This window comes from Cololabis saira, chromosome 4 (genome assembly GCF_033807715.1).
Source record: "Cololabis saira isolate AMF1-May2022 chromosome 4, fColSai1.1, whole genome shotgun sequence".
In the NCBI taxonomy this organism is placed as follows: Eukaryota; Metazoa; Chordata; class Actinopteri; order Beloniformes; family Belonidae; genus Cololabis; species Cololabis saira.
Genome location: NC_084590.1, coordinates 26,935,117 through 27,055,670, shown reverse-complemented (window position 1 = coordinate 27,055,670; position 120,554 = coordinate 26,935,117). Strand labels below are relative to the sequence as shown.

The 120,554-nt window shown below is 39.9% G+C and overlaps 5 protein-coding genes across 7 annotated transcripts; 1 reads left to right on the top strand and 4 right to left on the bottom strand.

Annotated features, from left to right (window-relative positions):
* Positions 1-14,464: 14,464 nt before the first annotated feature.
* On the top strand, positions 14,465-67,360 carry LOC133441703 (solute carrier organic anion transporter family member 1C1-like). The gene is made up of 15 exons (XM_061719277.1): positions 14,465-14,801; positions 19,544-19,721; positions 37,599-37,740; positions 43,401-43,533; positions 43,818-43,936; positions 44,014-44,160; positions 46,361-46,459; positions 48,733-48,981; positions 54,270-54,434; positions 55,208-55,403; positions 56,625-56,790; positions 59,062-59,234; positions 63,984-64,048; positions 64,130-64,247; positions 64,377-67,360. Exons 2-15 carry the CDS (start codon positions 19,626-19,628, stop codon positions 64,612-64,614), a joined length of 2,106 nt encoding a protein of 701 aa, XP_061575261.1. The 5' UTR covers positions 14,465-14,801; positions 19,544-19,625; the 3' UTR covers positions 64,615-67,360.
* Positions 67,361-68,402: 1,042 nt separating this feature from the next.
* On the bottom strand, positions 68,403-72,000 carry bcap29 (B cell receptor associated protein 29). Of its 2 annotated transcripts, none has more exons than XM_061719279.1 (8): positions 71,922-72,000; positions 71,471-71,567; positions 71,238-71,338; positions 70,764-70,911; positions 70,545-70,680; positions 70,057-70,159; positions 69,796-69,896; positions 68,403-69,495 (listed from the first exon to the last, which is right to left on the bottom strand). In XM_061719279.1, exons 2-8 carry the CDS (start codon positions 71,560-71,562, stop codon positions 69,460-69,462), a joined length of 717 nt encoding a protein of 238 aa, XP_061575263.1. In that variant the 5' UTR covers positions 71,563-71,567; positions 71,922-72,000; the 3' UTR covers positions 68,403-69,459. The 2 variants fall into 2 exon arrangements, with proteins under 2 accessions (XP_061575263.1, XP_061575264.1); XM_061719280.1 differs by lacking the exon at positions 71,922-72,000 and adding an exon at positions 71,666-71,897.
* A 1,195-nt stretch (positions 72,001-73,195) lies between these two features.
* Positions 73,196-79,021, bottom strand: dus4l (dihydrouridine synthase 4-like (S. cerevisiae)). Its single transcript, XM_061719278.1, has 6 exons — positions 78,769-79,021; positions 78,566-78,687; positions 76,850-76,967; positions 76,490-76,612; positions 73,920-74,146; positions 73,196-73,834 (listed from the first exon to the last, which is right to left on the bottom strand). The coding sequence occupies exons 1-6, from the start codon at positions 78,861-78,863 to the stop codon at positions 73,569-73,571; spliced, it is 951 nt and encodes a 316-aa protein (XP_061575262.1). The 5' UTR covers positions 78,864-79,021; the 3' UTR covers positions 73,196-73,568.
* A 3,746-nt stretch (positions 79,022-82,767) lies between these two features.
* Positions 82,768-87,901, bottom strand: rflnb (refilin B). Its single transcript, XM_061719282.1, has 3 exons — positions 87,494-87,901; positions 85,370-85,464; positions 82,768-84,146 (listed from the first exon to the last, which is right to left on the bottom strand). The coding sequence occupies exons 1-3, from the start codon at positions 87,677-87,679 to the stop codon at positions 83,828-83,830; spliced, it is 600 nt and encodes a 199-aa protein (XP_061575266.1). The 5' UTR covers positions 87,680-87,901; the 3' UTR covers positions 82,768-83,827.
* A 1,630-nt stretch (positions 87,902-89,531) lies between these two features.
* Positions 89,532-117,965, bottom strand: vps53 (VPS53 subunit of GARP complex). 2 transcript variants are annotated; one of them, XM_061719275.1, is made up of 22 exons: positions 117,812-117,965; positions 116,629-116,709; positions 115,100-115,149; positions 114,942-115,008; positions 109,415-109,501; positions 108,892-109,007; positions 108,363-108,482; positions 103,821-103,899; positions 103,598-103,741; positions 103,307-103,449; positions 101,895-102,036; positions 101,152-101,250; positions 100,914-101,008; positions 99,657-99,899; positions 97,302-97,449; positions 97,021-97,103; positions 96,831-96,909; positions 95,234-95,382; positions 95,071-95,140; positions 94,831-94,968; positions 90,859-90,963; positions 89,532-90,619 (listed from the first exon to the last, which is right to left on the bottom strand). In XM_061719275.1, exons 1-22 carry the CDS (start codon positions 117,896-117,898, stop codon positions 90,458-90,460), a joined length of 2,487 nt encoding a protein of 828 aa, XP_061575259.1. In that variant the 5' UTR covers positions 117,899-117,965; the 3' UTR covers positions 89,532-90,457. The 2 variants fall into 2 exon arrangements, with proteins under 2 accessions (XP_061575259.1, XP_061575260.1); XM_061719276.1 differs by having other exon boundaries at positions 101,152-101,247.
* Positions 117,966-120,554: the final 2,589 nt, after the last annotated feature.

The following is a 120,554-nucleotide window of genomic DNA, read 5'->3' as shown; positions in this document are numbered from 1 at the left end:
GGAAACTCAGTCTATAAAAAAGAAATCATTTACTTCATTCATTGGCTGGACTTGCCATTCTGTGACCCAATTCCTTCATTGAATTCGAGTTATTACTAATTCATTTTATTTCTAGTGCACTTTTCATTTAAAACAAATCTCAAAGTGCTACAAGTTAAAATCAACCATGAATAAAATTACTGTTTTGCCGACCTTTGCCGTTGTGCAAAGGAGGGTTAAACTGTGCAGCACCATGTCATTGTTTGCATATCACCTTTACTTAGAAAAGGATGCAGTAGTTGGGCTTGGCTGTAGTATTACAATTACAAAATACAAGCAGAATATTTGTGTTAAAACTCGCACTTCTTGTGCATGAAGGTTGAACGAAAACAAATCAGAAGCAAGTTGCCATCACATAAATCTGACAGGAAATCTTGGACAAAGCTGTTCACCTTTTAGAGAGGTAATTGGCAATAGAAAGGAAAAAAAGGAAAAGCCAAAGTGAAATGCGACCCAATGCATCAGCATCCCTTAATAGGTCCATCCTACTCTAGCGGGCTCTCCTTACGTGCGCTCATTGTTACTATAGATCTACCTGTAGCAGGTGGAAATGCTGGACTAATCCACACAGCTGATCCCAACTTCTGGGACTCGACTTGACTGGGGTCTATTGGTTGGGCATATTTAAACATATGGACACAAAGGTAGTTTTACACTGAGTTATTCTGAAAATAATCACATAATTAAAAAAAAAAAACTAGAAAATATACATTTTAGTACACAATCTTGAGTTCCTCGCACTGTAAATACACTGCACAATATACAGTATATCAACACCTCATTGTTATTATTGCAATTATATTGGATTTTTCATTAAGCTCACACTTTTACAATCTCATTTAGCGTTTGGACATTTTTCCAGTTTCCCGCTTTCAATTTTAAGCGTTTTAGACTCACTTCAGGTCAGTCAAAACGGACTCTCCTGTCTCTTCTCTCAGCCCAGCCTCTACCTGTGTACTCTACAGTCAAACAATCAAGAGACTTGGAGACTTGAAGTAATCAAAGCTGTGATTGAATCTGGGTTGTGATTTTCATTACACGTTATCTGAAGCATGATTGCATGTTAGGCCAGAGGTATATTTGCTTTTAATTATGAATGATTGAAGCAGAGCTCACCGCTCCACGGTTGAGAGGAGTAAAGTGCAGGTGACCAGCAGGGGCAGCGGTGGGGTAAACATGGTTGGAGGGGTTGAATCACAAAGTCAAAAGCACTAAAAAAAAGCGAAATGTTTTGAACCTGCGTACCCCGCGACCCCGTAGCAAGATAAAGCGGCTATAGTAAATTAACAAGTTAATAATTTAGGTTATCTATAGTTCCTTAAGAGGCAAAATACATGTGCAACAAGTACTTCCACAGATTTTGATAATCTGCATACTATTTTGTACTTACATTGTAGTATACAGAATATACTACATCTTGGTTCTGCGGTAGTATATCTTCGTGAAAATAACTATGATACGGCATAAATGGAAGCCAATCATGAGACCACTCTGACCCGCTGCTGTTGTGGCATTGTGGGATATAGTACTTGAGGCAGACTGGTCAGTTGCATGCTTGAAATTTTACTGGGAATTAACAAACCATCCGGGTACATTATACGGCATACGGTGTAGTACACTTTAGCATAATCCTTACACTGTAATAGTATAGGGTGCAGTTTCAAAAATAGCAACCTTTATGTGTGTAACCCTGAACTCAGAAATCTGGAGGAAGGTGGTCAAGTGGTTCAATTTTGTTTTGGTTTTCTTCTCTAAGAATAGCACTAATGTTTTTTATATTCAACTAAAAAAATTGCAATTGTGATATATTAGCCCACATTGATATGATCAGTTTTATTTATTTATATTTATATATTTAAAATGTTTTCCCCACTTTTACAGGCAGCCATTGGTCTTTTTCTGCACTAAAATCTATCAACCCACAATGGAAACTCTAGAACTAGTTTACTAGTGTTTTGACATTACTGCAGCCATATTATTGTATGGATTGTAGCAATACAATTAAAAGGTTTATTTGAACGCACTAATTAGAGTAGGACGTTAATGCAGGTTCAGTGTTCCATTGGGATAAATTAGTAGCGCTGCATGAATAATGAACTCCAGTGGAAGTCTAGATAGAAAATCCAGCAAAAGATTTATAAAACAGATGTTAAGTTTGCAAGACGGCACATGGTCCTAAAAGTTTATCCAGTTTGTCCTACAAGTGTGAAATCCATTTTTCTGGTTACACTTTTTTTTGTAAGGTGAGACATGGCAGGCAAAGAGATTTTAAGCTATTCTTTTCTTTTGTCACTCTAATTCTGAGTGGCATTACAAAAATGCACATTTTGGCATTTATTTTCCAGCCTTTTTTCTCTTTTAAGAAGTAAATACACCATGATAGTTAACGCATAATGCATTCGTTGGATTTTAAGACATTCTGAAACATTTTTAACAAAAGAGACATTTCTGATAGACCACAATAGATCTGTGATGGTGATATAAAGATTTTTATTTTTATTTTTTAATATTTTTATCTTGATTTTTTCCCCATTTCATCACCCAGTGCTCCTACCTAAGTGACAGTCCTGGGCATTGCCATCCTCTACCAACCCCGGGAGGCCCTGCACTGAGCTCAGGTCTCCTCCTTAACCTGAGGAGTGAGCAGGCCGCATCTTTTCACTAGTCAGGGTGGGGCTTCTCTGACCGGACGTAGCGCGTGGAAGGATCACGTTATTCAGATATTAGATCCTCCCCACCTCATGTGGCGCCCCGGCTGGCCAGAGGGGGCATGTATAGCCCAGGACTCCCGGGGGAGAACATGCAAACTCCACATAGAAAGGCCCTTTCGCCAACCCCACCCAGGGTGTGGGCGCTGAAGTCATGGGGGAGCTTAACACGCATTCAGCACCCACAGCGTCAGCCAGCCTAAAGAAATCTTTATGGATTTTTAAAAATAGATTTTGTCTTTATCAAATGTGTCATCTTTTTTTAAACTTTCATGAAAACATCATCGGTGCAGTAATCAACAAGAAGCGTGATTCAGTGTTTTGACTAATTTGCCTGTTGTGTCTCACCTGTGTTAGTTAGAATACAACAGACTGGATAAATGGTAATTACACCTTTTCCGTGACTCTTACTCTACAAAACGTTGTGATGAAAGTCTGAACAGAAAACTAAAGGTGCAGGGCTTAACTCACAACAAATATCAGTTTATTCAGAGCCAGTATGAATGCGTTCTCCTAAATAATGAGAAGGGAATTGCTGCACACTAGATTCACGTGTGCAAACCGAAGAAACATTTGGAACTTTATGGATTTTTGGTGATTTGCACAAACTGAGCCTTTAAAAGGAGCACGTTTTTTTGTTAGTATTACTCAGAACCTGGCAAGGATATCTGAATATGCATATACGCATATATGCATATATGTATGCATATATATATATATATATATATACAGCATTGTGAAACTGGCTGCAGCTTGCGTTGTCATCCACGTCGTCACTGCCTGTTATTCTTTCACTGCCATGTCAAAGGCACCAGTAGCAGAGGAACTCACCAAACTGTCCTGTCCTCCGGCCAAAGCCCTTCCAGTCTCATTTACATGGTTTAAACCAAAAACATCTTTTCTTTTTGTATTGCTTGTTGTTTAAGCCAAATTAAGATCCTGTGCCATACCATTTTCACATCTATGTATGTACACATTGTTTGAATGCTTTATTCCTCAGTTTTGCTTGTTTGTCACAAAGATAAACCAAAAGATTTCTTTTCACCACCTTTAAGGCTAGGCAAACAAGGCTTTTGTTTTTATCTCCGGTTGCAGGCGCTTCACAGACTCAGTTTTCGCGTTCTCTCCAGTATCTTGCACTTAACACATGTAGCAATACCTACAGGACGGGGACATTGTGCGATTCACCAGTATTTAAGTGGAATATGACATTTTATTTCTGAATATTGTTTGACTTTGTATAAAAAAAATATATACTGTACAGATTCAAAAGTATATAAAAAAAAAACTTTTAGAAAAATATTTATTTTTACTGTTTTGTAATTTAGACACAATACTGTAGCTCCTCTATTGCCAGACTTACTGGAAGTGCCTCTTGATGATATATTACAAAGTAACTATACAATATACTGGGATTAATAGAACCTGTCACTAGCAAAGCATTATTGATGTCGTCATGTGAAACATTGTTGAATAAGAAGATTTATAAATGCTGCCTGTGTCTCGCTTGTTCTTAAGACATTTTTGCAGTAACTACATTTTAACAACACATTTTTGAGATGATGATTTCAAATCTTAATTGGGTAACCCAGCGAAGGGGCCGACGTTGTTTCAGTCACACTGATAATGCATTTTCAGCTGGCAATAAGTAAACATGTATTTAATATACCTGCTTCATTAAAGTGTGGCATCCACTCCTGTTGATGTGTCATTGGTAAAACAGACGTACCTGAAACACGTACTGAGCAGCGGCACGTGAACATTTCTGAGCTCTTTATTACTTTTTAGATTAGTCTGTAAGTATGATGAAACATCAGTGACATGGTATCACCTCTGTGCACATCCTGAAAGTTGATATAAAGAGAGAAAACTTTTCTTTTCACTCAGATCAAAAATCTAATTTAATGTTGATTTTCTTTCATACTTTTGACTTGAACATAATTATGTAAAAGAAAAAAAGGTTATTTTTGTTCTGGAACCACAATAAAATTATGACAGCTGATTTTCCAGTGCTGAGCAATTTGAATGTCAACAAGACCAAATGATGCATAGATACATATTGCTTCTCAATATGTGTTTTTGTTTGTACTTGTGGACTTGTGAAACATCATCATCATCACAGCAAAAAGTACTGTCCTACTTCACCGGTCCGCCCTGGATGTGTTCTTGCCCCGGCCATCTTATCAAGGACGTATCCAGCGGAAACCTGAGATGACAAAGTATCCCAGAGGGCTTTTCAAACCAACAAGTGGCAGTTAAAGCTCACAATCCTAAGGGTGCACTCACACAAGCATGTTTGACCACTAAAGCCTGGCCGGTTTGACTCGTGTCAGTACACCGTTCTGTGTCAAAGAACAACATGATTGCTGGTCTCTGGCACCAAGAGGTGTGCTTGGACCCAATACAGCTGCATATAGTGAACAGTCTCTACTCTTCATGACAATCTTTAAGTAACATGCAGAAATTCAAAAATATCATACATCTGACCTGAAAAACTCAAAAAGAGCAACCAGATCAGTTGCATTATTGTATTTTCTGTGCTGCGGTCCATTTTGTGAACTCTCCCAGACTTACTTTGTCTCTTAAAGTAATGGCGTGTGATTACTGAAGCACGTCTGAGACTGAAATCATTATATTGCAGGCAAGGAGAGGAATTGTAATTGAGGGTTAATCCTATATAACTTCAAAATACTTTTCCTGTTGTACAACATTGTAGATTATAGATATTTGCATGCAAGCATGAAGTTCTTGCGTCAATCAGAAATCAAAAATAAATCAACAATTAAACGATTAAACGATTAAAAAAGATTATAGCAATAATAAAATAACGTAGTTCTAAATGGAAATGATACTTATTTCGACATCGGCCTCTATAAGGAGTTTAAATGACCTAAAGTTCAGAAATGATGTGGCTTCATTCCGAGATGAAATGTAGATTCCATATCTGATGGCATCTGTTTTGTCCATAACAGTGTTTATTGCCTCCAATCACAAACAGCCGAAATTAAAAAAATAATATAAAAACCTTGCTTATTTTACTCAGAGGAATATGTCAGCAAGGACTTTAGACCCCATTAATTTCAGCGAAGGTTTAAAAAACTAAGTTCAAAGTTTTGAACACTGCTGTACACTGATATTGTAGCTGTCCAGAAGGAGAAAAATGCATAAAACTAGTGGACTTCTCTTTACCAATTTTTGGAGATGGTTGAGTCTAAAGAAAACAAACAAGCAGGTCCTCCACAAGCTAGCACATACAGTTGCAATAAATGATCATAAATACATACACAAAGAGGATTCAATTGAACATGAACGCAGTTTTTGGCATCATTAATATTGGCTGTATCCAGTGATGTTTTTATTTTTATGAAAGCAGGAGCATTGAAAAATACGAAATACTACTTCTTATGTGTTACCACAACTGAAACAGGAGTCAGCGGATGGATCAGCATGCAGATTAACTGAGTTACTCCTCTAAAGCACATTTCAAAACAAATCATATGGCTTTATTCAACTGACTGAACTGTATCACATCCCACAGTGACCCTAAATACATTTTTGTGTGAAGAAAGGTGTCCTCTGCCAAGTTATGAGATGTTCTGTAACTCTGATGTCTGTGACAGGAAGGAGACAAAGGAGATTATTAAACTGAGTCCACTGAATGGTTAGTTTTACATGTGTTGCGTTGGTGCTCTTTGTGTGTATCTTTACTTATAGTACTTTTAAACTTACATTCATAATATTACATATAGCAAACTTCTAAATAATAGTGATGATTTGGATTAGACAGTTCGGATGTAAAGGTATTGATAAACATTTTAGTCTGTCGGAGTAGATCAAAAGTAATCCTTGAACTTGACACCTCTCCGATGTGCTCCTTACCTGATCAATTTTCTGTCAGACTCTGGAATTTACCAGTGAGTGTAATAGACGTCCACTTCCATCTACAGAGTAAAGTCCAAATATAGCAGAACTTAGTCCCGGATTCAAAGTTTGGGCGATATTTTGCCACTGATTTGAATGTTTTTAACATTTCAGGGACATGTTTAAGGACAAAGCAGAAGATTAACACAATAATACAGTAATACAAGAAACAAATGATTACGCTCCCAGGAAATTTCTGCTTCGTTTTTCCTCGCCTCTGTTTCTACTCACTTATGATGCTCCTCACTTCCACCATGATTCTGAATCCACAATCATCGTCTTCCCACTATGTATTCCTCCTTCCTAATAATCCGTGACCCGAGCTTTAACCCCTGTGGGTAATGACCACACCAAAACTGAAATTACATGGGCGGAGACAAGAGACCATCTGCCCCCCACATGACACCTTAAATCACATCAGCATGACGTCTTCAGACCATTCTCGCACCCCCCCACCCTCACTCTCACCCCCGCTGTCTTAAATTTGTATGCAAGGCGGTTTCATTACTCTCTGCCTATTCTCACATCAGATACTGTTCAGCAGATCTAAAAGATGCCTTACCTTGTAGAATCTACATGGTCATTAGGCATCTCACCAACCAAATAATGAGCCATTATTGCCTTGCCTTGCCATTATGTACAACTGTCTCATTTTATGCAGAGTGACTTCTTTCTTACTGTTTCAGTAACATGCAGAGACCTGAAATTATTAAAAGTGCAAAGCAAAGTGGTGCATTACAAAACAAATAATATGGGTTGTTAACACTGTGGAAACAGCCTCTCCAGCAATAAGCCTAATATCCCATAAATCTAGTTAAAATGGTCTTATTTTTCTTTTAATTCTTGCTAGAATCTCTTAAACTATCATAATAGTCTAAATGAGTCTTCTGTGTTTCTTGAAACAAGGCCTTTGTACTTTCCTAAAAATCCCAGTTCAGTAAATTCAAACAAGCTTTTTAGCTTGTTTTATGGCGCTTTCCCACTAGTACCTACTCAGCCCGACTCGACTCGACTCGCCTCGCCTCGGTTTTGGCTTTCCCACTAGGGGTCGAGGCGTGCCGAGTAGATACTTTTTCTGTATCTATTCTGCCGAGGTTCTAAGCGGCTGAGTCGGGCTGCATCTGACGTCATCACAATACATGCCACCGATTGGTCGGGGGGTTGGGAGTTTTTTAACTTGGTATCGAACGCAAGCCACTGTCCAATCAGCACATCTACCATCTACTCCATCTTCTACATCTTTAGTGTTGTTGTCTTCTTCATTTAGATCACACAATCAAATACGTCACAGCAGCTTCGCTCCAACCCCGCCTACTTCTGCTCCAGGTGCTGAATTGTTATGGAAAAGAAACTTGGCCGAGTTGAGTCGAGCCGAGCTGAAATGAATAGAGCCGAGTAGGTACTAGTGTAAAAGCGCCATAGAAGATCACCTTCTCTTTGTGATATTTGAACTGAAAAGTGGCACTATTATTTTTCAATAAAGGTAAGAAGCAATAAACACAGCTAAAAGGCTGGTAAAGAAATGATGTGTCAGTGGTTGCCAGGAGAGGGACCGTGTGCACTGACGAGAAGGGATCCTGAGTTGTTAAAAAAGAAATATGTTCAAATAATTCATAATCTAAAAAATTATACCTCGATTATTTTTCAATTTCATGCTCTTAATAATATATTACTGTCCAGTCAGGCAGATTTGGCTTTTTTGCATTTTCCTTCACCAGAGCAAGTCACACTATTCCTGAGTTCACTTTTGCATGCAATGCAAGTACAACGTTTTAATGACAGATGTAAACAAATGGCATATTAAACAGTGTAAAGCAAACTCTTAATAGGGTTATTTGTGAAAAATGGGTTGTCAGAATTTAGATTGCAAGAGGTGTTGGGACAGCGGTGCATACTATCCGACTTAAATTGTAAATCATCTTGATTACACACTCTTTTTGTGATGCAGATCTCGTCCACAGCTGTCAAAAGCTCTTTTCTCTCATTAAATCCCAAGACACGTCATCATCCTCATTCTGCAACTTCAGACAGGAGAGCAGAGTGCAGCAAAAAATACACCAGGATGTTATGAAATAACCACATACATACACTTCCACAAACTTCAGACTGCTCATTTAAACTGTGACCTAGATATTTGTCAGTACCTGATGAAAATACTTAGCTGATGTTGGATTAATACCTTGTTTTGAGTCTTAAGCGCAAACCTTCATGTCATCATTTTCATTTGGTATTAATAATTATCTTTAATCTAAACTTATCGGACGAAGTCATTGAATCGAAGGCATGCTAGCAATTCAAAATTCCACACAAGAATTGCACTTGAAGCTGATCGACAGCCATCTGTTGATAAAGTACTGCACACTACCATAAGTGCTGTAATCATTAGAGTTTAATTTTCAGATGATGGTTGGATGGATTTCTGTCTGATTCAGGTGACGACTGCGTGAGAATATGATTGTATATGTCTCTCCAGGAATTGCAGCAAACCCTGAAAGATTACAGGTGTCTAATCCGTGTTGTATACCAATATTTCAACTGATGCGACTGCTAAAAATCAGCAGGTTCTTAAGTCAAAGTTTGAATGAGGCATCTAGAACAATGAAGGACATCAAAGTATGTTTGTATCCTTTTTGTAATGCATACCATCTGACAGTTGACAGGTGCTAATGCGACCAGGTCACAACGTGGCAGGACAGGTGTTTGAAAAAGAGCACAGAAGAAATATGTTACCAGTCACCTTCTGTGTCTTTACGCTTATGTAACAGCAATCTGTCCTCCAGCAGGAGGTGGTTATGCTGCGGTCAAGCATGAAGATCTGTCCACTTGAAATGAGAGTTAAAGCGAAGTGTACTTAAGTCCACGTCCACTCCCTTACTTTCTGTGTGAGATGAGCTTCAGCTCACTCCTTACTTTCGGTGCCAGGTTTAGTTCAGCTGGATGTGAGCCCATTTTTAATTAAGAAGTGCCTTCTCAGATCCATAACCTAATGAAGAGCTGCCCCCTTCATGCCACAAGATCTGTTTGAGAAGGCTGCCATCAAGCTGGCTGGCAACGTTTGGTTAGACATCACACATGCTTATCCTTCTGCATATGCCTTACTGAGGTACAGGGCTTCCTTAATACAAACATAATCACCTCAAACACTCATTCATCCCTCTCTTGTAACATTTCATTGATGAGCAGTTAGCAGCTGATGAACAAAAACAAAGACAACTGTTTTACTGTGATGGGGATTGTACTGCACAGAGCAGAGGTATGTACACGTGTTGGCATGTAGGCATGAATAAGCCTGTGTATGTACATGGGTATGCATGTTTGTATTTATTTAGGCAGGTTTTATAATAGTTTTTTTTGTTCTAGGCACTAATTTATGTACATTTATTCTATATATGTTTGGAGCACATTTATCATGTGTTTTATTTTGTTGTCTTTGTCCTTTGTCCAAGCCAAATGTATCCATGGGAGGCTAATTAATGAACTTTGAGCTTGGGGACGTAAGCCCAACCAACGTAAGCAATAGATATTGTGCTAAATTTGTGGTTTCCACTCTCTGTCTGAAAGGGGCATTTGTGTATGAATTATCAGATTTTTTTCATTTTTATTTCACTAAGTTACTCAGTTCAATGAACACTATACCTTATTTATTTATTACATCAATAAGTTTCATTGTTAACAATTACAGTTTATGTCAGCAGGGAATTGTTGTACCCTTCAACCAAGAGTAGCAGCTGCAGCTCGTGAGCTGAAGTCAATGTTGCCAACCGAGCAACGTTGTTGCCATATTTAGTGAGTCGTCAGACTTCTCTGTTGACTTCTTTTTCCCCAAAAAGATCAGCGCCAAATCTAGCAACTTTTTTCAGATGTCATTGAACACTTTTGTAGACTAACTTGAAGGCTTGTATGGTTTTCACCCAAGTGAGCAGCTAGTGCTGCTATAGGCACCTCCCTCGTACCAACGAGCTCTCAGTCTCATTGTGTTGACACAATCCCCCCTCTGTAGAATACCTCCAAAACTTTCTGACAAAGTGTTGGGTAAACACGTGCATTTGTAGATTTGTTCTTATTCTATTTCGAACTACCTGCCGATATTTCTTCTTTGTCGTTTTCCGTTCAAATAGAACAATAGTTTGCCGCAATGTCTGTAAATATTGACTGATCGTGAAGATTTATCAGCCCCAACTCGCAAAACATACACTTTATTTGCTGCGTTGCTATGTCTGAGCTACATACAGGGTATAAACAAAAGGAAACTCGGTACTGCGAGCTACAGTGCTGCAGAAAAGACAATACATTATACCACCTAGTGGTTGGGGGTGTAAGTCCACAGCATCACAACCAATAACACAGAAGTATAAACACCAGTGATGGGGTAGGCGCTGTACGTACCCTTCATGTGTTGGTGCTATATGCAAGCATAAATCAGGCTATGGTCGATCAGCAGCCACTCTCAGCTGCAGTCAAAACAGCATACGTTCACCGCTCTATATCCAGGCTGCAAAAAAAACATTGCACATCTGCTAGCTGATCCTGTACTGCCCCAGCACTGGTGAATATAAATAATAATACCTTTGCATATAAAATTCTGATGAATGCAATGATTGGAAATAAATATTCAAAAGTGCTGCACTGGCCTACAGTCAGGAGAAAGGAGGAGGGTTGGAATTGTGGGATAAAAAAAGAACCGTAAAAGTTCAGTGTGTACAGTTTGTACAGTGTCTATAACAATTATATACAATTAAAAAGAACATAGCTACTTTCTTACCTTATTTTCTTCATGGGGTGCTGACGTAAACATAGAGAAAACTTGAAGTGGGCTCCTCGTCATTTCAGAAATATCTGCAATTTGGAAATTACTGTACAGCGAATGCTTTTACTGTTTGTACTTTTTTTTGTCTGTACTTTTGTTGTTTTTGTGGCTTGTGGACTCAGTATGAGCTGACACTAAAAATGAAATGACTTGGACTCTGACTTGGGAGCAAACAAATGTAATTGGGATACGCCTATCTGTTTCCGTTTCATTTCAAGAAGTACTTTCTTAAATTAAGGAAGCATGGTCTTGCTGTAGGGGTCTTCAGTGCTATCAGCAAGAATAACCTGAAGTAATTTTAGACTCTCATCTCTGTGGGACAACCGCATGTTGGTTTACAGCACTGTGTCACACATGGACATCAATTATGCTAACTCGCAAAGCTGCAGTGGACATCTTGGCTGAGTAATTGACTCCAGAAAGTAATTATGGAAAAGAAAACAAAAGGGCTGGCCCAAATTTCAATTTAAGGGCTCTGGAGCTTCAGTAGTAGATTACAAAGAATAGTCAAAGCTTTGGTTACATGTTGCACCGAAACACTACACACGACTTATCAGTTAAACTGAGCCCAAGTATTTCTGAAGGTTCATGCTGAGAGGGAGAGCGCTGAATATTGCAGTTGCACTGCCAAAGAAAAAAAAGGGCCCAAACTGAAGTCAATACGTCCACATAATAAAAAAACATTCAGATATCTGAGTATCTGGGTAGAACCCTGGAAAAAAAGACAGTGACCAAGGAAGAGACCAAACTAAAGTAAATCCTCGACAAAAAAAGGTTAATTAACCTCCTCACCTATAGGGGGACCTAAAGAGTTAAAACATTTTGTTTTGCTTTCATGAACTCAAACATCTTCATGTGAGAGGAAATAAAAGCAATATAAAAATAATTTAAAAACAGGCATCTTATCTTAATGATAATTGAGTGACAGAACCACACCACAGATACTTGCATCTACTGCCCAAATTCTGGAAGTAGGTGATTTTATTACGGAAAGTTAATAGAAGTAAATTGACGTTTTATGAACATGAGAGTAAAAATTATTAGTGTGTGACAGAAATAAATCAGGAAAATATGTCCCTTTTAAACACACACACACATGGCCATTCATCTTGAAATTATCCAAATTAGGGAAAACATTGTTCCATACAAAAAACCGATCATGTCTGACCCTAATTTACTCAGGAGTTAGGCTGTGTTTTCCCTTCAAGAGTCAAACGCTGAGGACGATGTGAAACCCAAATAAGCCTACGTTTGAATGATTATATTTAGTTCATAGACCACATTTAGCTCAGTAAGTATTGCAGAAATGAAACGACTGTTTGTATTCGGCAAGAATCCTCCTTTCTCGTGACATTAGTGTGGCACGATTGGACAGGGCCGGTTTTTGCAATGGGCAATATGGGCGACTGCCCAGGGCGCAATCCGGGTGGGGGCGCACGAGCGCTCGCAAAAAAAAAAAAAAATTCGCCCTGACAGTTCCATCTCAAATCTATTCAATGGGCTGTTATTGTCACATCAACTTGCTGCTGCTGAGAGTCGCATCCACTAAGTCACAGGAGCGTCTCTCTGGACTCGCCATCATTAGCATCAATCATACAGTTGCACAACAGATTTCGTATGATGATGTAATTGATGATTTTGCTGCAAAGAAGACTAGAAAAGTCTGGATTTGAACTTTACCACTTTACACCTTGTCACCTCTGGGGGTAAGGTGTGGAACCAAACGCAGGAGAGAGAGGGAGGCCGGAGGCAGGAGTTCTCAAAAAACAAAAAGGCTTACACACGGCCAACGTTCCGGGGGTCGCCCACGAGACCGGGCAGACCGGCTAGAACGCTCGGGGGGACGTCCCCGAGGCCTAGGCCTGGGTCTTGACGCGGGGCCTGGACGGCTTGGCGTGGGGCTTGGCAGGCCTGGACATTTAGCAGATGACACCCACGACTCTATATCAAACCATTCAAAAGTTATGGCGGAAAATAGGATCTATCAAATATCAACCAATCAGAAGAAGGGGCGGGGCTAATTCATGCCAATGAAGGTCAAGTACTCAAAACCGAGTCAGATGACACCACCCACGACTCTTTATGTCAAACCATTCAAAAGTTATGGCGGAAAATAGGATCTATCAAATATCAATCAATCAGAAGAAGGGGCGGGGCTAATTCATGCCAATGAAGGTCAAGTACTCAAAACCGAGTCAGATGACACCACCCACGACTCTTTATGTCAAACCATTCAAAAGTTATGGCAGAAAGTAGGGACTATCAAATATGGACCAATCAGATGAAGCGGGGGCGCGCTTTTTGGCGTCGCCACGGGAACGCTTATGGCTGAGAAAAGTAATACGCAGGATGGAGACGCACATTTTGATGTATAACACACCTGGGTGCACGTTACGGTTAGGGCAAAGAAACGGCCGAAAAAATGGCATAAATTCCGCCAAAATTACACGATTTATTCAAAATGGCCGACTTCCTGTTCAGTTTCGGCCATGTCGCCAAGAGACTTTTCTTTAATTTGTGACATGATACAGGTGTGTACCGATTTTCGTGCATGTACGTCAAACCGTATTGTGAGGCTTGAGGCACAAAGTTTTCTAGGGGGCGCTGTTGAGCCATTTTGTCACGCCCATTAATGCAAACCATTAAATATCAAATTTTTCGCCAGGCCTGGCTTGCGTGCAAAATTTGGTGACTTTTGGGGCACGTTTAGGGGGGCGAAAAGACCCTCCTTTCGTCGGAAAAATAAAAACGAAAAGAAAAAAAAGAAAAAAATCCTACAGATACAATAGGGCCTTCGCACTGTAAGTGCTCGGGCCCTAATTAACTTAGAATTGGCGAAGTGTGTGTGCGTGTGTGGTGGGAGGGAGAGAGAGAGAGAGAGAGAGAGAGAGAGAGAGAGAGAGAGAGAGAGAGAGAGAGAGAGAGAGAGACACCCGCCTGTTAATAAAAGTGTTTTGTCGCCTGGTAAACCTGTCTGTCTGTCTGTGTGTCCGTCTGCAGTCGGTTCCAGCCGCTCTTCTCTCTCTCATCCCAGCGCTCCAACTGCGCTCCGAGCGGCCGAGACGTGCGTCACGAGACCGCCGACATTCCCCAGTAAAGCTTCAATGTGGACTAGTCTGCCTCGGAGTTACGGCTCGGTCGGCTGGAAATGAACTCTGACGACGACACGCGTCCATCTCATAGGATTCCCAGTGAGAGTTGGCGTTTCTCCTCATTTTCCATCCACAGGAGAAGTTTGACGGGAGCTGGCTGAGAAGAGACTGCACCTACCAGCACCTCCGATTGGCTCTTTAATCCTCTCGCCTCTCACCTGGAAGGACGCTGAGGTGAGTGCTCTCTCCCTCCCAGTTTAACATCACATTGTCACGAATCCGAGCTGGTGTCGGAGTGTCTGGTTACTTTCATTAAAGATGGCACATGGTTGTCTTTTATTCTGCTAAGGCCTATTCACAGTCTAACCTCGCTGCGTTTTTTTTTTTGTAAACACAATCTTATTTTATTAAATGTCAGTTATTCAAAGACTATATTCCTCGGAGTTCTTTATTTTTTCTTTCGTTTTAATCAAAGATAACGCAGTTCCCGCAATAGATGTGAACTTTAAAACGCAACAAGCTCACAGGGTAGGCTATATTTATATATTTATTCTCCAAAAGTTATCTTCCGCTCCTGCAGGGCAGCCTGGCTGAGGAACCAGACAGCTCCATCATACCCTTTAAACTTAAAAGGGTTCCTTCTTCCTGTAACGTTTCTAAAAATAAAAAAAAGCTTTTTTATTTCGAAGACCACAGATGATATTCTATATAGAAAAAGTTTTGTTTGACTACATATGTCCTTTTTAAAACATCTTATTCCTTCATTTTCACATCAAAGGGCTGGAGTAATGCCTGAGTCAGTCCTCATACGACGACAGATAATTGAAAGATCAAAATGTTACTCAGTACATCAAAGAGCATGACTCATGTTAATATGTTCTTAAAGACTTGTCAGAGCTGGCTTCAAAACTCCTGCATGCGAATTAGAGGATAATATCTTTTATATTTATACATAAAGGCTCTCTGAAGTTAACATTGCATGTAGAATGTACTGTAGAAACAACAGCAATCAGGGAAGAAAGCCCCACATGTTAATCCATTATTTTATTTATTCATTTATTTGTTGTGAACAACTAGGCTAACGGTATTATTTAGCAAGTATATGCGCTGGGTGCTGATTGACAAAATGTTTCAACTCCACAAAAGATGGCAGGGTTTATGTAGAGGATAATTTCTTTCTGCATCATGTTTCCATCATCCAGGCATCATGGGGAGAATCTGGGCAATCTGTTTAGTGTTTAATTAGTGTATTTATTATTAGTGGATTCATAGTTTTACAGGCAGATGTTACTTTGTTTCATGAGTGTGTCTTTGTGCAGGAGTTTTTTTTGTGGAAACCTCTAGTTCTCAGAATATATATCTGGTATCACTGCCATCATGAACACATAACCAGCGTCTTTCTTCCAGGATGCTGCCCTTTAGCTGCATGCTAAGGATTCAACAGGGAGTGTTTATCAGCCCCTAGGCTGTATGAAAGGACAGAAATCTATGGAGACACACTGCGTGGAGATATGAAGCAGAGAATATTGGAGGAGAAAACACAAGCCATTTGATATGTATTAACTGATAAGCAGCACAAAGGGGGAGGATGGGCTACTGGGTGGAAAAAGTGTGTGTGTGTGTGGGGGGGGTGGGGTCATTCTTTGCTTATGGAAAATCAACTGAAAGGATTCAATGATGTAAATTTTTCATTTGTTGAAAAGAAAGGGTTGTTTAGTGTTTCAAAACTTGTTCATCTGAAGCTGGTAAGGGGATATTTTTTCACCGATATATATATATATATATATATATATATATATATATATATATATGTATACATGTGAGGATCTCATAATTTATGCTTAGTATAGAACAAGTAGCAATTTTAACCAAAACAGGCGGGAAAATGAATAATTTCCAGCCTGCTTAAATTATGTTGGCACCATTGTGTTTGTAGGAATGGTAACTGGTGGACTAATTTGCTTCTTCGAATGAAGAAATACCTAGACACTAAAAAAGAAACAGTACTACTTCTGTGCTATGTTATTGGTTTACTTGAAGTAGCTGTTGGTCTTATTCCTTGGAAGTAGGTCAACTTGTTGCAGTCAGTGAGTTTAGCAAGCTCTGAATGTGAGCACAAAACATAATTTTAATTCAGAGTGAAGTGTTATTATATATATCAGTAATGTTACCACGGCTGGCGGAAAGAGTGATGATTTTATGTTAGTGTTCTTTTCTGCATTGCAATCTCACTCCCCTGGAGCAATTACAGTCACTGGTTCACATGACTGCAAAAACAGACTGAGGAGGGAGAGGAGGGAAATGTGAGAAATACGCAAGACAAATGTGAGAAGTTAGAAAGAAAGGATTCACAGAAAGGATTCACGGAGAGAGATAGAGAGAGAGAGAGAGATGATCTCTTACAAAGGGGTTCATTTAGTGGCATTTATTTCAATTGTCCCCATATAACGTATACTCGAATGAAGGGATACATTGCAAAGGGTAGGAGAATACAACCACCAGTTGCTTTTGTGTCAAACCACCTGAACCACATGTAAAATATTAAAGAAAAATTAGACATGCAAAGCCAACATTTAAGGCCATTAACTAGTTCGCGAGTAGGCTTCTAATAACAGGTAGCTCCCCCTCTACAACATCAGACATGTTCACCGAGTAAGAATGAAACAAGTGCACGTAATCACCATGGAAATAAGCAGCAAGCAACTGAATGGCAGAAAAGGCGATGAATCATTTCATATTAATTTTATATCAATCTCAAAACACATATTTCATGATTTGAGACTTTGTGTAACTGTGTTGGTTGCTGTGCCTCTCAGCGCCAGACCAGTGGAAACCTGTCTAGGTGACTGAGCTGTTGCCGTGTATCAAAGCTCTGCATATTCGATTAATTTATTAATTCAGGTTTTACATTATTATTTTTAATATTTCTTTGAAACATCACCATTTTCTTTAACAAAACCTATGCCAAGATGTAGAGGCACTGTGTAAAAGATTAAGTGCACCCTGGTTGTTTTCATAGGAAATAAGTTGATAATAAGCACTAAGCCAGGATCTGCTAATCAAACACACTTCATTGAATAATCATGAGTAAGTTTGATTACCTCTTTAAAAGCAAATTTGTTTGTGTGGAACTTTCAAGTGCACATCAACACAATACAATGGAAAAAAGGCATCAGCAATGATATAAGAGAAGCACTTATTATTCCATCTACAAAGGGTTATACAACCATTCCCAACCTGTTTATCAGCAGGTGTGCAAATCTGCATAAAATGAGGTATTTTGGCAGTTTTCTGGTTAGGTGTGTCTAACACAGTGCCAAGAGGAAAATACATCAGTATTGGTCTCAGAGAAGCAAAGATCATTTCTGAGTGGAAAACGTTCAAGACAGTTGACAGTCTCTCCAGAAGTGACATCCAAGCATGTGAAACCCCCCACTCATCATGGGGCGTACTAAAAATGTAACATATAGCTTAACAGGCTTTCTTGTTTGTTTGTTTAAAATAATGACATCAATAATATAAATAATACCCAATGCAATATCTCTGGTTGTTTATCTGATTGTTTGACGTACATTAACTGATTTCAATGCCCAATAAGGACCACATTATTATAAATATTTCTTTAAATAAATCCATCCATTTTGTATACCTGATTATTCCTATTCAGAGCCACAGGGGCCTGCTGGAGCCCACCCCAGCTCTCTGTGGACAAAAGGCAGGGGTACAATCTAAAATAATTAAATTAATGAATAGATAAATAAATAAATTAAGAGAAGAATGTACTTAAGTTTCATATAGCAGTAAATGTACAGCCTTCTTCTCATTTTTCTGATAACAGTGACACAAAATTATTGCTTTTCTTTTATCAGCCTTTCAACAAAAGCTGTAAAACTACTGCTAGTTTTGCCTCAAGCTTTTATTTTTATCTCTTCTTTCTTCCACTTGACTGACACTAATATTGATTTTGATGTCAATATAGGTCTACTGGGGGTTATGGTCATGCTTTACCTTGGCTTGTGTGCACTATGCAAGTCATTTCAGTAATGATCTGGTGCAAATGTGCATTTAAATAGATTGATGGATCATTCCATGCTAGTTCAAAGAAAAGGGTAATAATTATGTATGTGGACTGAATGAAAAGACTCAATTTTACCCTGCTATTCATGTCTTGTGTGCATCCAAAGAGTTAATGCAGGCAAGGCCGTGCAGCCAAACAGCATGTATGTATACTGCGTTCTATGTCCTGGAAAAAGGATCCCAGTAGTTATTTTAAAAACTTTTTAAAAAAAACACAACAGTGTATTCTTGCGTTCCTAAGTTTTAAGATAAATCACCAGTCACCTCCCACTATTTCACATGTTGCAGAGCAGTGCAGTCAGTGTCCTGACGACAGTTATCTTTATGTGTAAATCCAAACACTTTTTCCTAACAACCTGTCTTCACTAACACCATGTATTTCTGTCCTCTAAAACAATTAGAGTTTCTCCTATCAATCCCTTGGAAAATCAAATCCCCTGTGACGTTGTTTATATTTGGTTTCTGAGGCTCTTAGGTTTAAGATTAAAGTTTTACCAGACTTCACACCCCTGGTTTAAGCTTCATTATATTTGGTCTCATGATCTCCGTTACTGCATGAACAATACAAGAAGGTATTTAGCTTGATTTGCTGGAATGTTCAGCTTTGAGTGTTTGATATTGTAGCTTAAAATAGTGAACTGGAAACAAAAACCTTTTGTTCTGAGAGCATGCACACATCATCTCTCTCCATACAATAGTGAATATATTTTCTTTTAAACTTGTGATTTGACTGATTGAAGTCTTAAGATCTCCGGAAGAAAATACACAGACTGGACATTTTCAGTTTGTGTGTCAGTCTCCCTTTTGTCGGCTGTTGTACACATGTTTTTTTCTCTTGGTTTTTTTTCCTTTTGCTGAGGATGAGAAGTGGGTCACATGCTTGAATTATCCATTTGCAGGGTTGCATGCCTCAGTGCCAAGAAATTGCAGTCGCTGGAAGATCTTTGCTAAGAAAACGCAAGGACATACTCTATCTGGAGGATGGAGGACAGAACTGAAGAAGATTGCGGGCAGGAGGACAGACCCGCTGATGGCACAAACAGTGGACGCCGCTCCTCTCGGTGCACCAGTCTGAAGGTACATAAAACACACACTGTGAATGCAAGGATTATGGTGCTCCAGTTAACACCTGTGGTGTGAGTGTTTCTCTGTATGTTCTTAGAGAGTCACATGCTTCCTAATGAGTATGAATTTGCCCGGCACAACCTTAATAACCTAGTTACAGCAACAGTGTTGCAAGTTTCTTTCCACAGAGATAAATTGATTTCAGTGAAAAGTTTACCCTGTGGGCCGTCTTTCTTAATGTGAAAGTACAAAGGACTGAAAGATGAAACGGGTTGCACTTCCACTCTCTTCTACTCCATGTGCTGCGCTGACATTCTCAGTTAAAAGTACATCCTCACATACTGTCCTTTTTATGAGAAAACAAGCCATGCCTCTGTTGTCAGCCGTTGATGTGGGTCATCATCTCATTGCTCAAAGCAATACATTGTAGCCACCATCAACCGATAGTCTTCCTTTGATTATATGACTTTTGAGCCTTGCACTTCATTTATTTTGCTGTAGAATATGAGAGGCATTTCTATTCAAGGATATTGAGCCGGGCTAATTAAAGGAAAGGTTTGAAAGTTAACTTTATGTTTCAACATGTATAAATGTATAGTTAGAACACTTACAGTTTGATCATTACCTTATTAGTTTGATTCTGTTACACTTCTGTGAACTTATTCCATAAAGGTGAAAGGATGACCTCAGATTTGGAGAAGTGTAGTGTACAGGATCTTTACCTATTGGCTTTCTCTGAGCTATGAACAAACTGCAGCAAAAGACTGACATTAGTCAGCTGCCAATAAAAGCACTGTTCTGAAACATGGAATAATATGAGGATATTTTCATTAATATCATGTGAATGAATGTGAACATAGTATGGTGTGCAGTGGATACGGAACGTATTCAGCCCCCCTTAACTTTTTCCCTCTTTGTTTCATTGCAGCCATTTGATAAAATCTAAAAAGTTATTTTTATTTCTCATTAATGTACACTCAGTACCCCGTCTTGACAGAAAAAAAACAGAAATGTAGACATTTTTGCAAATTTATTAAAAAAGAAAAACTGAAATATCACATGGTCATAAGTATTCAGACCCTTTGCTCAGTATTGAGAAGAAGCACGAGCACAGCCACGAGTCTTCTTGGGAATGATGCAAGTTTTTCACACCTGGATTTGGGGATCCTCGGCCATTCTTCCTTGCAGATCCTCTCCATTTTTGTCAGATTGGATGGTGAATGGATGGTGAATGTTGGTGGTCATTTTTAAATCTTTCCAGAGACGCTCAATTGGGTTTAGGTCAGGGTTCTGGCTGGGCCAGCGTTGTTATTTTAGCGGTGCTTAAGGTCATTGTCTTGTTGGAAGGGGAACCTTCGGCCCACTTTGAGGTCTTGAGCACTCTGGCAGAGGTGTATAATCCAGTTGCCATAAAGTAAAAACCCTGCCATGTTTCTGGATCAGCCTGTACATTTAGAACAGGGGTTTTCACTAACGACCTACCATCTACCTGCAGAGGAGCTGGTTTAGTGATTGGTTGGAACAACTGCTGGACTGGTTTTTTATTTTATGGCACCTGGATTATACACCTCTGCACTCTGGAAGAGGTTTTCTGCCAGGATATCTCTGTACTTGGCCGCATTCATCTTTCCTTCTATTGCAACCAGTCGTCCTGTCCCTGCAGCTTAAAAAAAAAACCCATAGCATGATGCTGCCACCACCATGTTTCAGTGTTGGGATTGTATTGGGCGGGTGATGAGCAGTGCCTTTTTTTTCTCCACACATACCGCTTTGAAATAATGCTAAAAAGTGAAATCTCTGTCTCATCAGACCAGAGAATCTTATTTCTCATAGTCTGGGTAAACTCTATGCAGGCTTTCATACGTCTTGCAGTGACGAAAGGTTTCCGTCTGGCCACTCTGCCATAAAGACCCGACTGGTGGAAGCTGCAGTGATAGTTGACTTTGTGGAACTTTCTCCCATCTCCCGACTGCATCTCTGGAGCTCAGCCACAATGATCTTTAGGTTATTCTTTACCTCTCTCACCAAGTCTCTTCTCCCACGATTGGTCAGTTTTTCTGGACGGCCAGGTCTAGGAAGAGTTCTGGTCGTCCCAAACATCTTCCATATAAGGATGATGGAGGCCACTATGCTCTTAGGAACCTTGAGTGCTGCAGAAATTATTTTGTAACCTTGGCCAGATCTGGGCCTTGCCACGATCCTGTCTCTGAGCTCCTTGGGCTGTTCCTTTGGCCTCAGGATTCTCATTTGCTCTGACATGCACTGTGAGGTGTAAGGTCTTATATAGACAGGTGTATGCCTTTCCTAATCAAGTGCAATCAGTTTAATTAAAAACATCTGGACTCCAATGAAGGGGCAGAACCATCTCAAGGAGGATCAGAAGAAATGGACAGCATGAGTTAAATATGAGCGTCACAGCAAAGGGTCTGAATACTTATGACCATGTGATATTTCAGTTTTTCTTTTTTAATACATTTGCAAAAAATGTCTACATTTCTGTTTTTTTCTGTCAAGATGGGGTGCTGAGTGTACATTAATGAGAAATAAAATGAACTTTTTTTTTGATTTTAGCAAATGGCTTCAATGAAACAAACTGGGAAAAATTTCAAGGGGTCTGAATACTTTCCATACCCACTGTACGTGGGGTTTCATGGGTTTTTTGATCTAGTCCTGCTAGTTTGGTTCTTGTGCCTGACTTAGCACCAGTGTTTTGCTTTCAACTGCTGGCTGCAACAAAACTTGTGCGATGTGCTGTGCCAGATGCAAGAACCACTACATCACGGAGGGGGTTGTGACGATTGCAACCATAGACTGTATAAAACAACTAACAAAGCATTCAGTCACATGACCCATTTGTTTCTGAGGACCAGTTTTGAAGCCTGTTTTTCTTTGCATGGGTCACAGCCATGTTGTTCAGCAAGCTGGCGGGAACACACTCATGTATGTCAATCAAAGTTTGTTGTGCTCCCAGCTCCTTGAGCCGAACCCCATTGAAGTATCTGCAGAGCTGCCGTCAGACATTTACAGCGGGCTATAGCATTTACCATTTCGAATTGACAGCAAAAACAAAAATGACCGTGGCATTTAGTTGACGCTTGGTTAATAAAAAAGGCTGGTTGCTTCACAGAGGGTGTTAACATGACAATTACAGATGAGGAAGTGGTAATGGCTAGTACTGGCTGAGCCGGTTGTCAATTGATCATATTAGAAATAAATGTATTGCTTGACTTAAACTCTCCTGGAGTGGTACCAAAAAATTGACCCTCCACAGAGTTTTCATGGATGTGAAATCAAACGATTGAGACTAAAATTGTCTTTTGAACCAGGCTGTACATATGCTAATGAAAGTAGTGAGTCGGGGAACTGCAACAAAACTTTATTCCGCATCAGACTTGATCCAGAAGTTAGATGGTTGGCACTTGATTGTAACCAACCAAAACTATGCAACCCCCATATTTAAAGAACTTCTGAGTTTAACATATATCATACTGGGATCATTCTGGTTGCATTCTAACTGATTTAATCATGCAATAAAAAATGATGTACTTCACAGAAAACATGTGGCTCTAAGAAGACTTACTTTTGTTATAAAACTTAAATGCAGCTGATGGCATAAACTTCCATGATTTATAGGGCCAGGATTATCATCTGCACACACCAAAATTCGATTTCCATTTGTCGGATTTCCATTACCCTTTAGCAAAAGAAAAGCAAAACTCTGAAATTGTCGTAAAGGTACGGCTGCCTGGAGCCTGTGTTTCCATTGAATGGTATTTTTCTCTGTATGACTGTAACATTCCCAGGCCAGCCGAGAGACATAGTCTCTCCAGCATGTCCTGGGTCTTCCCCGGGGTCTCCTCCCAGTGGGACATGCCTGGAACACCTCCCTAGGGAGGCGTCCAGGAGGCATCCGGTACAGATGCCCAAGCCACCTCAGCTGACTCCTCTCAATGTGGAGGAGCAGCTGCTCGACTCCGAGCTCCTCCCGGGTGACCGAACTCCTCACCCTATCTCTGTCTAGAGTCTAGCCACCCTGCAGAGGAAACTCATCTCGGCCGCTTGTATCCGCGATCTCGTCCTTTCGGTCACTACCCAAAGTTCATGACCATAGGTGAGGGTAGGTGCGTAGATTGACCGGTAAATCGGGAGCTTTGCCTTTCGACTCAGCTCCTTCTTCACCACGACGGTCTGGTATATCGACCGCATAACTGCGGACGCTGCACCGATCCGTCTGTCAATCTCCCGCTCCATCGTTCCCTCACTCGTGAACAAGACCCCGAGGTACTTGAACTACTCCACCTGAGGCAGGACTTCTCCACCCACCCGGAGAAGGCACGCCACCCTTTCCCGTTGGAGAACCATGGCCTCGGTTTTGGAGGTGCTGATTCTCATCCCGGCCGCGTCACACTCGGCCTCAAACCGCCCCAGCACATGCTGACGGTCCCGGTCCGATAAAGCCAACAGGACAACGTCATCTGCAAAAAGCAGAGATGAAATCCTGTGGTTCCCAAACCGGATCCCCTCCGGCCCCTAGAAATCCTGTCCATAAAAATTATGAACAGGACTGGTGACAAAGGGCAGCCCTGCCGGAGTCCAACATGCACCAGGAACAAGTCTGACCTACTGCCGGCAATGCGAACCAAACTCCTGCTCCGATCATACAGAGACCGGACAGCCCTTAATAGAGGGCCCCGGACTCCATACTCACTGAGCACCCCCCACAGAATGGCACGAGGGACACGGTCAAATGCCTTCTCCAGATCCACAAAACACATGTAGACTGGTTGGACAAATTCCCATGAACCCTCGAGCACCCTGCGGAGGGTGTAGAGCTGGTCCAGTGTTCCGCGACCGGGACGAAAACCGCATTGTTGCTCCTGAATCCGAGGTTCAACTATCGGCCGTAATCTCCTCTCCAGTACCCTGGCGTAGACTTTCCCGGGGAGGCTGAGAAGTGTGATCCCCCTATAGTTGGAGCACACTCTCCAGTCCCCTTTTTTAAACAGAGGGACCACCACCCCGGTTTGCCACTCCAGCGGCACTGTCCCCTTCCTCCATGCAATGTCGCAGAGGCGTGTCAACCAAGACAGCCCTATGACATCCAGGGACTTGAGGTACTCAGGGCGAATCTCATCCACCCCCGGTGCCCTGCCACCAAGGAGCTTACGAAATACCTCAGTGACCTAGGCTTGGGTGATGGATGAGCACGCCCCAGAGTCCCCACTCTCTGCTTCCTCAGTGGAAGGCATGTCAGTCGGGTTGAGGAGATCCTCGAAGTATTCCTTCCACCGTCCGACGATGTCCCCAGTCGAGGTCAACAGCTCCCCACCCACACCATAAACGGTGCCGGCAGAGTACTGCTTCCCCCTTCTGAGGCGCCGAACGGTCCTCCAGAATTTCCTCGAGGCCGACCAAAAGTCTGCCTCCATGGCCTCACCGAACTCCTCCCGGACCCGGGTTTTTGCCTCCAGGACCGCCCGAGCCGCGGCTTGCTTGACCTGCCGGTAACCATCTACTGCGTCAGGAGTCCCACAGTCTAACATAGCCCGGTAGGACTCCTTCTTCAGTCTGACGGCATCCTGTACTTCCGGTGTCCACCACCGGGTTCTAGGATTGCCACCACAACAGGCACCGGAGACCCTGCGACCACAACTTCGAGTCACCGCGTCGACAATGGAGGCAGAGAACATGGTCCACTCGGACTCAATGTCCTCCGCCTCCCCCGGGATCTGAGAGAAGTTCTCTCGGAGGTGGGAGTTGAAGATGTCCCTGACAAAGGGCTCAGCCAGACGTTCCCAACAGACCCTCACAATCCGTTTGGGTCTGCCCAGTCTGTCCAGCCTCCTCCCCTGCCAGCGCATTCAACTCACCACCAGGTGGTGATCAGTTGACAGCTCAGCCCCTCTCTTCACCTGAGTGTCCAAGACATGCGGCCAAAGGTCAGATGAAATGACAACAAAGTCGATCATTGACCTCCGGCCTAGGGTGTCCTGGTGCCACGTGCACTGATGGACACCCTTATGCTCGAACATGGTGTTCGTTTTGGACAAACCGTGACTAGCACAGAAGTCCAACAACAAAACACCGCTCGGGTTCAGATCGGGGAGGCCGTTCCTCCCAATCACGCCTCTCCAGGTATCACTGTCATTGCCCACGTGAGCGTTGAAGTCCCCCAGTAGAACAATGGAGTCCCCAGTTGGAGCACTATCAAGTACTCCTCCCAGGGACCCCAAGAAGGCTGGGTACTCTGCACTGCTGTTCGGCCCGTAGGCACAAACAACAGTGAGAGACCTTTTCCCGACCCGAAGTCGCAGGGAAGCGACCATCACGTTCACCGGGGTGAACTCCAACACATGGCGGCTGAGCTGGGGGGCTATAACCAAGCCCACACCAGCCCGCCGCCTCTCACCCTGGGTAACTCCAGAGTAGTGGAGGGTCCAGCCCCTTTCAAGGAGCTGGGTTCCAGAGCCCAAGCTATGTGTGGAGGTGAGCCCGACTATCTCTAGCCGGTATCTCTCAAACTCACGCACAAGCTCCGGCTCCTTCCCCCCCAGCGAGGTGACATTCCATGTCCCCACTGTGAGGGTTTTGGTCCATGGATTGGGTCGTCGAGGCACCCCGCCACGACTGCTACCCAGTCCACAATGCACCAGCCTCTCATGGACCTTCCTGCGGGTGGTGGGCCTACAGTAAGGCGGGCCCACGTCGCCGTTTCGGGCTGAGCCCGGCTGGGTCCCACGCGCAAAGACCCGGCCACCAGGCGCTCGCCAGCGAGCCCCAACCCCAGGCCTGGCTCCAGGGCAGGGCCCCGGTGACGCCGATCCGGGCGACGTAGCGGTCCTCAATGTCTTCTTCTTCATGATAGGCTTGTGAACCGCTCTTAGTCTGGCCCGTCACCTAGGACCTGTTTTCCATGGGAGACCCTACCAGGGGCGTAATGCCCCCGACAACATACCTCCTAGGATCACTCGGGCACACAAACCCCTCCACCACAGTAAGGGGGCGGTTCAAGGAGGGGAGCAGATGATCATTCAAATTATTATTCAAAGACAAAGCCGTTATGTAATGCAGTAATGCATAATGATTAAATAGTATTATTGCACATCTACATCGGATTACTGAGACCAAAAACACCTGGAAACTAGATTTTGATGACTTTAGATTGACCAACTACATCACATTCAGCACGGCCAGAGATGTGCAAATTTTAATAACACTTTTGCTCTAAATTGGGTTATGAATATGTCTGTAGAACCACCTCATGTAAGTCTACAGATGTAATTGCAATATTTGGCAGATTTTCAAATTAGACGCGTTTGCATTATATGTTATTCTTTGGGTTACTTAGGTTTCGTGCACTTCTAGGGGGTAATTCAAAACATGATTATTATTGTTATTCAGAGGGATTTCATGCTCCTTTTATGGTTTTCTTGCGTCCATTTTGGTGATGTAATAAATTACGTAGGGTCCTGGCTCTCCGGTGCTCTCTGGCCAGTGGAAAAGCAAGCCAGTTCTTTGTAGAACCTGTTTGGAACTGGTCCTAGCACTGGTCTAACACCAGCACTAGCACCAGCACTGATTTTGAGTTGGTCAAAAAGCCTATGGTGACAGCCAGATAGCACAAGGGGTCTACAACCCTTTCAAAAGTTGGGATGCTATGAAAAATAATAACACAGTGGAATGTACTTGGATTTCTGTTTATTTGTAGACAGCAATATATCAAGATACTTCTTCTTTTTCTTAACTTTACAGCATCTATTATTGCATTACAGGCTGCAGCAAACTGAAATAAACTGGAAGACTAAAGCTTTTACTACTTTGTCATGTTGCCGATCTTTCTCCAAACTCAAAAAAAAAATTCAGGCATCAAAGACACCAAATTATGAAACATTTTCATTGTTTCTTCGTCCCATTTTGTCGCTGTGATTTCTGAATTTATGGACTGTTGTAGGTCATTATTTTTTTTATGTTAAAGCGACACTACGTAACTTTTCCACCTTAATATCATATTTCCAGAGTCATTGTGATGGTACATCAACTTCCAACAGGTTTAATGACACCTCTTTCATGATCTGAGGGAGTCTGTATCGCCTTCACTGGCACTATGTAACTTTGAGGAGCATGGTAGGAACCCTGCCACACTAAAAAACTACAAATTTTACGGCTTTGACTGCTTTACGGCACATACGTCACTTCCCCCTCCTTCCCGATTCGCAGTCGAGACGAAAATGGGCGGGGCTTGGAGCGCAGAGCTCCGCAGAAGCTGGTAACCTGTTGCTGCAGCAGCAGCAGCAGCAGCTCCACATATAACAGACCAGGGAAAAGATCCTAATGGTTTAATTTTTCAACGGTTTCCTGCTCGGAGGCAGAACCACGCAGGCCAAGTATCTGATATAACGGAGTAAAAGAGTGAAAGAGTCGTCGGCTCGCTTTGGATCGCGGCTGTAACGACCAAACACACAGTAAAGCCTGAATTATGGTTCTGCGTTAAATCGACGCAGACCTACGGCGTAGGGTACGTGGCGACGCGCAACGTACGGTGCGTGTCGCCGCGTGCCCTACGCCGTAGGCTCTGCGTCGATTTAACGCAGAACCATAAACAGCCTTAAACCACAAACACTCACACAGACGGGCGTCGGATCAAAACACGGGTTTTATTCCCCACTTCTCCAGCTAAACGCAGTTGCTGGCCAGCTCTCTGCGGTGCAATTAACCCCAATCTTCAGATAAAACTAGTTTGTTGAGGAAAAAATATTAACTCTTATTTGTAGCTGCAGAGGAAAAAAATAATCTCACGAGGAGCCTCTTCAGCATAATACAGCGGTCCAAAAAAAAAGAAAAGAGAAGAGGGATACAAAACATGTACTGTATGTTGTATTATACAAATTTGTTGAAACATATGGCTCTTCAGTAGAGATTTCATATGGATCCAGACCGTTAATAATCATTATTTTCTCCATATACTGCTCCCTGGCTTCCTTGTTTAAGGTATCCCGGTAAATTCCAGTTCCTTTCCAGCAGTTTAACATCTTTTTTTTTTTGCGTTCCGTCTGTTCACTTGGTGAAACAGAAAAGCATCCAGTCTCCTCTCATCAAAACAAATGCAGCGACGGGACAGGATCTTTCCGGCAGTACGCGCTGGTGATCATGGGAAACGTAGTGTTCTTTCTGGTAAAACACTACCGCTTTTGTCCAAAAGATGCCGCCAAACTCAGAAAAGCTGAAAGTTACGTTGTGCTGCTTTAATGTGACCAAAAATAAAGAAGTGGTCCTCGATTTTAGGAAAAATCGGTCCTCCGTCTTACCTGTGATGATCAATAGCCGATGGTCATCATCACTGAAAATATCATACATCCCAGATCTCTCTGAACCCAGAGATGTTGACACCACCTCTGGATAAGGATGACCTATGACTCCTTTTCATGCACATTTAAGTTTTTATTGATATTTTCAAATGCAGCTCAGTATTAAGATGCTTGACCAAAGGTTTTCCACAGTATTCGCTTGCCCGTGTTGTTCTACTCAGCTCTGATAAATGACAGTTCTTAAGGCAGTGTCCCCTAAGGGATCAGAAATCACAGCCTTGAGCTTATTCCCTTGCTCTTTTCCTACTTAAGTGGCCTCGGATGGGTTCAATTGTTTAAATATATTATGCTCTGTATTTGAACAAATATGCAAATGTCTACCAGTCTTTCTTCACAAACACATTGTTTTGTATCATTTCAATGATTTTTCCTTAAACATTTGTTGACAAAGCGGGGATGCTCTCTCCAGCTTTGTCAACAAATGTCTGAGACTCACCCTTTCATGGATACCGCTTTTGTTTCAGTCGATCATTATAATTAGGTGACGCCATAACCTATTTCAAATAACATTATCTTTTATTTGTTTGTTAACTAGCACTAAATCACCTGGTACCCCCCTTTTTTTGGAACGTGCTGCAAGCCTGAAATTCAAAAAAGGATGTGTACATAAAAAAACTACCAAAACCAAAAACACTTCATTACTTTACATTTGCACTTACTATATTTTCAATATTTTACGTCATTTGAAAACTCAACATTTTACATTAAGGCTTTTTCATAATAATAATGTCATTTAGCAGACGCTTTTATCCAAAACATCTTACATCTGAGAGAACAAACACACAGGGAGCACTTAGGGTTAAGGGCCTTGCTCAGGGGCCCAAGGTGGTTCATCTTGGTTGCAATCCTGGGGTTTGAACCTGGGACCTCCAGAGCCAAGCCCTCCTCTGTAGTCACTAGACTACCACTCCTTAAATACTAACCTTTGCCTCCTCCCCTGAAATATAATAACAGGACAAAAGATCAGTGAAAATAAAAAATGCTGTTAATCCAGTAGTGTCCTTAGTTTATTTTAACCTCAAACAACAGTTTCCAAAAGCAAACAAACAGGAATAATTAATGTGGCTTTTTTTCCACATGAAAGTGATTTGAGACAATGGCGTTCAAGTAGCTTATCATAATACAGACTGGTGTAGCAGGACAGACTTAGTCTTTCTCAGAATTGTGTTGGTTCCCTAAGCGGCTGGGTGGGATGTGGCATGGTCCGTTTTGTCCCTAATCCGGTGCTCGTTGTTCTTCTCTGCCTTTTTGTTCATTTTAGCAGGAACAGTAGAAGTTTGGTGCCTCAGTGTCTCAGCATTTCCTTATTTAGAATGTATTTCTTCCATCATACACCATCAGTCCCTCTGCAATTTATAATAACTTTGGCACTAATTTATTAATAATCCCCTTCAACTTTTCAGTAATTGACATAAATTATCAAAATCTGCACGTGTGCATCAGAAGCCATAGTCAACATCACGTGTTTGATAAGTGACACCTGTGAGTTAATAAATGATTTTTTTTACTCATGAAGGGGCTTACTTCGATTTTCCCACAGTTCAATGAGTCTTTAACGTCTTCAGTCACATTCATGGAATTGATTGGCTGGCAAGTGGAAAAATGTTAATTCAACAATGGAAAATAAGTTCATGGTGGATAACTCCGTGAGGAATGCACAGTTGACTCTTTTACGATCATATCTTCATTTTGCTTATACAAAGTGTCCATTGTCACAATCACTTGTAATAGAACTGGGTTTATTACCTATTTCCTACAAATGTACAGAGATGTTGCCTCATCAGGAGCTTTGACAGATAACATGAGGAGTTTTCAGCTGTCATATGACTTCCACTTGGTCATGAAGTATTTCACAGAGACAATCTAATCTTCCCATGACGTTGCAGCTTGAAATATTTTTTATTTTTCCAAGATAATCCTACATGGCTCGGCTTTTACGTTGTTCTTGTAGAGGATGGCCTTTTTGTGAGGCTTAACTGGGTAAAATAAATAGATGTAATAATGGCTGGAACAAATGATAAACTGGATTTCAGCCAGTAACATTTATCTAATTACTTTGGGTTTATCTCGTTGCACTTTCTTCCTGAATGGTGTAAACTAACTAGAGAGCCTGTCCTATTTCAAAAACCACTTCTCTAAAGAAATCCAGAAGTAGTTTCTGCAAAATTAAACAAGAAAGCCCCTGATGGTTTTTTTCTTTTGTGGTGGAATATGTTCATATTCTGATCCTAGTGGGTCTCAGTAGTGGACGAATACAACCTTAGATTGACAACACATTCACTTTTTTCACCATGCCACAATTTATTTATCCAAAATCAAGCTAAAAAGGAAAAAAGAAATCACATGGAGTATATTAGGTACCCCTGGTATTCAATAGTGCATAGACCCACCTTTAGCTGCAATAACTCGCTACAATAACTTGACGATGGCCTTTCATGCACTGCGAGAATACATGGTACACAGAGGAGCTCATGCTCCACACAATGACTGCAAGGTGCCCAGCTCCTGTGGCTGCACAATAACCACAACTCTTGACAAAACAATCCCAAATCATAATGGGCGTGAGGTATTCTTACTGAAGTTCTGTGTTTGTATTGGGTTTATCCAGATATGTGGGTCGGCATTACAGCCAGACAGCTACACTTTGGTCTCATTTTATCGTTTAACATTGTCATGGGACAGGGGTTTTTTTGGGAGGGGGTTTGTTGCTTTGTTTTACTTTTTTGTGTCAAATTGTGAAAAAAAGATTGATGTTGTTGTTGGTCTACTAAAACTACTATGATCAGATGATTATGATTGTGTTTAATATGAAAAAACAAAGACATTTAATTGGAACAGCACTTAGGATATTTGGAACACGATTGTAACAACTAACACTTGTGTTAACCCTTTAATATCTGACATATGAAATAACACAAAACATTTCTATTTTAAGTGCTAATAGGATAAGGAAATCAAAAACAAAATCTCAATTCTGTATTTAACAATTCCTAAATAATAATTTGTCCTCATCATTATGGATATATTATATTTCCAACACAAAAGTACATTCTCATTGCTTACAGGGATTGTAAAAAAGGTCTCAGAAAGTCTAATCTAATGTGATTCATCCGGCATTATGGGGTTAAGGGGTCATTCAAAGAAAGCGATTTATAAAAGCCATTTATAGAAACAACCATGTGAATTAGCCTTTTATTTTCAAGTCTTTCCAAAGTAGCTTGGTCCCATGTTGAATAAACCCCACGAGCTGTGGCATCTACAAGATATAAAAAAGATGCAAAAATGATATTTACAAATTATTTTTTCAAAAATGTGTCTCTGAGGGACTCCATCATCGCTTTGTTAGAAACAGTGTTCTTTTTAAATATAAAGGAACATAATTTGGTAGTTGAACTGACAGTTTGTTTGCCAAATGTGACACTGCCAATGCCTGAACCAACTCAAATACGCAACGACTTAAATAGCAACAAGATGCGGTTTAAAAAGAGGGCAAACACATGAAAAATATGTTGGGATTTTTTGAGGCAGAAACAACGTCTTCCTTGTCTCCCTTAAACTAAGCATGTCCTGGACAATTTGTTAATTACTTTGCACAAACAACAAATGAAGAACATTTTGATTCGCACAAGAAAAAAAAAGAGGCTTGGCTGAGAGACAGTTGGAAAGAAAAGCATGTGCATATGCATGCTTGTTTGCAATTCGATCACTCCATGAAAAGCACATGTGACCAGTTGTTGTTGTTAATGCCTCTCAGCCAGCACTGATGGGTTCCATGATCTAACTGAGCTTGCATTGTTTGCATTAAGGGTTTTTGGCTGTACCATGTAAATGCTTGCTCTGTGTGAGGAGAAGTGGACAGATGAGACAACTTTAGTCTTTCAGAATCTTAAACTCCTGATCGGTACATACTGTAAGCTCTTGTTGTATATTTAAAGTCTTTCAATCAAAGCTTCCCCCCTTTCTAACTTAGTTAATGTGGCTTTGCCAGAACTAACAGTATAGTCAGCTGCTTCCAATCCAGCTACCGCTAAATGGTCAAAAGGTCAGTGTCATCACTCCTGATTTTTTGCAGTTTGTAAATGGATTTTATTGAAAGAACACAAAGTATATAATGTGGAATGTTGCAAAAAGGTGAGCGATTAGGGCTTGTGTGTTACATGGTGTTAGGGGTTTTTGAATTTTTAATTTATTTACAAGCGCTCGGGCAGACAGAAAACAGGTTACAGACAGTCTAAAGATATCACAATGGTCGTATTCTTCTTTTGTCCAAACCCGGTTCTGAGAAAGTCATTGAAGTGAAGCCTTTTCCTTTTTTTTTACCCCACAAGAAAAAATGGCAAAGACGGAGCGAGTAACAATGAGGTGAATATTTTGAGTCTTTGAAATAAAGAAGTTAAAAATTATACAGAACATTTTCTTATGAACATTTTTCATGTGGTTCAGCGGCGGTTTATTAGCTCTGTTGTATATGTACAGTATATTCATAGCATGACAAATATCCACTGGTCAACATATTGTCAGTGCAACGATTGGAACTGACATATTATGATTCTTATGATGTCAATCCTGTAATGTTTTCTAATTCATCTACATTAGATTGTCTAAATCAGGGGTAGGCAACCCTGGTCCTGGAGAGCTGCAGTCCTGCATGTTTTAGATTGGTTCTCTGCTTCATCACACCCTGATGCAAAGGACTGTGTCATTAACAGACTTGTGCATACCTGGATGAGAAGCTGATGAGTGTGCACTCACACCATATCATTTAAACTGTGCAAGTATGTTTGACCCCTAGAGTCTGGTTTGTTTGGCGTTCACGAGTGTTCCACAAGCAAGCACGGCACGATTCCTGGTCTATGGCATAGTTGGAAGACTGTGCTTGTTGCACATGCAACAGGTCCTCATTACAGGCATTTTATATCGGCCTAATGCAAAAATTCAAAAATGTGAGAGGGCAGTATCTGATCAGAAAGACTAAAATAAATTATATTGAATCAGTAGTGTTGTGACAATATCTTCTACAATATTCCCTATAGTGCTGATTGCGCTTCAACTAAACTAATGGATGCACAATGTAACAGCATGATCATTTGTTCAAGAAAAATGGAGAGTGGAATTGGTGAAAGCGTTCAAATATATTTATTCATATTGGGCCAGAAATCTTGATATCCTTCTAGGTCAACCATTTCCCAACCATACAGGTACCGATGCAGACCACAATGGCTCCTGACGCCCCCAATTCAGAGCTCTGCGTCTCTCTGATGTGCACCTCCAACGGTTTCTGACGGGAAACAGGTTTCAGACCAGAAGACTTTTGATTGGTCTACTATGCTGCATTTCCAGCATGTTGCTTTTCTGCTTTGTCCTGTATGTTAGACTCGTTCAAAAGGCGTACAGACCACCCCCTTGCACGATGATGCAACATTTTCAAAAAAATAAATGGATACATTAAAAATCTTAAAAGCACAATTTTTTCAACTCCATGCTTGACTATGTAAATATGATTATTGAGGATGAATGATTATTTTTTCTTTCCACACACAAAAGTCACATTTATAGACAGACTTGATGACCACAAGCTCTCTTTAGGGTTCAGCAGAGCTTTTGTAGAGGTTAGTCTTCTGTATTTGATGTCCATGGAGATTAGCGTTGTTCAGCTGGAGAGCTTGCCTTGAGATGTAGGTTCCAAATTGCTCAGTCATTCAAATTCTTAATTAACCTTTGTGGAGACCTTGGGAAATTCCTCTACAAAAATAAATAAATACAAATATAACTGAGGGGATTAGGGGATTTGATTCATGTATTAAAAGGCTACTCTGTGACTGAGGGGTAGTTTGTTTTTCTTTGTCATCTTGAGGGTTTAAAGGTTTTCATATTTTTTTTTCAGAAAGCCCTTTCAGCATACATATTGTACATAATATATGCAATAATTTTCCAAATCTAAAAACAATTGTATCTGTTAAGAAAACTACAGCAAAAAATGTTTAAGAAGAAAACATAGAAGCAAATATGGGTGACAAAAGATATATTTTAGTCTTCAAGGAATTGAGACTTTACTTTTACATACACATTTTTCATACCTTTACAAGATCGTAACCTCAGGACATCATCATTTTGTCAGTTCAACAAGGATTTCAAAGAATAGAAGGAACCCTGGTTGGCCTTGATACAGAATTCAGTAAGAGCAACATTTTTGCTCTTACTGTGGCTCCACGCTGCTTTTCTTTCCCTCACTTTTCCGTTCTTTGGATGATTGCCACCTGTTCTCGGAATGATTCGTTATTGGGTTTGTGTAAGCATTTATCACTGTCAAGGTTTTGTCAGACTCTTTCTTTTAGTCTCTTCCCCTAGGAGGAATTTGCCACAGCGGATCATCATGTTAGGCATGTTAATTTGGTCTGGGTGGTCTGGGAGCAGCAGTGTCTGGGCAAAGGGGGCAACATGAAACTCAGAGTATATATATATTATATATAATATATATACATACATAGATACTTATTAAACTCGGTGGGGCACCGCCTTTGATTACAAAAAATTCTCATCTGAAAGTTGGTTCTCATCTGGGTTGGTTTGAGTAAATCAAATAAACATCACAAAACATTCATTTCAGGAATATTTATTTAAAGTTCAAATAAACAGACTGATAAATGTGGTTATATATGTATATATATATATTCATATATGTATGAGTGGAGGAGAACACGACTGAAATAGCTGATAACTTATAGGCCTATTAGACTAATTAGATTAGATTGACCTATATATATATGTGTGTGTGTGTGTGTGTGTGTGTGTGTGTGTGTGTGTGTGTGTGTGTGTGTGTGTGTGTGTGTGTGTGTGTGTGTGTGTGTGTGTGTGTGTGTGTGTGTGTGTGTGTGTGTGTGTGTGAAATTCATATGTATAGTGTGTGTGCATTGTCGCTTTTTTTTTGGTTTAAACACAGTTTAAAAAAGAAATGTGATAATCTATGATTAGATTCCTGGCATATATCCTAGCTGCAGTTGGCCAAGACGCTGGTCAGATCACCAGTCCATCAAAGAGCCACATACAAAACAAACCAAGCAATTTATTTTGCTTTTTACCTTTAGTCTTTGTTTTTTTTTTTAATCCATTCCTCAATTAAACCATTTTTTTTCAGTTAAGGGTTTACTTTAATCCTAATGAAGTAGAGTTTATCTGTTGTTTTTGGTCTCTGCCATTACTTAATATGTTTATTAGATTGCCTTGGTTGATAAAGAAGGACTTTGTTTAACTTGGATTCTTCACAATTTTACTCGTTTTTTTTGTTTCTGCAGCTTAATCCACCCAAAATTGTTACTTTTTTTGTTTGTTTTTTTCTCCCTTTTTTTAGTGAATGTGCACTTGTCTTGACGGCGCACATGTTGACTTGGTTGTAAAGGTGTTTGGTATTACGAATGATACCCATGAAAATCCGAATGTAATTTTATGTTCTTTTAGAAATCAAGTCCTCATCAGAGGTTAATAACTGTCAAGTCTTCTTTTTGGACAAATATTATTCTCCCATTTTTGACATTTTGTTCATTTATTCACCTCTGCATTGGCAACCTTCACGTATCTGGACCCAGATAAGCATGGTTTCCAATTAAAGAATGAACAAATGAATTCTCAAATTCTAACACTGGTGTATTCACATTCACATAAAGGCTCAGTCAAAACTGTATGTTGAGAAGACACTGAGAACCATTACACAAGCAGAACATGTCTCTAATTATTCATTTAGAGACACATTTCATTTTCTAAATATTTTACAATGCTCAAGCAGAAAAAAAGAAAGGAGATCCATGCAAAAATATTAGGTACCACGCCAAAAATTAATCAGGTAGCTTTGTTCAGGTATGTTTGTTTCTACATTTGGTCACGAAATGCGAGGCAATGCAAACGTTAAAGCTTATTTTAAAACTTCATAAACATTCCGTCAGCAGTTTGCAAGAAATTTTAAATAATTGATTCCCGCAAAACAGGAGAAGCCTCTAAGAAGATAGCAAAGTATTTAAGAGACACCCTGAGTACCTGTAAGGTTGCTAAAGAGGCAAACTGAACCCCCTATATGCAGCAAACTCTGTAGGCAGAGCTTTGGTCTACTATGAACAGCTTAAATGCTCTGATACAATCCAGCAGATGTAATGATCACATAGGAGACCTACCTATGGTTAAGTTGATCCTGTTTTCATGAAAGTGTAAAAGGTTTAAATACAAAATCTTGACTCTATATAGATGCATAAAATGTATTTAAATGTTTGCCATCTAGTTCTCTTAACTGTTGACACTTTCAGAAGTTGTAGCTATCATGTGTGCCAATATAGATTAACGTGGGAGTTCTTCTTATATGAGATTAAATAGTGATTTCCTGGTTCTTTGTATACAAGAACATGACCATTAAACACTTGAAATAAGAATTAACTCAAGACACTGTATTTGCTATGTTTGACATTTTTTTCATATGATTTTAAAATCCTTGTCATCTTTTCTCTTTCTCTTTCATTTCCTGATCTCATTTCCCTACCAGATGTTTCTGGTAGCTTTGTCCTTTGCCTATTTTGCAAAGGCTCTGTCGGGGAGCTACATGAAGAGCACAATAACTCAGCTGGAGAGACGTTTTGACATACCCAGTTACTTAATAGGTGTCATTGACGGGAGCTTCGAAATAGGTGAGTGGGCTTGCCAATCACTGGTGTTATTTTGTTCTGTTTGCTGCTTCTGTGTCTACCTCCCTTTTTAGGGCCTGAGCGCTGAGGGTGAATTATTTTTCCATAACAAAACTGGCTTTTTTCAGAGCATTGCCATAGCCCAAAACTCACCAAATTGGTCACACCCATCAGGTCTGGCAAACAATTTGATATAAATGGGCATGAAAAAATGGTGCAAAAGTGCTACCTTTAACATTTTAAAAAGAAAATTAGCCGCCCGTATGAATTGCCTGGATTACTGAGACACTGTAGTTTGTAAAACATCAAATAATGATCATGATCAAAAGGACTGCTGATATCATGCTGAAATCATTGTATTTAGGTATCAGTCACAGTTCCCTCCGTTGTCTCCAATTAATTCAAATGCTGCAAAAAGACGTATTACTGGCACACAGTAATGACCACATCTCCTCTATACTTGCTTCCATTTATTGGCTTCCTGTTGAATTTAATATTGATTTCAAAATCTTATTGCTCTCCTTCAAAGCATTAAATGGTCTTGCTCCAATTTAAGTCTATGATTTGTTGACTTGGTGTGTTTCCTCCAGACCACCGAGCTCTGCAGATGGTCCTTCTAACTATCCTAGGTCACAAAGTGGGAGATCAGGATCAGATGTACAACATCTCAGATATTTGTATATCTTTCCTTAAAACTTTCCTTTTTTGAAGGGTCTTTGGTATTGTCTGATGAATACATAACATATTCTTTACTGCAGTTTTCTGCAGCGTTGGCCCCTCTTTTGGGTGAGCAATTTTTAATATGAAGGGACAGTTGTTTTATAGACAAGATCTTCGTTGAAGCGTATTTTCTCCGGACTACGTTGATACCTGGGGGACGGTGGCCATAAGTGCGAGGGCATGATTCCTTAATGAACGGCATTTGGAGCCTTGATATGCCTCCCAAAAAATCACATTTTGCACACACATTGGTGCAGCACAAAATTCCATATTCTGTGAGCAGATTAGGAAAATGGTACACAGGTACTGTTATGACGTGAGTTATCGGGATCCAAATGTAGGAGACTGAAGCAGCAGGAGTACCAACAAAAGTCATTTAATTAACATGACGTGCTGCATATATATCCAGGAATCCAAAGAAAAAGCTAAAAGGCCTTCACAAGAAAAATAGAAAAAAAAACCCACCAACAACAGATAGACAGGCTAAGAGACCGCATGGAAAACCAGATGGACCAGCAGGGAGTAAGGGAAAGATGAGACGAAATATACTCATGGGGGTTGGTGAGACGCAGGTGCAAACAGTCAGGATCGGGGGTTCATAGAAAACCAAATAAAAACTAACACAAGGACTTACAAGATAAAAAAAGGCATCAGGTCAAAAACACAATACCAAAACTAAAGAACCAAGTAAAACACAAGATATAAAACCCTACAGAAAACCATGACACAGAGTGACATTTTTTTAATGTTGGACATTAAACTCACTAACTTAGTAGAAATATAACTGTATAGGTCAACATGATTCAGGATATTCTTCAGAACCTTTCGGTAAAAGGTTGAATTTTGCAGATTATTTTTAACCATTATACAAGGTTTTGGTGTTCACAATTAATTGAGCATTGCAGTGTCATTTGTAGCACATTTGGGGCCCTGGCAAATTACGGCCCCTTTTGCTGTGACTCAGCCATACATTGTTTAATGTGGCCCAAATGTAATGGTTATGTTTGCAGTGCATCTCTGAACACATCTGCAGTGTAACCTCCAGGAAAAGCCACCTGTTGACAACAGGAAATATGTTTTGTATTATGTGTTGCTTTGTCCGAGAGGCCTCAGATTCCCTGTGTGGTCATAGGTGCAATGGCCCTATAAAATAAAGCTGCCTTGCAGCTTTAATTTCTATCTGTCTTTGGGGCGAAAGTATGAATGGGCCATTGAGATATTCAATCTGCAGATAAAGGATTCATCAGTCTTCTCAGAAAAAGACAGAGGGGTGCATTTGTGTTTATGTATTTGTGTGTGGTGAGTCATAGTGTTGAGCAAGGACATAATACACAAGCCTCATGCTGTTTTTAAAGATCCGGACAGCCAAACCACACAATTTGAGATATTTCCCTTTCTATATCAATTTGATGTCTGATTTTGCTGCTAATACTATTTATGGCTGTCACCTGACATTAACTGGCTTTGATCTTGACATGTGAAACAGCTACGAGCAACAACTCATTTCTCTTTGATGAAACTGTCTGCCCTGGGTTATCTTGGGTATATAATCTTTTCAGCCCAAACCAAAAGAACAAACAAAATGAAAAATGGACTAGGCTGTCTGAGATTTAGTTCCAGGCTTTACCACACTTGCCACAGAGAATGAGCATTTACGTGAATGTTTACTCATGAAAATGAGACAATAGTTCTTGGAAAAGCCGATTATGTGATTTTGAAACTGTGTTCCAACTTACAGTCGGACTGTGCATATCCTTTAGAAACCTGAGTTAAAAATGGGATTTGTGAATAGACTACTTTTAAGGGCAACCTCAACTCATTTTTATGAATGAATCAATTAATTTTATAAATAACATTGCAGCATTTTCAAGCTGCAAAAGGAGAAATTCAGTTTTGCACTGGAAGCATTTTTGAACTCTCAGTAGTGAGATAGAAATGGGTTCTTTGAGGAGGATTCATTATTTTTAAAAACACAGCATGTTTGCTAGTTGCTGTTTTTAACCTGTTGTTTCTTGACCATTTTCCAGAGCAGGAAAGCCTGTTTTGGGGCCCAAATTATATATTCAGAAGGTTACAGGCTTCCATCAGAGTCAAAGAAACTCAAGTCATTGACAACATTCCTGTTAGTCAAGCAGTGTGGAACTTTCATGACACAACAGTTGTGGAAAATTATTAAAATGTTACGGTATATAAATAATTATAAGTTTGATATATGTGACCTTGAGTGCATGCAAGGGAAAACAGATGGTCTTTGTCTAAGTCTGAGCAGAATGTCGTGATTGTGTCCATCTTCATTGTGCCATCTCTTGTGAAAACCGCCTCTCTCATGTGGCCTAGGCAACAAGCTTTTTCCATAGGACTGTTGCCAGGGTAACATAGAGGCAGAGCAGGGCAGCATGAAGACGAAAGGAGAGTGCAAGAGACTGGGAAGAAAAACCGAGCACAGAGAAAGGAAATCAGGGTGAAATGAGGAATAATGAAGAGGGAGAAGCCATAAAGATAAATGCTGAACTCAATGGAGATATCTGTTGGATGAGGCAGCACATACGGATTAGAGGGTTGAGTGGTTGGAGGACATATCCTTTAGCAGGACACTTGACACTGCAATGCCACTGATGTACTCACTGCTGTTTTTATGTTATAAAAAAGCTCTGTTTAAGTGTAGCTGGGAGTTGATGAATAAGAAACACATCCTAATGTCCTTTGTAGAACCTGGGGATGATCTCAGGTAACTGGCTTTCTGCATACCTGGAACCTATGCAGTATTAATCATTCTAAACATTCACCTGTCACTTGTACACACTATTAAAATGCATCATGAGCAGGATACAGTGAAAGACACAAAGCTGCTCTGCTTTTACTAACAAAGACATTACACTACTATGTACCAGGGTCACGATAACTCACTTACATACTCCCACACACTTGCATCCACATCCACAGTTGTACGATTATTTTACTGTTTGACATCACCCCGTCAAATGATCCTGTCCAACAAAAGAAGGTCAGATTACATGATATAGGCTTCTCTTTAAATGCCACTTGATTTGCTTATTTATAGTGGAGTCTACATTTCACTGATTACAAACAAAATGAAAAATGATGAGACTTTGAGACTTTTCTATCTTTTTTCCCCAGCTGTAGATCACTAAAATCTGAGCCTGGAGATAATACGTCACACAAACCAGCAAGAGCTCATTGTTTTATGCATAAACATTATCATCCTCTACTGGCTATGATAAGATAATATCCTTTTACTGTACATCATAAATAATTTACATACTACGTGGTATTCAGGGAACAATTACTTGGATGATAGATTTCCACAGAATGTAGCTATTTAGGCTAATTAAGACAAAATATGTCAATACATATATATATATAGTATATATATATATATATATATATATATATATATATATATATATATATATATATATATATATATATATATATATATATATATACAGTATAGGGCCCGATTTACTAAGATCCTAAATAAAGAGTACTAAATTGCGTGTGCACTGAAAAAGTTTGCACGTGCTGTTGTTGTGTGTTTTGCAGGTGATCAACTAAGAATGCTCGCGCAATTGATAACAGGTGCAAACCGCAGTATTTAAATGAGGTGTTGTGTGTCTTACGGTTTGCGAGCGCAAAATGAAATTTGACGAGTTGGAGTTAGAGATATCAGTGGAAGAGGCAAATTGTTGTGCCGTATTCAGCACCCCTGCCGTGAAAAGCACCCCCTCGTATATTCAATGATAAGTAGACCAAGAAAAAAAACAACACACTGACACTTCAATATATTTATATATACACACTCACACAAACACATACTTAGGAGTTTATATTATATATATTTACAAATATTATGGAAGACAACACAGTAAGCAGGCTATTAATTAATGACATCAATAACCATTTACCCGATTTTTGTTATCTGTGACTGTGATTGTGGGAAAGTATGACTATTGTGGAATCCATGAGCGCATTTAAACATGAATCATTAACACAAAACTGGACGCTAAACAGAACGTGACACGGAATGAGAATATCATTTTTGTCAGACGAGGGGGTGCTTTTCACGGCAGGGGTGCTGAATACGGCACAACACCGGGGTATGACAACTGCAGAACAGGCGCACAATAAGAAACACTTTTTTCTCCATGAAAACACGTGATTTATTTATTATCACAAATAAAAAAATGAATGTGCCTCCTGTGGCAACCTTTTGCTGAATAATACTCGATTTAACATTCAAATAAAATATTTCTCCTTTTACATGTGGAGAATCCTCACCACAAGTTGAGCCATCCCCACCCCAGTCCTCAAATCAGCCCTTAACTCATTCAACAGCTCCAAGATGGAATCGCTAGATAGTCGATATGTTTCAACTATCTGGTTTTCATTCATTCCAAACAAATTTACACGAGTCCGAAAGACTCTCTCTCTGTTATTCTTTGATTTTGGCGATGTCGCCTCCTTGCCACAATAACAGCAGCCATCGGTGCGTAATGCTGGGCAGATTAGCACCTTCTTTTCGAACGTATTAAATACAGACGCAATCACAATCCCCGCAATTACTTTCTGGCTTGGTAAATCTCATTGCGTGTGGTAAATTAACTTATTTGCATTTTCCCCTCCCAGTATTTAGCACTTTCTGGCGGGTACGCCCCATATTGATTATTCATCAGGGCAAAAGTACTAAATGAATAGTGTGTGCCATTTTGCTCATTTGAGAGGCGCAGTCCTCTTTGCACGCTGTTAGTAGATCAGCTTGCACTTTGGTTTGCGGGTGATGTCAAGTTTGCACACGTTTTACGCACGCAAACCTTTAGTAAATCAGGCCCTATATGTATAATATCAATGCACATTGTCACTCTTGTCAAGCCATCAGCTTTTCTGAGTCTTAAATGAATGAATGTCTGACTCCATCCCTGCAGGTAACCTGTTGGTGATAGCTTTTGTCAGCTACTTTGGTGCCAAGCTCCACAGGCCAAAGATCATTGCAATGGGTTGTGTATTGATGTCTATTGGGACCTTCATCATTGCTCTGCCTCACTTCATCATTGGTCGGTACGTGAAAAACTGTTGTCTAGGTCACACACACATGACTATATTTGCTGCAGGAATTCATTCTGTTTTAATTCAGCAGTGATTTCCTTCTTTTGGAAAATCTGACATGTTCAAGATTGCTGCCAGCGTTAAATATTCAGCGTTAAATTAGCCTGTTACATGCTTGGAATAGACCATCAAGAATCCCCTGCTGATATGTTGCAGTGTGACGCTCATAACCAAGTTACATAAGGATTTTTATCTCTGCTCTTACAGATTTGAACTCTTTGTATCTTTGTGCGCAGCTATGAATTTGAGACATCGGTGCGTTGGGTAGCGAACTCAACACTTAACCCGTCTCCATGTCAGGCAGGGTCACCAGCAGACCTGACGGAAGACGGTAAACCTCAAGTGCCATCCACAGGTTGATGTTTGCACACTCACACGCTCCACACAGACACCAATACTGTAAAGATGTCACTCACACAGCTTTCTATTCAGACTGTGAAGCCGAGTCCAACCTGTCTATGTGGATATACGTGCTCCTGGGAAATGTCTTGCGGGGGATTGGGGAGACGCCTGTTCAACCCCTAGGAATCTCATACATTGACGATTTTGCGACTGAGGAAAATGCTGCACTGTATGTCGGTAAGAATCATTACAAATTTACTTGAAAGAAAAAAACAACAATAACTTTTTTATAATGTGATGCATACCCAGATATACATAGTCATATGTTCAATACATTAAATAATTCACATTAATGTGACAGAAAAGAATATCTTTTCTGTATTTTGAACATTTATGTCACTATAAAGTTTTCCATCTGTAAACAGTAAATTAAATTTAATATGCAACTCTGCTTGACACACTTAATTATAGTAATTTAACAAATGCCAAGGCAGGGAAATTTACTCCTGTTAAAAATGTCAACGGTTGTCATGGTAACAAATACTTTCCGTGGTCTGTAGCAATCTTATATAGGTCAGATTCTGTGCCAGCCAGAGAAATGTGGCGGCTCTGATCACATGTGATCCGAGTGTCTACTTTTCCGTATGACCTGTTCATCCTGTCACGGTATCCAACCAGGACCAGCGGACAACTGAGCCACTTTCCAAAAGGAAAACAGCAAGAAGTGCGATTCCTAGTCAAAGCTTAAAACATTTCAGTACTGGCAGAGCATTATTAATCCGTTGGTGTTTTTTTTTTAAGTGAACACTAAAATGGCAATTGAGAATTTCCCAATAATAGTAATAAAAACTTGTCTTCCCATCTCTGTGGTGCAGCAAAATCTCAACTGTTACTCAGGAGATCAGTGGCTGATTTGCAGTATGTGTTCTTATCTATAATTGAACTGTATTCTTGCATGCTTCTGAAAACATGAGCCACAGCCAAGTGCTATTTTAACAGGTCAGGGACATATTAAAACAAATATATATATATATATATATATATATATATATATATATATATATATATATATATATATATATATATATATATATATATATATATATATTTTCTTTGTCTTAATATGTCCCTGGCCTGTTGCCACGTAGCCTGATCATTTATGAGCTTTTTCACCAAATACAGTAAAGTATAGGATTAAAATAATTTGCAAATAGACATTTATGGAAAGACTTATACTGTAATCATGGTATTTTTCATTCCTCTAAAGTAATGCCTATCAGGACTAAAAAATGAATGTATTTATCTTTTATAAGACAGAAACATTTCTTGAATGCTACAACTATGTTTTACCTGAAAAGTCCCCAAAATGTTAGAAACACCATAAAGGCTCCACATAAAAAGGGTCTAAGCTTAAAATATTAATTGCAGCAGGACAGATATGTTCAGTTAGAAAAAAATGTAATCTTAACCATAACTCAGAAGCAGAGGCCACTCAGACCAGCCCACAGAGACCTGGTGTCATTCCTCCACTACCTGCAACAAACATTATCTGCAAGCTGCAAATGCAAGGCTGCTTGTCACAACACTAACTAGGGCTGTGAGTCTTTTGGTGTCTCATGATTCAATTTGATATAGAGGTATAACAAACATGCTAAATATAACGACAAAGTCGTTACAATGTGTTTCAGCCTGCTGTAACAAGAGTATTGAATAATAGTAATTCTAAAACAGATTCTTGAAATATTTTGAATTGATTCAGAATTGGATAAGAATCACAATTTTTACGTGAACGGATTTTTTTCAACACCCCTGCAGTAAACCCAAACCACAAATCATCAACCATGTACAACAGGAAAATCCAAGCTTCCGCCATCTTCTTAGTGTTTGTTACCACTGACTAGGTTGACCTGAGGAGAGAATTCAAAATGCAGTAGGCAGGTCATCAACAGCATTAAACATGAAACAGCGACAGACAGCTGATTTTAAATATTCTGATTAAAGATCCAGGACTCGAAGTCCTTGGTGAGAATACAGTACATTTGAAGCAGGCTTTTTGCATACAGAAGAACGATTATTACACACAGCGCCGCAGCTCACTTGTACAAGTGAACAAAGTACAGTAGCTCAGAAATAATGCCATGCTTGCAGAAAGCTGTGCCATGTGCAACAGTGTTGTTTTTGTCCAGATAAAAGTATGCCAGTAAGTCTCTTGTGTGTTTTAAAATAGCAGATTAAGCCTATTACAGAAAGAGAAGGTAATTACACTGCAAATGTTTTTCCACACAAATTAAGAATTGAGAAAAGATGTCAACCATTTAGTATGTGTATATTAAAATGTGTATATATGCATTTTAATCAAGTATTTACTTCATGTCAGGAACATGTTTTACTACTTGAAAACCTAAGCAGTTTTGTGTGTATGTTTATTATATCCTAGGCTGTGTGCAGACCATCTCTGTGGTTGGACCTGTGTTTGGATATCTGCTCGGCTCTCTTTGTGCCAAGATTTATGTTGACATCGGATTTGTGAAGATGGGTGAGTTTTTGCACATTTTATTTACATATTATAGTGGCATATTGTTTGGTAAATTTGCAAAATGTTTAAATAAACAGGTATTGAATTCTTCATTTTGATGATGCTGCATTGAACACTTGTTGGTTATATGCATCATTTTACATCACAATATCTAGACTACTTCAGGCTGGGTTAGTGGGTGTCAAAAGTCTGACTGAAATTTCACAAAGCATAATGATTTAAGTCAAAAATAAATAAATACAACCGAGGACATTTGGTAATTGACAATGTAAGGATTTAATAACCTTGCATTGTCTGATGTAAAATAATAATAAATAAAGAATCAGAGAAGCACCATGAGCCTGAACTACAAAGCAGATGGTTTAGCCAGGTAACTTCAAGGTAACTTCGTTTGATAGATCAAATGTAGGGTCAATCCAAGGGGTGGCACCAACAGTTGCTTATCCAACTGCCTTTGCATGCAGTTCATTATTGCTACAACCAACCAGAGCAACTAAGATAGAGATGCATTAAGAAAGAAAAAAAAACTCTCTCTTTTCTTCAAGCAGATTTTATCTAGCATTTTAGACAGATAGCCTTCAGCTATATATATATATATATATATATATATATATATATATATATATATATATATATATATATATATATATATATATATATGTGTGTGTGTGTTTGTTAGATAAACCTTAAAGATATTCAGATCTACTTCTTTTCTGCTTTAATGGTGTTGCAGTGATAGTGAAAGGTTTATTAATAAAAGCATTCATATTGTAAGTTTTCTTTTTTCAGCTGTTCCTGCAGCACCTGTGCTGTTTTTAGCCTGTTATAAATATTAAAAGTTAATTTCTTAGGATTATAGTGCGGTCAAGTACAGCTCCAGATCCATTACTGTGATTGGTCATTTGACACCGACGCCACTCTTTTTACACAAACATGCAGATATTCAAAGTCAGGAAATCTCAGTTGATTTTCTGAATTGATGTGTATTACTTTTGTATGTTATAATTTCAGATACTGATTAATAATAATATATAATAATAATAATTAATTAATATAAAGAGTGGCACAGTCTTTGTGCATAAACATTGTATAAACATCTGGTTCCTGCTCTAGGGTTTGCTGAGATGCTAAAATACAAGAGCTGCGCTAGTTTAATCAGCAATACTTGTACTACTAGCTCCATTACGGGTCACAATGTCCGCTGGGGGAAATGGCCGTTTTATTCATAAAATTAAGGCACAAGGTTATCAATAGCAGCAGCAGCGAGTGGATCACAGCATGTGCACAATTCAAGACTCAAAACAGGTGTTCAGGATTAGCAACAGTTAGCTAATGAAGAAAAGCAGCTGAAGAAGAAGCAGGACAAAGCTCTCTGGCCAGCACTAATCAAATAAAGTGCAGTTGGTGCTGGCTGAAAGAAAGAAACAAAGAAAAGGGCAGGAAGACAGAGATGGCAAAGAAGGTGACCAGCAAAAAGAGTAACATGGAGAATAAGTGAAAGAAAGCTAATTTCACATCAAAAGGCCAATTATTTAACCACTTCTAGAACACTTACATTTATTTGGGACAAAAATGGTAAAGAAATGGCTAACACAAAAATTTCAATATAAACTTACCACTGCTATTGATTAAACCATTATTGTCAAACATTTTGAAGGAGCATGAGGCCGGATTGAGGCAGGATTTATGAAAAAAATTCGTATACGTTTTAAGTTTTCTAGTAATAATGTCAGATGAAGCGTTCCAAACCCAAAAGAATGAGCCCTCTAGCGTATCTCTCCGTTGCCTTGAACAGGCTGTGTGCTGCAAAATGTGCTGCAATTCGGGGCCCGAATTTCCCGCGCTGTCCTGCGGATGTGACGTCACATGACGCTGCATGCGTGTTCTCCCCGTTCTCCCGTGCCGGCTTCGCTGTTGGCTGCAGTACCTACGACGGCCGTCGTCGCGAAGGATGGCGCTAGAGAGTCTCATTTCTTACAAAGGAGCCTCATGCTCCTTTAAATCAAAGATCAAGAGAGAAATTCTAAACACATTTTCTTTGTGCCGGTCTGATGTTGAGCTTTTAATGGCATAACTGGGTAGCTCACCGAGGTTTCTTACAGACCAACTGTACTTAGGTTTGGCTGGTTTGATAATCGCTTGTACTTTAATAGCAGATGAATTTAGATTTAAACTAGCATTCACATACACTTTGCATACCTATGAAGCTGTTATATTTAGCCACATTGCAAGTATTAAACTATCTTTTTGATCACTCTCTCTATCTGGCATAGAAACAATCACTATAACCCCAGCAGATGCCCGCTGGGTGGGGGCCTGGTGGCTGGGTTACCTTATAGCTGGAGTCATCACCCTGCTCTCCGCCATCCCATTCTGGTTCCTGCCCCGCTCTCTACCCACATCTGAGTCCGGGGATGGAGAGAAGGGGACTCAGGAGAAGAAAAGTTTCATCGATGCCTCCCCCCATCTGAAGCACAAGTATACAGCAGATGAACCTGACAGCTTTATAGAGATGGCCAAAGGTGAGGATTGATAAAGTGGCTTGTTGTGATTGAAGACTAGGACAGTTTTTGTGGTTTCAAATCCAGGAATCCTAGAAAATAATATTTTTACACAGAAAGATCTTCTTGCGCACACAGAACAAATTTGTTGGTACTCCTCCATTACAGAAAGAAAAACTTCAAATGGTCACTAGAATAACTTGAAACAGACAATAATTTACTTGTTTTTTTGAGGAAAAACTTACGTTGGGTTCTATGTACTAACGATACAGTACCACCCTGGCTGTTACTGGTGAAAGGGATCGGCTTAAACTTAGAGGTCAGGTTTTCAAACAGCAGCCGGACACAAGCACAGATGTGACTAAAGTATGGTTTAATAACAATAACAGAGTGCTGTAAGACGTACACAGAGACACAACTGTAGTCTTAAACTTACAAGAAATGTGTATACAACAAGCTGGGTTTGTGGAGGGTATTAGTTGGCAGGTGAAACGGATGAAGGTGATGAGAGCACAGGTGCTGTCCATGATGATGAGAATTGAGGAACGCTGGGAGTTCAATGTACAGAAGGCTGGCGTTTCTGACCGTGGTAGCATGGGAAGAGCGGGCATGACATTAGCCAGAACTCAGATTTAAACCGTACAGTTGACCTAATTCAATTCAATTCAATTTAATTCAATTTTATTTATATAGCATCTATTACAACAGAAGTTGTCTCTAGGCTCTTTCCAGAGACTCAAAACATGTTCCCTGAGCAATTATTACACAAACATAATATAAACAATGGCAGGTAAAAAACTCCCCTAATGGGAGAAAAACCTTAAAGGGGACCTATTATTGCATCTAATACCTATTTTAAACAGGCCTTGAATGTCTTAAAAACAAGCTTTTGATTGTTTTTGCTAAATAAATTAGAAATTCAGCCTCTGAGCCATGTCTTTATCTTCCCAGTCTCTAACCTCATTATCTATGCAGGATTCTGAGTGGGCGGGGAGGCTATGATAATGAGGCACTGTGCTGATTGGCTGCCTGAATGACCCCATACATCGCCAAGAAAAAATGGTGGAAGCTCCGGCCGGCGGAGTTAGTTGTGGGCGTGGTTTCACGCATCGCAGGCCAACCTATGTAAATTGCTCCGTCGTTACGTAACGAAAGGGAGCAGAATCTGAACGGCTCGTAGAAGCCACATCACACTGGACGGCTCATCCGGGCGCCTGTACAGACACGGCAGAATTTGGTTGCTTTCCTCCTTCTCAGAGTTGGCAGGCTGAGGGGAGACCACTTTATATATGTTAAAGCAAGAGAAAACGTGTTTTTCATAATAGGTCCCCTTTAAGCCAAACAGTGGCAAGGGAAAAACTCCCCTTTAGGAGGGAGGAAACCTTGAGCAGGACCTGGATCATAAAGGGGGACCCTCCTACTGAAGACCAGCAGGGCAGAACAGGAAAAGAGAAAACAGACAGAGAGAATGAAGAACAGAGAAAGGTGAGACACAGACACAATGGCTACCTGGTACACTGCAAGGATGACTACATAAACAGATGTAGACAGCAGACACCAAGGCGGTCGGAGAGGGGGGGGACTGCAGGTCATGATGTCAGCAGGCATCTACCAGACATCGATACAGACAGGTGGAAGCAAGCACTGGGATGACCAGAGGGGGGGACCGCAGGCCAGCACGCAGCTCCTGAAGCTCTGGCCTGCAAACATGCACTACAAGAACAATGGAGAACAACGATAGTGATGAGCAGGGCTTAATTTGTGCCGGATCCTGCCGGAACAAGATCCGGTACCTATTTGATTGGATCCTGCACCTCCTTTTATCCATATTCTCTCGGTGTTTTATTTCTCATTGAAGTTACTCATAGATCGCCTTTTTGTCTATTTCGGATGCATTTAATCAGAAAAACGAGAAGAGGGCCCTTTTCTTTCTCTGCTCTCTCCCCGATCTCCTGCGCTGTGCGTCCCGTGACCGTCTCCATCACCAAGCAGCTTTCCCAAATCCAACTCAGCCTGGATCATTTCTCGTGTCCTCTGCTTTTTCCACACATCCAAGTAATGATCTGACATGCTGACATGTTTGCAGCATTTAACACTGCACGCCCCTCACTCCACGCTGTTCGCTGTTTGATTGCGTCATCACACGCCGTTATTAATTGTTCGTTTTTTTCCCTACTTATTCCATCGAACACCGAAAGTGTTTTTTTTTGCTATTTTCACTAAAGGCTGAAATATGGTTCTGCGTCACACCAACGCAGAGCACACGCCGCAGTCGTGACGCCGTCGTGAACCCTTCGGACTTCTCCGTCACTCCATTTGGTCGCGGTGCAGTACCCCCCCGCTGCCGCTAGTTAGCGATCTTTTTCTGAATGGTTTATCCGACTTTTTCCGGTCACAGTAAATCAAAGAGATAAGGACAACTATTGTGCAAAAAAACAAAACAAAAAAAATCACATATAAACGAAGAAAAGAGCCCTGAAAGTTCACTACTGCTTCAAACCGGAAACCGGAAATGCGTTGCTTCCAAGTGAACCAATCACAGCCCTCTCCGTCTGCGTGTGGTCTGCGTTGCCTCGACGCGTAGTTACAATTTTCGGGAGGTGCACGTCAGTGACGGCGCAGGTGACGGCGTGTGGTCTGCGTGGACGAAAACCACACGCCGTAGGCACGGCGTCGTTTTGACGCAGAACCATAACTCAGCCTTAACGCTTTGTTGTGTGTAGGTCTACAGGTGCTGCGCGCTCCATATAGTTAGAGAACGCGTCAATCAGTTTAAGTTTGCTTTTTCTGATTGTAAATAAAACTATCAGCCCTAATTAAAATTTCCCTCCATTGAAAGGAAACGACGTGAGTGAGGAGAGGAGAGACCGAGAGAGAGAGAGAGCCAAGCGGCTGATTGACGCACATTACATGTGCAGCCTATGCATGTTCATGATAATAACTGTGAATAACTGCGAGAAAAGATTACATTGTACAGTATATGGGATGTGAATATTTTAACAGAAACGTAGCCCATATAAAAGGTATCCTATGTTCCGGGACCTCTTCATGGACAAATTAAGCACTGGTGATGAGATACTTATAATTAATAACTGAGAAAGGAAAGAGAAGGAAGGGTGATGGGCACCGCTCAGTGGATCATGTTGGTGTGCCCCTGCAGCATAGGACTATAGCAGCATATCTACAACAAAGCTATCTAAAAGACAAACTGTTTTAGTCTTGTCCTATAGCTGCAGCTATGACTATTGGCTCTAACACACTAGAGTTTACACTAACTATAGGCTTTACCAAACAGAAAGGTTTTAAGTTTGGTTTAAAGGTGGAGCTGGTCTCAGCCTCCTTAACCCAGATTGGAAGTTGGTTCCATAGTAATGGTTCCTGATAGCAGAACGCCCGTCCTCCAAATCTACATTTAGATACTCTAGGAACTACAAGTAAACCTGTACCTTGAGAATGGAGAGCTCTGTTAGGAAAATAAGGTACTATTAGATCTTGCAAATATCACGGAGCTACGCCATTTTGTGCTTTATACGCGAGTACTAAAATTTTGAAATGGATTCCGAGTTTTACGGGTAGCCAATGGAGCGACGCTAACACTGGAGAGACGTGGTCTCTCCTGCTGATTCCTGTCAGCACTCGTGCTGCTGCATTCTGGATCAGCTGGAGCCTATTCAGCAAATTACTTGGACATCCTGCTAATAACACATTACAGTAATCTAGTCTAGAAGATACAAACGCGTGAACTAGTTTTTCGCATCACTCTGCGAGAGGATGTTCCTAATCGTCGCGATATTACGGAGATGGAAAACAACACCAAGGGTTCTCACAGTTGCACTAGAAACCATCGCAACACCATCTAATCCCTTCCTAAAATGCTTTGGACCAAAAATAATAACCTGTGTTTTAATGGAATTTAGAAGCAAAAAAATTGCGGACATCCAGTCCTTGATGTCCCTAAGACATGCCTGGAGAAACGGTTCTGTTTTATCTGGCTTCATAGACAAATAGAGCTGCGTATCATCAGCATAGCAATGAAAATGTATGCTGTGATTCTCGACTAAACTTCCCAAGGGCTACATGTATAAACTAAACAACATTGGCCCTAGCACTGAACCCTGCGATGATGGTGATGAGAGGTGCACGTCAGTGACGATGATGAGATACTTATAATTAATAACTGAGAAAGGAAAGAGAAGGAAGGGTGATGGGCACCGCTCAGTGGATCATGTTGGTGTCCTCCTGCAGCGTAGCCCTATAGCACCTACAACAAAGCTATCTAAAAAACAAACTGTTTTAGTCTTGTCCTATAGCTGCAGTTATGCAGAACACCATAGCAGACGCTCGACTGTTCTGAAGAAACCTCATGTACATGAACAAACTCGAATCTGTCAGATAGATATGATTTAAACCAACCTACAGCTGTCCTTTAATCCCAACAACATGCTCTAACCTGTGCAGTAAAATGCTGATCAACAGTGTCAAAAGCAGCACTGAGGTCCAGTAGAACCAGTATGGACACTACTCCCTTATCTGAGGCCATAAGAAGGTCATTTGTGACTCGAACCAGTGCTGTCTCTGTGCTATGATGCATTCTGAACCCTGACTGAAAAACTTCAAACAGATCATTTCTATACAAATGGTCACATAACTGACTTGCAATTACCTAGGTCTTAAAAATGAGATTGCTTTGCATTGGCTCATAATAGTGCAAAAAGGGAAAGAAATAGGAGCAAATGTTTTCACAATACATATAAAGACGACTATTTATTAAACACCAGCTTTTGTGAGTGAGTGCATCGGTCACCTGTGACACAGGTGACTTGCAAATGTGTAAAGCAACCATTGATGGATAAACTGCAATTTAAGGACAAATTCCACAGAAGGTCCTGGGTTATTTAAAAAAAAAACATTTCCAAACTTCATTAGCCACAGCTTACAAAGCTGTTGGTTGGTAATCGGCATGAGCTTGACTGGTCCATCTGCATCCAGATCTACATCCTATTGAAAATCTATAGAGCCTCATAAAAAGGATAATAAGAAAATTATGGTCGCAGACTGTGTAGCATCTAAAATCTTGTATTTGTCAAAAATAGACACATAGTCCTCATGTTCCCAAGATTTCCCCACTGCTCTTTTGCATGTAATCTCATGAAAGAAAAAAAAAAACATTGAAGCTGGAAGTAAATTATGTCACATCATGGCTAGACTGAGTCACAACTGAAACTTTTCTGGTCAGAAGTCCAGAAGTCACTGTGACATAGAAAGTGCTTAGTAATTATTTTTCTTCTTTTTTTTTTATCCCTAAACAGACTTTATTCCGACTTTGCGAACTCTGCTGGCGCACCATGTGTATCTGATCTACTTGTGTGTGACAGTCATCCAGCTGAACTCTCTCATTGGCATGGTCACTTACAAGCCCAAGTACATTGAGCAGCACTTCAGGCAGTCTGCTTCAAAGGCCAACTTTCTGATGGGTATGGTGCATGTTTCATGATTATTTTTTTTGTATCGTATAAATTATTAGTGTATAACAGCCTTGGAAATCATCAGGAAGCAGAGCGAGGAGAGGCTTTTATGTCTTGATCATCTTGGGTTGGAGACAGAGCTCAAGAGCAGGCTCACTTTGCTTAAATAACTTCTAAAATGAAATATTTAAGTAAAAAACCTGTTCGAAGGTTTACACATTTGACATGCTTGTCACGATAGATTTATATGATTTTTTTTTTTGATTTTCACTTTTCATGAATAAAGAAGACTTTCTAATAAAGGTTGTTGCCAAAGAAGTGGCTTATTGGTATTGTTAAAGAGACTTGTGTAAATGAGCACTGCTATCCACATGAAATAAAATATCTTATGAAATTCATAGCATAAAATGAAAAAAGATCTAGGTTCATGTGGTCTCATTAGAGGAGACTCCTGCTCAAACCAAATTGGCCGCATATGAAAGAGAATATGATATTAGTGACCAGAGCTAATGACGTATTTAGATCAAAGATGGTGTCTTCTCAGTGATGTTAATTGAAGGTACAAAAGCAAAAAAAACTAAAAATAATTTTCCTTTTTCTTATCATGGCAGCTTGTTTAGTCCTTTTATTTCCTCTTAAAATGTTTCAGTTACCAAATCTGCATGCTTGTGTTTAGTGTTAAAATGATAGCCATGCTTTTATCAAATGTAAACCTGTATTTGTTTTGGATTTAGTGCTCACCTAATGTTAATCATCAACACTGCTGTTTTTCGTCATGTCAGGTGTAATTAATATCCCTGCAGTGGCACTGGGGATGTTTTCTGGTGGTCTGCTGATGAAAAGGATGAAACTGAACCTCATGGGAGCGGCCAGGTTTGCCTTTGGCACTTCTCTGATTGGTTACATCCTTTCACTGTTCTTCTTTGCAATGAGCTGCGAGAACGCCAAGGTTGCCGGGGTAACGCTTCCGTACGAAAGGTGAGTCACATATCATCACGTGTTGTAGGAACCCCTGACTCTATAGTAGGAGCCGACCTCCAGAGTTTTGATATTGAAGTTCCTGCAGCCAGAAATAACAAAAAAATAGATTGATCTTTTTTTTTTAAACAGTTTTGTTAAAACCATATTTCCTGTGCTCAATAAAGGTTTATAGTGAGTTTCAGCTCATTATACAATTTTTAGGCACACTATACAGGTACTTATTCAGTTTGACTACTCCTGTCCTACTGCTCTCATAGTGATGCTTTTCTTTTTATGTTTTGAGTCAACAAGCCCCACAGACTAGCTGGTGAGCAGTCAGTGGGTTAAAGACTAGATTTTTCCTACAAGCACAGGATAAGAACCAAATATATTCTCATCTTCAAATGAGTGATGACCATGCTCTTTAACTACTGCATTTAAACAGAATCTTTTTTCGTTTTTTTTTTTACTGCAAATTTTCCATATAGTTGTAAACAGAGTGACCATTAAAGGATACATTGTCCTTTCATTTGCACGGATTTATATAACACCGATGGTATTTGCTTGACAAGTTCCCTTCATGTATGTCCATGGTTTATTTCATGAATCCCATAGCTTATTTACTAGACATGAAAAAATTCTAGTTTTAGTAGCAACCAGTTTTTTATGCCATTTAACAAGAATGATTTTCCATAATTTTGTCGGATCACTTTTGGGTTTTGTTTACATTATTTCACTGTGGGATCATTTGTCTTACAGCTTTGTTTTCACCTCGAAATTGTTGTTTATTGTTGTACGGAGCTGCACAAAGACTTATCCAGCACTGAGTGGGGTTTAGGTCTGGACTTTGAGGTGGACAATCCATTTGTGAAAATGACAACTCCCCGAAAACACTTTGTCACATGTTGAGCCTGATGAATCCTGACTTTGTCATCCTGGAATATGCTTTCCAGATTTTAATAATACATTGGACAGTTCTTAACCCAGTTTTAGTATTTTCAGCAATCTCCTTATTGGTCAGGCTCAAGCAAACCTAACTAAGTTGAATCTCTGCTCGCTGCATCTGTTTGATAACAGCACCGGAAACATAGTAGTCACTGCAGGAGCGTCACGCTGGCAGGCTCTTTACTAGTTGTTTAGTTAAATCCATGTGGTAACTTTCGGTGAGGGGGGGTTAGGGCCAGGCTATCTACAGTATGTATCTCTCAGTTGCATCTCTTTTCTGCCCTTTTTTTCCAGCTTAGATAACATATCTTATGACAAACACTCCATGTTTGCAGCCTGCAACACAGACTGTTTGTGTTCATCAAGTGATTGGGACCCAGTTTGTGGGCAGAACGGCATCACATACGTTTCTCCCTGTCTTGCTGGCTGCACCATCTCCACGGGCTCTGGGAAGAACACAGTAAGTTGCCGTGGGACTACGTTCATACACAATTAAATTAGTCTTATCCTGAACTAAACCTATAAGGTGTGGCAACTGCAGTAGGAAGGAGGAAGGCTTAGCAAAAGGCAAACCAAAATGCGGCCTGGGTTTGAGTACGTCACACATTCATGCATTTTCCGCCGGGCAATATTTTCCATTTCTATTTTAACAACTTCATATTATGCTTTGCTGGGCCTTTTAAATATTATAATTTACTTTAACTGTAATATACTCAGTTTTAGCCTGTCTAACTTTCATTTTACAAGGTGCACAATTCATTAAACAGTAAATAAAAGTTTTTAAACTGAAATTATAGTTTTGGCCCTACTACTTTCTTTAAACCAGAATATTTGAAAGGAGATAAGTGATTAATCCTAACAAGTAGTAAGACAAAGTCTTATTTGTTATATAAGGTAACAACAAATATAGGTAAAAATACCACTGTGGCATTTATAGTTTATAATTTTGCTCTTTCACACTTTATGATCTACTAAATCCTTCTGATTGAGAGAAAGCAGAAACGTAAACCACACAACACACATCCCTACTTGTACATTTGTCGTTAGTTTGGGTTCTCATATGACTGTTTCCTCAGCATTATCTTGTGTTTGCTTGCGTGCGTGTACAGTGGGGAGAACAAGTATTTGATACACTGCTGATTTTGCAGGTTTTCCCACTTGCAAAGCATGTAGAAGTCTGTAATTTTTATCATAGGTACTCTTCAACTGTGAGTGACAGAATCTAAAAAAAAAATCCAGAAAATCACATTGTATGATTTTTAAGTAATTAATTTGCATTTTATTGCATGACATAAGTATTTGATCACCTGTCAACCAGTAAGACTTCCGGCTCTCACAGACCTGTTAGTTCTTCTTTAAGAAGCCCTCCTGTTCTCCACTCATTACCTGTATTAACTGCACCTGTTTGAACTCGATACCTGTATAAAAGACACCTGTCCACACACTCAATCAAACAAACTCCAACCTCTCCACAATGGCCAAGACCAGAGAGCTGTGTAAGGACATCAGGGATAAAATTGTAGACCTGCACAAGGCTGGGATGGGCTACAGGACAATAGGCAAGCAGCTTGGTGAGAAGGCAACAACTGTTGGCACAATTATTAGAAAATGGAAGAAGTTCAAGATGACGGTCAATCTCCCTCGGTCTGGGGCTCCATGCAAAATCTCACCTGGTGGGGCATCAATGATCATGAGGAAGGTGAGGGATCAGCCCAGAACTACACGGCAGGACCTGGTCAATGACCTGAAGAGAGCTGGGACCACAGTCTCAAAGAAAACCATTAGTAACACACTACGCCGTCATGGATTAAAATCCTGCAGCGCACGCAAGGTCCCCCTGCTCAAGCCAGTGCTTGTCAAGGCCCGTCTGAAGTTTGCCAATGACCATCTGGATGATCCAGAGGAGGAATGGGAGAAGGTCATGTGGTCTGATGAGACTAAAATAGAGCTTTTTGGTCTAAACTCCATTCGCCGTGTTTGGAGGAAGAAGAAGGATGAGTACAACCCCAAGAACACCATCCCAACCGTGAAGCATGGAGGTGGAAACATCATTCTTTGGGGATGCTTTTCTGCAAAGGGGACAGGACGACTGCACCAACTGAGGGGAGGATGGATGGGGCCATGTATCGCCAGATCTTGGCCAACAACCTCCTTCCCTCAGTAAGAGCATTGAAGATGGGTCGTGGCTGGGTCTTCCAGCATGACAACGACCCGAAACACACAGCCAGGGCAACTAAGGAGTGGCTCCGTAAGAAGCATTTCAAGGTCCTGGAGTGGCCTAGCCAGTCTCCAGACCTGAACCCAATAGAAAATCTTTGGAGGGAGCTGAAAGTCCGTATTGCCCAGCGACAGCCCCGAAACCTGAAGGATCTGGAGAAGATCTGTATGGAGGAGTGGGCCAAAATCCCTGCTGCAGTGTGTGCAAACCTGGTCAAGAACTACAGGAAACGTCTGATCTCTGTAATTGCAAACAAAGGTTTCTGTACCAAATATTAAGTTCTGTTTTTCTGATGTATCAAATACTTATGTCATGCAATAAAATGCAAATTAATTACTTAAAAATCATACAATGTGATTTTCTGGATTTTTTTTTTAGATTCCATCACTCACAGTTGAAGAATACCTATGATAAAAATTACAGACTTCTACATGCTTTGCAAGTGGGAAAACCTGCAAAATCGGCAGTGTATCAAATACTTGTTCTCCCCACTGTATGTGTTTGTTTCTCCAGATCTTCTCTAACTGTAGCTGTGTTGGTGCTGCTGGAAACTTCACGGCCGGCATGGGCCAGTGCCCTGAACAGGACGACTGCAACATGATGTTCCCATACTTCTTGGCTCTCTCTGTCATCACTTCCTTTATCATCTCTCTTGGGGGAACTCCAGGCTACATGCTTCTCATCAGGTTAGATTTAAATGTTAACAAAAAGAATGAAAAGGGGCTTTGAAGTAACAAAATGTTCTGATGTCCCTTATTTTTACTTCATGACTGAGTAGTGCTCCAACTAATTGGTAACTTCCTTAGTAGATGTGTATTCCCATATCTTATTTGTCAATTTGCAAATCTTTGTCCATTCTAACTACAAAGCGAGTAGATGAGGAAGAGATACAACATGATGCAAATAGCGAGCATCATTTTAAATCAGTGTCAAACCAATGACTTAAAAGGTATTTCTTTACATGTTTTACAAACGTTCAGACTCGAGAGCACAGATATGATTTAAACCAATTTAGAGCTGTCCCTTTAATCCCAACAACATGCTCTAACTCTAACTCTAACCCTGGTCCTAAGCTGATGATGACCATTAATTAGAATCAGGTGTGGTGATGCAAAGAGACATCTAAACATGCAGGACTGCGGCTCCCTAGCACCAGGTTGCCGACCCCTGCTCTAACCTGTGCAGTAAAATGCTGTGATCGACAGTGTCAAAAGCAGCACTGAGGTCCAGCAGAACTAGCATGGAAACTAATCCATTATCAGAAGCTATAAGAGGGTCATTAGTGACTCTAAGCAGCACCATTTCTGTGCTGTGATGTATTCTGAACCCTGACTGAAAAACCTCAAATAGATCTGTGTCAGCCTAGCTACAGTGCTGAACAGAAAATGTGTTTTTTGTAAAATTATTATTATTGGTGTTTCTATCAATGATGAGTAATATGCTGTTCTAGCATTGTGAATGGCTTTTTTATATACTATTAGACTATCTTTCCATGCACAATGAGAATGTACAGATTTCAAGAGTACCACTTCCTGTAGATTTTATGCACTTTTGTCTCAGCATGCAGATATGTAAATTATACCAGGGAGCTAAGCTCCTATGGTTAGAGACCCTTTCTCTCAATAGTGCAACTGCATTTAAATTAGAAAATATATATATTTATTAAAGCTGACTAGAATACAAAGCATGGAAATAAGTCAAAAACAAACTAAGCTGAACAGAAGAGGAGCTCTACGAAAGGAATTTACAAAAGTAAACCACATCCAGCTAAACAAAACATAATCCACATACTATGACATGAATTCATAAATACTGTGTGAAAACACGTCACCTTAATTCCATGGCCAGAGGCAGATGTCTGCTTTTTCTTGTTTCATAATGATCAAAAAACAAATGAAATGTTTATAACTGCATTTCATAATTGTATTTACAACCGTCATTTAAGTTGGATAAAAAGAGGGCAAACGTTTTTTATTTAGAGCAACTATAACCCATAAATGTATGTTGATGGGGGGAGAGAGAATCAAACAAGACTAATGAATGTGTACATCACCCACTACATCTAATAAAAGTAAACCAGGTAGATATTTGTGTGAAATGACTCAGTTCTCTGATCATTGCAGACATTCCTACTGCATTCAAAGTAAATATCAATATGATCTCACTTTAAAAGTATCAACTGGTTAGGCATTTCCACATAGTACATTTGCTTGTTATAAAAAATAATTTTTCTTCATAAAGGATTGTGTTCAGTAGACATTAAATTCAAACTCACAACACTGTCCTTGATATGTGAGTTCTGGTGGGGCATTTTTTTCATTTGTCAAACTGTTATCATCTGATCTCACTGATTAGCTTTTCAGACCAATGAGACAACTGTGACAGGTTAATGAGGAGTTTATAAATCACATTAGCCTTTGGTTTACAGATTGGCTCCTTTTTTTTCTTCTTTTGCATCCTGAACTGCTGTTCATGAACCAAAATAGCAGGAATTCTTGTAGATGCTCAAACACTTCCTCCTTTGCACTCTTTACTGCCTTTAACTATTTGTAGTTGTACTTTCAGTGCACATTTTCCTGCATTGTGCAGATTTTGATCCAGTTATGCCAAAAAAAAAAATTCTTACATTTACTTTATTGTTATCTGAGTTTGCACAAGGTTAACGTTTCCTGTCTGCAGACCTTATGTCTACGTGATCAGCTTTTTTCAAGTTTCCAGGCAAATCTGTGAACTGATCTCATTGCTCTTAAAGCACAAGCTCTACGGTTGCGCACCGGTGTGTAATTTCCCTGTGAGAAGTGGTGATGCTAAATGGCTTGTGTGATGTATACAAAAAATACATTTTGATGACGTGTGCTTCTTTAAAGGAGCATGAGGCTCCTTTTAAGAAATGAGACTCTCTAGCGCCACCCTTCGCCACGACGGCCGTCGGGGGTACTGCAGCCAACAGTGAAGCCGGCACGGGAGAACGGGGAGAACGCGCATGCAGCGTCATGTGACGTCACATCCGCAGGACAGCGCGGGAAAAGCGGCCCAAGCCTTGCAGCACATTTTGCAGCACACAGCCTGTTCAAGGCAACGGACAGATATACTAGAGGGCTCACTCTTTTTGGTTTGGAACGCTTCATCTGACATTATTAATAGAAAAATTAAAACGTATACAATTTTTTTTCATAAATCCTGCCTCAAGCTCCTTTAAATTAGATATGATTAATCTGTGAGAGGCAGGTGCACACCGAATCAGTGAGCTGTTAAGAATAACAAATGATGGTCACTCACGACTTACAAGAATGGAAACTATTACCACTCTTTAAGCTGAAATCTAACACTCTTTCCACAAAGGAAGTGTGTCATTACAGTTTTTCTCAAGAGGATTATGACACAAGCCATGTAACTACTGTTCAGACTTGCAGCAAAAGCAGATTTAGGATGAAGAGGGTGGAGCTTTTCTGGGGCTGTGTGGGTGATATTCTGTGCCATGTGTTGCTCGGTACTTGAGATTTAGTAAGGGATGGAGGAATGTTTTTGCCTTCTTGCCTAGTGACTGGATGTTTCATCAAGTCGATAGTATTGAACTGCTTAAGAAAAGAGTGCAGGAAAAAGCAGGCAGGAGAGCCATTTGAAAATCCAATAAAGCTAGAAATCCACCTGAAAATAGCCTGGGGCACTTCCATGTGACGGATTATCAGAAGAAACTCGAAGGATAATTACCAGCTGAAGACAAAAATGCTTTTAAAGTCTTTTCTGATGGATAAATTAATAGAGACTAGACCTCTTAGACTTTGGCTGTAAAGGATTTTACCTATAGACCCGATTAAGATCCATCTGGAACCTGTCCAGGCCTGATGCACAGGTCCATCAAAACATACAACATCTATGCTTTGAAGGAGATATATTCTGTTTTTTTTTTTAAGTTGACCCAGAGCCTTAATGAAATGATTGTGACATGCTTTGGTCAAATTACCACAGGGAAACAGTACTGCTGTTGTCCTTTCAACATGTTTACTGCCCCGCTCCTAGCAAGCACCAACCATGAGACTCCATGCGGAACTAAGATCTGTTGCAGTTCCTCGACTGACCGATAGAGGCTGGACTCAAAAGCGAGTCAATCTCCACCGATGCCTGTGTTGAAATGTCTGACTTTAGAGCAGGAATAGACACATTTCAACACAAATGGTCAACACATTAAATGGTATATCCACCATCAATGTCTGATGGCAGCTCTGCAGAATTTTCAGCGGACTTGGACAAAGAAGCTGGGAGCAGCAATAACTTTGATTGATGGTGGTATGTTTCCGTTGGCTTCCGAAGCAACATGCCAGCGAAAAACAGGCTTCAAGACTTTTCTTTAGAAACCAATGGCTCACGTGACCAAATGCTTTGTCTATTGATTTATACAGTCTATGGTTCATAGTAGCTGATTTAACGGCGGAGTAAAAAAGAAGAATAGCAAATGCTCTGTGATATAAATGTTGGGAGAGGAAAAATGGGAGGCTGGATTATTCTACTCACAGCTCGGTCTGTGATGTCACATATGGCCTTAATACTTAAATTACATTCTTGGACTGTGCAAAATCCAGTGACACGATTGTATTGCATCAGGGTTTTTGATTTGATTGTCACTTCAGACATCTTATTATACATTCTCAAGCACTATTTTTCATTTCTCCTCTTTAAAGACAAGAAACAATACAGTCTTATAAACAGTTGAAATATGTTGGGATTTTACTGATTTAACTACACTGGTGCAAAAACTATTGTGGATATGTTGGAGGTTCCGGTGCTGCACAGCAGCCTCTGCTGGTGGACTTTCCACCTTTCAAAGAGATATTTTGTTACTCGTGAAGAAGACGCATGCCCTAGTTTTCATCCCCTGCTGTCACTTCTCCACCCCTACACTCAAAAGTGTGTTTATTGTTTATAAATAGAAATGTAAGTAAGCTAAGGTTAAAAGAACTTCATTTTCTGTTGAGAAGCGAACGTGTAAATACATTTAAAGATGCATAAGATCCCCTGAGGTAACGTTAGCTGATCTAAATGCCCGGTGCTAATAAACAAATGAAATTGCCTTGTACCGTGTTGTCTTTTCTTTTTACTTCACTTGTCTTCGCTATTCAGCTTTTTTTTGTTTTTATTGAGGTTAAACAGGCCAGTTTTAAAACCTCTTTTCAAACACCCATTTGCTATGATAAGAATTCATCTGTATTAGCCCTTTTACCGTTCCACGTTGTATTTATGACACCTTATGAGGTGTTTTATATCTCAGTGTTAACATGTTTTCTCTGTTCATAGTGCTTTGATTGAATCTGACGGTAACTCTTAAATGATGGAAGAGCTTTTGTGAATAAGAAAAGAGACTTGTTTTGTGAGCTGAAAATGTCTTTTTAGCACCATTTATAAAAAGATATTAATTTCTTTTTACCGTATTTTAACAGGTGCATCAAACCACAGCTGAAATCTTTGGCTCTAGGTTTCCATGCTTTGGCGACACGTACACTCGGTGAGTCTCCTCGTGAGTCTGAATCTGCTCGGTTTCAGTCCTGAGAGATTTAATTATAAAAATATGTCTGTGGTCGTGCAGCGGGAATCCCAGCACCCATCTACTTTGGAGCAATTATTGACACCACCTGTCTCAAATGGGGTCAGAAGAGATGCGGAGGCATAGGAGCATGCAGGATCTACAACACCACTGCCTACAGGTACTCCAGTTATAGTCATTTACCAAGCCATTTACTCTCCCACTTGTTTTATTTACATGTAATTGCCACCAGTCCATGTGATGTCATGACAGATTAAGTCTATTTTAAGTCTAATTTAATGTCTTTCAGGATAGCATACCTGGGCCTGACTCTGAGCCTGCGGACTATCTCATTTGTCATTTGCATCCCGGGCTTCATCCTGCTCAGTCGGCAGCTGAAGAGGGAGGAAAGAATTGCTGCACACGGAGCTCTGACAAATGGGGGAACTGAACTGGAGGCACTCAGGAAGGAAGAGTTTGTGGTTTTGAATTCTGAACAACCACTACACACATCAGACACCAGCACAGACAGGCACACCCGGCTGTGACAGAGCCTGCAGGACTGACTCTTCTCATCTCTCTCATCACCCAAAGTATATACAGAGTGATGCCGTGCACATACATACCCACAAATGAGATTTGCAGGGAATCACATGTTGTGTCCAATCATCTCATATAAAGCATAAAATCTATATTTGTACTACTGAGCGTGTTGACGCGTTGTGAATATGACAAACATTTGATATACCTGATATATTTCTTGAATGTATATGCTGTTGTGGTTTGGTATTTTTTCTGTTAAGAAAAGAAGATATTTTTCACTTTTAGTCCTGGCACAGAGATTAGACAGGATGTGTGACCAAAAAACAGAACAACTACTGTATGAACACCAGCATTTATTAAGCTGCCTCTGTCACATTGTTCTTTCAAATGGAGGTTTTTCTTCCTGTGAACAGACAAGGAGAAGTGGCCTTACAAACCAGAGGCACAACGTAAAAGCACGAGGAAAGCCAGGCTTTCGAAAAAATTATATTTCAAGACAAGTTGATCTGCAAATACATGCTCGGGCAAGGACTTCAGTAAAATCAAGAGGACTTGGTGGTTGTAGATGTGACGTACAGTATGCAGTATGTGCCTCATTCATTCAGCAGTTACCTCCAACTTTGTGCCATCAGTCCTGCTGACAGAAGAGTGGTTTTCAACATTTTAATACTATTACATTCTACTTTGAAAACTTCGAGCTCTAAGTCTCATAGTCATGTGGAAATATGTGTAATTTCTGACTGACTAAAACGTTTTTGCTCTGACTTAAAGCTAAAAGTTTGGTCTGATAGTATTGCGGTTTGTGTTGTGTGTTTCTGGATGTGAACTTTGGTATTCATAATCACTACAAATGAAAGTTGTATTTTAGTGTTATCTGCTTGTATAGTGGAGGTTGTCCTGATTTCAATCTTCAAAATGTCCACAAGGAGGCAACGCTATTTTATTAGTTAACAAATAGTGGTCCCAGTTAACTTTTTATTTATTTTTAATTTTTAATTTTATTTTATGATTGTGCTGCATTTTCTTGAGAGAACATTTTCCACACTCATCTTATTTAAATGCTGATCTTAATTATTCAGAAGTGGGTCTCAGCAGGCTCTGGTGTTAAATAATCATTGATTGTGCCTTGGAAGAGGCAGCGTTTGTACTGTTGCATATTGATTAATAGTATACTATATGTTGTTTGACTATTTTGGGAGGGTGGCGGGCACTGTGTGTGTGAAGTTTTACCACTGGAAGCATTCATATGTTGCTGATTTGTGAGTAAGTCTGTAATTTTTGCTTCCAGATCCTCAGCCGTTGTTACGTTTGCTTCAACGCTCAGTTGATTGTGTAGTTTTGTGTGTGAAAGAGGTCAGCTGTGCCAAAATCCAGAAAAAGTGTTGTCTTTTCATGGGTTTTTCTTGTCTTATTTTTATATGGAGAAATTAATCCTAAAATTAGTGTGCCCGTTTGTGAAATCAATGATTCCTAAAAAGTAAGTCAAGCAAATAGTAACTATAGAAAAAAAAAGGTCCTGAATGTAATATAGGAATTGTCCAACTTATTCAAAGTTTCTGTGTGATCTGGAAGAAAAAAAAAACAAAAAAAAATGTTTTGACTTATTCTCTAGTATTTATTGAGATAAATACTGTAAGGTCCTGCTTTAATTTTGTTGCTTAATCATTAAGAAACAGGTCAGAAACACTGTCATGGTCAAGGACATACTGTATATGTCTGACAATCTAATACATCCTGAATTAAACCACAAGGCATCAAGCCCTTCATCCTTCATTATCACTATATAAAGTGAACCTGTTACATGAAAACGTTTTCAGGAAAAAAAAAGAAAAAGTGTCAAATCATTGGATTTAATACGTTGAGAAACAACTAAGGTGCATTTTTCCCATCTGCAAGCCAAACTTATTGGAAATTAACAATTATAATACTACTTAAAATCCACATAGATTGTGAGGATTTGAGTATTTTTCTGAGAAGGAATCATGTTTGTATCAGTTCAGCCCATGACTGAGTTGAGATGCAGTTTGTCTGCACTTTTACCTGTGCAATTTAAAGGGATGGTACATCATTCTATGATATTTCCAACCCAGTGTGCTTCTGTTACATTTAAGAAATAATCCTCACCATCTGCTAGCACCGCATCTTATGAGTATACAGTACAATAAAAAAAAAAAAAGAAAATATAACTCAGTCCTCATACACAGAACCTGAAACATGAAAAGGGGGGTGGCGCAGCTGGAAGGTCCTGGGTTCAATTGTCGCCAGAGACGCTGTGGGTGCTGAGGGCGTTTTAAGTTCCCCCATGACTTCAGCACCCACACCCTGGGTGGAGTTGGAGAAAGGGCTTTTCAGTGTTGAGTTTGCAGGACTGGACGAAAAAAAATCGGGATAAAAATATTTCCCCCCAAAAGAACAACCTGAACAAGCCATAACAAACATCACTCCACACAAGGTGCATTTCCACTACGAGGAGCTCAGGGTAAATCTGCCAGAAAGGAACCATTTACAGGGCCGACCTTCTCCTCAGCCCCTTCAGCTGGCAGGTCTCTTATGCAGTAAGCAGAAGAATAAAGAAGAGAAACACATAAACAACAGATGCTACTTGTGTTTTTTTTTTTTTTTTTTTTAAACATACACTGCAGTCGTAGCGATTGAGATTAAACAAACCTCCCCCCACCCGGACCTGTATTTGGTATAATATGGCAACAGGACTTGAACCAACTCGTCGCTCCATCCAACATGGAACAAATGATTAAATTAATGATTAAATGATTTGGAGGTCACATGATTTATGTAAATATAAGAGTGCTGAACATAATTTAAAAGTACTCATCAGAGACCCCCCCCCCCCAAGAAGTTCCTGTTGGCCAACCTAAGTACCTCTCCATATACAAGGCTGTTTTTTGCCCCATAAAGGTTCTTGAAGGCCACTTTTACAGGGCCGTTCCTGGTAATGGAGACACACACAAACGGCGCGGCTCCGAAAAATCTACCCAGAACTCACTAGTGGAAAGGCACCTACAGATGAAGTGGGAAAGGCTTAGAAGGACTCTCGATGGAAAGTGCTTTCTCTGGGAGCATGGAAGGAGGGGGACAGAGAAGCTAGCTCTACGTGTTTTATTATTTTAAATGTCGACAGATATGTTTAGTAATTGCTTACTTTATTATTATTACGTCAAAAAACAACTAGGACCAGAAAATACCACGTGTTTCTCAGTTATGCCTAGTGACACAGGACTGTCACAGGAGAGCTGGCAAAAGTCAAGTCTACTTTAGCGTCAAAGCATATGAGATGTTTCAGTATTTTATTTATATTAAATGTAGGGGATACAAAAAAAGAAAAAAAAGATAGCGTCTTACTTTACAACTGATGAACTGCGAGTAGATAGAAGAGGGAAAACGGATTTAATTTAAAAATGAGTCTGAAACCTGGAAAAGACACAATTTCTTAGTTACTAAAAAGTTCTTGATGTTCCCAGAAGTTTATCTTCTGTAAAGAATTCAAATCCTGTTTATTTCCAACATGTATCAATTTGACTGCTCAAACTGTGTTGACTGTAGATTGAATTTAGGTTCAGTTGACTGACAGGAGCAGTGCTCTCTTCAATAACGTAAGGCATCAACTTGCAGAAGCAAAAGCAGATTGTAAAATTGATTTACTCAACTATTTTTGTAAAAACTTTGAGTATCTTAAATGTAAAAGAAGAATAAAAGTTTTAATATCGAAATTTCATTTTTGGTGTTATTGATATAAGGTGCTCATGTTTAAATAAATAAAAACACCACACCAAAGGACTATAATGAAACTGTTCTTTATTGTCTTATAAGCAGCTAAAAAGGCACTTCAGACAACTTTTTACAACAGAGCTAGGCACTTTCCCCCCATTTATATTTATGCCTTAACAGTCAGTGGTAAACCGATAAAAATAATACAAAACCGGTGATCTTTAAGCACGAATGCAGCCTCTACTCCTCTAACACAGTGAAATGGCCTACAAGCAGAAATATTACAGTTCTTGTTTCAGAGACACACCCAAAAAAATATTTAAAAATGTTTTGCTGCAAATATTAAAATATTGGTGCATTCTCAGGATCCGCAGCACATCGAGACATTTTTTCATCCATACTTTCTCAGCCTACTTTATCCCAGTGGCCAAGTCACTTTTTCAGTTTGATGTATATTTGAAGATATTTATCAGCATTTGAAAGAAGAAAAAAAAACATTTGGACATCATGAAACAACCCTACATTCATCAATCATTTAATTACTTCCTCTAAAAAAGGAACAGTACAATGACTGAAATACAACGAACATATGAAGGTGATTTGTCTGGTGCCACGCTGCACGCCAACTTTATCTGCACAGCATTTGCATACTGTGAATCAAAGTGAATGTAGCTGGCAGCAACACACCCAAAACTAATGTGAATTTTAACATAAAAACAAATGTATGACCCTTTACTTCAGGAATAGATGGTCCTAGCTTTCGGCATATTTTGCGTGCTACACTGTGCACCCATGCGATTTGCACGTTTAAAAAAGTAATCACTCGATCAGACCCGAATCAATTCCTAACCAAACCCACTCCTATGATTCTGAATTTGGGTTAGAACAGGAAAAGCCCTTCTTCTGGTTCTGCTCCAGCTCCAGCAGGTAGAAACAGGAAACCGTCAAATAGTACTTGTTCCTTTAAGCTAGTCTTGTAGCCAAAGGTCAGCTCCTCTGAGGTTATAGATCTCATTTAGTGATATGTGCTATGACAGAGGGCATCAGTGAAGGTGACACGCGTTTAGCAATGGCTCTCTTATGATTTAAACATTTTGTTAGACGAGTCAGTTACTTTACGGTAACTAGTCGTCCTTTTTGTCTCCGCTATCTTGAAGATTCTGAAAGAAGATAATGAAAAAATAGTCAATATGAAGAATTATGAAATGCTAAATAAATGCATCACGGGGCGTAAAGACTTTGTTCATGAAAGAAAGAAATAATTACATAAAATGTTGTTTTTTTAAATACTATAGGACTAATGATAAATGGGAGGCTTCTTAAAATTCAATATACAGTGGAACTGGATGTCCCACCTGTTACAGCCTGTTTCATGTTAACTGGTTTAAATATAACTGAAACTGTTTTATTGTGGAGGTCAGTGACTCAGCTGGTCATTATCTGGATGTTTCTGAGCTTACCTGGAGCTGCTGATGTTCCTTCAGCAGCCTGTCATACTCCCTGGCGAGGCTATCCGCCTGCTTCTTCATGACATCTGCATCTGACTGGGACTTCTTCAGGGCTGGACAATAAATCATCACATTAACACAAGACATCACTCGTACATTTACCTGCTACAAGGCATATATGTAGCCAACAGTTGCTGCATGGTTATTCCTGTGGTTGGAATATGAAATCATGTATAGACACAATGTAAACGTGACATGAACAGGACAGCTAACCTTCGCCGGAGGTCTTCAGCTCATCTTTCAGCAGCCCTACTTCATTCCTTAACAACTCCATGCCCTCAGCAGTTGCCTTATCTCCCTTTCCTTCCATCAGAGTCTGAAACACATCAGGTTATATACATTTTAAGAAAAGTATGTTAAATATAGATATAAGAAATACTAATAACATTTCTGCATCTACAGTTGAAGTATGTGATCAGCACCCGGTGAGTTTTCTGGAATATTTTGTGTAGTGACATTACTAAGCATGAAATATTAGAACCATTGGACCAGTGAGTAACAATGAACCAAGTTTAAGCCGCACTGAAGCTAATGTAAACACAAAGCTGACAAGGACCAACGAGGCAAAATCTTCATCATGGGGAGTATAATGATGCACCACAGGCGTACTCTCCTAACTAAGCTGTGAGCTATTTTTTGTAACAGTTCAAGAGTAAGCTATCAATAATATTCAACATTAGAGCAGAGCGTGTCAAGCCTACCTGTTTCAGCATCTCGTTGTCCTTCATGTACTTCTCAGCTACCTTGTTAGCATTGTCAGCCTGCACTTGAAGAGCAGCCGTAGACCCGGACACAGATGCCAGCTGGTTGATTAAGGTGATCAATCGCTTCATAACCCTGGAAAAATAAACACTGGTTAGAGGAACCGTCTGATTCAAAGTAAAGATCAGAGGTTGCGAGATATGAAAACTGAGACTCACAGCCAGAGGAAGACGGAGAAACCAGAAATGTAGAGGTTCCTTTGGGCCCTAAACAGCTTCATGTGCATGTGGTCGAACATATTTGGTTGCAGCTTTACATCTGCCCCAAGTTCTTTAGCAGAGTATTTCCTCACCTCCCGAACCGCATCTAAAGGGTTTCAAACCAGAAATCTGATTGCAAGACGAAGCACGATCCCTTACATTACACTACAGTACACCATTGTTCTCATTATGCTCCAATTGCTAGCCCACAAAAAAACAAATACATGTTTTATTTTTAAATTTTTAAATAAATTAAAATCTATTTTTCCAAAGATTGTATAGTTTGTTTTTTTATTTTCAGCACATAGCCAGGTTGGCTCACATTATAACCTACTTTAATCGTGATACAATGCAATATGACTTCCAGAAATACATCAAATGTTCAGGCACTAAGTTTGAAAGTGGAAGGAATTAAGACTTTTTCGTTCTTACCAAGAAAGAGAACAATAAGTATGATGATCATGGTGAGAAACACTCTGTTCCAGAAGTTCGCCATGAAGCTCCAGATGCTCAGCTTGAGGATACGTTGCCATCTGCACAACCAATTGCAATAAAACAAGTCAGAATAACACTTCCAGCAGAATCACCAGGACTGACGGAATGGCGTGTTTAGGTGATGCTGTAATAATAAACTATTCAGAAACCCAAGTGCCAGTTTGACAAACCTCCTGGCTGAGATGAAGGGTAGGCAGAGGATGACGATGATGCCAATCTCCACGTACAGGAAGAGAGCCACTGCAGTCCACTGCAACGTCATTTCATCTGAAATTAACCAGAAACACATGAGCGAAGGAAACATTTGCGAAAAAAAAAGAAAAAACAGGAATTGAGCCTCATGTATCCCTTAATTAATTACGTACTGAAAATGCAGGTGTGGCTTTTCTAACTGAACACTATCGTCAGTATTCTGACTGCAGGTTTATGAAAGAAAATGATCAAATCTTCTCAGATTAATTCAGATATCCTCAATCCACGTTGAAAAGTTCACCCTAAACTCCTTTTACGCACTGGCTCAGGCTAATTCCTAAAATGGCAATCGAGGTAAACTTAAAATGTCATGAGGTAAGTATTCGTGTTACGATTCAGCTAAGACAAATAAATACATACACGACTTACCAGCAAAAAACGGCTAGATAACAGAGTGTGAAGTTTGTCTTGATCCTCTTCCTGCTCCAGCGTGTTTTGGCTCCAAATAGCTCGTTTAACGAGCTTCCGGTTTTGATTTTCATAATAAAACAAAATTGAAACAATTTGATGTTGCAAACGATAGCATAACTGAACTGTTGTGATTAATTCCTTAAGCCATACACGATATTATATTGACTTGTGTTATTATACCTAACTATCATCATTGGTATCGGACTGAACTGACTTTGTGCTCTCTCTCCTTTTCATAGTCGGCTAATTTCGGCTTTTACTATGAAAGCAAAGCGTGTCACTTCCCTGTTCAGTCCGATTAATAAAAAATAAATAAACCTTTCAAATGTTTAATCATTTTAAACAATTGTATTCTGTGCTGAAAATCTAAAAAGTAATCAGTAAAGAAACACTAGTACAAGTTTTATCTCTTCCCAAAACTCTGATAATGAATCATTGTATAAATAGTCTCTTAATTACTATGGCTTAATAAGGAGCTTTGTGTGTTACATAACTTCATGTAGCTTTTTATTTTTTATTTTTTATATGTTTTTATTGGCAGATTGTTTCCACAATACAGAGCAAAACAGATGAACATACCTTTTTTTTTCTTCTCCCTCTCCCCATCCCTCCCCCCGTGGTTATCATCATTAAGTTTCCCTTGGGAATAGCAAAAAATAAATACAAATAAACAAAAAATAAAACAAATAATAACAATAAAATTTAAAAAAATAGTAAATAAATAAAAATATACTAATACAGTGACATAAAAGTAGTAGTGGTGCAATGACTGTAAACTTAAATAAGAAAATAAAGTGAGAACAAAACCGAGATGGGTTATCTAGAGATTAATTATTATTTCTTAGATCAATAATTAGCAATTCCAGTAGTAGTCACAAGTTATACTAGTAAACACTTAAGTCGGAATGTTGTCATATATCACCTCCAGAGTTATATACCAATGTAATTGGGCTGTTACTATTTTTAGGGATAGAAAAATGAAAAACAACAAACAAGAAACAAAGACATCAGCTCAGTCCTTTGGAAGTACCCTCAAATTTTCAAAATAGGTAATAAATGGTTGCCAGCTCTAATACTGTTCATATTTCTTATACCTGATAATTGTGAAAACAATCCTGCCTGAATCTGAATTTCCATGTATTTTCAGTGAACAGCATTATCTACAGAATGTGTTGTTTGGAAAAAGGATTACTGTTTAGATGGGAAAATAAAGGAAGAAAAGACATGGGTAATAATTTCATAGCTTTGCATTTTTATTTGGCATTAAAAAACACAAAAAACAACCACCCCCCCATGAAAATTAAAATGAAACCCAGGTAGGGTATTTCAGAAAGAAGGTTTAACATACCCTTTAATAAACCCTGAAACGAAGATTTTGGTAACCTGCGTCAACCTGAGCTGTCTGTACTACAACACCGGCTATGAGTTAGATCAGTCAACTTCATGTCAGCTAACCCAGGGTTGTAAATGTTTTGGGATACTTACATAAAAATTTAAACAAATCCTAAAAACTACCCTTTACAGGTGCTTTATGGAAGCCAAGTAAGTGAGAAAACCTGCTTTCTGATATATCCCCTCCCAGGACACTTACAAATGTTTGTACATTTATGTTCCCAGATCGTGAACTGTCCCATATGTGTTCTGGAGATAATCTATTACAGCTGAGGTACTGGACAGAGAATTGAACACCTTTCTCTCAGGTTGGGAGCTAACCCTCTCCAGCATGTAGATAAGGTGGTGGTGGAAGCACGTGAATGGAGTGCCCTGTTCTATGGAGATGTCCACCCAGTCCCATATACACTCCAACGGAGTATCCTCATATCCAGCAAACATGGCAGGATTAGCAAGCAAGCCCCGCGCAGCCATCACACCTGATGAGGAAAGAGAAACACTGACACTCGTGCATCCATCACTGGGTGAATAAGGCTACCGGTATATTGTTGACACCAAACATACCATTGACACCAGTGAGATGGTGAGTGGACTCCACATCACGGAAGTACTTTATGTCGCCATTGGCAATGACTGGGACTGATAGACTGTCTTTGATTGTCTTTATGGCATCATAATGCACCGGTTGGTGGCGTTCCTCTGCTGTACGGCCATGGACAGTGATCCATGACACACCAGCTGATTCAGCCTTTTGACACAGATCCACCGTCTGCCTCAAGTCCTTGTGAATCCTGTGGGTGAAATAAACACTTCTTGTAAGAAGAACAAATATTAAAGGCATTTTTTTGAAAATACAGGATTTTATGTTTTATTTTTGCATTTTAAGATTTCTTAAAAATGGTAGTTTTCAGGGGCCCTGGACAGCTCAGTGAGCTGAGTGGGCACCACTTACAGAGCCTGTAGTCCTCGTGCAGACGGTGCAGGCTCGAGTCCCAGACCCCCCCCCGCCCTTTTCCTATCTACCTACTTTTCTAATAAATGCCACGAGTGCCACAAAAATCTTAAAAAATAAATACATTTTAAAAAATGTTACTTTCTTCAAAAATAATATATGGGGCATTCTCTGCTGCATGAGGACTATAAGGCCGCGTTCAGACTGCAGGCAAATATCCGATTTTTAGCCCATCCAGATTGAAACTGGATGACTCTTTTGAAGTCTGAACAGTCCCAAACCGCATGATATCCGATTTTTGCAAACCAGATGGACACCACCTCCGGGAGGTAGTTTCATATCCGATCCATATCTCATTTGGGCAGATGCGTCTCAGTCTGAACATCCAAACACTCAGATCGGATATGACTGTCCCAGACGCTCCAAACCACCCGCCCATTTCCAGTTGTGGAGCTACTCATCCTTTCACAGAGAGCGTACAATCTCTGATGTCACGTCAAAAACTATTATTTGTAGTTTGAGTGTTGCAAATTCACATTACAAATCATGTTTTAATAGCAGAAAAAAAGACCGCATTTCCACGTAGGTGCGGGTCGCCACGTACCCTACGCCGTAGGCTCTGCGTTGGTGTAACGCAGAACCATAAATCAGCCTTCAGTCGCGCTGTGAGCCTGAACCTGCAGCCCGTCAGCCCCTCTCCTCCTAGGAGGAGAGGTTATGGAGCGGGGCTGCCAGTTATTAATTGCTGGTTCGTTTTGTTAACTCTGAGCTTTGTTGGTTGGTTTGTTAGTTTGCTGGTGGTTTTGTTCTGAACACCTTTCTCTGTTTCTCATTTTGCTGGGACGCCGGGTCCCTCCGCCGATCACACAACTTTTGCTGTATGCGTTCATTTTTATGTCTAAAAATGATGCGCAGTGCCGACCCAATCAGAAACGGTACAGATATTTTGGGATTTTTTATAAAAGAAATACATGACTTCACACAATACACGCGCTGGGTGACGCCTCCGCTCCGACGTCATTGCTATGGCAACCCGTCAGATCAGTCAATGTGTGGCGCAGTCTGAACAGAGCCATATCCGATATGGACACTTGCTAAAAACAGTGTGGAAAGTCAGCCCTGAAAATCGGATATGAGAAGGAATCAGATATATATCAGATTTGCCTGCAGTCTGAACGCGGCCTAAGGATCACATGGCCTTAAATGCAACCTGAGAACTGCAAAACACCACGCGAGTGGGCGGCACAAGGGGTCAGCTGACCTGGGCAATTCCAATATCACCTCGAAAATGTAATAGAAGAAAAGTGTTGAAGCTGAGTTTTCCAATCGATATGACTTTAAGAAACAAGAAAAAAGAAGAGATTTTAGAGAAAATGGGATTATATACGTGTGGAAAGAAAAAACAAGACTTTGTGGAATTTGTTGCAGCTGCAGTGCAGAGGTATGTGGACCTGGAAGACGATAACCTTCCTGGTCCCTGAATGTTTTTAACAGGCGCCAAATACACAAATACATCGAGAAGGTCAATCTGTGACATCTGACTAAGATTTTATGAGAAACCTGCATCCATTGCAGCAGACATCGTGCCGGACCCTGTCATTCTTGTGGTCAGATTCAGCTTCATCCCAATCTTCCAGGTCATCATAACTCCACTCTGCAGTTGCAACAAAATCTGCCAACTCAGATTTTCTTCAAACAAGTATATAATACCTTTTGCTGTAAAATGTCCTCTTACTCTCCTTGATTTTCTGAAAGTCGCATCAATTGGTAACTCAGAAGTCCCAGGCCTGCAAACCCCCTGTGCTGATTCCTTCATGTGATGTTTTACACTTCTACACTTACTGTATGTAGTACACAGCTTGCAAAACAACAACACAACTTACAAAACACAGCTTGGAAAATGCACACTCCAAAGCTGACCAGTTTCCCTGCATACCCTACCCCTTAATGCAGTGGGCAACTACAGCAAGAGCCAGTCACAGCAATCACACAGCGGGCTTATGGTCTAGCATATTTGCCATAATTAATTTTGAAGTGGCATAATAAGCACTAACAACCACCATTTTACCAGTCTACAGTACATAATGCAGTATTTAATCTATATATATGTTATAATGTGATTTTTTTTTTTTTTTTTTTTTTTTTTTTTTTATAAATGGTACCATAATATTACAGTATTTACCTTATCTTGATGGATGTTGTGTAGTTTGGATTGTCCACTTGGTTTCTGACATGTCTTACCATGTCTTTAACAAGTTCAGGCTTGTTGATGAGGCATGCACCATACCCTGCTGACATAGCCCATCTGAAAACACAACTATGTTAAACAAATATTCATGCAAAGTTTTCACATATTCTCCTGATGGTACAGAGTTCTACAAAACGGTTAGATTATCCACTCACATTACCATTGGCGAATACTGGAACTAACATTCATCGAAACAGAAATACACGTTTATTCTATGCGCATAAGTCAAGTTTAATTATCTGTCATTATGGATATTAGCCCAAATTGTTTGCGGCCCACTGTCATTCGTTGCACCTCTGGGGACAGCCACAGTTTAGGTCAACTCCGTCTGAGAAAGGAGCCACCACGCTGGCTGCATCCCCCAGCGTCTGGGCATCATGGGCAGCAAACTGCACAACCAGGGGCCGGTCACCTGGAGAGGAATAGTCACAAACACTTCCCCTCACATCAAATGTCATCACATGTCTCAAATTAATGACACGCTTGAATCAAGGATGGTTTGATGAAAACAGGTTATCATTAAACTTACAAAAAACAAAATTTATGATTTTTAGTCATCGAAAAATTGAAAATGTGTCACTGTCTATAGATGGAGTAAATATCGAAAGAGTAAGTGAACTTAGATTTTTGGGTGTTGTACTGGATGACAAATTGACATGGAAAGCTCATATATCATATGTTAAAAAAAAGATTTCTAAGAGTATTTTTGTTCTGAACAAAGCAAAATATGTATTAGATTATAAGGCATTGCGAATTTTATATTGTTCACTGATTTTACCTTATTTCAATTACTGTGTGGAAGTCTGGGGCAACACATATACTAGCATTCTACATCCATTGTTTATCCAGCAGAAAAGAGCGGTGAGGATCATTCATAAAGCAGATTACAGAGAACACACCAACAGATTATTTATTAATTCAGGACTTATTAAATTTAAAGAAATAGTTGAGTTACAGACGTTATTAGTTATGCATAGGGCAAAAAGAAAATTATTACCAAGTAATCTACAGCAGTTGTTTGTTTTTTCAAATCCAGAAGATATAGAACATAGAAGGAAATATAATTTCAAACATCAGCATGCAAGGACCACTTTTAAGCAGATGTGTACATCGGTTGTGGGAGTAAAACTGTGGAACTCTACAAAATGATTTAAAGGAATGCACAAATTCACTTAGGTTCAAAAAAATGTATAAAGATAAAATATTTAAGTTATATGATCATGAATAGACTGGGAGTTAAGCAGTATTATTAATATCTGTGGTTGGTTCTATTTAAGTGTATATTTTTGTAAATATTGGTTACATTGACTGTTCTTTTTGTTTTGGTATTGAATAAGGGGCAGGTAACATAAGACTTGTCTTCATCCTGCTCCTTTTCGGTCATGGGTGTGTAGATTGACCACCATGCTGCTTTTAGCCACTATGCTCCAAAACTGTGGAACAGACTGCCGGAGGATCTGAGAGGAGCTGGAAATGTGGATATTTTTTAACGTAGACTAAAAACTCATCTCTTTGGTCTGGCTTTTATGTAGCATCACATTTTTATAGTTGTATTCTGTTTAACATTTTTTTTTAAAGGTATCTGTTTTATTTATTATTCTATCTCTTATAATGTTTTTATTTTTTTTTTATTGTTGTGGACTGATTATTTTTTAGCCTTAATCCTTGAACTTTTATCTTTTTATAAATTTTATATATTCTATATTGTATGTCAGGGTGCATTGGTCTCCCAGTTTTTTATTTTTTGGTCTCCCAGTTTTTATTTATTTGTTTATTATGCTTATTTTTCAATCAAAATGTCAAAGCACCTTGTATTTCATGTACCTGGATGAAAGGTGCTATATGAATAAAATTTGATTGATTGATTGATGCACGAAACGAAATAAATAAATAAAAGTACAGTCAATAATAACACGTTCAGATATCCTTGATTATTCAACAAGCTGTGCATTAAACAGCTGGTTGCCTACGTCCCTCATTTACAGGTACAATTGCAATGTTACAACTCACGTTCATTGGTGGTGAATTCGCTGTCTCTGGCTTTGTTGGATCTCAAGAAATCAGTAGCAACTATCATTGGAGTGAAGCAAATATCACAGTTGTACTTCCTCACCAGAGACCTGAACGCCAGCCTATCAAAGAAAAACACGGTCACGATGCTTTAGAGTGAAACTACGGTAAGATGTTCTTTAAAACAAGAAATATACGCTTACTTTGAATATCGAACCATAGGGGCGCATATTTTCACAACTTTTCCATTTTCAAACATGTCCATGATACCGGTGTTGTTACCGCCGGCAGTCTTCATTCTTCACAAGCTAACTGAGTAAATATCCAAGAAAACACTTGCAAATAAACAACTGCTTATGTCGTCTGACATCTATAAAATATTTAAAACACCAGTGAAAACGTACTATGTTAAACTAAAGCGGCATCGTGCAGCATAGCCGTGCCGGTGAAGCTGCGCGCCGACACGCCCACGTGACCTCTGAACTGTTACGTCATACCACACGCCGACGGCTTTAAAACATTTTTCTTTTTTAATCTTATTTTAACACCAACATAATTGTCACAACATGAATCGGGTACTTGGTGAATAAATAAATAAAACATGTGAAAAAGAATTAGTACCAAATGAGGGTGCTGTGACGTCACCAGGACGAAGGGACTACATTACTGGAAATTGTAAAGTGGACATTGCGCATACAGCCACAAAACGCAACATTCAGGTACTGGCTCACAAGAAAAAGATAAATAAAATGCATACAAATAATTTGAAATGAAAATGACCATCCAAAAATACATCTGGTAATACAATTATTTTTTTTTTACCTTGTCTGCACACATATTAATGGATAATACCATGCTGGTACAAACCTAAGGCATATATATGTGCATTGTTACTATATTGAATATATATACATACGCATACATACGCATACACATACATAATATACATATACAAACCCAGTGTTTTTTTGTTTTTGTTTTTTTTGGGGGGGGGGGTGACATCTGCTGCAGAGCAAGCATGCAGGTGAACAAGCCAATGTGTATGTCTATGTGTGCGTGTGCGTGTATGTATATGTCTGTGTGGCTATGTGTGTGTGTGTATATGTCTGTGTGGTTATGTGTGTGTATGTGTGTGTGTATGTATGTATATGTGTGTGTGTGTGTGTGTGTATATGTCTGTGTGGTTGTGTGTGTGTGTGTGTGTGTGTGTGTGTGTGTGTGTGTGTGTGTGTGTGTGTGTGTGTGTGTGTGTGTGTGTGTGTGTGTGTGTGTGTGTGTGTGTAATAGTCCTATCAAAGCTCCACCTGAAGTGTATCTATAGTGGGGGAGGGGGGGGGGGGGGGCAACCCCGCCACCCGCGAGACCAGAGGCCGACAAGGAAGAACCCGGAACTCAGGCCACCAGCAACCCCACAGAGGAAGAGAAGAGGGCGGGAGGAAACCCACCGCCAGCGAGGCCCGCCCCTCCCCAGCTGCAGCCGAGGAGACCCGCGGGCGGGGCCCCCACGACTACGGGAAGAGGCAGCCAGGGATCCCGCGGCGGCAGACCCATCCCAGGCGAACCCCGGCCACCCGGGCCGGGCCAGACATGTGGCCAGTAGGCCCTCACCACCCAGGCCAACGACCCCCACCCGGTGAGGGGCCGGCCTGCCCGGAGAGACAAAGCCGCCCCGGCCGCCGGCGCGGGCAGGCGCACCCGCCCCCACACAAGCGGCCCTCCAGGACCAGAGGAGCACCCCGCCGCGGAGGCAGCGGGGGGGACCGGAGACAGGCCCGGAGAAAGGGAACCCCCCAACAGGGCGACACCCGTGCAGGCCCGACAACGGAGGGCCCCAGACCCAGGCATCCCATTCATCCATCTGATTCCTATAATAATAATGATATAATATTCTAACAACAATAATAATAATAACCATCTTTGTATAGTAATAATATTAATAAATTATTACATTTTGTTGTCCTGACAATGGAGGCCCAAATCCTCCATGGCAGGACCCTTCCACACCGCATTCTCACCGACAAAGACGCACAATCACGCACCATTTCCCCCTCCCCGGGGGGGTCCAGCACTGCCAGAAGACACCCCAGGCTGCACGGCGAGCCCCGCCAGGCCCGGGCATCGCGACCCGCCTATCCCAGGCCGGCGAGGGAACGCAGGTGGTTTGGGCCCCTCTCCCGCCCCTGGTGTTGAGTGCACGTAATTAATGCCATAAAAACAGGGAGGGGGAGGGCAGCGTATCATACTGACAATGATCCTCCCCCTCCAGAACTAAGTATCCTTGTTAAATATATTTATTAAATGTTGAATGTGCAGTGTCTACAGTGTTATTAAAACCGTGAGGCAGGTAATACAATTCTGCATGAGAAAAAAACAAAAACACTGACAACCATATAAGATAACGGAGTGACTATTTGCACCAGGGTACAAAGAGCAAGCCCTCACCAGCTGAGCTATTCACACCCTGTTGACATGAAAACAAATGCGTTGCCCATGCGCATGTGCAGCACTCTAAAATTGGAACAAGTCAATAGAGCCAGGCAAACGTCTGCTCTCACACTTTTGTATGAACAATTTTTGCTCTTTTGTCATTGTAAAATATTATTATAAGAGATTAAATGAAGTTTATAAAAAGTGGTGTGAATACCTGTCAATCACTGTTGAGCTGATGGATATTTTTCTTATACTTTTACATTTTTTTTTTTCTAATACATGTGTGCAATAGCATACATTGATATGGGTAGCAGGGTGTAAATAGCCTACGCATCAGTACTTGCACCCGGGTGTAAATAGCCTAAGCCATAAAATAATCCTTTAGTGATCCCCAAGGGGAAATTCAGGTGTTTGCAGCAGTAAAAGTCAAAGAATCAGCCAGTAAAAAAAACAATATAAAAATAGATGTAGAAAAAAAATACAAGGTGGTCTGTACAGTGTAAAATGTGTTCAACTTTTATACAGGCAAGAGCAGTGTCAGGATGAAGTGACCAGTTAAAGTGACTGTTATGTGATAAAGACATAAGGTGCAGTATAAAGTGCATAGTTGACAGGAATGTGGGTAGATCAGAACAGCGGGGTATGAGTGGCTTCCACTATTGTTAGAGCTTGATGGCAGTGGGCACAAAGGAGCGCCTGAAGCGCTCTGTTCTGCACCTGGGTGTTGAGGTGCTGGCTGAATGAGCTGCCATCTGCCACAGCTCCTCGTCGAGGGGCTGAGAGGGATTGTTCAAGATGGAATCAATTTTGTACCTCATCCTCCTCTCAGCTTCTGGCGCCAAAGGGTCCAGTTCAAGCCCAATCACAGTGAGCCTTCCTGTCCCACATCGAAGAACAGTATACTGAGCAGTAGACTGGTAGAAGGCCTCAGGAGCCTACTGCAAACACTGAAAGACCTGTCTTGTGGGACCAGTCCAGTTTGTTGTTGATTTGGACCCCAAGGTACTTGTGAGTCCACTCATCTTTCCTCCCTTGGATGATGGCTGGGGAACTCCTGATCCTCCATAAATACACCACCAGCTCCTTGGTCTTGCTGATGTTGAGCTTCAAGTTGTTGCTCCACGTAATAGATCTCTCCATCTTTCCTCTGTACTCCCTCTTGTAGATATCAGCGATACATCCAACTGGAGTCATCAGAAAACTTTGAGGTGGCAGGAACCAGAGTTAAGCGCAAGTCTGAGGTGTAGAGTGAGGTGGTAAGGCACCAACACAGAATATAGACAGTCCCATGTAAATTAACTGCAAAATAAAAATCCAAAATTCACAACAGTGAATTCAGTATTAAACTGTTACTGTCTCCAAGAGGTCAATTTCATTAGTTAATACATGAATAGGCCAGCTCTTCAATAACAGCAAACTTATTTGCACTGACTGACTGTGGCCACAAGAGGGGATTATCGTTGCACAACTGGGAGGTTCCTAACTGAAGGAAATAAACTTAAAATCAGTACATTTACATGTTACACCTGCAGTCCTTTTTCCCTTCATCATATAAACAAGACTTGCAGCATTTAAAGCTGTACAGTAAGTAAATGAGTCAACCATTTGATATTGGAGGTCAGATTAAGAGGGCATCCAGTAAAACAAAGACCTCTTTAAAAACAATGTAGATCAGTTCAAGTATAGCAGCATCTCCTTGGCTCAAGAGTATTAAAATATATAGATATAAAATTCAAAAATGAAACCAAAACAAATGCAAGCATACACAAGTGTTTACCAAGTGAACGCTTTATTTCAAAACGAGCACAAAAATAAAAATCAGATATTAAAAAAGGCACAGAAGGCAACAAAAAAAACCCCACTACAAATCCTTTCCACCACTGTGAAGGGACATTAATCAGCTACTAAAATCTAAAACAGTGTAGAATAAATACCACTTTAATCCAATCCACAGTTACAGCAGTGAAATGCTGTAAGCCAGTGACTGATCCATTTTTCAATTCCACTCTCCTCCATACCACTCAAGCAATCTTAGCTTACAGACTCCCTTAAATCAGTTACATTACTTGTAAAATCCACATGTAAACAAAAGGCTATCAAGAGGGCTTGTAAGAGCTTAGATGGTGCTGTGACAATTACACAATATCCTGTGACGAAGCAAGAAACAACTCCAGTACATTCCTTGCAGTGTGGATAAGTCATATTAGTGCACTTCAAAACCCAGGTAACCTTAACAATTGCTCCCCAACTCCAATATGCTCCACAAGTTAAATTAGTTCCATAATAGCTGATAAAAAAAAATTAAATAGGCCTTCAAAAATGTAGACAAGCTAAAAGACGGAAACATTCAATTTAAAAAAAACACTTAAAAAATTGTCACTGGGCCATCAATGCATCAAACTGAATAAATATTCAATCCTCATCTTACTTCCACAGCATGGGACTGATACTTAAGATAGGAAGTTACATGATTAACAGCAGATCAGTGGCAGAATAATTGTTCTGCGGAAATCTCACCTTGAAACCCATTCTAGCTCCCCCCTTCAGCCAACATATGAGACAGAAGAAGAAAAAAAAAAGAAAAAGTGATGTTTCAGAGATAATTTTGATGAGGTGCAAGAGTACAACACTATTGGTTCATATCATGATTAACTTAAGTTCAAGGAGTCCACAATGGCGATGGATTGGGGGGTGAAAAGGATGAGACATGAGCCTTTTAAAACCTAGAGGAATTGACCAGCGAGTGAGAACTGGCTTCAGTGCAACCTTAAGGGGGCAGGAGTAATAGCAATGACCCCAGACATCTGGCCCCGCCTCCATTTCCCTTCACTCTCACTGAGGCTCCCTCCTGCTGCCAGCCGCCTCCAACTCCACACTCGACAGGAAACGTCTGGCTAGTCGGTGGGAGTCGTAGCTGAGCTCTGTTGTATAGAGTGCACTAGTTTTCTTGGGGTAGATGATGGTGGTGCTTGTGAAGCGCTGGGGACGATGGCAGGACTGGAAGTCCAGCTGAGTCTTGTAGTGGCGCCAGGTGCTGTGGGACGCGGCTACAATGGTCTGGCTGCAGTGCTCAAGGCCCTGACCCCATGGCTGCAGGGTCACCTCCTGGATGAAGTGGCGGTCTGAGTCGTAGTGCACACACGAAGTGTATCTGTGGATGAGGGGGAAAAGTGTCAAGAGAGAGCCACTTGAGTCTCCAACCCACTTAGGCCCAGTCCCAATACACCCACTTCTCCTACTTTTCAGCCCTTTTCAGGGTAGTGGTGTCCCAATTCCTCTTTTCACCTAGGGGTAGTGGCTTAAACGAGGGTTAGGGGACATCAATCTAGCCCTACGGAGCAAGGGATTTCAAAATTTCCCAGAATGCTTTTCGTCATCATTTGCGGACTGAATCAAAAAAAAAAAAAACATGGCAGACATTTATTTTTTAGTGAATAAAATCAATATTTTGAGTTAGTTTCTGCATAAAAATGCGTTTTGATTACATTTCTAGCGAGAAATATATATTTTACTTTCATAATATTCACTCAGTGAATGTATATAAATCACTCGTTTGCCCGTTGTTGCGAAGTCTTTTTCAAACCTCGCCAGAATAAAGGCTGATTTATGGTTGCGCGTTACACCAACGCAGAGCCTAAGGCGTAGGTTACGAGGCGACGCGTACCCTACGCCGTAGGCTCTGCGTCGATTTAACGCGGATCCATAAATCAGTTCCCGAGCCGGCAGGCCGTTCTCATCCCGAAATTTTCGGAGCAAATTTCTTAACAGGCGTAGCTACAACTGTTAGATTTCATCTATTAAACCAACATTTATTTTCCTAAATGATTTATTTCAGCCAGAGGTAATTCTCCACAGAGCTGCAGGTTTCTCCCCGGGACGACAGCGCAGGTTGACCCGGCGATCACGTCTGTACTCCGGCCGTGAGCTGCTGCTGCGCCCCGGGCCGGCGGCTCTTATCATCCCGAAAACTTAGGATCAAATTTCTTAACAGGCGTTATTTGGATAAACTGAGCCCAGGTTGGAGATCTTAACGGTAACTTATGCCTGAAAAAATATTAAAACTTAATAAAGTGGCATATTAACAGCGCTACAGCTGAAATTAAAACAGCTTTTGGCTCTCGGTTTCCTGATATGGTGTGACGTATGTGCAAACGTAACTACGCAGTCGCTTACGTACCCGAACGTAAACCACGCAGTGACGTAGCAAGCAAAATTTAGGGGTAGTGCTGAAAAGTAGTGGTAGTGGGTGTATTGGGACAGGGCCCTGGGAAGATTAAAATTTCTTTTTTAGGGGTAGTGGTAGTGAGTAGGGCTAGTGGTAGAAAGTAGGGGGTGTATTGGGATTGGCCCTAAGTCACATCCAAGTCAACCCACCTCACTTCCTTTGAAGGTAAAGGATCAAGTGCGATGCCTTCCCCAAAGGATGAAGGCTGCAGCTGTGGGAAAGATCCAGCTGTTGTAACTGGAATCTGCCATGCAAAACACATTAAAATAAAGATCAGCTGTGCAACACACAAAAAGACTTAAGAACTCATTGGCACAGTTCAGAGTTTGCTGCAAATTGTTACCAGTCTAAGAAAGGAAAATAAAAAGTCACAGGCAGTGGACTCATTTAACAAGAGTACACATCTCACTCGTTCTCAATGCAGATAAGACGAAGCTTATGCTGTTCTCCAATTCTAGGATCAGGCCACAGGTTATCCCCTCAGTGACCACTCTTGAGGGAAATGCAATTGAGGTTGTACATGAATATAAATACCTAGGTGTCTGGATCGATGACTCCCTCACTTTTAAGCAGCATATAGACACGCTTGTGAAGAGGCTGAGGATAAAATTGGGTTTTTACTTTTAAAATAAGCTGTGCTTTTCCTTTAATGCTAAGAAGTGACTTGTTGCTGCTACCTTTTTACCAGTACTAGATTATGGAGATATTTTGTACATGAATGCTTCTGCTAAATGTCTTCATATGATCGATACTGCATATTCTGCTTCCCTGAGGTTCATTACAAATTGTAAACCATTGACACATCACTGAGTTCTACTCTGGGGTTGGATGGTCTTCTCTGGCCACCCGAAGGCTCAGCCATTGCTATACTTTTATATATAAGGCAATGCTTGGTCTGCTGCCTTCTTACATCTGCTCCTTGATTGTGCAGAGAAGTTCTGGTTCCTACTCGTTCCGTTCACAAGACTACCTGTTGCTTTCTGTTCCTTTTGCCCGTACTGAACTGGGTAAAAGAGCCTTTGTTTATTCTGCTCCTTCAGCCTGGAACACATTACAAAATGACTGGAGGCTAACAGGGTTAATTTCTTTGAGTACTTTTAAATCTAAATTGAAAATACTTGAGGCTGACTACATTACATGTACCTGTTTTTTGTGATTTGCTTGTTTTTTTTTTATTTATTTAATTTTAATTGTATTTTACCTGTTGGTGTTATCTGTCATGTGTAACTCTAACTATGTGTTGTAATTGCTGCTGCCTATCTGGGGCAGGTTTCCCTTGGAAAAGAGGTTTTTAATCTCAATGGGATTTTCCTGGTTAAATAAGGGTAAAATAACAAGTGTTGCGAATGGAAGACTGTGTGGTGGCAGCACACTGTAAATGCAAGACATTGGCATCTGTGACTGGCTGTTTACCTTTGCAGATTCCAAAGGTATCAGTAGGTGGAGGCTTGGTCAGGAGGCAGACTGATTTATGGTTCCGCGTTACACCAACACGGAGCATAATTTAGGCTTAATAAAGCAGAGGAGGATCCAGAGGCGAAAATCCCGGGGGGGACAGGGGGGACAAGTCCCCCCCATTAGCAAAGCTGTCCCCCCCTAGAATAATTTGAGACAGAATTAATAATTTTGGAACAATGCAGTAGTATTTAGTAGTGATGCACCAAAATGAAAATTTGTGGCCGAAACCGAAAATAATAATAAACAGTAAAATCTCATTACACTTAAAACAAGACTCATCACTGGAAAAAAACAATTTTCACCTGTTTCAAGTAGATTTTCACTTGAAATAAGTAGAAAAATCTGCCAGTGGGACAAGATTTATCTTCTTATTACAAGCAAAAAAAATCTTGTCCCACTGGCAGATTTTTCTACTTATTTCAAGTGAAAATCTACTTGAAACAGGTGAAAATTGTTGTTTTTTCCAGTGATGAGTCTTGTTTTAAGTGTAATGAGATTTTTTTTTAACTAAAAATGAGACATTTTAACTAGAAATAAGACAAATATTCTTGTTAAGATTTTGGGTTTTTGCAGTGTATTATGTCAGATGTGCCATATTATTGCCACCTTCCACCTAATACCATTGTTTTGTATTACTCTAAGAAAGGTCTTCTGCCTGTTTGCGAGATAGAGATGAAAATGTCAAAATGCTGTATTAAAGGAAGGCTAAAACTTTTATTCCTTGTCCCCCCCTGGATTTATTCTCTAAAATTTTACTGTTTATTCCCCCCCCCCGACTATGAAACGGGATTTTCGCCCCTGGGAGGATCACTCACCAGGGAGCCTCTGCTCTCGTCCTCGGGGCCCAGGCCGTCTCCGGCGGCTCTCTGCAGCCAGGAGCCGGGGCTCGGGCTGGGGGGCAGCCCGGAGTCCGGGCTGTCCAGACCTCCGTCAGCGCGGCTCAAGCTCATACCCAGAACATCCTCTTCACAAACATGCTGCAAGTTCAGCCCGCCAACCATCTCTAGTTAAAAGAGTTGCACAAGTCCGGCGGAAAAGGACGCGGGTTATGAAAGAGAATTAGTTCCAGATTGCAGATCCTCGTGGTCTCTTATTTTCTTGCGCAGTCACTCGTGTTGCTGCAACCAGCCAGCACACACGCACATACATAAGCTCCAGGCTGGGAACATCAACCTGGGGCCAAATCAGCTCCTTGCATTGATCTTTTTGGGTAAAAACAGCTCAGCTCAGCTCACTCTAAGGTCAAACTTTTAAGTTAAAAAACGGCGTAAGCAACATTTCCCTGCTCGTGTGCTGCCGTCTTCTGCTCCTCTTTAAACTTGTAGGTCCACTAACACACGGGGAAGGGACCGCCTTTCAAACCAGCTACCGGCTGCTGATTGGCTGGGAGATAATTGGCAACAAGAGACAAAAGGCCAGCAGTGGGAACTTCCTTTAAACTGGACACTGGTAAACTCAGGTTCAAACGTTTTCCTGGTATTGTGTAAAGTGTAAAAAGTAAAACGCTACACACCCATTTGATGGGGGGTGCGGGGGTCTGTGCCAAATGCTTTCACTGCATAGAAAGTAAAAACTGCTGTCATTTTCTCCCTGAAATGTATGCTCTTATGAGTGTATTTATTTGACCCACCTACAATGAGGAAAGAGGGGACAAATGTTCACACATTTGTTATATAGACTCCCTTGTGTGAACTTTCTCGAACAAGATTGCAAAGAATATTGGAGTAATCAGACGTATACGGCATCTATTATCAAGAAAAATCTGTATTAATTTATATTATACTATGATTTATCCTTATATTTCATACTGCAATGTCATTTGGGCAAGTACCTTCATGAGCAACATCAACTGTATCTTTATCCTGGCAAAAAGTTTTATCAAAATGATTACATTTTCCAATAGACTTACTAGATCCACCCCATTTTTCATTTTTCTAAGTATTCTCCCTATTTTTGTTGTAAATGTTTTTCAGATTTGTCTTTTTGTCTATCAATCTATTCACAAGCTACTTCCAACCTGTTTTCATTATTTCAATTCAATTCCCAAATTCATCACTTCAATACTAGGTCTGCAAACAATCTCCATCCCACCCTTTTCAGGTCTACTTTTTCCCAATTTTCAATTAGGTTCAGAGGTTCCTCTTCATTGGAACAGCATGCTCGAGTACAAATCATTTCAAAAAAACAAATCACAACATTTTTGCCAGCCCAAGTTAGCAAAGCTTAACCATTCATTTTCATTACTTTTCTGCATTAGATACCTGTTTTAGTTTTCTAATCATTTAGCTTATTTTCCTTAGTTGTCCTATGTTTTACATATTTCTGTAGATATTGTTTGTTTCACTATAGGAGGACCACTCGACAAGCCCTTATGGGTTTTTTTGGTTCCTCCCGCAGATTTTCTGTTATATTGTATTTCTTTTTTATTTCCTTTTTTTTCTACATACTGTTCGTCTGTACTTTTAAAACGGTTGTATATTTTTATGTGCAAATAAACTAAACTAAACTAAAAAAAAAACTAAACTTTGTTACAAATAACATGCAAGCCCAAACTATACAGAGATTACTGGACGTGCTTCAATGGAAGAAATGAAACGACTTTACATGTGTGATATAGTTAACCAAAATACGCCTCTTATCTGTCTGAAAATTCAAGGAATCCATAACTCTTTATTCAATCTGATGCATTATTTTAGGCCAATGTTCAAACTATGGCGCTACCTAAGATGCATGTCCTCTTTAATAGATGACAGAATTGTACACAGATTTAATCCTATTCTTCTTTATATTAAATCAAAACTTAATTCAGGGATATACAATCCTCAAAGTACACAACATTCAAAAAACATTAACTTTAATAAAGTACAGCCTTTTTATTAGTGATCTTGGGTTATATATATATTGTGAGAAGCAGTCAGAGGTTTTCTGTGCAGAATCAAGTTAACAACACTACATTCAGGCTTCTCAGAGCTCAGACTTCAGTGTCTTTAAAGGAGAGGTGGTAAATTACACAAGTACGTCATATGTAGCAACACGGACAAACCGTTGAGGAAGTTTCTTCATTATACAGCATCATCTTGGTTTTTATCTGACAGAAGTTGCAGTGAAACTCCCCACTTCTTTTGCACAGTAATTCTCCAAGAGAACTGAATAAAGCACGATGGAGCCTGCAAGACGGCTGAAGGACACATCAGCAAGGACTGAAACCGACAAAAAGAAAAAAGATGCTCAGTGAATAAATATGCCAATAAATGCTTATAAAAGAAAAAAAAAATGTAAGAAGTGACCAACTTAAATTTCTGTTATGAATTTGGAGTAGTTATTTAGCTTTTTGCAAAACAAAAAGTTATTCACATTGACATTTGATTTTAGTTGCATTGTTTTTAATTACATTTTTAATTTCTTAATTTATATTTTCTTTCCTTCACAATGTATCATTTTGTATTGTTAATTGATTTATAGAAGTACGGATGTGGAAATGAGGTCTGTCTTTCAAAAACCCTCATTACCATTAATAGATAATTCATTGTGAATGACAGAGAAAATGTATAATAAAGAATTGAATGAATAAATTAAACAAAGAATTAACTGGCAATGTAAATAAATTGCTGCATTAACTTTAGCATCAAGCAGAAATATAAATTAATGTAATTGCATATCTAATTTTTTAACATTTATACGTCATAAAAATTGACTGAACCACTGATGTAGCTTTTTATTTATTTTTGACAGTTTTAGTCCTCCCAAAATCGGCATCAGTCATGTGGACGTGAGGCCACTTAAAGTCTCTTTTTGATGAGTTTCTCCAGTTTGCGGATACGAGAAGATTCTTGCTCTGGTGTGGGGGTGCTGAAGGACAAAGAGGGGCCCCCGTCAGGCGGAGTGGGGAGCCTTTGCCTGAAGAGCTCCAGCATGCTGCTCTGCTCACTGCGCTTCAGACCCTACACACACACACACACACACACACACACACACACACACACACACACACACACACACACACACACACACACACACACACACACACACACACACACACACACACACACACACACACACACACACACACACACACACACACACACACACACACACACACACACACACACACGCGCGTCATGTCACATCGTATTTGGTAACAAAATAAAGAAATTAAAGTCGCAGGTAGCCTTGAACTGACCTTCATATCCAGAATCTTCTGGAAGGTCTCAGGATTGCCGTCAGCCAGAAGTTTGATGTAGTTGTCAACAAACACAACTGGTGGTTCATGTGGCGCCATCACCACCTGCAGGAAAGTTTAAAGTTCAATGTCATTTCAACGCCCCCATTCATCATCACTTTTCCATAAGTGGTGACAAGAAAGACCCAAATTAGAGAGGGGGGTGGGGTGGGGGGTCCAACTGGCTGATCCTGGCAGCTGCAGCAGCAAACTAAGCAAAAACATACACAAATCTAGGTACATTTGGCTCCCCATGGCCTTTCTCCTTTTTACTCCACGCACAAGCAGACTAGAATTAGCTAAAGCTGTGATTATTTTGGGGGTATTATGAGTTCGGGCAAACATCTGCACTAGTTGAAAACAGGCACCAAGTCTAACAGGGCCAACATCTTTAAGTACTGCTTTCCTTTAGTTAATTATTTTCCAATGATAGAGAAAAGCTGGAAAACAAAGGACCTATAGCTTCTGCAAAAAGAGCCAGACCAGCACATGGCTGGCATAGCCCTTACTTCCAACTGTTTGTTCCCCAGCTCGCAAAAATGCCTCTCCTGTCCTGCACTTCTACAAAACAATAAAACAAACCAAAAAAAAAAACATGATAGGGACTTTTTTTTAACTCAAGGTAAAAGGCATAAAATGAGCTGAAGTGAGAATGAGGGAATCACACACAGGGCAGACAGAGGAAAGAGCAGGAATAAGAGGCTCAGGATTGTGTGGAATTCTCTGCTTTCTTCCTTGCCCTGCTGACTGAGTGATTTACTTAGCAACTGTCCTGGAACCAGGCCAAGGAAAAGGTCTGTGGGGACCCTGTTAAAAAAAAAAAAAAAGGAAAGGAAAGGAAAGGGGGAGAGTTACGTTCAGAAGGAAAGCGGGCAGAAGGATGGAGAGAAAGAAAGAGTGAGGAAGGGGAGAGACATTCAAACTGAACAAGGGTGGGGATGGGGTTCGCCTTTGAAATAATCCCCCACAGAAGAGAACTTCAGAAGAGGGAGCGAAAGCTGGAGCTACGGTGGGCTGGGCCAGCAGAGTGTGGAAAACAGCCACGTCTCACAGGCATTATACAGGCCAGGAAAGGCCGTCTCACACAGTCAGAGAGAGTCTTCTGGATTTTGGACATAACTGAGAACTTGCTCTCCAAGAATACAGCCCAAATACGTTCATTTATGACGACTCATTCAAAGGATGGGATCTTGACCAGAAACAAAAACACTCCGTTCTCTTCTGACAACTCTGTTTGGATAAATCAACCCACTGTTGATAAGCAGGAATCGATGATGGACATGTCTGTGCCTGGGTTCATTAGTGTTCTTTTTGGGTTCTTGTTTTGCTTTTGCTGTAGTGGTTTGGGGCTTTTATTTTTATTTTTGGTGCTTCTGTAGCCATTTAACATCCTCCTACAGTTATAAAGATAAAGCAAGCGTGCACTGGGGAAAACATAATTTGTACTGAACAGATTGTGAGTTGCAATGCTGACCAGTTATATTGCTTAGAGAAAAATAAAGGAAGAAGCTGATTTAAATAAGTATACGGGTAGAAATTTGTAAATCTAATTTACCCCTCTGGATTATCTATACACGTTCTCCAGGAAATAAATCAACACTTGCAAAACAGTACTGTTTTAGTTCAAAGAGCTCAGACAGAACTGTATTAATTGAAATGTACACAGCTTTAAATACTTAAAAGTCATCCTTTTACTCTCCCGCTGAACTGCATTCACTCACTGGGTTAAGACAGATTTCATTTCAAGCCACAGTATCTTGGAGTGTAATTTAAAACGGTCATTGAGGCCAGGCCAAAGAATTCCTACATTGACCTTCTTTCAATGGGTTTGTCTCTGAGAAGCTTCCCTCTCAGCCGAAGGTGGAAACAATTACCTGCGAGGAACCTCAATTGTACATGAAGTCAATAGGGAAAATGCTGGCCACAGAACAAACGCTTCTCTTTACACTCTCTTCAAAACCAAAAATGGCTGCAGAAGAAATCTTTGTTTAGCTCTCTCAACATATTGTTTATCTTAGTTTGAGACAATCTAGTGTACACATCCCTTTTTCCTGCCATGGAACAAAAAAAAAGCTGATTATATAATTTTCTTTCTATTCCAAATCTATATTTTCATGCAGCAGTGTTGCACCTTTCAAATATTGTTAGGATTTTATTGTTTATCTGTCATTACAAGTGTTATGGAGAATTTTCTTCTATTGTATGCTTGGCATCAAGGATTTCCTGCCGATATCTCTCCTGGCGTACGATTTCTAGCCTTTACAATGATTTCCTTGTCTCCTGCTGTCGCAGTAATGCACTCGAATCAATCAAAAGGCCTTCATGCAGTGTTATCTATGTCTGTGGAAGATCCTCAGAAGCCATATAGATCCATTCCAGCTTAGGGGCCCTCTGGCATTCAAATCCAGAAAAACCAGACAGCAGTGGGCTGATGTGAATGCATTCATATAATCCTGTAAAACCAAAGCTTCCTTAATGTGAGGCAGATGAGTGGAAATCTGTGTATACACTGTATATTTACATGAAAATGGGCCAAATGTGTTGCTATACAGTCAGTCTTTGAGACAAAGGGAAGTTTGTGTGTCTGAACGCAGAAGTGGTCAAAATAGGATAACACGAGTCAGAACTATCTGCCACTGATCCACTGATTTCATTGGAAAAGTAGGCAAAATAGCACAATTAGAGCAGGTCACGCTAACTGCTGTATACATCAAGACTTGAGGAAGGAAAAAAGGCCTATTAGGAGCCCACTGGAAATCAAGGCACAGGCAGGCGTACCCTTCGAGTGCTTGAGCATTTCTCTACTCTCTTGAGACAGTTAATTAGGGTGGGGTCAATCTATGGCAGCCACATATCAGTGCCCTCAAGAGTCTCATAAGATAATTCACAGGAAAGGCCAACTGGTTGAATCATGTGATTGCTCTCCTCACTGTAAATAGCATCTAATATACAACATGGAAGCTTGCATGTGTGGACGTGCTGTTGTAAATAGACGCTTATTGACTCACTCGCACCTTTCCACCGGCTCAACCACACGCTGAGTTTAAGGATGTGTGTCTTGTTTTGGGCCCGTTTCTTGTTCATTAAACCGGTGCTGCTTCATTCCCGTTTTCTCCTCGCCTCAAGTGAGATGGGTTATTTCGTGGAAACATGCTCATAAAGTGCTATTGTGTGTGGGGTTAAAGACACAATTAAAGGGCTATTCTGCCCAAAATAAACCCTTGAGTGAATAATCTGCTCAAGTGACTCATTCAAGACAAATATTTAAAGCTGGATCCAACCGCAAACACTCACAGGAGGAATGTTTGCTCTGTCTATTGTTGCTTCTTGTCATGAAACCTCAATCAACTGAAAAAGCAGTAATGTGGTGGCCGTGCCAGACCATTCTTGGTCGAGTGTTGAAGCTTGTGTTTAAACCGACATGTCAGAACGTCAAATCTGTTAAATGTCAAACATGACATCAATCCATTTAGGTTGTACTAACATAAAAGGGTTTATCTCAAGTTCCAAACCTTTAAAAGGGTACCTACTGAGGCGTTGGTTGTAAAAATGGCCAACATGGATTTAGGCGCCCAGGTCATAAAATGTGAAGCGTCCCATAAGGATCAAGTCATACTGACTGTGTTTAAGATGAACTACCACGTGTTTGGAGTTAAAGTCAAACTCTCATGAGAATCCATCAGTTAAAAAGATCTAAGCTTACCCCGAGTGTATATGTAAAAACTAAATAGTTTACATTCATCCCTAGTGTCCTTAGAAGCAAGGGTGAGCATTTTTCCAAAACTCATCAAAGGAAGGATGCATTGGGCTTTCTTTTTTTCATACTTGTACTAATTTGCACTTGAAAGCCTCACAGAAATGAACTGAAGAGACCTGCACAGAAGTTAAGCTTGCATTAATGATCGTCCATGCCACGGCCCTCAAACTCCTCACCTTAAGTATCATCTCTGCACGCGTCATGCCCTTCACCACTATCTTGGTGTAACTGGCAGGCGCCTTTCGGAGCACCTGGGAGCCTATGGAGGGCAGATCCAACAAGACTGTCTTCAGGGAGTGAGTATCGAGGAGGAGCTGGTGGAGAAATGTACACAAGACAGAAAGTCAGGCGCTGATTAAACAGATGGACCACATATTACACTGAACGCAATCTGAGGCCGACTCCAGCAGACCTACCTGCTCAGCTCCCACCATACTTATAGGCTTACATCGAAACAGGTGGTTGATGAATTTGGGAATGAAAGAACTATGGAAGCAGAAGAGATAAATAAATCAGCTTTAAGAACTTTGAGATGGGGTTTACGGACAGAAACATGAGATCTGGTTTCATGCGTTGTACTTTGTGAACTTGATGCAGAATTGTGTGAAGTATTTGCGTGTGGAGGCGAGGTTGTCTCTGATGATCGGCACATTTTGTTTGACGTGCATGATGATGGACGTCACGTAAGGACTCTGGTCACCCACGTGCTCCACGCTCTGCCATGGCATCTAAAGGAGAGATATAAAGGCTTTAAAAAACTTGAGTATCAGACATGATTTTAAGCAGTGATTCTCCGCTGGTGGGCCGAGACCCAAAAGTGGGACACAGACCTGTTTTCAGATGGCCGTGGGCCTTTGAATCAGGTCAATTTTAAGCTCTCAGGCGAGGCTACATATTTCTTTTTAGAGCTACATTTCAGTTGTTGCCCCTCTTTTCTTTCATGTATTTGGCATGAAAGGACCAGCTAAGTCTGCTTAGAACAGGGGTCGGCAACCCAAAATGTTGAAAGAGCCATATTGGACTAAAAACACAAAAAACAAATATGTCTGGAGCCGCAAAAAATTAAAAGTCTTGTATCAACCTTAGAATGAAGACAACACATGCTGCATGTTTCTATATTAGTTAGAACTGGGAGAAGATTTTTTTTTCATTTTGCACTTAGTAATAAAAGTCGAAATGTCGAGAAAAAAGTTGAAATATCGAGAAAAAAGTTGAAATGTCAAGATTAATGATGAAGTACAATCCTGAGAAAAAAGTCGAAATGTCGAGAAAAAATTTGAAATGTTGAGAAAAAAGTCAAAATTTCGAGAAAAAAGTCGAAATGTTGAGATTAAAAAGAAAAGGAAAAAAAGAGAAAAAAAAGAAAAAAAGAAGAAAAAAGAAAAAGGAAGAAAAGCAGAAAAAAAGAGGAAAAAGAAAAGCAGAAAAAAAGAGGAAAAAAAGAGAAAAAAAAGGTAAAAAAGAAAAAAAGGTCAAACATTTTTGAAAAAGTTCCAAGAGCCACTAGGGCAGCGCTACAGAGCCGCATGCGGCTCTAGAGCCGCGGGTTGCCGACCCCTGGTTTAGAACAACAGAAGCTTAAATGTTTTGATTGCTAGGTCAGCTTTGTTTAAAGCTTGATTGAGTGCCTGAACAGTTTTACTAGTACACTGCTTGTTCTACAGTCAATGAGTGGGTACTCGGCTAAAGCTATATATTTTTGAATCTTTTCTGAAATACTTTTCAGTTGTTGCACCTTTTCTATTTCACATTTTTGCATGAAAGCGCTGTTAACTCTGTATGATGCAAGGTTTAAGAAATTTGTTCTTAATTTGCTTGCCTGGTTAAATAAAGGTTAAATAAAATAAATAAAAAAGGTTTCCACTGATTCTCCTCTTTTCATTAAGTAAATCTAAGAAAATGTTCCTTGATTTTGGTCAAAGCTTGTCCACGTTGTACCCTGGCCTTTTGCCTAAAGAGAGCTGTGATTGGCTCCAACAGACTCCCCGTGACCCTGCATTAGAATAAGCAGGTACAGACAGTGGATGGATGAGCTGCAGCTTATCATTAAGGGGTGATGGTGGGTCCCAAAACCGGACTAGCTGAAAACCAGTGATTTAAAGTATTTCTATAAATGTTTACATGCAAACCTCTGAACTAATTACACATTCCCTCCCCCACATAGTTTGTGTTTAACCTTGCTCATAGCAGTTAGAGCAGGGTCACAGGCAGCATCCAGATCTTGAACTAGCAGCTGTATGCTGTTGGAGATCACACTATAAAAAACACACAGCGGACACTAGTAAAACACACTGTTCACTTAACAGAAGGTAAGGCTTTATTCTGAATTAAAAGTAAAAGCTTGTTTGCAGCTGGCTGGCACTTACGTGCTGAATGTATCCATCTCCCCAGTCAAGTTAATTCTCTCCACCAGAACTTTATCTACTTTCTCCTTTAGCTTCTCTTCCAACTGGAACACACAAAAACACATTCATTAAGCTTTTACAAGGACTCCGTCAACCCTGTTTATCTGTTGTTTTTCTTTGCAATAGTGACTTTAAATTGTTGTATACCTTGATTAAAGGACTCTTGCATGCTCCCTACCATAAACTATCACAGCAAACATCGATTAAAAACATATTTAGTGAGAGTGGGTGTGTGTGCATGCCTGTTGGGTTGTAGCCAGACAGTATTCTGCAGTACTCAGAATACTGCAGATCAAGCAGAGCTCGTCTACGGTGAACTTTGACGCCTCACAGCCTTCTTTTTCCTTCAGCAGACTGGTGATGGTCAGTCCTCCGCTGTTACTGCTGGATCTAAGCACAGATTGACAGAAGAGTTTGTGTCAGATTTTTAAATGTACATGTGGTTAAGACCACTTCCATTTCTACACATATCTGTTCTACATCCCTAAACTGTTGAACAGCATTCAGAAGAGTGGTTCAGCTAATGTAACAAGTAATTTTTGTATTGAGTGCAATTTGATCACAATAAACGTGATTCGTATTCAGCGATTATTGTCTGAGGCTAACTTGAACAAACTTTAAACTGGTGCTTCTGGTTACAGTGAGTGTGGCCCCCCATTTGCTATCAAGATCAAAACAAAAAAAAAAAAACACAGGTAAAAAAAGTCCACAGAGATGAAAATGTGGGCCTAAGAGGTCTCATTTTATTAGTATTCACTTTATTAGTAAACATCATAACGGAGACATGTTGGTAAAACCTCAATAAAGTTCCAGCTCCCTTTCAGGCCCCCCCCTCAAAAGCTAACTACAGCTGATCCAAGCCACAGCACACCGGAAGAGTGTCTGCAAGTTTGCACACTTACAAGTCTGAGTGCATTTATGACGGCGTTTGTATGCAGCTCAGAGTATGGTAGACATTAGCTGGCAAAGTGTGCAGACAGCATGGATGAAAATCTGAACACGCCTGTGTGTGTGTGTGTGTGTGTGTGTGTGTGTGTGTGTGTGTGTGTGTGTGTGTGTGTGTGTGTGTGTGCACCATAGTCAGTAATGGGTTCTGATGTGGCAAATGAGCCAGAGATGTTTTTGCTGGTAGCCTATTAGGCTAACCCGCAATATAACCAACTCCAGATCACTCCAAGCATGCCATCCTAATCCATAGAGCGGTGAAGACAAAAGTTGTTAGTTTCAAACTTAACCCCTAAAAAGGCCCTGCTCCATTGCAAAAGAATGAACGAATGTGGGTGTGACGGGCTTGTTTGTGAGACGCTGATCCCAAACAAATCTGTTTGTTACAATCAGGCAAAAATGCAGTGATGAATTTGCTGAAAGAGCAGATATATCATTGCTTTTTTGTTTGTTTTTTTTAAACCACAACATTTACAAAAACACTGAGACAGTGTTTGAAATGCGATTTTTTTGGTAAAATATTTAAATTTGAGGTACTTTGCCACATTATAAATAGAGGATTATTTTCCATTGCCTGGAGTGATTTTGATCTTCACAAGAATCAGAAAAAAGACCAAAATAAAGCACAGGAAGTCTGAACGAGGGACAAGCACATCAAGAGCTTTTTTGTAACTCTTTCTTGGCATTTGTTTAAAAATCAGCAAAATAAAACTGAAATATTTTTCCTTTAAGACAGATCTGGTCTTTCTCTGTCGCCTCAAAAGTGCCGTCTGTCCAACAGCACGCATCTAATGGAAATGACAGCTTTTCTTAATCAACCCATTTCCAAACAAGCATCGGGAACTGACCTGGAGCATGTCGAAGCAAACGCAGATGTGGCTAGATGTAGGAGCAGTTTTATTTGGTAATGTCAGGAAGGAGTAAATCCAGCATACTTTAACAATATATGCTAGTGTTTACCTTTTATTTGCAGATTTAAACTCTGTTAATTCTATTAATCAAAACCGCCTCCAGTTACATGTCAGGGACAACTGTTTTCCACCACAGAACTACAAGTAAATCCATTTCTATTGCAAGTAACAGTGTGTTTACACTCTTTGAGGGCTTAGATAGAAATCATTAAACCCGACTGTAACTACCTCGCTGGCGACCAAGCTTTAAGCTACGATCAACGTGGCTTTACACCGTATCCTGCCAAGTTCTTGTGTGAGAATTAAAGATAAGCACGCTTTCGCTTCATAATTAGACTAGTTTATTATTTTTGACCGTGTCACAGCAGTTAGTCCCACACAGCAGAACTGACACGGATCTCCCACCAATCTTCAAGAGGGGTCAAAATTGATAAATACTTTCTATTTTTGCCTGTGAGTCGTTACTGTGAGTTTCAGAAACTCCCTGTGAAATGTTTCAGTCAAACATGTGCTTACAAGAGAAAAAAGCAAACTGTGCACAGAATTACTGTTGTGTTCCTATCAATTCCTACAGCATAGCAATTGGAACTAAACACTTTAACATCAGACCAAAACACCAGATGTAAGATGTTTTTTTGGGGGGGGGTTGAACAGGGAGAAAGAAGCTTTAGAAAGAATGAATTTTCTAATGTGTGCCTTTTTGTTTCACTTTTTGTTTGACTAAAACAGAACCAGTCTTACTTAGGAAGGTTGCCAGACAGAATCTTCCAAGCATACTCTCTGAGGAATTTCTGGAAGATGGTGGTGAGGGCGATCATGGGCTCTCCCGTACTCAGCTGGGAACACTGCACCATGCACTTCTTGTAATAGACAAAGAGGTCAGCACAGCTGGGCAGCACGGCTCCACCTTCCTCCGTGCTTGCCTTGGGTGGGCCTTGTGCTCGGAAATCCGCCACAAAACGCTCAATAAGTTCGCCCAGGTTCCTGCAGATACCCAAACAATGTAGAGCTAAAACCACACACTTTTACACACACACATGCACAGGAGTTGTAGAATTAGAGGCACATGTAATAAATTAAATGAATTATATAAAAGTATTAAAGGCATATGATTATTCCCCAACCCCAATAAATAAATAAAGGGATGAAATAACAAGCAGACGGGCAAACAGCCAGTTGTACAAGTAGAAGAAAATATTCCCAGCACCAAATCCTCAGTGCTGCAGTCAACAGGTCCACAGCCAGTTGTTGTGGCCCACGTCTACTAAATCAAGGAACCAAAGCCAAGGACAAAACAAGCAACCACTGTTCTCTTTAGCTATGTCCCACTGAGGACAAGTTGATTTGGCTTCAGCCCCTTTAAGGCCTTTGGACTGAATTAAAACAAGGCTGAAAGTAACTGCAGTAGAGGTCAATTTAGTCCCCCTGTACAGGCCAACGTCTTTAAACGCTCCGAAGGCTTGCATACAAATGCAGACGGCCCAGAACAGTGTTCAGTTTCAGAAATACCACTAGCACTGAGGTAAGGGAGGGACTGATGGAGAACTGAAGTTAAAAAACAACCAAAAAACAGGACAATAGGAATACAAAGACAGAAGGACAAAAATAAAGAATCAAAAAAAGAAAGACACAATAAAAAAAACAACTGCACAAAACAGACTTGAGGAGAGAAAAAAAAAATGAAGTAGTGGGAAAGAAAATAGTCAGATCTGCCGTGGCAGCACTTATTCAAACCTCCGCTCCCTTTCTTTCAGTGTCTGTGGTTGTGCAGCTAATGGGAAACATTTCTGCCACAGCGGAGAAAAAGCATGAACAGGAAGACGGTTTGGAAAGATAGAAGGAGGTACAGCCGAACAGGAGGAGGGGGGTCTTATTGATGAGAATACAGTGGAAAAAACATCCATGTGCCAGCTTTACATATACCCTGCTCCTAAATCTGTGTTTGTGTATTATGACCTGATGGGATTGTCTCTGCTTTTATGGGTGTGCTCTCCTTACTTGTCTTGGGATTCAATGTAGACGTACAGATGAGGTTCAAAGCACTTGGAGACAATTCCATGGAAAGGGTTGTCTGGAGCTTTGGGCTTCCTGGGCTGAAAGTTTTTAAAGCAAAATGTGCTGAGTGAGATAAGAATCAAAAGACAATTTATGATGCCTCAAGAGAGCTTGGCGGCAGAGGAAACAGCATTTGACAGCCCCTTAATGTGGGATTTTCTGTTAGAAGAGGTCAACTCACCTTAACAAGATCTTCATCCTTTTCTGTGCCCACATCCTCTCCTGGATCATCTTCAAGAAAGGGATTAGTTGCCTCTAGTGGGCTCTCAGGCCTCTTCTGCTGCACAGATAGATACACAGCACAACATTTATACTAATCTGTTATTCTGCTCGACTGGTTGGGCAATGAGGGCGTGTTTGTGTCACGTATTTTTAAATTAAGTCAAGGTTTCATCACATTAATAAATGACCATGTACATTGTTACAGGCAAAGCTTTAATGAAAGTTTTGTTACGAAATCTGACTCAAGCAATTCCCTTATTGAACTCCAGACCTCAGTGTGTTCACTGTGGACAAAAGGGCCTTTGTCGAGGTCAGGATAAGATGAGTCTACTCGGCCCGCGACAAAACTACTCATTTGTCAGTTCAATATTGATCACATCCACCCCCACACTTAAAAATGATATGGATTTCAACTTGTTTTCAGGCTGTGACACGCGGAGGATACACCTGTTAAATTTGTAAAAGCCCTGACATAACCATGATATTTGTTGTATATCAGTAAAATATCTCATAATGCAAGAAAAGTGTCAATGAAGGGTGAGTTTATATTGTTAAAAATATCCTCTAAGATTCAATTTATCATCTTTAAACTTCAGCTGTGTTTGTTGATATTCAGCTTGAGGAATGTGAAACAGCTGTAGGCAACAGGCCCGTATTGTTAGACTGTTTTATTTGTGTGTGTCTGTGTGTGCTTTTTCTCACCCCCGGTGCATCCGTCAAGGTGCATCCTGTGAAGCGTTTGGCCAGTAAACCTTCGAAGTTTGTGGTCCTCTGAATAGCAAACAGGAGCAGTTTCACCTCAATCTCTTTTGCCCGTGTTCGCATCACCTTGGCTAACTCCACCCTGAGGAATACACGAACACACACGCACACACACACACACACACACACACACACACACACACACACACACACACACCTCTATTTTTCTGCTTTTCAGCCCAAACTGCCTTCAATGATCCTTGTTATAACTTTTTCTAATGACACAACTAGATTTTTTAAATTGATTTGTTCTAGATGCAAGACAGCTATGTATTTATTCCACCTGCTGTAATGAGTGAAGGATGCAAACTCAAATGGGAACATCGCTTTTGAGGCTTCAGACGGCTGCTGAGATGATGACAGAACCAAATAGACACATGACAGAAGCTGCTGTGCTCAATATTATATCCCACCTCTGATTTCAGGATGTCAGCAGACCACCTGAAAGCCCACAGTGGGGTGGCACCAGTTTTGTTGGATTTGTTTGACATAATTAAGGGATCGTCTGAGCAGTATAAAGGCTTTTTCCTGACTAAAAGAGACTTCAGTTACAGCCAGAAGTTGCAGAGCCACTGGATTGTTACAAGGAGCAGAAAGAAATGATTCAGTAGTACTGACACTGTTTTTTAAGTGTCTAAAGAACCTAGCACCAGATGTTTTATGTAAGTTAGTTAGCAGGCAGAATAGTGGTAGGATCACCAGGGGAACAACAAGTGGTAACTGTAAGGTTGAACGCCGTAAGACCTCCTTTGGGCAGTCAGCGTTCTCTATAAAAGGGCTCTCAAATGTGGAACACACTGCCAACTGAGATAAAAACAACTCAAGATTTTAAGGTTTTTACTAAAAATGTCAAAGACTGGTTGAAGCAAAATCAGAAATGTACGCATTTTTAATCACCTGTAACCGCTAATAGGGTGCTCTCTTGCAAGCTGAGAATTGTAAATAGGATATAGCTTTGCATGTTGCAAATTGAATGTATTTTTGTATTCTTTTTCTCCTTTCTTTCGTTTTCTTTTACTAAAAGCCTAACTAGGGACAGGAGATGGAAACTAGCAATAGCTATAATCTCTGTATGCAGAACATCAGTCACATTGGCTTGTTTGTAATGAGTGAATGTGATCACATGTAAACCTGCATTGTCCCTATTAAATAAAATAAATTAAATTAAATTAAATTATTGCTTATGTAGACCGCCTACTTCGATTGCATAGAAAGTTACTTCAACTCTTTCTCCTTTTGTCTTCACTTAATTTTGACTAAAACGGAATATTAATTAATGATTAAGTTGTTAAACATCTAGTCTATAACTAGAGCCTTTAGTTCTTGATTTTTTTAGACTATATGTGCCCTACCTGGTGATGTGGCAAAACTCGACAGCAATACGCTCCGTCATGCACCACTCCTCAGGAAACATGCGCCCATACTTTTCTTCATAGTCTAACAGCTGTCGTTTGATCCAGGCATAGCGGCGATCAATCTTGTCCAGCCAAGCAACCTGAGGAAGAGGGCGTTATGATGTCATCAATATGATCCTTTTAAAGCAGGTCACTAGATTAGATTATAATCCTGTCAATAACTAAACTATATAATAAATAATAAAACAAATATATAATTGTTGTTTTTTTAATACATTTCTCACTCACATCTTGATTTTCCTGGAACAAAACCAAATACTCTGAAAGATGCTGTCTGATGAACTTTTTAATGATCTCCTGCTTGATACGAGGATCGAGCACGTTTGCCACCAGACAGGCATCTCTCAGCACGTTACTGGGTCCACCTGGTCTCTGTGGGAATTAATTGGGATCATTTTAGAGAAAGAGATTAAGAAAATAAGAACACCCAAATGAAGACACCCAAATTTACCTTGGAGCCTTGAGATGGGAACGCCTCTTCAAAGTCCGCCAGGATCTGAGTCCCCAACTCACTCTGCGCTGCCTTAACTCTGTCAGTGACAGAACATGGAGAATTAGATATTAACCGCTTAACTTAATGCGCTGGAACAAAAGCTTTGTCATTAGTTAAGTTTAGTTTATTGTTTTGCACAGTTTTTAAACATATACAGGAAATATCAAATATAAATACTATAGGTGCAGGAAGAGGCAAAAAACCCAATGGGCTTATTTAAAGCCTCCACCGAAGATATTAAAATTTCATGTGTTATAAAGAACACAAGATTAACATACAAAAACAGTAAGTATAACTACACAAAAGTGATGGCAAACTAATAATGCAATATATAAATAATAAAGAATAAAGACAAAAAATAAGTGTGTGAGTGTGCATGGGATATTGCTTTTACAACTTACATTACTTATATTGACTCCTGAGCAAATAAGATGGTACATGTCACTATGAGTCATGTAGAGCCATCCCTATGTGCATCCATTTTCTGACTGACTGGCCACCGTGGCTGAGAACCTTTACGACTAACAGACGCATTAAAGATTATTTGGTAATTTTACAACTGCTTAATGGGTCAGGCTTTGATAAACTTGTGAAGGTAAAATATTACTAAAACTCCAAATATGGCTTCGCTTCGCTCCATCAACAGGTTCACCCACTAAAGCACGAGTAATAATGAGTAATAATGGTGCGTCATAGAGGAGCGAGTGGACAGGCATCACTCCAATTAGGCAGCAGATTAACTGCTTAATGTCACTTCTTTACTAATTTTATACACCGTTAGTCACTTATGTGTGAGAGAGATACTACACACTGAGTCTGATTAAAGAAATCTTCATAAATATGTGCATGTATTTGCACATAAATTATGGACTAACTAAAAATCTACTCTGGATTCACTAACACTGTGTAAAACTCAGATTTCATCATAAAAACACGTGTACACTCATGAAGGGCAGACATTCATAAATAAGCACCAGTCTCCTGTTCGTTAACTGATATAAAACCCCAGAGATGATCATAACTTGGTAAAGGTGCATCCTCATCCTGCATATCCACCTTGGACATGGTGCAAGAGAGAGACAGAGAGAGGAAGAAAAAATGTCAGATGTGGCAAAAGGGAGTAATTTTAACTGAAGTGGAGCAAAGAGGAAATATTTCATTTTGCTCTGTTAATTTAGGCATGACAAGAACTGGCAAGGCACAGGCCTGGAAAGAGGCGACTAATAAAATCAATACTGTGTCTTCGGTCCAACAAGGACAGAGTTGAACTGAAGATGATTTGATATCAAGTTGGATGCAAAAAATAAAAGAAATCCCGAAGTAGGCTGTCTGACTTAGACAACCACATTGCCTCTACTAGTGGAGATGCCTCTTTACGAGGACTCATACCTGATGGAGACAGCAACATGTCTCCACAGGAGTCAGGAGTTGCCACTCATCATATACTGTCATATCACCATGACTGGTGGCAGGGGATGTATTGCTTGCAATACAAATTTTAAGAAACACGGGTCACTATTCTCATGATTACAACATGTTTTAAAGAAAGCTTTTGTATCCAAGTTGTAAAGTCTGATAATGACAAGCAACACTGATGTACACTCCTCGTTCACACGAGCTCTAAACTTGGTCAGAGGCAGTAGATTTAGAACGTACCTCCAAAAAGTTCAAAACTACAACATTTTCTTGATTCAATTTTGCTTTGCACACAGTTTATGCAGAAATGTGCATGTTTCAGAGGGAGGCACACATTGATTAAGGGGGGACAGACTCATTCAAGTGAGTAATAAACTGGAACCTTCTCAAAGGTGATTGCATTTCATCATGGTCAAGGAACCGTGTGAACAAAAGGTTTGTTCCATTTTGAATTAAATGGATAGATGTGAATTAGAGGTGGTCAGACAGCTCTGGTCTGAATGAACAAAAGAAAAGAAATGTGAAACGTCGACATTATTACTGGTACATTAACAAATAAAATAGAAATATAATTCTATTCCTTACATTCCTCTTTTTGTTTTTACTTTATGAGAAACAATTCATTTGAGTATTTTGCTGCTTGAGTTTATGCACATTTTTATCTCTATTTATGTCTCCGAGTTTCTTTTTATCTCAACAGTACACATATTTGTACTGCCTTGTACAATTCAGTAACGTTGGTATTCACAGCTAATTTGCTTTCTGATTTTTATGACTGTACAGGTGTGGCTTTTTATCAAATTCATTCGTATCATTACACCATGTTATGCATTAATATGGATGGCTCTGCTTTGAGCAGGTGGTTTGTTCCCCAAGAGACATGCACGAGGAGGTTCCTGCGTTTTTGATGGGATATAATCACTTGCACGTCACTTCAGCCTGCAAGAGTCTCTGCTGGTGACAGCTGGAGTCTCTGCTGGTGACAGCTGGGGTCTCTGCCGGAAGCTCCAAAACATCTACAAAACCTCCAATGCACCAAATTTGTACTTTATGAAAAGTATACCATTATTACGTATTGAGTGCCTGAAGAAACATTTTTTTTTTTTTTTTTTTTTTTTTAAACACATTAAACACCACGCTGACTTTCAGACGACCTGTATAATTTGTCAATCATGAGGTATCTCTCAGAGTCGGACAGTATTTCTCAGATTTAGGTATTCGTATTTTCTTTTAACATTTGCCTCCAGCTGTTGGCCCTGTCGTTCTATTACTTCCTCATGGCTCCACTTCTCCTTTTCTTCAGCAGTCACTTCTTCCATGCAGCTGTTATCTGGTATGAACGCTATCTACCACACCTCGGTCAAAACACAGCAAAAGGTCATCCTCTTGGATTTGTTGGAATAAGTGCTGCTTTGAACCTGAACATCAAGCTAACCATATGTCCAGGACTGATTCTGTTCTTGGGAAATATTCGTATTAATGGAAACAGCATAACAAAGACCTTCTGTGTGCCTGTTTGCGTATGTGGGAAGTCCTACGTGTTGAAACGAGACAACATCCAGAGATTTGCTTGAACGTCTCAAGAGTGAACAAAAATCACCACTTAAATAAAGAACTACACACTGATAGTCTGTTGATCCACTTTAAGTTTTAATGACAACACATGCTGCTGGATTGATTTAATAAGCTTATGCAATTACATTTATTTCTGTCCAGATTTCCATTTGTCCTATCATGTCGGTACTGATGTTTGGAGAGCCAGGCCCTTACATTCCAAACAAACATACTCAATACGGTAAAGTATCGACTCTATAGTTGAGAAAAATATATGAGAAAGAAACAAAAAAACAAAAAGGTCATTCGCAAAGTTCAGGTAGTCAGCTGACCTCATATTTTGAGCGCATATATGTTGGTCACACTAGACCTGACCGTCTGCAGCTCCAAATCATAACCCTGCCCTCATAAGCCCTCATAGTAGGGGCTGGGCATGATGGCTGCATCAGCTCACTCACTCTTTTCACTCTAATGCATCCATCACTCTGGAACAAGGTAATACGGAGTCATCAGACCACATGACCTTTTTCCATTATTCCAGAGTCCAATCTTTTTGCTCCCTGCAAACTGAAAGCCTTTCCCCCCCACATTGGCTTCACTGGTAAGCAGTTTTCCTAAAACTTTTTAGTTCCAACATGTTAAATCCTCTTTGAAAACTATGTGTGGGGAAATGCTGTAATTTTCACTATTAAACACTGAAGTAAACTCCACTATTGCTTTTCTGAATTTCATCAAACATTAACAATCTCAATCATTTCAATTATATTTCTTTTGTTTGTTTGTTTTTCTGCAAAGATGATAGTTCACCCTTATCCTGTCTTACTCATTTTCATTGCTCGATGCAAACCAATAATCTGACTTATTCTCAAGCATCTTTTCCTCGACCACAGGATGTGTATACTGACAGTGTAAAAGAAATGGCACGTTTCTCCCTGCATTACTTAGAGTGAAGTAACTAGTAACAGGCCGAGACATATTAATGACTTTAGTTATTTCCAGTGGGAGGCGTTTACCTGTTTGCTGAGTTAAATCCGGTATTTATTTTATTGTTTAATTTTTTAGACCAGGCGACAACAGCGGCTCTAAAGAGAATATTGTTGGCACTTACTGTTGGCAACCCGTCTCTTTCTCTCTCACTCTTTCTCTCACACACAAACACAAGTAAGTGTACAAATGGAGATGCAAACACCCTCTGAAAAATCTGTCCTTGCTTTCTTACAGTGGAAGAAATGCTGGCGTATTGAGAGCCTATTCAGCGAGTTTCCTTCCTGTGTTTTCCTGCATGGTTGGAACACGTCTTTCATGTGTGTGTATCTGCATCAACAGGATGTAATACGCAAAATACCTCATAAAATACTGGAACCACTTTTCAACAGCTCAAAAAAACAAGCTGCAGAGGGACATTTCAGAAGACAGAAGACCCTTTGGCTACTGACCAATGAACTCCCAGAACTTCGCTCACAACCACATGAGTGGATACGCGTGTGTGTGTGTGTGTGTGTGTGTGTTGTCTTTCTGCAAAGGAGTTACCTTTCTGAAAGCTGTCTGATCTGAGGTATGCCCATATACTTGTGGAAATGTTCCAGCACATTGACCACTCCCTGCAGCAGGTTAGCCACCTCACCATACTGCCTCTTTCTGGTCATTGCTCTAGAACAAAAAAGAAGACACATCCATGTTTTAATTTAATCATACAACCTTTTTAACGCATCTTATATCTACTGTGACACAAACTGTAAACATGCTCTCCCTCTAACACTGTTCTAGCTGTATGTAGTAAATACATTTCAAACACATGTTGCAAGGAATTGTAGCGGAATATTGATCTTATAGATAACGATACTTAAGCTACAAGATTCATGGTATTGTTCGACACGGGCAGAAAAAAGATCTCGTCTTGTTCTGCAATTAAATCACATGTTGCGGTGTGCAGACACAGCTTGGCATCACCTCGATCATATGTAAATCATACATTTGAAGGTACTTCCTTAGGGTGGAATAAGAATTCCTTTGGGGGAAACCATAGGGAATCTAGAGTCTTTAAATGTACAGCACTCACTCCAAAGAGTCAACCCCCCCTGCCAGCATGTGCAGGTGGTTGAGGGTGGTGATGGAAGTAGTAAGGTGGCGCTTGGCATGGTCCAGCTGCTTTATGTCCCTCGTAATCTCCTTAACCTGTGCAGGAACAAGTCAAGCAATGTTCGTAAATAATTCAGCATTACAAAAAAAAAAAAAGTAACAAACACCAACAGGTGAATGAATGTGAGAGTGGTTTACAGGTTGAGCTGGTTTAAGAGACAGTTCCTCCACTATGACTTCTGAGAGAGAGAGAGCCTGCCTGAGCCTCAGTTCTAACATCCCACCCCGTTCTGTATTCACCCAGCCTTCTGGCCTTCCTACGAATCTGACACGGGTTAAAAAACAGCAACACTTGGACGTGCATGGATGATGCATTACCTTGACTTTTATAAATAACCTTCCTTCTGTATTCTTTTGTAACAAGTCTCAGCAAACCATTTTTGCAAGTCATTTAACAAGCCTGTGCTTGCATTTGTATATTGTGTACATGTATGTGTGTGTACCATTTGTTCAGATTTCTCTGCTTTGTCCTTAATATCTTTGATTTTCCCAAAGAGTTGCTGGATGGCTATCTGGGCCTCCTCCAAAGCCTGCACAAAACAAACAGAGCAATATCAAAGTACACACAAGACACATTTCCTGTTTTAGGATTTACTGTCTCTGCTAATCAACGGTACCAGAGTCAATAGATCCACTGGATAATGTGTAATAATGATGCCACGACATGGCTGACAGGAAATCTGCAGGGCCTTGCACCTGTTGGCTGGTCAACCAGTAGGACATTACAGATCCCAGGAGACGGGGAAATAAACACATCACTGTTTTGCATTTCTACCTGAAGCACAATATGTGTTCCTAAAAACCCAACCGTTGTAGCTGGGATTCTGCGGACATCATTTAGCATGTTAAACAGTACAATTAGATAAAAAGACACAAATATGATTCAAGTTACCAGGAGGAAACCTCTCCTATTTAAGAAAGGGCATGGCATTGTGCCCTTTGGGTTGCAGAGAATAATATGAAGAAACTACAAGCGCTTCTGGAACAACATCCTTCAGACAGACTAGAACCAAGTTAAGATGTTTGGCTAAAAACGCATAGTGCCACATTTGGCAAAAGACAGACTCAGGATGTCAACACAAACACCTCACACCAACTGAGAAGCACAGTGGTGGTGGTGCCTAGGATTCAGGCCAATTTCCTGTCAGAGAACCTGGCAACTTTCTACACGTTCTGGTAGGACTGCATGTGACAACGTAAATTTATTCTGACTGTAAAGAGGATTTGTTTTTCTTTCACAGCAGAAAACAACAAACCATCAAATCGATGGCTAATTTGAGAAACCTGTGGCAAATTAGTAAAACAGACGGGCACTAGATCCATTCTTCTTAATAATTAAACTAGATTATCACAAATACTAAATATCTATGTACCTTTAGAGTTCCAAAGCAAAGTGGGCTGTACTTGAGATAGAACTTTTTTGGTGAAAAGCTGCAAAAGTGAGTGATTGGTCAATGTTCAATATTAGATCAATCCAGTCTCCCCACGGCACTGGGTTAATGATTAAAAAAATACTGCTAATGTCCTTCCCAAGCTGGAGAATGGAGGCAATGTTAAACACACTACTTAGACATCTAAAAAAAAACTAAAACAGACAGATCATCGTTGACACATAGGCTAAGCTTAGAGCAGAGTGTCAGTGTATCAAAAAAAAGATAATTAATACTTTTAACAACTCAGATAAGCTTAGGCAGTTCAAACTGTAACTGTATGAAGAGCTATTCTAATAAGTCCTGCCCATCTGACATGGCAGCTGTTCTTTCATAGGCCTGAACAGAGATTTTGCTCTGACATGTATTGCCAAGCTAATTGGCTTCATCTTGCCTGTTGCTGTGGCGGCACTGCAGACACTCTCCCTCTCCTCAGACTCTCTCCAACACACATGCACACAAGGAATGCTAACAGCCGGCACCAGCTGTCTGAGGAATTTGCCAATTCTACATGCACCTCTGACTAACATCTGTCAGTCCCTTATCAAACACACAAAACCGTGCATGTGCACAAAGATATAGATATATTTTTTTTACTGATAGGAGAGCACTCATTTCTCCATCACGATTGATGCGACTGCTGACAGGGTCATAAAGACACATAATGTCTAGATGTCACCACATGACCAGGTCATGAAATCACAGTATAATTTATGCTATATTTTTCATCAATTTAATCTTTCATCTGTCACTTATGGGCCGTCTCCACCAAGGAAAAAAAAAAAAAAACAGTGTCACAGTACGTTAACAATGCACAATGGATAGTCTCCTCAGTGTGACGTGGAGATAAACACAAAATGCACCACACTGAAGTCTTCCTGTCAAGAAGAAAGAATAAGATGTGCTGGATGACCACCAATATTGTCTTTTTTTTTTTTAAAGCTGAGTTGGATCCTTTTTCCTTGATTTTGAAGATAGGAGAGCAGTGGTGGTCATCCAGGTGTGATGTCACGCTGTCACATAGCATTAGAGTTATCTACAGACATCTGACCAATAGAAGGTAGAGGAAATGCAACCTGGATCAGAGCTTGAACCAAGCTGTACTTACCAACCTAAAGACAGCTATACTGCTCTGGAAATGTGACTACAATGAACCTGGTACGGGTTGGCCTTCACTCAAGATGACCAACCTTTGTTCGATTGTGACTACAGACGTTAAGCTTGCTGATCTGTGCGCAGTGGGAAGATGGAAGTACCACTAAATCTTTTAAGAGGTTTCCTGGAGGGGCTTTTGAGGAAAGTACATACAGGAGAAGCCAGAATTTCTAAAACTGAGATAGATTGTTGTTAAAAACGACTCAGCTGAGTCGTTCTGGCTCGCTTCCTAGTGCTCATTTCCTGTATTTAGCCTTAAGGAAAGCTCAGAGGTGCACTGCCCAACAGGCGCCTCCATGCCAGAGATGTTATCTGCACTCGCACAAACCAGTGCGTCTCTAACATGCAACAAGAAGCACATGTTTTAGGGCCCACACATGCTATATTGAACAGCTTAAACAAGAAACAGCGGGACCTCTTCTCAGTGTTTGGACATACTTGCGATGAATTTTCCCCTCCTTCTGATAGACATTGGTGGAGGATATTAAAGTAAAGGGCAACTTAAATGGTACTTGTGTATTTTACGTCAAACACTACAACAAATCACATCAACCAAACAAAGCTATTTCAACATTTAGAGCACTGTCTGAGCATAAGCCATCACATAAACACTTTCAGGGAGAGAAGAGCTCAAGAAATCCATCTTCATGTTAAAATGGTTTGTCTTAGCTAAACAATGTCAAGTGCAACTTTCTACAGAACTCCATCATCCACAGTAACATAATATTTTTATTTTGCTTCTATTTGTCTTAAGTTCGTGATTTCTCTGCAAAGAAAAACGTCAGAATACAGCATTACAAATATGTAAATGCTTTAGATAAAAAACAAAACAAAAAAAAACAATTGAATAGAACAATATGTGATAAGACCAGGCGGAGGATAAATAAAATCAGAGTCAAACTGTAGACAACCTTTTGAGTTAATGTTATTGAAGTTGAGCAATTTTACATGGAAACCATCCAACAGTTTAAGGACTGTCTAAATGTTTGTTAAAGAAGAAAATACATCCAACCAAAAAAAGGGTTCATGAAGGTGGGACACGATAATGTGAGTACCATACTGCACAGCACTTTGTTATTAGCAGGAATGGGACTGGCTGACAGAAGGTTTACTTAGATAGAGTTTTCAAATTAAAGTTGATTCAAACTCATTTGAAATGAGTTCATATATGAAATATTTTTTTTTAAAACAAATACATGCAAAATTAACCTCTATTTTAGCAGCTTGCTTCATCCAGGCTGCTATGACAATGGAAATACGAGAAGACAAGCTTGTGCCCACAACATTCATTACCGGTACTCATAATATACACATACATACATATACACACACACACACATATATATATACATATACATATACACACACACACACACACACACACACACACACACACACACACACACACACACACACACACACACACACACACACACACACACACACACACACACACACACACACACATATATGTATATATATATGTGTGTATATTATGAAGTTCACAGATATTGTTCACAGCAAAAATGTTGGTCTGTGTGGTATGTTGAAATTGCTGTGTGGGGCTAGAAAAAAAACCTAAAATAATTATGTATCACTGTTTAGTGTTATTAGTCTGGTAAGAATGTAGAGTGTTTCCACTACTAAACAGTAGCTGAGTGGGTAATACAGAGCCATCAGGCCAGACGCCTCAGTGGCAACGCGCACCTAATCACGGAAACTGGCACGAACATACATGGCTCACCCAGCAGGTGTCACGTTCCCCTTTGGGCCGGATCACACTGAAAAAGTACATTTCTAGACTAAAACAGCCGGGGTGGCTCTTTTCCATCACACTCCCACAAAAAGTTAAAACTGTGGGTTGTGAGAGAAATCTAAGTATTGACATACGAGACTCTACTTCACAGGGATGTTTTCCGTAAAGAGGCCCTTCGAGCTGCGGGAATGGATCTGAGTCACATTGTCCTTTTCCATGGAAGTAATATAGAGGGAGGAAAAAGTGGGAGAGGAGCATGTTTATCTGAGTTAGTTACAGCAAATGGCACTATTTTAACATGAGGGTAGAATACCAGACAAAGAACATCAGAGGGCATCCTGGAGTTACCGGCACCATGAAGTTAGGAATGGATTCTTTGGGACCCGTGGGTTGTGAGGCGGGTCTTTGTGGACTGGCCTCACTTCCCACAGATCCTCTCAGTTCCCATCAAACCTTTGTTGTTTTCTTTGAACCTTTTGGAAGTGATTTTTAAGGGGCCCTGCTGATTTGCTGGAGCACTCTGCTACCAAAGCAGAGCACCCCCCATATGTTTAGGTTAAGGTAGGTGGTGAGTGTTAGAATAACATAGACGTGAATGTCAAGATGCAAGTTTTTCCAAAGCAGAATGTTGCATTGTAACAACACCAGCAGTGTTACTTTATCATCAGTCAGTGGTTTTAATGATATTAATCTGCTCAATGATTTTAACAAACAGTTGTGAGAACCACCACTGTATAATCCTACACACCTCCCGTGTCAATTTGTCTAAGAGGACAATTTCAATGTCCATTGTGCTGAACTCTTACAGATTGTAAAAAAGGTTACTGCGACGAACTAAAAAAAAGCTTCTGCACTGGTCCTTGTTGAGGAGAGCTTAAGAATCCTCTGACTGATGATGCTTTAGCTTTATTTGTAAGCGTTTAGGGTGTCTTTTCATGGTCAGTTCTTGTTCTCTACCATATTTAAGAAAAGGAGGTCAAAAGAAGTTGTTTTTTTTAACGGTTACAAAGGAAAAACAGCAAATCTGAAATAACAGAGCTAGCTCATACACTACTTTTTATCTGCAAAAAACATTTACTCTGCAATATTTTGGTGTTGGACCTTGACCAGGCTAATGTTTTTTTTTAATATGTACCCAGTGTGCAAGAGGTTCTGCTGCTCTATCACAATCTTTGTATTTTACCATTACAAAATACATTATTCATTTGAAATATTATTATTCAAAGACCACAAAGCACGTTTCTTTATTTTTTCAGGCTACATTACCTAAAAGAAAATAAGGAAAGATGATTAAATTATTTATCAAACACTTTCAACTTAAAGGCGCACCAAGGAACTTTTGTAATTGCTCAGAGGTTTTTCCTGTGTGATATAATTCAACACAGTGATGTGCAGCTGCCACACGAGACGACGGGGATGGGACTTCCCTGTAGGCAAATTTCAAGATCAAAATTTGGGTTTTGAAATTTTGCAGCAATGTAGAGATGTTCCTCAGGAGTGGCATGCGAGAAAGAAAATGATCACAACATCTTCTCCACACATGCTGCAGTACTTTAGTAAAGGCTGAACATCTCTGGATTTCTTGAGTGAAAATAGAAATATTGCTTGAAGACCTGCAGCTCAACCCACCTGTCTACCATCCTGACCCACGTTGGTCTGTCCTCTCACCACCGTCCTGATGTTGTCATCGAGGCGGCTGTTGAATGTTTTTACATGAATTATTCAAGTAAAACAGAAATTGAAATGTCAAAAAAATGATATTGATGCTGTGGATGACATGTACTTACCGAATCTTTAGACGAATTTTGTTTACAACGTCATCAATATTAGCCAAAGACTAGCAGGAAGAACAAAGGATGTCAGTAAAACATTAGGCAATTTTTTCATCACAATATTTGAATCAATGTTGTAAAAATTATACTTTCCTACACCAAATCCTTTTATTCTATAATTTGTAGTCCTTTCTCCAATGTTTCATGTCTTGTAATGTTCTCCATACGTTTCACAAAACATTTCTCTCTGTTGCATCTAACATGTTAGTGTTCAGACCTCTTGGTTTCAGGACCTACAGATGTGCTGTGTTGTATCAATGCGTCACAGGCAAGTGCAGGTCAAACCTCTAACATGCTTAAGTAATATGTATACAACACAATCAGGTTAAGAAAAAAAACAAAAGCATCCAAACCAATGATCCCAAACCACAAAATATAAGGTTACAGTGACCCCTTATGGAGATGGAGTACACACACATGCTCAGTACACACATGATTTAAATCACTACAGTATATTTAACAATTATTAAAACAATCGATTATACATTTTTTATGTATGCAAAGGTGACAATCTCCTTTTTATATACCGACATGGAATAAAGATTAAATGTTTTTGCCACTTCCATGCACATCGACCACCTCGCACTTTGCCCTCGTAAAAAGCCTGAATCCTTTAGTAAATTCATTTTCATTTCATTTATTGTTCATACACTACGGAATAATTATTCTTTGCAACTGTTTTTTTTCATCCAAATGTTACAATGTGCAACTAACTTCAGTATGAATTTACATCTGACTATGTATTAAATCATTTATTTGTGCACATCACAAGTCTGTTTTTTTTTTTTTTTTTTTCAGCTTCAAATTCTTGAATTGAGGTGCAAAATTTGACATAATAGTACACCGTAAATAATGCACACTTTTCTTTGCTGTTTTAAGATGTAAATAACTTGATTTAACTGCGACTGTAAGCCGCTACATTTCTCTGATCAATAAAGTTTATATCTGTCTTGAAAAGTTTTGCGTAGATGGAAAGTAAGTCACCCATAATCCAAATAATCGGCAGGACTTTATCATGTGCAGGAAATATAAGATAAGATAAGATAAGATAAGATAAGATAAGATAAGATAATCCTTTATTTCTCCCTCAATGGAGAAACTCACTTGTTAGCAGCAGTACACTTAACACACACATGCAGGGAAGGGGGTAAAAAAGTAAAAAATATACATATGTTATTTATATGTTATAAATAAATTAATTTAGGCATGCATGCAATACGTTGTGACTTGGATGGTTTCCTGAGGTGGTGAATGAATGGCCAGAACGTCATAATAAACCCACTCAGGGTTCTTTCATGCAGCCTCAGGGTTAGACTGCCATTATTACACCTGAACCTGCAACAGAACAGTTATCTACCTCACCTTAGAAATATCTACTGAGCTTTTCCTGTGTCGACAATTCTAAATACCTGCTATACAAAATTGTCAGTGTTCTCGTGCAACAATTCTTCTGAAAGGAAATACAGGACAGAAACCCTCCATACCTGCTCAGTAGGAAAGAGTGTGTTGATGTACTCCACAGCATTGAAGTCTGCTCTGTCCAGCGGGTCCTGGCTCGGGAACACCTTAACAGAGAAGGTGATTCATTTAAAACTCAAGGCTAAATAACATTTGTATCGGGGGTGACTAGTGGTGTCTGGACCGTGGTTGAATTGGTTTGATATTGGATATTGGTCAAACCCATTGTGATGTGTTCATGGACATCTAGACTATATATCACAAGAGAGTAATTATTAAAAAAACATATACAAAATCATATATATGGGCTGATTTAAAAATCATATATATGAGCTGATTTAATGTGGTTTAATGAATTCAACACCCATAAAACAATCAGTGTTATGTATCACAAGTTTTATGGGTGTTGAATTCATTAAACCACATTAAATCAGACCATATTAATGATTTTTAAATCAGCCCATATATATTATTTTTTATATGATTTTTTAATAATTACTGTTTTGTGATATATAGTCTAGATGACCATGAACACATCACAAGTGGTTTGACCAAAATCAGTGGTATGTATCACAAGTTTTATGGGTGTTGAATTCATTAAACCACATTAAATCAGACCATATTAATGATTTTTAAATCAGCCCATATATATTATTTTTTATATGATTTTTTAATAATTACTGTTTTGTGATATATAGTCTAGATGACCATGAACACATCACAAGTGGTTTGACCAAAATCAGTGGTATGTATCACAAGTTTTATGGGTGTTGAATTCATAAAACCACATTAAATCAGCCCATATATATGATTTTTTAATAATTACTCTCTTGTGATATATGGTCTAGATGACCATGAACACATCACAAGCAATATGACCAAAATCAGTGGTATGTATCACAAGTTTTATGGGTGTTGAATTCATAATATCCAATATCCAATATCAAACCAATTCAACCGCGGTGGTGTCTGGTGAGTCCTGCAGGTAAAAGGTTAAAAAAAGGCTTTCTAAAATTAGGCTCCGTACCATTCTATATGAGGCTGTTTCATTACAATTAACTCATAGTAAGCCCACACTGTTGATATTTAAGGTATATTTGTGATCATGTTTCACAGCTCGCAGTGCCATGTCCTGTGAGACATTAGTGTTGCTGTCCGGCTAAAGCTAAAGCAGAAACAGCCGTGAAAGGCTGTAGCAACGAGACCAACCTGTTCAATGGCTAACTGAACCTCCGGGGTTAGATGCAAAATCGCCTCTAAATCTTCTGCAAATTCAAATTCCTCTTCCTCCATCATTATTGTGAAAACAAAAAGCTCCTCAGTGCAGCACTTCCTGGTGAGGTGTGCTCTCGATGACGTTGCACACGCTGCGTTCGGGGACTGTCGTAAATGAGAGGATCAATTGGAGCAAGTTTACAGGACATGATCGGGTTGGGGGACCGAAATGTGACGAATATTAAACGAATAAACTCCCAAATTAGTTAACTTTATTTAGCCACATATTGATATATATGATATAAATCTATCTCATTTATTTAAAGTTACACCTCATGTGTGGCTTTTCAATTATATTCATCATAACCATCAGCAATTTTTTATCATTGATGGTAAATCATCAGAGAGGGCCGCAGGGTCCCCCAGAGGTCTATACTAGGGCCCCTGTTATTTCTTATTTATGTAAATGATTTGGCCGCAGCCTTGTCCTCCTTGTTTCCTGTACTTTTTGCCGATGATACAAACTTTTGATTTTTCATCTCTATTGGGAAAGGCTAACCATGATTTAGAAAACATTTCAAAATGGTTTAAACTTAACTAGCTATCACTGAATATAAAAAAATCTAATTTTATTATATTTACATCAAAAAATAAAATATATTGTAAATCTAACAGCGGTCTGTAGGAGATGACCCGCTCACTCAGGTTACATCAACAACTTTCCTTGGTGTAATTATCCATGAAAGTTTAAGCTGGAAAAACCACATCAACCATGTCTGTAAAAAAATATCTAAATCTATTGGTATTATTGGCAAATTCCGTAGTTTGGTGAATGAAAATTGTCTCCCAACTCTTTATTATAGCTTGATATATCCATATCTCATTTACTGTAATATTATTTGGGGAGCTACCTATAACAAACATCTTCATAAACTTCACATGTTGCAAAAAAGATTCTGCAGGATTGCCACACACAGTAATTGGTCTGCTCATTCTGCCCCTCTTTTCAAACAACTCAATATTTTACCCATCTTTAAGTTAAATACATATCAAACCTGCAATTTTATTTTCAAAGTATTGTTCCTGCCAGTTTCAATTTCTTTGCCATGTAAAGATTTTTTTGCAGTTCAACAGTGATATGCACCATTTTAATACAAGACAGGCTAATCATTTAAATCTCCCTAGGTTCCGTACTGTGTTTATGTATTTTAAAAAAAAAATGTTTATGTTGTATGTCTTGCTATTGGGTCTAGACTCTAGAGCCTGTAATAAAGTTTATATATATATATATTTGCACTGAAAATGTTCTGAGATGTGTTTAACAAAAAAAAAGAAAAGAAAAAAGAATACTGTTGTGACTCAAAATTAAAAGTTCAAAAGTTAAGGCGCAATCTCAGACCATTAATACTCGACTGCGCTTAATATAGTACAACTGAATAATGAGATTATACATCACTCCTGTAAAATTAAATAGATTTGATCCTAATATCCCTGACCTCTGCTATAAATGCAATGATTAACAAGGTACTTTATATCACTGTCTATGGGAATGTAAAGAAATACAAACGTTTTGGAGGATGGTGACGCAATATATCTCTCAAATTATTTCTTCCCCGCTTCCTCTAAACCCTAAATTGTGTGTTTTAAGTGCTTACCCGGACAACTGCGCTTTATCCAGTAAATTAAAAAAAATGGTTGACCTATGCTTACTACAAGCTAGACGTTCAATAGCCCTGTGCTGGAAAAAATGTTAATGGTCCAACTTTAGGTCTCTGGCTGAGACATCTAACATCATGCCTGGCTCTAGAAAAACTAACCTACTGTGTTAAGAAAAAACACTTTGAGTTTGATGACATTTGGGGTTCTTAGCTTTTCTTAAAAATGGTGATATTGATGGGCTTAACAATCTCCCATGGGGGAACTAACACACACTTCAGCACCCACAGCGTCCCCCGGCGGGAATTGAACCCAGGACCTTCTTGCTGTGAGACCGCTGCACTACCAGCTGCGCCACCGTGCCCCCAATTGTATTGGTGTATACTTTGTGAAAATCTAATAAAGACATGTTTAAAAAAAAAAAAGTTCAAAAGTTGTGATCCAGCTTTGTCAGTAAGAAATTTGAGATGAATATTACCCTCCCTTTAGCCTACTTTTTCTCCCGATTTTTATTCAAAATACACCAGGAAATACAATTATGTGTTTAGAATATCTCAGATCTTAACAGCGTCAGAGCTTTACAGCTTCCTGTAATAATTCCCTCAGTCTGGATTCACTGGATCATGATCTCCAACATGCATGAAAATAGCTTTACTAGATTGGATCAGTCAGGAAGAAGCTTGGATTTTCATTTCAGCCACATATTTCTCTTCATTAGCTTTGAACTGGAACCAACACTTCTGAGTGAGAGCATGACTAGTTCAGAGTTAAGATGAGGCGAATCCTTCCATAGACCAGCTTTTTGATTATTTATCTAACTTGCAATGATTAAAAAATGTTATACTGATTATTCTATTTTTTATTTTTTGATGCAATATTTGGTCTACAGAGCCTACCACAGTTGATGAACATCTCTGAGAGTAACATGTGACTGTCTTAACATTACACATATGGAGAAATGCTAAAGTTACGGTGCTCTCTAAGAAGCAGGTGATGGAGCCGAAAGGACGCCTCCAATGGAGAAAGCCACAACTGATGCAGGAGAGAAGCGGACTGAAATCCAGCCCTTTATGATTTCATT

What these genes read in the sequence shown, in the direction of transcription:
- LOC133441703 (XM_061719277.1), top strand. Translation starts at nt 19,626, where the DNA reads ATGGAGGACAGAACTGAAGAAGATTGCGGGCAGGAGGACAGACCCGCT. An exon ending in TGACGGGAGCTTCGAAATAG is followed by an intron (nt 37,741 to 43,400) that starts GTGAGTGGGCTT and finishes CCATCCCTGCAG; the next exon opens with GTAACCTGTTGGTGATAGCT. An exon ending in ACCTCAAGTGCCATCCACAG is followed by an intron (nt 43,937 to 44,013) that starts GTTGATGTTTGC and finishes CTTTCTATTCAG; the next exon opens with ACTGTGAAGCCGAGTCCAAC.
- bcap29 (XM_061719279.1), bottom strand. Translation starts at nt 71,562, where the DNA reads ATGACGTTGCAGTGGACTGCAGTGGCTCTCTTCCTGTACGTGGAGATT. An exon ending in TTCTCCGTCTTCCTCTGGCT is followed by an intron (nt 70,681 to 70,763) that starts GTGAGTCTCAGT and finishes TTATTTTTCCAG; the next exon opens with GGTTATGAAGCGATTGATCA. An exon ending in GCTGAAGACCTCCGGCGAAG is followed by an intron (nt 69,897 to 70,056) that starts GTTAGCTGTCCT and finishes TTTATTGTCCAG; the next exon opens with CCCTGAAGAAGTCCCAGTCA.
- dus4l (XM_061719278.1), bottom strand. Translation starts at nt 78,863, where the DNA reads ATGAAGACTGCCGGCGGTAACAACACCGGTATCATGGACATGTTTGAA. An exon ending in AACTGTGGCTGTCCCCAGAG is followed by an intron (nt 76,613 to 76,849) that starts GTGCAACGAATG and finishes TTGTGTTTTCAG; the next exon opens with ATGGGCTATGTCAGCAGGGT. An exon ending in CCATCTCACTGGTGTCAATG is followed by an intron (nt 73,835 to 73,919) that starts GTATGTTTGGTG and finishes TTTCCTCATCAG; the next exon opens with GTGTGATGGCTGCGCGGGGC.
- rflnb (XM_061719282.1), bottom strand. Translation starts at nt 87,679, where the DNA reads ATGGTTGGCGGGCTGAACTTGCAGCATGTTTGTGAAGAGGATGTTCTG. An exon ending in ACGAGAGCAGAGGCTCCCTG is followed by an intron (nt 85,465 to 87,493) that starts GTGAGTGATCCT and finishes TTTGCATGGCAG; the next exon opens with ATTCCAGTTACAACAGCTGG. An exon ending in TTACCTTCAAAGGAAGTGAG is followed by an intron (nt 84,147 to 85,369) that starts GTGGGTTGACTT and finishes CCTCATCCACAG; the next exon opens with ATACACTTCGTGTGTGCACT.
- vps53 (XM_061719275.1), bottom strand. Translation starts at nt 117,898, where the DNA reads ATGATGGAGGAAGAGGAATTTGAATTTGCAGAAGATTTAGAGGCGATT. An exon ending in TGGGTCAGGATGGTAGACAG is followed by an intron (nt 109,502 to 114,941) that starts GTGGGTTGAGCT and finishes TGTTTTGTGCAG; the next exon opens with GCTTTGGAGGAGGCCCAGAT. An exon ending in AGGATGAAGATCTTGTTAAG is followed by an intron (nt 101,009 to 101,151) that starts GTGAGTTGACCT and finishes AAAAACTTTCAG; the next exon opens with CCCAGGAAGCCCAAAGCTCC.